General features: G+C 44.9%; 1 protein-coding gene across 2 annotated transcripts; it reads right to left on the bottom strand.

The window, feature by feature from the left end:
• Positions 1-16,315: 16,315 nt before the first annotated feature.
• LOC147438269 (uncharacterized) lies at positions 16,316-102,608 on the bottom strand. Of its 2 annotated transcripts, none has more exons than XM_086487570.1 (19): positions 102,251-102,605; positions 75,922-76,077; positions 75,675-75,830; positions 75,155-75,233; positions 74,995-75,060; positions 74,695-74,894; positions 53,364-53,415; positions 52,928-53,007; positions 52,750-52,825; positions 50,799-50,888; positions 50,632-50,709; positions 42,326-42,382; positions 42,102-42,170; positions 17,759-17,857; positions 17,501-17,647; positions 17,306-17,418; positions 17,039-17,177; positions 16,852-16,968; positions 16,316-16,701 (listed from the first exon to the last, which is right to left on the bottom strand). In XM_086487570.1, the coding sequence occupies exons 1-19, from the start codon at positions 102,316-102,318 to the stop codon at positions 16,549-16,551; spliced, it is 1,995 nt and encodes a 664-aa protein (XP_086343696.1). In that variant the 5' UTR covers positions 102,319-102,605; the 3' UTR covers positions 16,316-16,548. The 2 variants fall into 2 exon arrangements, with proteins under 2 accessions (XP_086343696.1, XP_086343697.1); XM_086487571.1 differs by having other exon boundaries at positions 16,560-16,701; positions 16,852-16,981; positions 102,251-102,608.
• Between the last annotated feature and the right edge of the window lie 3,769 nt (positions 102,609-106,377).

Below are 106,377 nucleotides of genomic sequence, written 5' to 3'. Positions count from 1 at the left end.
CACCATATCCCACATAGTGGGCTCAACAAAACCGATGATAGATCTTAGTTCCACTTACCCTAATATAATTAAAAAAATCAACCATTTATAGGCTACTTAAGGACCTCTCTTCTTAAGCACAAAAAAAGAAACCAAATGCTCTGATACCAATGTAATGGAATCGGCCTATTAACTTGAGAGTAGCGGAAATTAGAGAGAGAACTTTTGAGAAATTACTATGTGAGCATAGTGGATGATCATAATTGAAGATAGCAACATAAACATAACATTCGTTAACTTGGCATTGTTGGAATTAGGGTTGCAGAGAAATGCACACAGCTTGGAGAAGACGAAGGAAGCTCAAGGCACACAATAGAGAGTGTGTTACTTAGTGTGCAATGCAAAGATAGATAGCCCTAGAGTGATGGGCGTATATACAATGCTCGGGGGAAAAAACCTCCTAAAGAGGGAAAAAATGCCCCGGCGGTCCTAGTGTGTTCACACACATCGCTACCACATGTATATGGTAACAAATCCCCCCTGGAGTGATGTGGTGAACGAGAGCTGGCACATGAGTAAAGGGAAGTGCCATGCCTTGAGAACATGATCAGTCCACAAAGGGGAGTAAGCCCAAAGCTTTGCAGAAAGCTTCAAGCTTCTCATGAGACAATGCCTTTGTGAAAAGATCTGCAAGGTTGTCATGTGTTGGCACCTAAGCCAAGCTGATCTGTCCTGCTGAGGGCCTCTCCCTGACATAGTGGTAACGCACCTCAATGTGCTTTGTGCGAGCATGAAAAACTGGGTTCCTCGCAACTGCAAATGCGCTCTGATTGTCAGTGTAGATAGTGTTGGCAGTGTCCTATCCAACACACAAATCAGCCATAAGGTGTCTGACCATACACACTCAACCGTAGCTGTGAAGACTGCCCTGTACTCAGCCTCACAACTCGAAGTGGCCATAGTAGGTTGCTTCTTGCTCAACCATGATATACATGAACTGCCAAGCATGGCACAAAAACCACTTGTGGACACTCGCGTGTCAAAACAACCAGCCCAATCTGAGTCCGAAAAAGCATGTAAGTCTGGCGGCAATGATCCCCCCTTGGGATAAAACAAGCCAAGATGTAAAGTGCCACTAAGGTAGCGGAAAATCCTCTTGACAACCTGCCAATGTTTAGACCCTGGGCTATGCATAAATCGGTTGACCTGTGAGACTGCAAACTGAATATCCGGCCTCGTGTTGCATACATAAATGAGGCAACCAACAGCAGTTTGATAAAGAGTGACATCAACAGGATCGCCAGCATCATGTAGACTCAACTTCAAACCTGTTTCCATGGGAGTGGCAATATGTTTGCAATCCTCAAGTCCAAATTTACATAGCAATGTCTCTATGTAACTTTTCTGACACAAGGCAATACCACCATTACACTGCTTAAACTGTATACCCAAGTAGTGATGCAACAGCCCCAAATATTTCATCTTGAAAGTAGCATTCAAATCAGCCTCAAATTCAGCAATATGTCTCTCATTTGGTCTAGTGATCAGCAAATCATTGACATAAAGAACCACAATGAGAAGTACATCACCCTCACGCTTTACATACAATGTTCTTTCTCTTGGACTATTATGAAAGCCTCGTTTAACCAAATGAGTGTCAGCTTTGTCATACCAAGCACGAGGAGATTGCTTCAACCCATACAAAGCCTTCTTACATCTGCACACTTTGTCCTCTTGTCCTTTTATGACAAAACCGCGAGGCTACGTGACATAAACTTCCTCAAATATGTCACCATTCAAGAAAGCAGTAACAATGTCTGATTGATGTACATCCCAACCAAAATGAGCTGCCAATGCACGTAGAAAACGCACAGTAGTCATACGACAAGTGGGAGCAAAAGTCTCTTCATAATCTCTGCCTTTTTGCTGTGCATAACCTTTTGCAACAAGTCGAGCCTTATGGCGATCAATCTCACCATCCGGCTTGCGTTTCAACTTGTAAACCCACTTTGTACCAATGGCCTTTTTGCCAGGAGGCAAATTACATAAAGTCCATGTGTCATTTTCTATAAGTGCATCATATTTTGATTGCATGGCAGCCATCCAATTTTTTGAATTCTGTGCTGCATCAAAAGACAGAGGCTCCTCAACATCATGTAAGCTAGACACAGCCAAAGCATAACAATCTGATGCATAAGATGCATGGCGAGAGCCTGAACGAGTACGACTAGACAAAGGTGCATCCAATTTACTGTCACGCAAAGTATGCACCAACCATTTGGCATACCTCTAGCCTGCTCATTTTCAACCCTTTCCTCATCAAGTACATCATGTACATCTGCATCTGTAATAGACTGATCTAAAACATTTTCAAAAACCCCCATAGGCTGTACATTTGCCTCATTGGAACTTACATTTGTATTTCCACCATTGAAAAGAGGCAACAAAGTGTCATAAATGTCCTGTGAGCTTACATTACTGTCTCTAGTACATGACAGCAAGGGCTGAACAGAATCTTCCACAAACACTACATCTCGAGAAACCAGAATACGTTTTGTTTGCGGATGATACTACCTGTAACCTTTTCTTTCAACACTATAACCAACAAAAATACATTTGACAGCCTTATCATCCAATTTTCTGTGTTGCACTTGTGGCACCAAAGCATATGCCAAACAGCCAAAAACACGCATGTGCTCAATAGAAGGCTTTCTATCATGCCATGCTTCATATGGAGTAATAGATTGCAAAGCTTTCATAGACACGTGTTAAGTAAATAAGTGGCACACATGATGGCCTGAAGCCAAAAAGAATGCGGCAAAGCTTGACTTTTGACCATACATCGTGCCATTTTCGTCAGTGACCTGTTTTGCCTCTCAGCAACACCATTTTCATCCACAAATTTGACTACAAGTCCAAGTCTAGCAAGTGCGGATACAGACAAGAGATTCTTCTTGATCCCAGGTACATAAAGTGCATCAACAAGTGTGAAGGAACTTCCATTTGCAGCAGTAAGCACAATCTTTCCAACTCCCTGAACTCGATAAGAGGCATTGTTGGCACAACTCACAAAATTCCCATGAGGGACAGACTCGAGAGAGGTAAACAATTCACGATGTGAGGTAATGTGCTAGTAGCACCACTGTCGAAATACCACACATGTGAATCTGCAGCAGCTGACAAGCATGCATCATGGACAACAGGATTGTAAGTGCACTCTGCGCTAAAAGCCCATTCTGCATCAACATCAGCATTACAGTCTCATTTTACAGAAGACTCAACAATGGCTGCATTTGTAGTGGAACCACCCTCTTTCTTCTTAGCCTCTTTGGCCTTCAACTTAGGACACGACTTGATCAAGTGATTATTAGCTTTGCAATAATGGCAACACATCTTCTTCTTGCCCTTATCACCAGAATTTCCAGAAAAATTGCGGCCAGCAGAAGCATTAGGAACAGAATTTTTTCCACTCGCAGCAGAACCATAAGAAGTGGCTGCATTGCTGTTACCACCCTTTCTTTGAGAAGCAATAAAAGCCTGTTCAACTGCTTGCTGCCTAGTCCTGTTTTTTCTAGAAAGTGACTCTTGCAACAACAATGTGCATAATGCATCAAACTTTACAACTTCAGGATTTCCTTGGGTCATAAGTCTCCAAGTACTAGCAAAAGTCTGGTAAGAATCTTGTAAGGCATCAAGAACAGTCTGCACAAGGGAACTGTCTGAAATGACTTCACCTGCAGAAATAAGTTGCTCATTGATATCCTTGACACCAGCAAGAAAAGTGTCCATATCATCTTCCTTATGCATAATCTTTGACTCTAGCTCTTTACGTAGCAAAGCAATTTTAGCCTCATTGTGGCTTGCATAAAGACCTGCTAGAATATCCCAAGCCTGTTTTGCAGATGTTGCTGAACAGATGTGAGGAACAATGGTGCGCTTCACAGAAAATGCAATCAATGCATGAGCCTGTGCATCCTTAACATCCCAACGAGCTTGTTCTGCTATAGGCAAAACAACTCTAAAAGCTGCAATCCTTGCAGCAAGACCTGCAACATCCTCAACATCGCCTACATCCTCAGAACTAGGTCGTACATCAATGCCCTGCACAATATTCCAGACGCCCTTTGACACAAGAACGTGTTGTATCATATAAGCCCACATAGGGTAATTGTCCCCATCCAACCTGTCCTCAGTAGCAAACATCTTGAACACATTTGTGTTGTTGTTGTCAGCCATGGTAAATGTTGTACCTGATGTGAAAACTGCCCGAAAATAGGAGAAACGGAGCGGGAACAACACGTGCTATATAGCACAAACCGTAGAAGACTATAAGGCACCTGTTATGCAGAAAACGGCACGGACAAAAATTCTACACAAAATGACGAAATAGCTTGTGCAGTACTGCCTGTAGTGCAAATGGAGGCCGAAATGAGCCTGAATCGAAAATTTGAGCAGAATGAGCTCTACGAGCCCTGCCGAAATATTTGTCGACTTGCGAACGCTTGCCAAAGCCCACTGAAATCGAAGAAAGTGAGCAGGCGTGTACTGGAGCTGCTGGGGACTGAGCCCGGAAGGATGCAACCTGATCTGATACCAATTGTTGAAATTAGGGTTGCAGAGAAATGCACACAGCTTGGAGAAGACGAAGGAAGCTCAAGGCACACAATAGAGTGTGTGTTACTTAGTGTGCAATGTAAAGATAGACAGCCCTAGAGTGATGGGCGTATATACAATGCTCGGGGTTAAAAACCTCCTAAAGTGGGAAAAAATGCCTCGGCGGTCCTAGTGTGTTCACTACCACATGTATATGGTAACAGGCATGAACAACACTTTTGAAACACTTTCACACACATCACTACCACATGTATATGGTAACAGGCATGAACAACACTTTTGCAAGAGAGAGAATTTAGAGAACATGACAACAATTGAGGACAGGATTTATGTGGAGCCGGTCCCCCCTCCAATAGGCATTTGTATTATGATTTCTCCCATCAAGAGAGACTAGTTACAATACAATCTTTGTGTTCCTTGTGACCTAGGTGATGCAATGAAGATGGAAAGCTTCATGCATCATGAGCATAACATAAACTTTCAAGAAATCATTAACTATCCCAAGCCTCAGTTCCAAGACCTCAAACACCTTTGAAGGTGGAGAGAGCTAGTAGGGAATGAGGGTAGGGAAGAGGAAGAAGAAACATTTCATAGGAGAAAGAATTAGTTCCTCACTTATCATCACTCTTCTTGCTAGCATACATAATAGCATAGTAATGAAGATGTAGAAGATAGCAAGCTTAAGCATTGAAGCACGGCTCTTGGTTGGATTTGCATTCCATAGCCAAGAGTGTTGGTGTAGGCTCTCAACCTTTCTACTTGCTTGGAGAACGAGAGGGAGCTCTTGCACTTTGCACTTCACACAATGAGAGTGTGTGTGAGTGTCTGATTATGATGGTTATGTTCTAGTTATTTTTTTTGCTAACTAGTGGGTTCAATACTAATATGAGTGAAATAATGAAGGGATTTGGATTATGCACGATCATTATGTAGTGCTCTATCTTCTAGTTGTTCCAAAGGGATTGATTCTACAATAATAAGGCATTTGTTGGATTTGTAATCTTATCCCACTTTTAGTAAGCCTTCTTCAAAACTTTGATCTGTTGGGGAGTTTTTTAATGACCTATTAGGCTAATGTAGTGTGGTTCTCTCATTGGTAGAGAGCTACGTGCATATTTATAATTGCAAATATCTCATTTTCCTCTTGAGTGATAGGTCTTGAGTGCAAGCCTGGGTAGATCGTTGAGGTCTCTTTGGGCTATCTCTATGACATAGAAATGTTTTCTTCTTCTTGTTCTCTCTCTCTCTCTCTCACACACACATACACACACACACACACACACGTAATCTTGGACTCCATTCATGACATTGAGACCTTCCACACACTCTCAAAGGATAGGGCAACAAGCTTGGCAACAAAGGTAGGTGGAAGGCAGGGTGAGGGTAGAAGGTGGGTGAGGGAACGCAAGAGAGTGAGTGAAGGATGTGGGTGAGGGCATGAATGGGGCGAGGAAGGTGACACACAAATGTAGGAGTCAAGGCAGGGAATCTTGCGGGGTAATTAGGGTAAACTTTTTAGATCGAGGGAGTAGAGCGATTCAAGTATGCTATCATACTTGATTGATTGTGTATATGTAAGTTTGTGTTTGGCATGTTTTCATCTATTTTGGAAAGTTTGAAAGTGACGCTTGCTTGTGTGTAGAGTTTCCATTTCCTCCCCTCCAATTCAACAACAATGATATTAGAGCTATGGTTTGAGGTAATCGGCAACACAAATTTTGGATTGTTGAAGAGGAGGATTTAATTGAGAAAGTCTAATTTGCATGATCAAGTTTCAATTAGCAGTAATTGAATCTACAAAATCGACATATCATTTCTTCAACTCTGATTTCCAATAATTAGAATCGGTAACAAAAAAATTATTCATCATACTTGCTAGTTTTGGTATGATTTTTTGAAGAAAAAGAAGCGACGATTAAACAAGAAATGAAAAAATTGAAGAGAGGTGGAAGAAGAGAAGATTTGGCTAAATTTCAAAGAACGTAATAATCGTGGAGTCATGAATGGAGAGATGTAATGGAAAATATACCAAAAATAATCGAGAGGCATTTTCTAACTCATGTTAAAGCCAGACTCTGTGGAAACATGAAACTCTAATTGAAGAGATCACATGACCTGCCTAATGCAAGAAGTTAACTAAATCTCTAACTCTTATGTTTTAAAGACTAATATTTACAATATGGAATCAGTATCTTAAACTATAACAAGTGATAAAATCATTAGGCTCTCTCTCTCTCTCTCTCTCTCTCTCACTCTCTCACACACACACACACACACACACTTTTGGGGCAAATTTTTGGGACTAATTTACAAGTGGGAAACCTCAAGACGAGGAAAACCCACAAAAATGATCATATACAAAAGAAAGAACACATAAGTGTTCAACTGTGAAAGAGGGCTAAAAGAATTCATATGAAAGCTGATGTATCTCAAGGGTGATATCACCAACTTCCAAGACAAAACGAAAAGATTGCCCAAGGGAACGCTTGAAAAACAAAAAACGATATGCATTAGAGCGGCGAAACATGCAGCCAGTACATTGGTGCCATAGGGTCCAATAGGCGCAAAATCTGACCCACATGAAGAAGACCGCAAAATTGTTGCAAGGAAGGCGAGAGAATGCCAAAAGCCCAGAACCACCTGTGGAAGACCATAGAAGGAAAACAGAGCCGCATACAAGCTGATATGTGGCAAAGAAGAACTCTAGTAATGCAACAATCCCATAGCAAGTGACTAACAGTCTCTTCCGTTGTTGAACGACGCACACAATGAGAAGAGCGGATATGACATGCACTGAGAAATGTACCCACTAGGAGAACTCCAAGCAAGCATCCCCAGAGAAACAATTGCTCCTTCAAGGGCAAGTGGCTCCTCTTATGGCAGAGAGAGGCTTTCTCCACCAGGTATCAAACTTGTGTATGGAACATAAGGCATTACAATGGTCAACTAGCCAAGGACGTGGTAGAAGAAGAGCGTAAACCTGACGAGTAGAAATGGCCTGAAACGGCATGTGCCAAAAATTCCAATCAGACATGCGGCTACCATTAGCCAAATGCGGAATGGGTAAAAAGTCAACCTGCATGTGCTGAAGTCCTCTCCAGGTTGATTGTAATGCATGCCTATTCCAAAACGGCAAGCGGAAAGGGGAAACTGGAGAGTGTAGCCTACCTCATCAACCACATCACCAACTACGTGAAGGCCATGAAAAGAGAAAGTATGCCTTTCGAGGTGAATGGTCACCCAAAGCAAGGGAGAATGCATGAATCTAATGAAGACTCTCCAAATGAAGTTAATTCCCTTCGCACTGCTATGAACCATGCCATGATAAATGCATTATAATAGCTTTCTAGGAAGAGATCAAACTGGAAGTGTCCGAACATCCACTTCGCCCTTCCATCTTACTAAACACTACCTCCTGGAGAGATGATTGCCAATGACCAAAGGAGGAAGTAACAATGTGCTGACACAAGTAGGCAAGCATAAGAGTACCAAATACTACCTCCTAGAGAGATGATTGCCAATGACCAAAGGAGGAAAATAACAATATCCTAGCAAGAGCCTGCATGTGCAAGTCCAAGATATCAAGTCCACCAAAGCATTTAGCAAAGTTTACCAATCGACATCAAACACAAGCCTTTTTTGTGAGCATGGATTTTCCACAAATGAGACAAAATAGCTAACATAAGAGAATCCAGACAATGACAAGGGCAATGCAACAATGGAAAATATAATTGAACATAAGCCATCAGGACACTTTGAATGATTTGTAGTCTAACATGCAAAGGCCTTGTGGATAATTTTGAGTAAATGGAATTTGGCATTCAAGCGTAGTATAATTAATCCACTTTTTTGAATGTGAGTGACATTCCATCCAATTGGATAGCCCAAATGCTTGGCAATCACATTTGGAAGAACAATCTCTCTTGGTCACAACAGATTATGCCAATCACAAGGATTAAGCGATAGAAGCCTTGATTTGCAAAAATTGACTTTCAAACCAATCCCAAGTCCATATAGCTCCAAAGCATCCATAATCACTTGAACATCAATATGATGAGTGCATGGCATAAACAAAGATTCATGTGCATATGCCTGCCCACTAAAGTTCTGACATGAGGGTAACTGCAAGCCATGAAGACGAGCAGTGAAAGTCAAGTGATCGAGATGCATCAACAAGGGGTGAGTAGCAATAGCATACAACAATGCACTAAGGTACAACCTTGCCTAACTAAATAGCCAAGAGAGCAAGCTTTCGTTAGTTCACCTTCAAAAATCTTGGAAGACGTACTGCGTGCATATAAGAAATAAACGATATTGGCTACCTTAGGAGCGAATCCAAGACATCGCATCGTATCAGCAATGTAGTCCCATTGCACAGTGTCAAAAGCCTTTTCAATATCAACTTGCATAACAAGTATATGTTATTGCATGTATTTTGCATATTCCATCCCAATCAGAACATTAGCCAAGTTTTCAGTGATTTGGCGACGTGGAATAAAACCATACTGAGCCTGATGAAGTCCCGTAAGAAGGTGATCTTTAATCCGATTCACCAACAACTTACCCAATATCTTGTAAACAGCGGGCATCAAAGTTACTGGGGCCACCAGTTGGAAAATTTCTCATAAAGTGCTTGCTTAGGCAACAATTTAAGTAAACCCTCTTTCGAGGATATTAGAAAATCTTGTTTCTCCCATGCATATAAGAAATAAACGATATTGGCTACCTTAGGAGCGAATCCAAGACATCGCATCGTATCAGCAATGTAGTCCCATTGCACAGTGTCAAAAGCCTTTTCAATATCAACTTGCATAACAAGTATATGTTATTGCATGTATTTTGCATATTCCATCCCAATCAGAACATTAGCCAAGTTTTCAGTGATTTGGCGACGTGGAATAAAACCATACTGAGCCTGATGAAGTCCCGTAAGAAGGTGATCTTTAATCCGATTCACCAACAACTTACCCAATATCTTGTAAACAGAGGGCATCAAAGTTACTGGGGCCACCAGTTGGAAAATTTCTCATAAAGTGCTTGCTTAGGCAACAATTTAAGTAAACCCTCTTTCGAGGATATTAGAAAATCTTGTTTCTCCCATGCCACATTCAACATGAAGAGCGATGGATCTTTGAGAGTTTCCCAAATGGAGAGGAATAATCACACCGTAAGCCCCTCTCCGCCAGGGGATCGCCAACATCCCAATGCAAGCAATGCACAATGCAATTCAAAATCAGTGAATGGTTCCTCAAGGCATTGTGCATCTTGTGAAGAAAGAATCGGATGTACATGAGAGAGCAACAATGTTCGTGCTTGACAAACTTCTATAAAAGGCTGAGGAGGAGGAGCAAACACTTGCCTATAATGTGAGACCAGGGCATCAGCAAGTTCTTGCTTGGATGACGTCCAAGTGCCTGAAGGAAGTATTACACGCTTAATGTCTTGGGAAACCCTTGTGTGATGCAGATGCTTAAAAAATTGTTTTGAAGCGCAACCTTTGTCCATAAGAGCCCTTAAGTTTTTGCTTGTCATTATGTTGGCTACATACACGAGCTTCACACAACTTCAACATTTTAGAGTTAGACAAAGGCCGCAAGTCAACCAAAACTTGTAGCCGTTGACAGAACTGTTTGGTAGCATTAACGTCCCCCTGAATCCAATGTATGTATTTGTTTACCCTCATAACAAAGTGAAACCAAGCAACATCCAGATCAAGATGCATGTGGAAAAGCAAGGGGGAATAAGTCTAAAATTTATATCTCGAAATGCCTCATGAGTAAGATAAGCATTATTAATATGCAACAAATGCTTTAGAAAGGGGTCGATCACAAAGGGATTGCCCAAAGTACAAATTTAGCAAAATAGGATGATGATCTACCGATAGCTGCAAGGTGTAATCCATCCTCATATCACATACAAAATTATAATACGGTTGTAGCTTGAGTACATACCGACAATCCAGACGTACACATTAAGAGGAACAAGAAGCATGCTAAAATGTAAATCTTGAGACATTTGAATGCAGATAACAACATAAATAAAGCATCTGTGTAGCAGCAAGAAGATGATCCCATGCCAAGCTCTCCACAAGCAACATGTGAGAATTGTATGTTGTGCGATCATGCATATCTGGAGTATTATTGAAATCACCACAAAGGAATGCATTGGATATCCATGGATAAGAAGAGATGTATCGCCATAAAGCAGGCCTTTGCCTAGAGGCAGTGTATGCATAGATGCCTCCAATTTCATAAATTTGACTATTCAACAAGCATTGCAAAATCATCCAGTGACCGCATGGGTCATTGCTCACAAGAACTGGTTGAAGTTCATGGCGAACCATCATAAATAATCCAGAGTATCCATGCAAACTAGCATATACAATCCAATAACCGGCAAAATAAGAACACTAACCAACAAACTCATGATGATTGTGTTCTTGCAAAACAACCATATATGCCTTACATGTATTTACATAGTGCTAGGTTAACCACCACTTATCAAGGTTACATAACCCACACACATTGTACGAGATGCATTAAATACAATTATGCATGAGAGATCATATGTACAGGTGATAAAAGAACATAAGGAATTAGGTTGACGTGCCCATGGACACATCTTTATCCACCACCATTGAGCTAGATCTAATCCGTTGATTTAGTGCAAAAAAAGGCTCCACAACCTTTTCATGCAAGGTGGAAGCCTCCCCAATAAGTACATCCTTGTAAGAATGCATCACTTTTTCCCATGCATCAATCAATGTGCGATTTTCATTACATGGGTGTTTCTAAAATGATACATTTTTACTAGCATTGACAAGTGGAACATAATTACAAGAGGAGGGTGGAGTGTGAATTGTCCTTGCTTTTTTAAGCACCACCCAAAGCACTAGTATCACTAGACCCAACATTCTTACCTTTCACAGAATTGCCATTACCAGGAACAACAAACTAGTGAGGCTTGGATTTCCCTTTTTCCACATTTAGGAGCCACATTAGCAATGGAAACTCCATTTTTCATAGCGTCATCGATAGATTTTCCCGTAGGAAGGGAAACAACAGATAAAGGAACTACTAAAGGAGGGGGTTGCAAGATGGGTTCAAGACATTTAGATTGCATGTGTCCAAATTTACCACATCTGAAATAGGAATTAGAAAACTTACCCCATTTGAGTTTGAAGGGGCGCTTGCCTACCCATGGATCATCCAAATCAACCATAATGCATTCGGGGGTAGGTTTATCATTATCCCAAAGAATGCACAACCTATCGGTGTTCGCATCTAGTCTTGGGGGACAGATCACCTTCCCAAGTTGTGCAACCAACTACGGTAGAAAGTCTCCACGTGCAATGGAAATCAACAATTTCCACCCATACCATATATTTATGACAAATAAGACTTTGACAATCTTTTGTCAATGCCCACGGCAAAACATGGTCATCTGCGTGCTAAAAAAGAGTGGAGACATCTCTAGCAAAAGATTTTTGGCTTCAGTATCTGCCAAAAGGACTTCATAAAATCCGCGAGCACCAAAGTAAACACCACAAATAACTTGATGTTTGAGAATAAAATCAACCCACTCTTCGACATCCTGTTCAATAGGCATTTTTCTTGAGAAAAACAAGATGAATGCATTCATAGCATACTGCACAACCCGGTCCATGAGGTCTTGCACGGGAATACACACCTCAAGAACATATGCCTGACCATTCCAAGCATTCCAAGCCTCCCCAAAGTCCTCATACAAACAAGTTTTGATCTTAGAAGTGGCCTCCAAGTTCTCATGGCTTTTTGACGCTTAAACACACATAGAGATTCGCTCATATAGCAAGAAAACTCAACCAAAGAGTATATTATTAGAGAAATACGCACTGCAAGGAATTTTTTTTGTTGTTTTTCATTTTTTTTAAAAGACTTTTAGCTTTGTACATGAACCACAGTAATACATACATAAAACCAGGGGACATACATCTAACCAACAGTAGTGGACAGGGACCAGCCTGCAACATATGAAATCCTTCTTCAGAAGTCTTGTGCTAACTTCAATGCCAATAAACCCCAAAATGTTGTGCACAGAAACACCAGATAACGTTTACGAAGTGAGGCTGCTGACGAGAGAGAGTCGACAGAGGAGAGGAGACTAGGGTAGAAACGCAGTCGACCGACACACACACACACACACACACACACACACACACACACACACACACACACACACACACACACACACACACACACACACACACACACACACACTCTGCAAGCAGAGACGTGAAGAAATGAACAGCCGACCGTTGGCAGAATTTGCAGGTCACACTAGGCGTACAAGGGAAGTAGCCCACATAGAAACCCCAGTAGGACTGCTCGTAGGCGATGGAAAGCTCGCGTAGAGTTCTCGTTCCCCTCCTCCCAACACACACACACACACACACACACACACTTTTTTGTAAGTTTAGATTGAATTACCAATGGGAAACCTCAAAACGAGGAAAACCCATAGAAAATATTACAAACAGTAAATCAGAAACAGTCAAACTAGAGCTCGTAATGACTAGCAAGAGCTCATCCAAGTCATAGGCTACTTGAAGAGACTGTCGAAGAGAAATCTTGAAGAAGGAAGCATACTCCACTTGAATTTGCTGAAACATGAGGAAATTCCGGGCTCTCCATACTGTCCATAGCACCCAAAATCTAACCCGTCCGAAAAAGTATGCATACGCTGAAGTGATGGCAGAAGCACTCCAAAGATCCATAAAAATCTACCAAAATGTATGTCAGGGAAACGCATGCGAAGAGTTGTAGAGATGCAATCCACAAACTCTTGCGTACGAGAACAAGACCACAATAAATGTGGAATATTCTCAATGCCTACACCACAGCAAACACATAGTGAAGACCCCAATCTTCTGGAGCGCAAAAATTTGCCAGTTGGGAGAACCCCAACGATGCATCTTCACATAAATAATCACTCCTTCAGAGGTAACTTGGTATGCCACACTTTCATAACTTTACTCTGCCACCATGTAGCATTCTTCTTCATATTCCATACCATATTATAGTGTTCTTGGATCCAAGAAGATGACTGCACATGACAGTACACTAAGGGATCGAAGAACTAGCATAGAGCCAATCACGAACTCGATTCCACAAACAGCAGCGGAATGGGAGATATCGAGTCAATCAGATCCTTAATGGTGTCCCACATGCGCTTGTAGTGCTAAGAGTAGCATGTCTAAACGAGAGCACCCGTCCATCACGTCTATCACATCTGTTATCCTCTCAATACCTTTCTGGGAGAGAAAATAAGCCTATCTAAGCGTGCGTTGAACAAAAGTTTGATCAAAGACTCAATTCCAATGCAAACTCTCCAATCTAAGTGAATTTTCACAAGCATCATCTCTACCATGCCACAACAATTCCCATGTAATCAATTTTCAATCTACCACTAGAAGCAAAGGGGCATCTAGGTATTGTAGCTTTAAATTTACCAAAAACCACATCCCAATATGACGGCTACCAATGGCTGAAAGCTGGCGTAGAAACCGCATGGAGAGCACAGAAACGCAAACATCTGTGTCCAAGGTTGTTTTTGCTTAACTAGCACCAATAACAAAGTATCCTTCCTTGCTGTAACATGAGAACACAAATGTAGTATATTCAGACCACCACAATGCTTTGGAGTACTCAACTTATCCATCGCGAGCAATCGCAAACCCTTTTTTGGGATGAAGTAAACCAGGAGTGCTCTAGAATCCGAGACATAAAGGCCCGAAGACGATGAGGTGGCCAATGCAACAAAGGCAAGAAAAATTGCATGTAAGCCACCAAGATGGACTGAACAATTCTGAGTCTTACATGGAGCGGTCAGGTAGACAATTTCCAATAGTGCAATTTAAACCTCAGCTTATTCTCAACCCAATCCAACAACTTTGCATTGTTAATCGACCAAGATGCCTCACAATTTGATCAGGATTCACTATCTCACCTGCCATAATACAGAGTGCCAATCCATACATACATACACACACATAGGGATTTAATATATTTTGAACTGCCTAACAAGCTATATCTTAAGCATGAATGTAAAAAGTTTACAAGTTTCATTGTAACTACCAGAAAATGCTTTAAACTTTGAACGAGAGAGTTTTAAGTGCACCCTCTCATTTTTCAGTATACAAGGAAGAACATGGTGATCACAAAAGAATTCAGATTTGGCTGCTCGACAATGTTGCCATATGCAATATTGTCATCCGGCATTCTCTTGGCACATGAAGGCATCACACTAAGAGGTTCGACACTTGCGATACTATATTACTCCACACAACCTCAAGAGCTCTTGCATGGTGGGACACTATATTACTCCACACAGCCTCAAATCAATGCTAGCTTCAAATGACCAGCAGAACGCAAGCTGCAGAGAGAGAGAGAGAGAGAGAGAGAGAAAAGAAGAAGAAGAAGAAGATTGTTTTAATGTCGTAGGAAACTATTCCAAGAGACCTTAAAGATCTATCCCAGGGGAGAGAGAGAGTACTCTGAAGCAAAATGATGCAAGGTTTGGTGGAAGGAACGAGGCACGGTAAAAAATTGACGGCTGTTTTTCTAACAAGGGCCATTTTGCCAATCAAAACAAGTGCTTGGGACAAACTTCATATGATTGAATTCTCCACTCATTTAATCCAGGTACGTATACATATGCATATGGTCGATTATGTGTAGATACTTGTCTTTCTTATACATAACCATGTACACATATCATGTTGCACAAAGCATGTGAAAGTGGCCCCACTTCTGTCTTTTGTTTTGCATTTGCAATACAAAACAGTCGTAGCCTATTTCATTCACTTCATGGCATTTTCGTTTTATGTAAGCTTTACAATTGGAAGATATTAAGGTAGATGGCCATCAACAGCCTCTCCACAACCCAAATACTCTCAAATGCTAACCACATATCTAGGTTTACACAAAAAAAACCAATTCAGTGCAGCATCCCTGTAAATCAAAGGATGGCATGTTTCTCTGCCTATAAGGCCAAGGTCTTTATCTAAAGAGTAGATTACCACTTGCTTACATACTTTGCATGACTCTGTCTTACATTTAAAGAGCAGGTTGTGTCATATTTATAGCATGCTCAGAAGTTCCAACATATCTGGTCGTTAAATTAGGACAATGACAATTTCTTGTTGCTGATTTTAGGTGCTCATATATAATATATTTCCGACCGTCACAGATAATTGTTTTGGCAAGTTCATTCTTGTTGATCACCAAGAATTCTTTCCATGAAGTATTTTAAATTCTGTGCTTGGCAAAGCATCCAGAAAGATTTTCTGGATTAGGTCTATCACTTTTTATATGTAAAATGAGTGCTGCTCCCAACAATCCTCAGAAGTGCCATGCCAGGTTACAAAAGCGAGTCCCACTAATAAGAAGAATCGGTACAAAGAAAGGATTCGACAAAAAATTCCTTGAACCATTCAACCTACAGTCCAAAAACAAAAAAAATCATTATAAAATTCTCACACCAGTTTTGATGCATGCAACCTGGAGAATTCAAGGCAATTTGCTTGAACGTGATAACTGCCTTAAGATTTCCAGATGCATGACTCGTTCCCTGCTAGGGGCATGACATTGTATTGTTTGGGACATTGAATACTATATTGTCAAAGCTCAGGAAGAGCAAAAATAAAACAGATGAACCAGTAGATTGGCTAGTTTGTGCGATGTATAAAGACAGTAATTGATTATTGGAGAATTCAATAGTGGACCAATTGCAGTACTCCAACAGTTGCTTGGAGATGTACAAGCTGTTGTATACCATAAGGGGATAAACAATCAATGATCAATGTTCAGTTTCCTTTGGCCTCTTACTTTACATAAAGGTGGATGTTAAATGATTGCGATGCTATTAGTCAGCTTTTTTGTACAAGTCTCGTCTTCCCAATGGGATGGCATCACCTCAAGTTCTTGATGTTAGCTGCTCACTCTCCATCAGACCCTTGAATTCATTGACTAAGGAGGTATCTAGCTTTTCATCAGAAAGTTCGTCCTCATTCCACTGGCCGTTAAGTACCTCTTCTGCAGTATAAGCTGATTCAGTTGTCTCAGCTTTCTGCAATAAATATATCAAAATTTAGCTCAATCCACCCCATGTGCAATCCAGCCTGTTCTGAAAAAATGGAAACGCATTTATAGACACACACACTCACATAGACATTGCACACACACACACACACACACAACATGACAAAAAACTAAGCACCTCTTCTCCCATTAGCCCTTGAATAGCTGCACGAGCTGCATGTACGCGCCCGAGCAGACGCCATAAAAAATTGTAGTCTTGTTTGAAGCCCTCTGCTATGGAAAGCTCTTGCTTTGCCTAAAAAGAGAAGCTGTCCCATGGTCATCTCATAATTTATCCAGGTACACAAAACCACTTATCTACATACCTCCAGAAGAAACTCAAAACTTGCAGATTTCTGTGAGTCTTGTGTTCTTCCTGTGTGCCGACTTATCAATACGAGTGCCCGTTCGTAAGCGGCCATAGGGTACACAAAAAGCTCCGTTTCAACATAGCAAGTCTCTTCCCTGAATAAAAACATGGAAGTTAAAATTCATCTCCGCTAAAAAACACCCCGACTCTGAACAGTGTTGAAAAACAGATTTTCTTGAAAAGTTAGGTTTCAAATAGCAAAATATCTTGGCAGGTATTTCACCTTATTTGGTTTAAGCAATCATATGCAGCATCAAGACGTCCAAGTTCCCGCAATGCTGTGCCTCTGATCAAGTTACCCACTGCAATATCATCTTCAGGATCTTCTGGTTCATCCTTCAGATAGGAACAGTTTGCACTATCAATTGGATCAAGGATTGCCAGGACCAACTTTAAATGTAACTGGACTGCAGTATACCTCTTCTTCAGTACCCAACAGCCATGATTGAGACTCTGGTTGTGTGTTTTCTTCAGACTTCACTTCGTCTGAACCATACACTATGACAGAAGAGCTTGCAGCTTCATCCATGATTCGCACCACTTGTTCAAGCAAACGGGAAGGCATCTGCCCAAGAACAAAGAAAGGACAACCGGTAGCTTTAATCCCAACCAGCACTCTCATATGGTGACCCTCGCACAATGTGCCCCATAGAAAGAACATAACCACCACCAGTACCTGTGGGAAAGAATTCCATAAATACAAAAACTCTAGCCCACTAATGCGGCCGTGAAATGTTTGCACGCCTTCCTCTGTATCTAAGGCATGATCCTTAACCTGTCACAAAAAGAAACTCTCTCTCTCTCTCTCTCTCTCTCTCTCTCTCTCTCTCTCTTTCTTTTTTTTGGAAAAAGTCAGGGCTGTATATTACAGAGTACAATATAATCCCCAGCGGATGCCAAAATAGCCTATCACGTGGGGTGTACAAGCTGAATGTAAGGAGGAGAGCCACTATAGTGACAACTCGACTAAAACAATCTCATGGTGGTCGGTGTGACGAGTGGAGGAGAAACCATCGAGGAGGGGCATAATGCCACGTAATCTGTCCACTTGTAAGTGTGAAAAAGAGTGGGGATCGTGCCCAACGCCGAAGGAAGGCAAAACGGAGAGCCTCGGCTGCTCGAGATGCACCTGAGGAAGAATCCCACTGCCAGATCAGGGTGTGAATGATATCCAGCCAAATGGCAGTGAGGGTATCCTGAAGGAGCTGTGGAGCCGCACTGAGAATGTGGAGACAACGAGCTCTCCAAACATTCCATAGTGTAATACTAGTGATGACTGAAAAAACCTCATCACGTGTCTGAGAATCCCCCTGCCAAGCAATCTGTGGTAGCATAGCCAAAGTCCCTCGCTGATAACCAGCCGAGGTAAGCATAAAGGCTGGATCTGTGTCTGAGCCCTTGTAAAAAAGATGGGGGACCGGGCATCGGCATTAACCATGAGACAGATCCCCAAGTAAGAAATCCATGCTGAACACCTGCTCTGCTAAGTAGAAAGCAAACTGCAAGCCACACTACATGGGAAGCTGAGCATGACCAAAGACAGTGTGCAGGTGACTCAGGGAGTCGCAAAGGATAGCGAGTACATAACGGATCATGACCCATAGTAGCTAGCCAAGTCCCAACTGGAAGTCCCGCATGCACAATCATCCACATGAAAAAAGAAATACGACGAGCCGCATGTAAATCCCAGATGGCGGACCAAAACTGCTGCAGATAGGCATGAGAGAGACCTGAATGTAACCAGAAACGCATACGAGTGGGCTGCTCTGGCTGCTCTCTCATCAATGCTAACCGTCCAATCCTGACAGTGTACTCAAAGAAGGATACAGGTGCACATGTAGGGTCAGAGTGAGGCCAATGCCACTCTCCTGGGTCCCAATATAGCTGAGATAGGGCACGACCCTCCCACACCCAAAGCCTCCAAAGTGCAACATCAACGGAAGCGAAACTAGGGTCAACACAACGACGCTTCCCGCGGGAGCCAACTACTTTGATGGCCTCCCATCGAGCTCCGGGAAGGATAGGGTGTGGAAAGGTGGCATCATATGTCAATCTAGCATGAATCCCCTCAGACTGGTCAGTATCAATTGTGAACAGCATGGTGTCTAAACGAACTAATAAGAGAGTGCTCTGAGCAAAGAGGCCTTCCCAGCCACAATGGGGAGGCATCTGAACCGTGCCTCTCATGACTGCATCCCACTGTGAAGGAAGGGCGGTATCAATCTCAAGCAATCTATCTGCCACCCTGCGACCAATGTCATAATGCTCTGCCACAAAATCAGCATCTAGCATCCGTGTCTCATGAAACAACCGCATAGAGGCAGCAGGGCCAACGTCCTAGGCAGCCCAATCAATGTGAGTCCGCTCTCCAAGCTGACAGGGTGGATCAGCCGAAGAATCAAGAACTGCAGCATTCCAAATGAGAGGCTGGCGCTCAATCTCCTCATGACATGAGGGAGGTGAGCATATGATAGCCCGTCGCATGGAAACCCAAATCTGAAGCAGTGATCGGATGAAGGGGGAGAGGGAGGTGGTGGACAAGGGGGCATCAGTAAAGAGAAAACGATACCCTGTCTGCCAAGTATGACCATCTCTAGTACCGAGTCGTGGAGTCACTGCGCAAAGAGCGGCCTAAAGAAGCATCTTCCAAGGTTCTTGTCCGGGAAAAAAACCCCGAACAATAAGCTTGGTAAGAAGGGCGCGGCTCTGTAACTCTGGATCAATAATGCCAAGGCCTCCCTCTGACCTAGGACGAATGATCGTGGGCCAGCGGACTCGAGCACGGGTATCAATAGTCCCGTCTATGCCACTCCATAAAAAGTTCCGCACTAGGCGGCGGAGCGGAGCCATCACCCCAGAATGTAACATCCAACAAGAAGCCGTATACCATACTGTAGCCAGAATGACCTGGTTGGCGACCAATGCACGGCCAGCCAACGACAGATGGCGTGAAGACCAATGGCATAGCTTCTTGCGAATAGACTGTAGCACGGGTGCAAACTGTTGCTGTGAGGTAACATCTAATCCAACCTGAAAGCCCAGATATCTGCATGTCTGACCCGATCGCAGCCATGTGAAACCATCAGCTACCCCCCAAGTAGGTATGTCATCACTACCAACCAATAACCCATAGGATTTATGCCAGTTAATGCGTGCACCACTGGCAATGCAAAAAACCTCTAGGGCCTCCCGCATGGCATCAAGAGCAGCTAGCAAATAGCGTAACATGAGCATAGTATCATCAACAAACTCCTGATCGATAAGGTCTTGAGCTGTAGGTACTGGCATGGTGAAGCCACAAAATGCATGACTCTGAGCACGAAGAAAGTCGGACATAGTCTCTCCTACAAACAGATACAGATATGCTGCTAGAGGACATCCCTGGCGGACAGATCGAGAAAGCTCAAAACTGCAACTGACACGACCACCAATAGTAATAGCACTGCTGGCAGTCTTGAAGAGAGCGGAAATGCCTCAGATCCATCTCGAAGGGAAACCGATCCTGGCTAATGTTCCTTTGAGAAAGCCCCACTCAACACGATCGTAGGCTTTCTCGAAGTCAAGGATGAAAAAAGCGAGAGGCTCAGAAGATGATCTAGCCCACTCCACTGCCTCATAAAAAGTGAAGATATTACCTAGGATGCATCGATCCATGACAAAGCCTGTCTGAGAAGTATGAATAATATCGGGTAAGAACGGCCGCAAGCGATGGCTGATCATCAATGCTAATATCTTATAGACCGAAGGGAGTAGGGCAATAGGTCTCCACTGTCGGAGCTGAGTGGTGTCACCCCCCTTCGGAATAAGAGATATGAAACCTAAACAAAGATCCGGATGCATATATCCTAATGCAAAGATGTCCTGACAACCGCGAAGCAGTGGTATATGTAATACATCCCAATATGTCAAAAAGAAAGCTCTAGTGAGGCCATCCTCTCCTGGACAGGAGGATGGATCAAGACTCTTTGTAGCAGCATGGAGCTCTGCAAGTGTGAAGGGTGCAGACAAGATCTTTGCCATAGTGTCTGTACAACGGTGTCGCGTGTGATGCCAGATCTGCTACGTGCATGTAAAACCTCAATAGTGCATACATCAGCAGTGAACAATGTCTCAAAATAATCTGCAGTCATATCAAGTATAACATCAAGATGCATATGTAGTGTCCCCCGAGCATCGCACAGAGTCCGAAGGGTGGTGCCAAGAGGGCGCTCTTTATGTGCAGCAAAGAAGTCTTTATTCATTCGATCAGCTTTAGCTATCCAATGAGATACTGAAGCATGATGAGTGAACTCAAACCTAGCCTCTTGTACGCGACGAATCTCCTCTGTGAGCTCAGTCTGTCTACCAGAAAGATAAGCATCCTGAGGCCACTCCTCGAGTAAGCGCTGAGTGGAACCAAGAGGGATGTGAAGATTAGACTCGCGTACCCTCAACTGACGATGAATAATAGCGGTCTGAGCACAGTAGTAAATAGTAGACTGAGTAATGCAATGAGCAAGAAACTCTCCAGGGGGTCCACAATAAGAAGCATCCGTGGACCATAAGTCATGAATCTGCTGCTACAATACCGGAGTGGTGAGAACACTGTCAGGGATGCGGCAGCCTCTCCTCTGTGCAGAGGATCTAGTGAAGGAGATAAACAATGAGATGGGTAAATGATCTGAGAGGCTGGTCCCTCTCCATATAGTAGTGAATCCGCCTAGAGTTGCTGCCCAAGGGCCAATGTAAAAACGATCAAGACGCTCTAATAATCTCCCCTGCTGTCTCTGAAACCCCCAAGAGTAATGAAGTGTAGCAGGTTGGTGACCAAAAGAGGGTATATGTCAGGCGTCAACGCCCTGAATAGCTACAAGAAATCGATCCCAAGCTGGCTACTCATCGGGAGAGATGGATAATAGAACTGGAGGTGTGGTGGCTCGCCAATCAGAATCGCTCTCAATGTTGTTGAAGTCGCCTCCAACAACCCAAGAATCTACAACAGGTAGAACAGCAGCCAAAGAGGACCAAAATGTAGCCCTCTCCCGAGGAGTAGTGGGTGCATAGACTGACATAAAACCAATGATAGATTCCTGAATCCGAATAGAAACATAAACTGCATAAACTGCTCTGCCAGCGACAAGGGTGCCATGCTGCTGAACTGAGGCCAAGTAACGTGGTCCCACTAAGATGCATACACCACAACTCTGTCCATGAAGGCCCAGAGCAGGCTCCCAAAAAGTGCGGGCGCCCGAGGGCATGAGATTGCCAAAGGGAGTGGCAATCTTATGCTCCTGTACTAGCAATATATCCACAGTGCCCACTACATGAGAGTGTAAATCTCTGCGAAGTAAAAGCTTACGGGAACCTTTTACCCGAGAAGTCTGTAAACCATTAGCATCCAAGAAACTACATGTAAATCCATAGACTGCATGAAAGAGTGTGAATAACATCTGACTAACTGCGCATCTTCTTGGAGGCAGCTGGGCCATCCAAGGGGTGGGCTTCAGGCGGTAGGAAAGCTACCTGCCAGCCCTCTCTAAGATATGATGTCTCATTGCACCAACTGCGGACCTCAGCTTGTTTACATTGCATTACCGATGCTGTAGCTTTTGACACCCCAAATGCGCATAGACATAGGAAGCACCACATCTGAGGATACATTAATGACCATAGGCAGTGAATAGCAAGCATAAACATCACTCCACTCCATAGCACCAATACATGAAGCGTAGTGAGGAGACAAAACATCAGGAGCGGTAGGAGACAACCATAAATGAAGCTGAGCCATAGTCTGTGAGTGCACAAAATGTAGAACCTGATCCTCGGACCATTCCTAAGCAAGGTGGAATGGAAGGAAAAAAGAATGGGTAGGCTGAGAGCGACTGCCTACTAAAGAGGGAACACAACCTGTCTTGTGATGCAGAAGATAGAGCTGCACCCACAATGGTCCTTCCGAGTCACCGCACATCTCAGCCCGATGAGTGCCCCAGGAAAGAGGGCAACAACTGAGAAAACTACGTGAGACGTATGTATGAGCTGTTGAGGGAGGAGGAGGACCAGGAGGCGGAGGGGGGAGAGTAAGGGCGAGAGGAAGAGGAGGAGGAGGGAGAGGAAGTAGCTGTGTATGATCCATCTGCATAGGAACAGGGACCTCGGGAAGAGGGGAAGGAGCGGGCGGAGGAACTGCAAGTGAAGGAGGAGCTGCTAGTAGAGGCAAGTGGTCCTGCCGCGAAGAAGAAGAATGGTGAGGAGATGCAGGGGGCAAGGGGGTGGTGGAAACCTGAGAGGGAGCTGGAGAGGTGACACTGGGAGCTGGCTGCTCGCTGGCTGCTCTCTCTCTCTCTCTCTCTCTCTCTCTCTCTCTCTCTCTCTCTCTCACACACACACACACACACACACACACACACGCACTCATCAAGGCAGGTAGGATTCAGGAGAGGTTTCTCCACTCTTGACCAGATTCTGACACTCAAAGCTATGACTGAGGAGGGTAGACACCATGGCAGGACAATCTACTGTAGCTTTGTGGATTTCCGCAAAGCTTTTGACACAATGCTGAGAGCCAGCCTTATGCGCAGGCTACAGGACATTGGTGTGCCCACAGAGATGATTTGGGGGATCTTGGCTCTATACAAGACAGTGGTAGGGTGGGTACGTACTATTGAGGGTATGTCTGACATGGTCCACTCCACTATTGGGGTGAGGCAGGGATGCCCCCTATCTCCGACTCTTTTTTGGGATGTATGTGGATGAGTTTTCAGACTATGTAGACCCAGAGACAGAGGTGCTCGGCTAGCAGGGACATGGATTCCAATGTTGTTATTCACTGATATTGTGTCGATTTCCAACTCTCTGGAGGGGATGCAGCGTCATTTAAATGCTTTGCACACATTTCCTCATGATAGTGGATTGTCTGTCAACCTTGGGAAAACCAAGGTTATGGTGTTCAACACCACTTCACAGCGGGTCAGAAGGTCAACACCCACGTTTACGTATGGCCAAGAGCCAGTGGAGTACACAAATGCATACACCTATCTTGGGGTGGTCTTCAGTGGACCAGTGTTTTCATTGAGGAGAGTAGCAGAGACCAGACTAATGAGAGCCTATGCAGCCTTAGGAGGATTGGAGAGGATGTGTTCGCAGATTCAGTTTCAGGAACCGCGAACAAAGCTCTGGCTTTTTGACACTCTAGTGGCTTCAGCTATGCTTTACAGAGTTCAGATATGGGGACCCTCAATAGACCACCATGGCACATCTGGCAACACGGATGGATGGAGATGTATGGAGAGGCCTCTCGTCTCTATGATTTCTCGGATGATTCGGGCTAAGGCCTCAATGCCACATGAAATTATCTGAGCCGAGCTAGCCGTCCCACCCCTCGAGGTCGAGGCATTGACTAGATCAGTATCCTTTATACACAGCGTATGACACCTCCCCAGAGAAAGATACCCTCGGCTAGCCTTGGAGTTGAACGTGGCAAGAGCATTTGTTAGACCAAACGGCATCACTAGAAACTCATAGAGACCAAATGTCGTTCTAAACGTAGTCTTGTGCACATCCTCTAGCCTTATACAAATCTGATGGTACCCACTCTTAAGGTCTATCTTGCTGAAAATTGCAACACCCTCTAAACGATAAAAAATATCATCAATCCTTGGAATAGGAAACCTATTCTTGATGGTATTCTTATTCAATGCACGGTAATCAATACACATGCGCCATGAGCCATCCTTTTCTGTACTAGGAACACTGGGAAGCAAAAGGGTGAAGAACTAGGCTGGATCAGCCACTTCTCTAATAACTCCTCAACCTGGCCCATAATCTCTTTCTGTTGCGCCGCGCAAACCAATAGGGAGGTCTATTTGGTGGGCTACACCCTGATACCAAATCTATCAGATGGTCCTCACGTCTCTCTGGCGGCAATTGCGAGAGTAATGAATTAGAAAAACAATCACTAAACTCTCGCAAAAATGCTGACCTTTCTTTATCTAGCACAGATAAATTTGACTAACAATTATCTGAGACATCATGTGCAAAAATCAAGTACACAAAAAAATGATTCTTTATTACAGAAGTGATAGCCGAAGCAAATACAATAGGGACAGACTCCCCTTTGAGCTTTACATCCAAAACATGAGTTTTGTCCCTATGCTAAAGAGTGATCGACTTGCCGAAGGCATCCAGTACGCCATGTACTCTAAACATCCACGGAATTCCAAGTAGCACATCGCACCCTTCCAATGGCATGATATAAAATTCTTCTGTGTCCACATACGACTGAATATGCAAACGCAACTTTCTAATGATGGGAGTAACACACTCTAAGTGACCAAGACATTCCAACCCTGCCTCTGCCGTGTACCCCCTTTCTTCAGCTCTGATGCCCAGCTTCATAGCTAGCTCTGGTGAGATAAAGTTTGCTTTGGTACCTGGATCAAAGAAGATGAGTGCTGTCTGATCTCTAACTTTACCCAATGCTCTGCATAACTCGCTGGCATTTGTACTGGGCCTGTCACCCACCATAGCTGGCACCAAACCTGTTGTGGGTTTAGGCTTCTTGCCTTTATGGTCCAGCTGGTCTTTTCCTTTGTGGACAATTGGTAGCAAAATGACCAGGTTGCTCGCATATAAAGCATTTATTTTCAGCCATTAAGACCTCCTTTTCCTCGAGCCTTACACACAAAAGGCTTCCTTTTCTGTTTCCTTGCTGCGCTCCAGAAGTCCCGGCTGAGTCCTTATCCTTGTTGACCTTTTCTGACCCCTGTGACGCTTCAGGAGCCGTTTTTACAAAGGGCTTCTTCGCTGAATTTTTCTTATGCTGCCCTCCTTTTTCGTTGCTCGGAAACCCACTGTCCTCTCCTTTCAACAAGGCGAGACCATTGTTACCAACTTCCATGAGCTAGGTGAGGGTAGCCACTCTATTCTTGGTACACTAGTCTTGAAGCCTTTAGGCAGCCGACAACAGTACTTGTATATCTGCTCTATCAATGGCACAAATCTGTAGGAAGTTACTGAGAGTAAGGCTTTACAAAACCTCCGATTGTACTCCAGCAAGCTCTTACAAGTAGCCGAGGTAAGCTAGTGCCAATCTGTCATGATGTCGGCTTCAAATTCATTTGACAGCCAAGCACATGCAATCATTTGCTTGAGGTAGACCCATGTGGCGGGTGTCTATCCTTGCACTAACAATGTCGTCCACCATGTAAGCGCATTGTCTTTCAAGAAAGTGGCACCTTTCCTGACCTTAGAGGCCTCTGTAAAATTCCCTCTTGCATAAGTTGTATCGAGTTGCTGGAGGAAAGTAAGAGCCTTCGTCTTATCCTCAAAGCCACTGAAAGTGCTAAACTTTACAGCTGCACCACCTTCTTCTTCTTTGTAAGCTTTCGGCTTTTCCAATGCCCCAAATTGTCATCAGGAATTATCTGCAACATGGGCATTGTAGTAGGAATCATCGACGCGTCTTGGCCATTGACATTTTGCGTCATAGGTGCCATATCTCGCGGCTGTCCAGAAAAACCAGCCATGCCAAAATGACCCTGTGGCACCAAACTGGCCCTGGCTGCTCTAAAAGCCTCGCTGCATGCCGATGCTACCATACATGGGGTTTGGCATCATGCCTTGCATACCCCCAAACATTGTTCCTTCCAAGCGCATAACCAACCATACTCTGGAACACAGATCCATGCCCGAAATACCCAAGATGTACCGTGGGTGGTGGAAAAACTTGATGCATTGCCTGGTAACCAATTCCCTGTCCATTTAAGACAGCATGCGGGCTCTGAAAGGTGGCGGGCTGAACACGCATAGCCTGTGAAATAGGCGTCCTAACCACCTGTTCATGGACGGAAAGAACTTGTTTTGGAGCCTCTGACTCCGCAACATGCGAATGCTCCCGAGACGCATGAAGTACCTGGGCTTGAGCCTCAACAGGCACTGTAGGGGTGTAGGTTGCCTTATTTGTTGTGGCACTGGCGGCGCTTGCAAGAACTCCATAAACCTTGGGTTCTACACCAGTTGTGAAAACACATTCACCGCGGCAACTAGCTGAGTCCTGAACGCATCATCCTCAAGTTGCCTAGTCATAAAGCCCTGTACTGGAGGAGCATTCACATCGGAAAAAGATACAGACATGGGTGGCCGTGAACTCTCGCCAACCTCGAACACCATAGGAATTTCCTGCCTGTCCTCCGGAGAGGAACCCTCTTCCATAATGCCTTTCCCTTTGTCGGCCATAGTGTAATCCCACATTCCTGTACTCTGTGTCTTTACCCAAAACAACGAGGCTCACTTGTTGAGGAAAAAGTGATTTATGTCCCGACAAAGGAACCTTGAAACCGGCACGTAGGACCGTGGACTTTGGCTTTCACCCGAAATTCTTTACTTTACTTTAGATTTTGATACACAGAGAGAACTTTGCAAAAGTAACCTACGACAGGAATTAACACTTAAAGTGTGAATTAACACTTAAAGTGTAACAGACTTGGAGACTCCAAGTTGAGAATCTACCGTGACACCACAATAAATCACTTGAAAACAGTTCATAGTTCACACTTCACAATTGATTCGACACTAGCCTGGCAGAATTCCGTGCCTAGAGATATTGGCCCCAAAGACTGGCGCCCCTTTCGGTATTTCTTTTTGTATTAATCTGCAACTCAAAGTACAGGCGAGTAGTCGGGACTCACTCTCAGACTCTGCGTGTAGATGCTCTGAGAAGTGAGAGCCCAAACCACCAATATAAAGGTTTACAAGGGATGCTAAAAAAAAGAGCCCCAAAAGCTTTTAAAACATAAAAGCAAAAGAGCTTCTCTCTCTTTCTCTCTCTCAATTTGCGTAGCCAGCAAAAAGCAAAAGCTGCCGCAAATCATGCTTTTTTTTTTTGCTACCGCAATTCCCGCCGCGATTTCTGGGCGTCCGTACAACCAGCCACGTGTCAGCCTTGCCGACAGCCAGCCATGTTAGCATTTCTGTAAAAGGGGTGGGGGGGATGCTAGCCAGAGGGTGTGTGTGTATACTGGGCAGCCACGTCACCAAGTTGTGACATACGCCCCCTCTTGAAAGCATTGTAATCGCCCTCGATTATGCTTGCAAAACAAACAGAAGCCATAAACTGTCTTAGCAGACATTGACTGTTAGTACCGACGCACTAGGAACACACATCTAGCACATATACCAATCGACAGTCACATCACATGACATCACAAGACATCACTTGACATCACAGGACATCACATGACAAATCACATTCAACATTCATTCGAATCTTAGACCATGATTTATTGGCAATGCAATTAGCAATCGCATCTAGATCCTGTCAAATTCTCATAGATGCTCGATTGACTAATCACTATTGCAACCATGTCTATCGAGATCATTTAGACCAAAATGCAGAAGTCATTTCGATTATCAGTTCCTGCACTTAAACAAGCCGAGAAAAATCAGTTTCATATTATCCGAAATTCCATTTTACAGAGTCATACAGCAGAATACTGTCAGCTCTCAGTATCCCTGAAGCTCAAAGAGACATCAATGACTCTAGTATTCAAAAATCGAGGCATCTGTTGACAAAGGAGCGGAGTAACTCCCCTCTTGTGCATACCCGCTGCACCAGATATCCGGCCAAGCTTAATTCAGGGTTCCATTTGGAATAGACTATGCTAAACCAAAAGCTTCAAGGTAAAGATTCACAATCTGAGGAGTATCTGCTAGGTCCTCCTCCTCCATCCACTTCGCATCCAATGCATGATAGTTCTTGAATTTAACCAAGAACCGCCTTATCACTTTACCCTTAATCTTTCTGTCTTTATGTGCCAATATCTGTTGGGGAACAAGTTTTCTTCCACTTCAGGTTGCTCATCAGGCTCCCCATCTTCGGGCACATCGCCTTTAAAAGGCTTCAAGAGACTCACATGAAAAGCATTGTGAATCCTCCAAGTATCGGGCAACTTCAATCGCAGGAGACATCATTTATCTTTTCGGAGATCTCGAAAGGTTCGTAGTATCTCATACTACACTTTGGAAAAAGCCTCTCCTTTCCCGTCTTCTTTCTCGAGCATGACTTCTCAAAACGTAAGAGCACCCAATCATTCTCCTTCAATTTCAAATCGCGACAATGGCGATTCACTGCCTTTTTCTGTCTTTCCTGAGATTTCTGCAAAGCCTCGCAAACCTTGGCAAAAGCCGTGTCCAAGTCGCGCGTGTACTCATCGGCTTCAAAAATCTTATCTTTCGTGCTTCGGAAGGGTGGAACATCGGAGCACCTTCAATAATCTCAAATGGCGCCTTCCCTGTCAAAGAGTGTATCGTGTTGTTGTAGGCAAATTCCACCAAAGGTAGATACTTTTCCCATTGAGTCTTATGATCCGAGATATAAGACTTCCATAAATCTAAAACCACTGAACTCGCAATCTCAGATTGCCCGTCAGTCTGCGGGTGGAAAGATGACGAGAACTGCAACCATGTGTCAATGTTCTCCCAAATTGCCTTCCAAAACAAACTCGTGAATCTGGGGTCCCTGTAGGAGACAATCATCTCGGGCATGCCATGTAATCTGAAATCTGGGCCACAAATAGTCTCGCTAAGTGATCCGGCTTGACTGTTTTCTTCACTGGAATGAAAAAGGCTAGCTTGCTAAATCTGTCAATAACAGTCCAGATACCATCGTGTGACCACTCTATGTTCTCGAGAGATCAAAAATGAAATCCATTGCAATACTTTCCCAGAGGCGGGTGGATATGGGCAAAGGCTATAACGATCCCTATGGTTTATGCCTGTCAAACTTGACTTTCTGGCATACCAAGCAACTGTGCACAAACTCGTCCACATCCTTTTTGAGTCTCGGCCAAAAGAAGTATCTCTCTACCCCTTTCAAGGTGGTAGGAATGCCGCGCTGACCTGTAAAAGGGGGACACTGGCATTCGGTCATAACCTTTTTCCTCAATGGCTGTGTAACGCACAACATGGTTTTCCTCATCAAGTAGCCATCCCGAATGGCAAATCTCGCTATTGTCACCCCATCCCGTATCCGTGTGAAAATGTCTGCAAAATCTGTATTTGTGGCAAACTGATCTACCATATCCTTGAAGCTCTTATAATGTATCGCGCAAATAGCCAGAACCAACAGCTTCTGAGACAAAGAATCGCCACCAAATTCTTTTGTCCCTACACATGGACAATCTCGAAACTATGACAAGATGTTCGCCCACCGCGTCTACTTTTCCGATAGCTGCTTCTGTGACAAGAAGTAGCGTAAACTCTGATGGTCTGTAAAGACGGTAAAATCCGCTCTGAGTAGGTGATGCCACCACTGAGTAAGAGCATGGATAACCGTCGAAAGCTCTTTCTCATAAATCTGTGCTGTCAATTCTGGCCTTGAGAACAATCGGCACCCAGACTACGACCACAAGCATCGCAATATACTTCAAATGACTTCTGCAAGTCTGGCAAAGTGAAAACTAGTCCCGTAGTCAATTTCTCTTTCAAAGTCTGAAAGGCAGTCACCTTTGTGGGTCTCCACGGACTCCTTTCTGTGTCAAGATATGCAAAGGGGAAGCAACCTTTGCAAACTTTCTAATGAACCGCCTGTAGTACGAACACAATCCCAAGAAGCTTCTAACTTCATGGACATTCTTCAAATTGGGCCAATCACGGATAGTCTCTATCTTGGCTGGATCCATTTGCACTCCTACGGCTGACACAATGTGTCCCAAAAAGCGTATCTCTGGTAGGAAAAAAATCGCTTTCTTTGCATTAATCACCAACTTGTGATCTCGTAATGCCTGAAAGACTTGACACAGATGTTCTCTATGTTCTGCCTCATCCTTGGCGAAAACAATGATGTCGTCAAAGAAAGTGCCAACAAATAGTCTATACTCTCGAAAAATCCTGTCCATCATCCGGTTAAATGTCACAGGAGCATTGGTTAGGCCAAAAGGCATCACCAAAAACTCAAATAACCCAAAAGTCGTCCGAAAGGCTGTCTTGTAGACATCGTCAAGCGCGATTTGGATCTAATGATATCCACTTTTCAAGTCAATCCTGCTAAAGCACAAGGATCCCTCAAGTTGGTCAAGTATATCATCGATTCTAGGAATCGGAAATCTGTTCTTGATGGTGATTTTGTTGAGAGCTCTATAATCGATGCACATTCTCCAATATCCGTCTTTCTTCAAAACCAACAACACTGGAGAGCAATACGGTGAAGTACTAGGCTAGACAAGACCCTTTTCCAAAAGGTCTTTCACTTGGTTCATAATTTTTTTGTTCTGGGCTCGGCTCACACGGTAAGGTGGCCGATTCGGTGGTGTCCTTTCAGGTATCAGATCAATGGTATGATCTTCAGGACGAGCGGGTGGTAACACGCCTAGCACGCCCTCTGAGAAGCAATCGGCATGAGCGTGGAGAAAATCTTGGCGTTCTTTATCAAGTTCAGACATATTTGTCCTATCCTCATCATTCAACTCTTTCAAAAAGATCGAGTAAACAAACAGCCTGGATTTCATTAATTTTCAAATGGCTGAAGCCGATACAATAGGGACGGACTCACCCTTAAGTTTTACATCGAGTACAATGGTTCTGCCCTTCTCTGTGGTCAAACTCGCTTTCCTCGCCCGATAGTCGACCACGGCGTTGTTCTTGTGGTACCAGGGAATTCCCAAGAGAACATCACAACCTTCCAAAGGCATTATGTAGAAGTCCTCATGCCCCAAATACCCCTGACAAAGCAACCGAAGTTTGCCAATGACAGGCGTAATCGCTACGTCCCTGCCGGGTGCCGCTAGAACTGCCTCTGCAAGTGGTCCCATTTGATCGGGAGTGATCTTGAGCCACGCCGCCAATTCCGATGAGATGAAGTTGGCCTTGGCTCCTCCATCAAAGAAGATCAGGGATTCTTGGTCTTTCACTTTGCCCCAAGCTCGGCAAAGTTATATACTCTTGTCCATCGTGCTAGGATTAGTACCCACGCAATTTGGAACCAGTCCTGTTTTCATCTTGCCTTTTCTTCCATGTTCCTCTGCTGCTCTCGAGCTCTCAAGCCTCTCATCGTCCTTGTCGTTCTGTTCTTTCTGTGCCTTTTTAGGGCACTTCGCAGAGATAAGCCCAGTTTCCCCGCACCCAAAGCACTTCCCCTCCTTGATATAGAGAGCTCTCTCTTGAGAAGTGAGTTTGGATCGTGCATTCTTTTCTTTCTTTTCCGAATTGCTCTTCCTCTTGCTACTTTCATTTGTCGAAGTCTATTCGGTCCTTTGTTTCATGATTTCATCTATGGGGTAGGTCAGACTGCCCAAGTGATTGGCAAACCCCATTTTGCATGACTCATCAACTCCTGAATGGAAGCTGACTTTTGTTCCAATCAGTGATCTCGGATCTCTGTAGGAAGACCCAAGGTAAACAGCTCAATTTGTTCCTTGAACGAGATCTTCTTAAATGAAGAGGCAGGTAGAAAAGAGCTCCAGAATCTCTCGCAATAAGCGTCCACTGTATCCTTCTTGGTCATCCGAAGATGGTTCCAAGCAGTTCCTATGTCGCGTTCATACTCTCGAGTCAGCCAAGAAGAAATAAAAAGCCTTTTGAATTTCAGCCATTTAACTGGCGCTGTCTTGTTTAATAGAAGCGTGGACCACCAAGTTCGAGCATCTCCGGACGCAGAGGAGGTCGATTGATCTCTGCCTGAAGCCATAAGTGTCGCATAGAAAGAATCCGATTTCCTGTAGGAGAGAAATCGGCCACGCTCTGATACCATTGTAACAGACTTGGAGACTCCAAGTCGAGAATCTACCACAACACCACAATAAATCACTTCAAAACAGTTCACAGTTCACAATTAATTCGACACTGGCCCGGCGGAGTTCCGTGCCTAGAGATATTGGCCCCAAAGACTGCCGCCCCTTTCGGTATTTCTTTTTGTATTAATTTGCAACTCAAAGTACAAGCGAGTAGCCGGAACTCACTCTCAGACTTTGCGTCCAGATGCTCTGAGAAGTGAAAGCCCAAACCACCAATATAAAGGTTTACAAGGGATGCTAAAAAAAGAGCCCCAAAAGCTTTAAAATCAAAAGCTTTTAAAACATAAAAGCAAAAGAGCTTCTCTCTCAATTTGTGTAGCCAGCAAAAAGCAAAAGCTGCCGCAAATCGTGCTTTTTTTCTTGTTGCCGCAATTCCCGCCGCGATTTCCGGGCATCCGTACAGCCTGCTACGTGTCAGCCCTTGATAGCCAACCACGTCAACATTTCTGTAAAAAGGGGGGGGGGGGGGAGGGGGGTTCTAGCCAAAGGGTGTGTGTGTGTATACTGGGCAGCCACGTCACCAAGTTGTGACATAAAGCACACCCAAGGCTTGGAAGCTAGAATGCTCCAAGCAGACGCCGACAACCTGTTGGCCCCAAAATTGGCACCCAAATTTATAAGATAATAAGTAGAGCCTATAAACCCTATAAGGAACCCATGATAAAAACATCATATAGATATAAATAATTAAGAAAATAATATATCAAGAATATTCCAATTTCAACTCCAATATAAGAAAAAAGCTAATAAATTAGTTTTTAGAAGTTAATCAACAAATTCTTTGGCAAAAATAAGATATAAGGAGTTATGAGAATGATATTAAATACCAAAAATCTTCAATAACCAATTAAATTACTCTAGGGTCTAAGCAATTAGGGTAAGTCATGGAAGTACGTTATACAAAGGTAAAAATCAGGTTTTTGATAATTTACCTAATAAGTAGTCGTCCTTTTTTTCCTTTCAGTATTTCTTTATTCTTTAAGAGGGTAAATTACAAAGAAGAGTCCTGGAATTCTTTACTTGTATCCAACTAGATACCACCTGTTCTGGTAAAATTTCAGCAACATAACAGCCCCAAAACTTGCCCGAAACCAATTCCCCTGTTGAAACTCACTTCCACTGAGATAAACCCTCTGTTTTCTGCCCAAAGACAGTAAATTCAGCACGCTGTATTTACTGATTTTTGCCTTGTTTTCAGCCCTAAACAGTCCCTGAACTGTCCCCTAACAATGGGGCATTGTTCCCAATGTTTCTCGCATCCATATGGCTGAAAAACAGTCCAAATTCAGCGCATAACCAGCGCTGAAAACGCACCACGGTGAGGTTATTACCCTCACCGGTGCCTGCTTTTGGAGCAGCAGTTAGCTACTCCTGTTCCTGCTTAGAAAGGCTCTTGCCTCAGCAAAAACGCATATGACCACACAACTGTACATAGGTCAATGAAAAACCCTGTTGTGGGGCATCACATTATTGCATGTAGGGGAGAGAGAGAACAGTGTAAGGTGTGCAGGACATGACTTCTTGCACTACATTGTACATGAGAGGGAAAGCTTGCAGTCAATAGCTCTTAACCTATGACAACTTGCAAATGAGGAGTCTCTCAGCTACAAATCGAGCGCTAGTTCTTCTGCATGAGGAAAGTTCACCAAAAGGTGCCACTCCGCACATTTTCATACAATTTTCCGCTTAAAAATCTCTTGATTGATTGCCCAATTGACTTTGCAGTAGAGGTCTAAAATGTTCCCCTTGTCATTCCAGGGGTAATGACGCGAACAGATTTCATGGTCCAAAATAGCAGTTCCCTAAATTTTAGGGGATGCTTCCGTTGGACTCTCACTAGTCATCTGACCATCTATCCCCACTGGGACCGCATCCAAAAATGCAATGTAGCCCAGCTGTCGGGTACTTTCCTTTGGTAACCCCACCTTCGCATTGTGCCTTTATTGAGTTCACTTCCTAGTATCCACCAACTTGCTAAGTGCCACAGGGGAACCTACGTGATCTTGAACTAAGCCTAGACATCCTTTTACTATATGAGTTCCAGTGCCGACCAACTTCCCGTCTGCGGGTGAAACTACCGTTCACATTAGCCATACAATGCCCGACCATTTGCAACTTCAAACAGAGGGTCTCAAAAAATTAAACAAAAATCATTGGAAAGAAACCAACAACTAAGGTTAGCAATTGCCACGTCCCATGACATAGTTAGCAGTTGCCACGTCCTCGTGACACATGAACAAAGATCACCAGACTCATACGTCAGGATCAGATTCAGCTAGATACAAGGAGCACATGGATACAACCGGCGCAGGAGTTGGGCACGAAGATGCCTTTCTATAGAGAGTATCTTCTCCAACTCACGGAGGACGGTTTTGTGACTAGGCCTGCATACATGGATACACACTTATCTCATGGGATGATGTGCTATTGGGCAGATACGCACATCCTCACGTCAGTTCAGATTGAGACTGGCCGATTTCGAGGGGTACCAGCAAAGTCTAGGATATGTCATTTATGTCGCCTAGAGCCAGAGACAAAGCTTCACTATACATCTCACTGCCTGGTATACTACGAGGTACAAGGCCACTTTCACTGTCTATTCAGAGAGGGTTTTGAACTACTCTCTAGAGTCATGAGATACGAAAATTAGAGATGTCTTGGGTTGTTTCTACTAGAGTTGCCCAAACATACACAGAGCTTGATGAGGACATCATGGGAGAGCGAGTCTTAGAGACAAACCACAGACTGCTTTACACCAACCAGGGAACAGCCAGAGGAACGGTCATCACAACAGATCTCAAATCCCACCCACACCAAAGGTATGGGGATTGATCGAGCGATTGAGCTCGCTTCTCATTCAAGATCATGGAATCAAAAAATAGACTAGCTCGACATAAGAGACGACCAGTCAAAGTATTGACCATGGGGGACATTGATGAGATTCGATAGTGACCGATGAGGGATCTCATCTGATGATTTGTATCTCATTTGATCCATCTTTGTTTCACCTTTGTATCAGCTAACCCATTATATCAGCCCTCGCCCCATCACCCCTCCCCACCTATTTCATCTCAGTTTCAGTTTTTCAGTTCTTTGTACTTTGAGTACTATCACATTCACCAATTGTAACTTTTGGTCTCATAGGTCATTTTGGCCTCTTGAAGACGTTAATATAACATTTCATATCCCTCTCTCTCTCTCTCTCTCTCTCTCTCTCTCTCTCTCTCTCTCTCTCTCTCTCTCTGGATAGTTTCCTACGACGTTAAAACTCTCTTCTTCTCAGGTGTGTGGGTGGGTGTGTGTGTGTGTGTGCTAATAAAAAGAGGAAAATGGTATAACCTTTCTATCACCCAAGTGTGGTAGATTGGTTATGCCATTTCCCTCTTGAATAACATGTCTTGAGTTCAACTCCTAGTAGGCTAGATCTTTAAGGTCTCTTGGGATAGTTTCCTACGACGTTAAAACTCTCTTCTTCTTCTTCTTCTTCTTCTTCTTCTTCTTCTTCTTCTTCTTCTCTCTCTATCTATCTATATGTCTATCTATATGTCTATCTATTTGTCTGTCTGCCTGTCTATCTACCTGCCTGCCTATCTATCTACCTGTCTATCTGCCTGCCTGCTTGCCTATCTATCTATCTGCTTGCCTGCTTGCCTACCTACCTACCTATCTATATCTATATATATATATATATATATATATATATATGCCGAGAGCCAGACTTATACGCAGACAACAGGACATGTGTGTGCCTATAGAGCTGATATGGGGTATTTTGGCTTTATAAAGGACAGTGATGGGACGGGTACGCACTATTGAGGGAATGTTTGAAATGGTCCACTCCACTATTGGAGTGAAGCAAGGATGCCCCCTATCTCCGACTCTTTTTGGGATGTATGTGGATGAGTTCTCAGATGAAGAGGCCTTTGGTCTCTATGATCGCTCAGATGATTCAAGCTAAGGCCTCAGTGCCGCATGAGATTATCCGAGCCGAGCTAGCCCCCCCCCCCCCCCCCCCCCCCCCTCGTGGTCGAGGCATTGACTAGATCAGTATCCCATACACAGTTTATAGGACCTCCCCAAAGACAGATACGTTCGGCTTGCCCTGGAATCATCTCGACAACTAGCGCTACAGGGTGATACAGCATGTTGGTATGGACAGATCACAACGTGGTTTCAGTCACATGGTTTCAGCACGGATAGATTGCCTCTATTACAATACTCCTTGCATGCACCCTCCCTATCTCTTACACGGACAAAGATCACCAAACTCATATATCAGGAACTGATTCAGCTAGATACCAGGAGCACATGGATACAACCGACACAAGAGTTGGGCACGAAGATGGCCTTCTACAGAGAGCATCTTCTCCAACTCACGGAGGACGGTTTTGTGACTAGGCCTACATACATGGATACGCACTTATCTCATGGGATACGATGCGCTATTGGGCAAATACCCACATCCTCACATCAGCTCCAAATTGAGATTGGCCGATTTCGAGGAGTACCAGGAGGGGCCAAGATATGTCACTTATGTCGCCTAGAGCCAGAGACAAAGCTGCACTACACATGTCATTGCCCGGCATACTATGAGATACGAGGCCGCTTCCACTGTCTGTTCAGAGAGGGTTTTGGACCATTTTCTAGAGTCATGAGATACGAGGATCAGAGATGTCTAGGATTGTTTCTACTAGAGCTGCGCAGACTTACGGAGAGCTTGTTGAGGACATCAGGGGAGAGAGAGTCTCAGAGAGAGATCACAGATTTCTTTACACCAGCCAAGGGAGAGCCAGAGGAGCAGTCATCAAAGCAGATCTCAGAGCCACCCACACTAGAGGTAGTTGATTGATTGAGCCATTGAGCTAGGCAGATCCAAACGCCCACGACCTCGGGGGGGTCTCCCACCATTGACGAAGGCTGCAGTAGAAGATCAAGATCACTCTAGCTCGACATGCAAGACGCCCAGCCAGAGTACTAACCATGGAGGGTATTGATGAGATTCGATAGCGACCGATGAGAGATTTCATTTGAACCCACCACCCCCCTCCCTCTATCTCGTTTCAGTTTCGGATCAGCTTCAGATTCATTTCCTTAGTGTTTTTAGTGTTTTAGTTTTAGTTCTTTGTACTTTCCGTACTCAGACATGGTATCAGATTCACCGATTGTAACTTTCTAGTCTCATAGGTCTTTTGGCCTTTCGAAGACGTTAATATAACATTTCTCATTTCCCCTCTCTCTCTCTCTCTCTCTCTCTCTCTCTCTCTCTCTCTCTCTCTCTCTCTCTCTCTCTCTCTCTCTCTGTGTGTGTGTGTGTGTGTGTGTGTGCGCGCGCGTGCGCGCAAGAGGGATCATACCTACAAGAGCAAGCAAGTGGAGTGGGGTCCATGGGAAATTGACAGAGGTGTTGGAGAAAATGAAGTAATCTTGCAAGCCAGAGAAAACAAAGTTATCTCGAAGCTTTATCAAGGGAGGGTTTCTGCATACCGAGGTGGAATGGGCATGAAGACAACTATCTTGGAGACATCAAGAAGCTACAAATCAAGAAAGAGAGGAATTCGAAAATCAAGGCCGCCAAGGAGAAGGCTCAACCAAGGGAGGATGGAGAACTCAACCTTGACCTGAGGAGCAACTCAAGAAAGAGAGAGTGGACATTGTGAAGGAAGAGATAAAGGTGAAATTGGAGGCCTAATAAATTCAAGAAAGAGGTGAAAGAGGAAGCACACAAGGAGGATACAAAGTGGACCAAATCCACTTTCGAGGAAGAAAAGATGCGACAAGCACGCCGCCTTATCGTGCGTGTTACAAGTATGAGAGAAGAAAGTGCACCAGACAATGCCAAGAAGTTATGCAGTACATTGTAGTATAAAGAATGGGAGCCACTCCCTTTCTCAAAGGCATGGATGCAAGCAAGGGAAGGCCCTTGATCCTACACTTTAGGGACATGGAGAGTAGAAAGGACTTCGTGAAAAGGAGAGGGGCTCTTAGAGATTTACCTTGATGATGACTTGACAAGAGCACAAGTGGAGAGAATGAAAGAATTCATGCCCGGAATCAAGCAAGCGAGACAAGAGGGGAAGAAAGCATTCTTCCAAGATGGTCCCATAATGATTGATGGGAGGGTGATCACATAGGGACACACTGCCTATGAGACATAACTATAGATGGCAGTGTGGAATTGCAAAGGCGCTATGTGTTCAGATTGAGGCCATTTTCAGGAGGTTCTTGGAGACAGACGTCGTCTTCCTGACGAAGACACATCAGAGCCATAAGAGAGGGCTCCGTGAGTGGAGGGATATCATTTGGATTCTGAATTCAGAGAGTACGCACCACGTCGGGGACACTAGAAGGTAAGGAGAAGTGGCAGTTCTGCCCATGCAGGAGTTACATCCACACATCATAGTGGTGGCTAGGGATGGGAGGGCATGCTTTATGTTGGTCAGGATTGCCATTGAGAGAGAGTATTTTTACATAGCAGATATGCTACTTTGCACCACAGCGTTCCAGATTCAGAGACATTGATGGGGAGGTGGTAATAGTTTACCAGAGGAGCATGGCTCACGGAAATATGGAGAGTCTCCCACGAGATGCTGTTAGCATGGATTCTACAGTATTCACGAATGGTAAAAATAATGTTAGTCAAGGATTTCAAAGGGTGTACCCAGAGCTTACGGTTTGAGAAGTATGAGATGGAGAAGCCTCAGATACCACTGGAAGCCGACTCCACTTTGTACAGAGTGTTTGAGGATGAGGTGGCCTCTCATATTGTACTTGAGCTGGGGGCACTGATCCACAATGGCATATCGAGGTAGCCAGGGTCGGGGGGATAAACGTGCTTCAGGCGCAATGGGCAGAGCATAGTGGATTACATCATGGGTACTAAGAAGACAGCCGCGTTCATACGTGACTTCATATACCCCCCTGTCCCATCAGGCCAGACCATGCTTATTTATCTTTTACCTACCACAGCACAGCAGGTCATTTTTGTATACACCTCCATCGTCTACTATCACTCATACTACCATACATTTCACATGTGTGACAGCGTGTACATGGGCACAATATATGATGAGCTTATGCTTCTTGACCCATCATCACCTATAGATACACTTACTACATAGCTCACTTCCATATTGCACAATGCGGCTATATCTAGCTTTCTACACTCCTCACAAAAGTTCAGAAAAGCCAAAGTAGGATCAATGTTCCAAAATAGTCAGTACGATGACGAGTGTCATGAAACTAGAACCTGGTTCAATCGCCAAAAGCTAACTTGGAAAATCTCAGCCATTCGACACAAAGACCTATTCAATCAATGAATAAGCGAAAGAGGGGAGCTTTCAAAGTTAAGCACCGCTCTGAAATGTGCCAAAAATTTAGAGGCAAACAGTCTGCTAAGGCTTGAAAAGAAGTACCGCGAGAAAGCCTCCCCTATTCATATCACAGACCCTAGTATATGGCATACTTATGCCACCTCTTTATATGGCACACCCAATCAGACACTACTTCCCATGGTTGAGCAAGCGATACAAAAGCTCGAAAGGTGGACGGCAACCAACCACACGAGTATCCGAGGTGAACCTTTCATACATGCATATCTACAACTTGCTCCTTTCCTTGCACACCTATTCATAAGGACCTTTGTAGGGGTTTCTCCCTACTTAAACCACGAACACCATTACTCTGATCCACAAATTGAAGGGCAGTCATGGATCCAACTGATTACAAGACAGTGAGCACCATCGAACATGATGTGGGGCATTGGCTACTCCAGCTCCTGTGTATGCAATTCCAGTAGGGGCCCCAAGCTTGTCACAAGAGCAGATTGAGAGGCCTCATCTTGTCATTGTATCGAGGATGATTTGCAGCAAACCGAGGCTTGATACCATTGACATAGTACGAGCTGAGTTTGACACTCATCCCATGGTGACAATGGGGTTCATTCATAGAGTTAGAGGGATAAGAAGAGACAGAGACAGGATCACTGTGGCCTTGAGAGGCTTCTCAGGCACTTGCTGCCCAAGGGAGGTCCGGACACACACGGTATGCTACATTAGAAGGGTGGTTTGCCAGACATGGCCGGGATGTGGAGAGACTACCACCATTTCACTATGATTTACAAGCATCGCATCTACAGCTGTATGATTTGGAGAGGAATCGGGTTATTAGATGTGATCCCATGCAGGATAATGTGATGCCGACATGGGTAGACCCACCGACTCCATTGCCCACGAAGTTGAAGTTCTGCATAGATCATTTCCTACATATTACAAAGGAGGGGATCACTCAGATACCAGGGTACATGGAGATATACATGTGACATGCTATGAAGAGCACCATTGGCCAGCTTAGAGTATCTACACATAGACTCGAGGTGGAGACGCCCACAGCTAGTATACCCAGAGAGGACAAGACTTGCAGACTGGAGTCAGAGACAGAAGAGCGTTCTATATGTACCCGGTATATTATGAGATCAGATAGGTGAATACATCAACCGACCAAATCTCCTGCAGTGTCTTGCACAAAGATGGATCGGATATTATGGAGTTAAGAATACGGGCTCCACGCCTCATAGCTGAAATTGAATATGCATGGAAACCAATATGGTCACAGAGATCCAGCATAAAATGGATCCAATCTCTCCAACAATCACCCATGCTGACAGGAAAACCCCAAGTGAGATGTAAAGACTGTGTTGTGTGCGCGAATGACGGCACATGCCAAGCATCAACCGCTAAAATCGCAAACTGGAATCTATCCTGAGCATCTCTCTCTACTGCACAAATGGAAGGCAAAGACGGAGGTGTATCTGCGCACCAAAACCTCCACTGTTGTGTCTGCTCAGGTGCCTGCAGTTCTTTATGGAGTCACTTACAGAGAACATGCTCCAAGACAGATCAATTCACAATGGCCATAAACCTTAACATATCATGCCTGCCATGATATATACTCCCCTTATATGAGACACTCGGCTTCTTCAAACCAGTGTATAATCTTTCACCATGCCAAGTTCCTGAAGAACTTAATAACAGACGGAGAACCACTATTTCCTGAGCAATAACTCCTTACTTCTCCAACTTCATTCAAGACTAAACAACCAATTTGCTTAAGAATCGCCGCAAAGGTGGCCCCAAGTGATCTACCATGCACCGCGACCCACTAGTTTCTTGCCCTTTTCCCTATCTTCCATTATCAAGAAGTGGAAAAAGAATGTAAGAGGGAGGACTACTATGTTTATTCCTATTCCATATTGCTCACCTTTCTGGACACATATTGCTCTTCTGCAAGCACTTTCCCAGACATTTTTCCCCTCATTAAGCCATGGACCTGCACTCACATATAGCAGTACCATTTTCAGCATTTGATTTGATATATAGATGCAATAAAATAGAACTTAGGCTTGACATTTTAGAGTCAAATTTCTTAATAAAAGTACCCTTCCCTGCTGAAGCATCTCAGAACATTGGCGCCCATTTACAGACCTTACCAAACTTCTCCGCAGCCTCCTTTGCTGACCCTTGCATAGAGAGGCAAACACCCTGCATGAGAGTGTCACTAAAAGATGTTAAAATAACTTTACAGGATCAGAAAGGACGAGGTCTAAGCATACGAACTAAGAGAAGGGTGAAAACAAACTGCACAAAACAGCCAATCAAATAAAAGAGATAAGATTCAAAACTGAGTAAAGTATTGAAGCAAAGAACGACAGAAGCGTGCAAGAAATCGGTTACTTTTTTGACCCAAAAAACTCAACAGTGAAGTCATTCATACTAAGGACATGAGAAAGTGCAAAGACTTGATTCCTAAACTTTACATCTTATTCCAACAAAGACATAAGACCATGCAATCTCTTGATTCCTAAAAGATATAACATGAAATAAGATTTTATCAATAAAATGATCTGAATAAAGAGCTACAGCACCAATTTAAACACAATCTACAACATTCCACGGAAAGCAACGTTCACTTGAAGAGAGAGCTGAAGATCGTCACCTTTATCTTGCATAGTATGAACAATAGCTATTGCACTGCAGGTTTGATGGAGGGCTTTTTAAGTTTTTGGGCAACCTAAATCTCCTTCTATTAGTCGTTCAAACCACAAAGGGCTACAAACATGCCCCTACAAAAGCCTTCAAAAGGTAAGGTATCATTGGAATTTCAGACATCTAGCCATTGCTAGGACAATAACCTCATAGGGCTTTATCCTGCAATGGGGGCATGGGAAAAGCCACAGCCTTCCATGTACATCCACCAACGAAATGAGCCACCCTTTGTCAAGAAGAAGGGATCAACCCACCAAGTACAAAGGAGAAAGTATCGTCACCACTGCATAAAGTCTGACCTACCTAGTCCAGTGGAGTGTCCACTAACTCAAACTAGAGGTCATCAACAGTCCCAGCATGCGGCACCCAATATACCCTCAAACCATAACAAAGCATCCAGTCCTCAATATAAACCCCTTCGTGGAGTAGTAAAATGGCTCCCTGCTCAGTGCTCTCTCTCTCTCTCTCTCTCTCTCTCTCTCTCTCTCTCTCTCTCTCTCTCTCTCTCTCTCTCTCTCTCTCTCTCTCTCTCTCTCTCTCTCTCTCTCTCTCTCTCTCTCTCTCTCTCTCTCTCTCTCTCTCTCTCTCTCTCTCTCTCTCTCTCTCTCTCTCTCTCTCTCTCTCTGTGTGTGTTCATTCCACCATTGGAGTAAAGCAGGGATGCCCACTGTCCCCTACTTTATTTGGTATGTACATAGATGAGGTATCAGATTACATTGGCGACAGAGGTGCTCAACTTGCAGGGTCATGGATCCCTTTGTTGTTGTATGCAGATGATATTGTATTGATAGCACAATCACCAGATGGAATGCAAAGGCAGCTAGATGCATTACATAAATTCGCGGAGGACAGTGGATTGTCGGTAAACTTGGGTAAAACCAAAGTTATGGTGTTTAACACCACACCGCAGTGGGTTGGGAGATCGGCAGCTACATTTGTATATGGCCAGGATACAGTAGAGTACACAGATGCATACACATACCTTGGTGTCGTATTTGCAGGACCGAAGTTTACTCTTAAGAAAGCAGCGGATGCTAGATTATCCAGAGCCTCTGCGGCCTTGGGAGGGTTGGAGAGGATGTGTTCACAAGTGCAGTTTCAGGAACAACGAACAAAACTTTGGCTCTTTGATACTGTGGTGGCTTCGGCTATGCTTTATGGGGTCCAGATTTGGGGACCATCTGTGGATCAGGATAATTGGGAGTCAATGGAGAGTATCTATGATTTCCCGAATGATTAGATCCAAGGCCTCCGTACCACACGCAATTACCTGAGCGGAACTAGCTGCCCCTCCATTAGAAATTGAAGCTCTTACCAGATCAGTGTCCTTTATACATGGTTTGTGGGATACAAATAATTGCCGATATACTAGACTGGCCCTCGAATCCTCTTGACAATTAGCAATGAAAGGGGATACATCATGCTGGTATGCGCAACTGTCTTCGTGGTTTCAGAGACACGGGTTCAATATGGAAAGATTACCCCCATTCCAATACTCTCTTGAGGCTCCATCACTGGCAATTACACGAACGGAGATTAATAAAATCATCTGACAGGATCTTATACAGTTGGATACTAAGAGGACATGGGTAGACCCTACACAAGAACTGGGCACGAAGATGGCCGACTACAAAGAACACTTCCTACAGCTATCTGAAGATGGATTTGTGATTCGCCCGAGCTACATGGATACCCACTTGTCTCATGGTTTGAGATGTGCTATTGGTCAGATTCGTACATCCTCACACCAGTTGGAAATTGAATTTGGCAGATTTAGGGGAATCCCACCTAAGAGCAGAATTTGCAAGTTATGCGGAATGGAGCCGGAGACAGAATTACACTACATATGCCACTGCACAATATACTATGAGATACGTGGGCGTTTCCATTGCCTATTTAAAGAAGGCTTTGGACCTCTAGATAGAATCATGCAATACCAAGATCAAAGATGCTTAGGCTTGTACCTACTGGAACTACATCGGCACACGGATAATCTAATGAGAAGACAAAGAGAAATACAGCCTCAGAGGCAGATCACAGACTTCTTCGGAGCGAGAGAAGCAGGAGTGGAAGGAGAAGCAAGAGGCCAGCAGCCAGCACAAAGGAGTACCCACATTCATACCAAAGGCACCCTAATTGACAGAGCCATTGATCTTAGGAAATCGAGACGACCATGACCAAGATGCAGAAGCACACTTCACCGGAGGAGACTACAACAAAGGATTAGAAGCATTCTAGCCAGACACCCAGAATGCTCCTAAGAAGTTTATTTATTTAATACTTTGTATTTAGTTTTTCACACTTATTTTCACACTCACACTTAGTACTTTAGTACTAAGGTACCCAGACATTGTAACAGATGCACCACTTTTGTATCACTTTGGTCTCATAGGTCATTCTGGCCTTTTGAAGACTTAATATAGCGTTAATTATAATATAACATCTCTCTCTCTCTCTCTCTCTCTCTCTCTCTCTCTCTCTCTCTCTCTCTCTCTCTCTCTCTCTCTCTCTCTCTCTCTCTACATGCTGCTGCCCCGTCTACTACGAGATACGAGGTCGCTTCCATTGCTTGTCCAGAGAGGGTTTTGGACCACTCTCAAGAGTAATGGGATATGAAGATCAAAGATGCCGGGGTTTGTTCTTGCTCGAGCTGCGCAGACACAGAGAGAGCCTAATGAATGGCGAGGTTAACCAATCTCAAAGACGGATTACAAACTTCTTCAGAGCAGACACGGGACATCCGCAAGAGCCACTCCCACAGCAGAGCTCCCCCCCGTCTCACACCAGAGGCACACTGATTGACCGAGCGATTGAACTGGGGAAATCTAGGCGCCCACGACTGCGCAGGACTACACAGCATCGACGGAGGCTACGTCAAAAGATTCAGAGCACGCTAGCCAGGCATGCACGACGCCCGGTCAGACTACTAACCATGGAGGAAATTGATGAGATTCGCCAACGACCAATGCTAGATCTTTTGTGATTCGGCTATCCCAACTAGCCGCCCTTTTTTGCATAGTTTTCAGCTTAGCTCACATCGACCAATCTAGAATCCCATAATATATATCTTTGTTTTGTACTGTTGTTAGGTTATTTTGTTACTCTGACTTTGTATCAGATCCACCACCTTGTAACTTTCTGGTCTCATAGGTCACCATGGCCTTTTGAAGACGTTAATATAACTTTTCATTTCATTTCATTTCTCTCTCTCTGTGTGTACAGACACACTGTAACAGGCTACAGAGCAGCAGTCATAGCAGCGCACAGGTGCAGACACAACAGTACGCGCAGGCGGGCAGCTTACAGCAGTGCAGTGTGGGGGTTTGGGCGCTGTCTATTTGGGCACACAACAATAGACTTGCTGGTTCGTGGAGCCCTGCTATTGCCCGGCTGGTTTGCACAGACCCTCCCCCACCATTGCGCAGCCTTGCTGCTACTTACCAAGTGCACGCAGAGCAAGCAGCATGTGCTGAGCGAAGCAGGCAGCACACACTGTACAGTGCGAGAGGTGTTCGGGGCTTTGCAACAGACCTGGGACAGTTTGCGCAGCAAGTCGCGACAAGGTGGGTCTATTTGCGGCAGACCTGGGACAGTTTGCACAGCAGTTTGCTCTTTCTTTTGAAGTCTCCCCATTTCCTCTTGTCTTCTTCCCTACCCTCCATGCCTTTGTATGAGTAGGTAGCCTCACTACCCATCATGCGGAGAAGTTCTTCGAAGGAAGACTAGAGCTTTGCACAACCGGTCTAAAAGACCAAGATGATTTGGAAGCGGAAGTCATGTTGATGATTGTAGGAGTGGGGATAGATGTGGTTTCTTTCCCTTTCCCTTTCTTAGCGACTTCTATCCATTTCTCGGCCTCATCCGCCTTCTTCTGTGTCTTCGTGATTGCATCCACCCACTAAGACGTCTTTGCCCCATTCTGTTCTCTTCCTCTTTGATCATCCGTACCTGGAGGATAGTCCCCCTTCTATTTTAGATGATGATATATGGGAGTATCCAGAGATGGCGACATTATTATCTTGGGGGATTTCAATGCTAGGACTACCCATCACCAGACAGTATTCTATGATACCTCAAAGGAGTTGATGCAGGAGCTTGATATTACAGAAATGGACATGTCTAGATTATCACAGGATGAGGAGCACATTGAGTATGGCAGATACTTGATTGATATGGGGACTGCACATGGATTGGCCATTTTGAATGGCCTACAGAGATTCCCTCCAGCTGGTGGTTTTACATGCTTTCCACATCGGCATGGCGCTAATACAGTGGATTATGTTATGGCTCAGGCAGGACTCATTCCTTCCTTTCAAGATTTCTTGGTGGTAACTAGCCGGTTGGGGTAGCAATTGATCATGCTATCTTGTCTTTCACTCAATCGTTCCAGTTCAACACAACTCCATTGGGAGAGGCCTCAATACATACTCGGTATACCTTCACGAGGGAGACGGATCACGTGTACATTGATGAGATATACAGGCAGCTATGCACTCACGAGCCAGGACAACCACTAGATGAGCTCACCCAGATTCTGACAGAGGCGCTACATGATGCAACATCAGGGGCATATCCCCATAGCGAGCCTACACGTAGACGATCTGGAAGCATGCTTCAGAACAATTGGTATGATGAGGAGTGTAGAGAGACGAGGATCAGATTACAAAGAGAGGGTACTACTACACATAGACAGTCACGGATTATCTTCCGCCGCCTAGTGCGACGAAAGAAGAGGGCTTACCTATCTCAATTAGAGTGTGATCTGTATCAATTGTTTATGAGTCAGGACTCTAGTGACGCATGGAGGCTTTTCAATGAGCACTCTCCACCGCCAGCCACCATCACTTCCACAGGGACATGGGGGGAATATGCATAATGCTACATCTCTCTATACAACATTGGGGCAGCCACCTTTGCCTGACCCTCCAGAGGCATGCCCAGAAACATGTACTTTCTTTATTGTTGAGAGGGTAAGGAAAGCCATTGACAAGATGAAGATGGGAAGAGCACAGGATCATGATGGTCTGGTAGCAGAGCACTTTACCCATGCCAGAGATATGCTTGCAGAGCCTCTTGCTATGATGTTTAATAGAGCCATGTATGAGGGTTTCCCTAAGACTTGGAGTATGTCCACTATTGTGCCTATCTTCAAGTCGGGAGATCCTATGCTTCCCAGGAATTACCGAACCATCATGGTTGGTCACACTCTGGCTAGGCTATATGCATCAATTCTTGAGCATGAGCTGAGTGGATCCGCATAGAGAGAGGGCATACGGGCAGCAGGACAGGTAGGGTTCAGGAGAGGTTTCTGCACTCTTGACCAGATTTTGACACTCAGAGCCATTATTGAGGAGGGTAGACACCATGGCAAGAGGATATATTGTAGCTTTGTGGATTTTCGCAAAGCCTTTGATATAGTGCCAAGAGCCAAGCTCATACGCAGATTGCAAGACATGGGAGTGCCCACAAAGCTGATCTAGGGGATCTTAGCTTTATATAGGACAGTGGTAGGACAGGTACGCACTACTCAGGGCATGTCCAACATGGTTCACTCCACCATTAGGGTGAGGCAGGGTTGTCCCCTATCTCCGACTCTCTTTGGAATATATGTAGATGAGTTTCAGATTATGTACATACAGAGGGTGATAGAGGTGCTCAGCTTGCAAGGACATGGATTCCGTTGCTATTATATGCTGACGATATTGTGCTGATCTCTAATTCTTCAGAGGGGATGCAGCGTCATTTGGATAAATTGCATGTATTTGCACGGGAGAGTGGATTGTCTATGAACCTTGGTAAGACCAAGGTAATGGTGTTTAACACCACGGCGCAATGGGTAAGGAGGTCCGCCCCCACTTTTACATATGGTCAAGAGACTGTGGAGTATGCAGATACATACACTTATCTTGGGGCGGTTTTCAGTGGTCTAGTATTTTCCCTAAGGCGTGCAGCAGATACGCGATTGACTAGAGCCTATGCAACATTGGGAAGACTTGAGAGGATAATGTTCGCACGTTCAATTCCAGGAACCTCGGACAAAGCTTTGGCTCTTTGACACGTTGGTCACTTCGGCCATGCTGTACGTAGTGGAGATATGGGGCCCCTCAGTTCATCATCATAGCACAGCTGGCAGTACTGATGGATGGAGATGTATGGGGAAGCCCTTGGTGTCTATGATTTCTCGGATGATTAGGGCCAAGGCCTTAGTACCACATGACATTGTTAGGGCGGAGCTCGTTGCTCCTCCATTGGTAGTGGAGGCACTCACTCGATCAGTTTCATTTATGCATAGCACTTGGGCTCTCCCTAGAGACAGATATGCTCGATTAGCACTAGTCTTCGCGACAGCTGGCATTGAAGGGAGATGATTCATGTTGGTATGCAGAGATGGCATCTTGGTGTTAGCTACATGGCTTTAGTATGGACCGGCTACCCCCATTTCAGTACTCTTTGGATGCACCCTTCATCTCCCTCACTAGGGAAGAGATTACCAAGCTCATGAGACACGACTTGATTCAGTTGGATACGAAGAGGACATGGATACAACCTACACATGAGCTAGGTACGAAGATGACTTTCTATAGAGAGCATCTTCTCCAACTCACGGAGGATGGTTTTGTGATCAGACCAGGATACATGGATACTCATCTATCCCACGGGATACGATGTGCTGTTGGTCAGATACGCACATCCTCACATGATGGTGGCCTTAACCTCCTGAAGTTGTCTCTCTTTGATTTTCTCAATAACCTCTCGCACTGATTGTAATGGGTTGTGTAGTCGAAGGATTCAATACGTGACTTTTGCTTCCATATGGAACAGTAACCAGTTAAAGCTATGGTTTTGCGTCATTGAGTTCTTGTCGGAGCTCGTTCCTTTCTTGCTATAACTTTTGGACTAAACAAGACAAATACTTCTGTTGCCACGTTGCTGACAAGGTTTTTGCTGTAGCCCTCTTCTTTAGTCTTTCCCTCCTCCCTTGTCTCCAGCACTAACTGTATCTCCCCAATCTTATCCCCTGCATCACAGCTGGTTTTTCCCCTTGAGTTTCATAATCATGCTATAGCACAGGGGTTTTTCCCGCTGCCAATCTAGTTATCTGTGATGCCTACGGGCTCTTTGTAATGTTGCAAGTAATACTTAGGGTTCGAGCCCCACTTTTTCTATGTGTGTGTGTGTGTGTGTGTGTGTGTGTGTGTGTGTGTGTGTGTGTGTGAGAGAGAGAGAGAGAGAGGGGGGGGGGGGGGGGGGGGTTGGTTGGTGGAAAATATAAGCTCTCAACTCTTGGAGCGTCGGACTGCGAAAGGATCAAAGCACACCCACATAGGGATATCCACTGCTCAGTCCTACTCGTTATTGTGCACACCAGAAGCGGGGCAGTCAGTTTTGGAGGAGGACGGCTGTCTCCATCACTGTCCAACTATTTCAATCGCACCCTTTGCCAAACCAACACGATCAGACGATGACTCTTAAGGAGTTGCCTCTTGGTCTGTTTGTAAGTAAAATTTGCAGGTTTGTATTGAGTTAATTCCTAATTAAAGCATACTTCAAACCAACAAAGTGAGTTTCTATCGCACTATGGAGGTGACAAGAAAACTCAGCTATTATAAAGGCTATTACAAGACATGTTTATCCATAAGGCAAATATGGGAGGATAAGTGTATAAAAGATTTTGTGGATACTGGTAAACTGACAGCATGAAATCAGCTATTGATTTTATGCACAAAAGTGAAGGCCTTACTCACATGCATGTACGCAAAAAATGCCCGAGACCACACACTGTCTTTCTCCAGCTCCTCCCAGCACTTTCGTGCATCCTCCCACTGTAACATCACAGTAATACAAGACATGATACAAGCTGCAAACTGATTCCAGCTATAACAATAAAAAAAGAAAAGAGCTTCAGACTCACTTCAAGCTGTAGCATATAGCTTACACCTAATTCATACACCCAAGCATGACGTAACTTGAAAAATTTCGATTCCGCAGTCAAATGCAAGCCCTGTATACACCATACAGTTAGCCTTTTTGTTAAATTACTCCTCAAAATTAAACACATGGAGCAACGTACAGATTTTTTAACATTGCCAGGAAAATTTTTATTTCGAACACTTAACATGCAACGGACAATTCATCCCTTTGGAAAGGATGTACTAGTTGTAATTTGCAACACACTTCACACAAGTGGGGGGGAGGGGAGAGTTCCTCATGCTGACAATTGCTGACTCACAATTTGATTGCCTGTGACAGTAATATAACATATGTCAACAACCCTGCGAAATAGGTACTAGTTATTGTTACAGAAGACTGATAGACTCGACAACATGTAAAGGCTGTCAAAGCCTCGACCCTTGTAAAAAGGTTTTCTGCTACCTATGAGCGACGATCTAATGTATCTCCAATAAGACACTACAACCTAGCATATTATGCCCTGAATTTAGCAATTACCCAAAGCCTATGATCAACTAACCTAGCATAAGCCTCTCATTGCCCTCTTTAATAGCGTAGACGAGCATTCAATGCCACCAACATACGAAATGGCCCGAGAAGCCTCCGGACAATGTTAATACAATCCCAAGAGAACGACTATTAAAGTGTCAGTGATGCATTTGTTACTTTCACACAAAAATATTTTGAAAATTTTACCAAAATACCCCTGAATTTTGTGGAAATTTCCTGTATTCCGCTCCAATTTCAGAAAGTCTCTACCCCTTGTATTTGGCCAAAAATTCCCAAAGTAACCTTCAATTTTCCCAAAATTCATAAAATGCCCCTCATTTACCTCGCAAACAACTCCAAAGAAAAAAAAAATTGCGACTCTTCATGGGAAGATTGGTTCTCTCTCCATAGAAGATGATAGAGCTAGGATTTGTGGGCTCCTAAGATGAAATCTTTCATTTATTTTAGACACAGATGCAGACACTTAGAGATGGAGCTCCATTGTTAAAAAGATCTGCAAAAATTGGGGCAATCCATCCAAAAATGATACAAGGGTGTATTGAAAATTTTGAAATTTGAGGGGTATTTTAATAATTTCCCCAGTAACAGTCCTCAAGGTTGCAACCTTGATAAATTACAATTTAAATTTAAACATACAGTGGAACCTTTTAAGAAAACCAGTTTAAAATTAGATACACTGGTAACTTCAAGAACAGAAAAAACAAAACAAAACATAAATCTTGCTCACCACTCTTGGAGCATTGAAATACAAGTCATTCCTCCTATATCTCCTAGGCCATTCTAAAGCCTTGCTCATAAACTCAAGGAGGCAGGGACTCTTTCAATGAAAACAGGTCACCTACTGTGATGGATCATGGAGTTCCGAGGAGGCTATAATCCTAGGATAGCAGAAGGAATAGTGTTCCAAGTATTCAAAACGCCAATGACCTAAAACACCAAGATTTTGAAGATTTGTTGGCTGTAAATTATATCACTAAGAACAATACAGAATCTACAAAAGCAACCAAAGTTCCAAATGTACGATCTAAATATGTGCGAAGAACATAGTGTGCCACACAATGACGTCTCCATACAAAGAAAGAGGGTATCCATAATAATTTGAGAGGAACGACCGCATAGAAAGCTGCAGTGATAGCAGGTGAGGGGCCACTGGTCATGTCGGTAACGGTCCTCAGAGATAAATTGTAATGACCCTAAAACTGGTAAGGGGCCCTCTGTTCATGTCAGTGACAATCATCAGAGATAATAACCCCTAAACCTTCCGTGCCATCAGGTTCAAAATAAGCTCTATATGGACCTGACAATATTACAATAAACTCAACAACAAAGACTGCAATCAAAATACAAAGATCTCAAAATAGTGTGAGTATTACAGCACAAGTCTTTCTTCAACAAGAACCTGCCTCATCTAGCTTCAAAAAGCTTTGAATTGAACCCTCTAAATCTCCTTTGAGACGTTGCAGGCGCCCTTTGTAAAAGCTGCAGATTCAGAAAAAGCTTAATTTATTGAAATTACAACATAGCCAAAAACATTGTTTTCCATTAAGACAACGAGCTTCAGTCATTTAACTGTCTGCGCACCTTAAAAAGAAGCTTTTGGGATACTTTTCATCAAGTACACGAAGAACTTCTTCAGCTGCTTGCACATGTTGTTGTCGCTCCTGCATCAACATGATGAAATGTCTTCCTCTAGCCTACTACTACTACTGAAGTTGCTAAAGTTTGCCAGCATTTAAATCACAAAAAAAATAGTATTCCCCGATGTCGAGACAGAAGTTCGACAGTAACCCAGCCTGGCTAGTAATAAGAGTCTCTCAATAATACTTTTAAGAAAGAGGACACTAGTGCAAGAAATAATTGCAACAATTGTCAAACCTTAAGAGGAAGAATTAAATACAGCAGACTTGTCAATACTGGTTTCACACTCACATGTGACGATGCAAAGATTATGTGAGGCACGGGGCAATAAATTTCATAGCAACTGGTGTTGCCAAGCAACAAAGGTCAAAAACAATACCAGTGGAATGGAGAAGAACGACGGCAAGATAACATGGTATGACAACAGCAACCTGAAATTGGCACAAAAACGTGAATGAATCTCTCTCTCTCTCTCTCTCTCTCTCTCTCTCTCTCTCTCTCTCTCTCTCTCTCTCTCTCTCTCTCTCTCTCTCGCCTGGAACTGCAATGGATCTATGCGTCTTGATGTGGGGACCTTTGAGGATAGCTTTACTGGAAGAGACATCATCTTTTACTCTGAGACACACCAGGCCCCAGGGCAATCCATGCCTCACATCAGTGGATACAGGTGGGAGACAGCCTACAGACAGGAGACACGCTCAGAGCACAGAGGGCGGGGCTCAGGGGGAGTGGCAGTGTTATTTAGAGAGGATCTGCAGCCACTGATACATATAGCCCGCAGGGACGAGCAAGCTAGGTACATGTGGGTGAGACTGAAAGCAGAGACAGGCAGATACCTCTATCTAGCTATTTGCTACTTTCCCCCGAGTACATCAGTTTATGCATCACCCAGAGGACAGTCCCCTTTCTCTATTTTGGATGATGACATATGGGAGTTCTCTAGGACGGTGACATTATCATCCTAGGGGACTTCAATGCTAGGACTGCCCATCACCAGGCAGTGTTTTATGATACTTCAGAGGAGATGCTAAGAGAGCTAGATGTTGGAGAGACGGGCCTTTCCAGACTATCACACGATGTGGAATGTACTGAGTATGGGCGACACCTAAGAGAGCTAGATGTTGGAGAGACGGGCCTTTCCAGACTATCACACGATGTGGAATGTACTGAGTATGGGCGACACCTGATAGACATGGGTACTACACATGGATTGGCCATCTTGAACGGCCTACAGAGATTTCCTGTTTCGGGAGGTTTTACATGCTTCCCACACAGACATGGAGCCAGCACAGTAGACTATGTCATGGCACAGCCGAATCTCATCTCTAGTATCCAGGATCTCACAGTTGAGCCCAGACCGATCGGGGTGGCAGTGGATCATGCTCTGGTGTCGATGACCATCTCCTTTCAGTTCAGTGTAGCACACAGGCCACGAGTAACAGCCCCTACTCGCTACACATTCAAACGGGAGACGGATTCTGTATACATGGACGGAATATACACCGCACATGGGCACTTCCTGGAGACAGATATGCTCGCATAGCACTTGAATCCTCTCGACAGCTAGCCATACAAGGAGATACAACATGCTGGTATGGGGAGATGACATCATGGTTTCAGGCACATGGGTTCAGCATAGACAGGCTGCCACCTTTCCAATACTCATTGGATGCACCATCTCTCACTCTTACACAGTCAGAGATCACCAAGCTCATCCGCCAAGACCTGACCCAGCTAGACACCAGGACGACATGGATACAACCAGCACAGGAATTGGGCACGAAGATGGCTTTCTACAGAGACCACCTCCTCCAACTTACGGAAGATGGTTTTGTGGCGAGACCCAAATACATGGATACCCACTTGTCTCATGGGATACGATGTGCTATTGGCCAGTTACGCACATCTTCTCACCAATTGCGGATTGAGACTAGGAGATACAGCGGAGTACCAGCAGAGGACAGGACATGCCCCTTGTGTAACATGGAACCTGAGACAGAGCTACACTATACATGCCGCTACCCCGTCTACTACGAGATACGAGGCCGCTTCCATTGCTTGTTCAGAGAGGGTTTTGGACCACTCTCAAGAGTCATGGGATACGAAGATCAAAGATGCCTGGGTTTGTTCTTGCTCGAGCTGCGCAGACACAGAGATAGCCTGATGAATGGCGAGGCTAGCCAGTCTCAAAGACGGATCACAGACTTCTTCAGAGCAGACACGGGACAGCCGCAAGAGCCACTCCCACAGCAGAACTCCCCCCCATCTCACACCAGAGGCACATTGATTGACCGAGCAATTGAACTGGGGAAATCTAGGCGCCCGCGATTGCGAAGAACTACACAGCATCGACGAAGGCTACGACAGAAAATTCGGAGCACGCTGGCCAGGCATACAAGACGCCCGGTCAGACTACTAACCATGGAGGAAATTGATGAGATTCGCCAACGACCGATGCTAGATCTCTTGTGATTCAGCTATCCCAACAAGCCGCCCATTATTCTGCTTAGTTTTTTGCCTGGCTCACATCGACCAACTTAGGACCCCATAGTATATATCTTTGTTTTGTACTGTTGTTAGGTTATTTTGTTACTCTGACTTTGTATCAGATCCACCACTTTGTAACTTTCAGGTCTCATACGTCATTGTGGCCTTTTGAAGACGTTAATATAACATTTCATTTCATTTCTCTCTCCCCCTCCCCCCCCGCCCTGCACTTCGCTCCCGCTGCCCTGCCCCACTCGCGCTCTGTGCTGTTTTGCAGCCCCGCTCGCAACCCTCTACTCTGCACCCCGCTCCCACTACCCTCCCCTACTACCTCGCCCCCCCCCCCCCCCCCCCACCCAACCCGTTGCATAGTGAGAGAGTTGCGAGCGTAGAGAGAGAAAGAGGGAAAAGTGGCGGAGAGAGAGAAAGGGGGAAAAGTGGCGTAGAGAGAGATAGAGGGGAAAAAAGTGGTGTAGAGAGAGAAAGGGGGGCGGGGATTGCATAGAGAGAGAAAGAGGGAAAAAACCATAAAGAGAGAGAAAGAGAGAGATGAATAGCGTAGAGAGAGAAAGGGTATAGAGAGTCTCTGCCCGCGTAGAAAGAGAAACAGAAAAAAAATAGAGACAAATGAATAGCGTAGAGAGAGTCTCTGCCCACGTAGAGAGAGAGAGAGAGAGAGAGAGAGAGAGAGAGAGAGAGAGAGAGGTGCATAGTGTGGGTCCCGTCGGCGACAAGTAAGCATGAGGAAGCAGAGTGACAAAGCCAACCCCTTAGAGGATGCCATTCAAAAGTGCAAAGAAGAGATGACGGAAACCATTACCAAGATGAACCGCAACCTGCTAGGCACGATAAAAATGCTTGAAGAACGCGTGTTGATCCAAGAAAGTAAAATAAATGCACTGGAAGACCGTGTGGCGGCTCAAGATGAAGAAATTGTGTCACTCAAGAAGGATCTCGCTGACACACAATCGGGAAACACACTTGAAGAAGGAGAATTACAACCCTCAGTAATAGAAGAACTAAACACGATCAAAGAGCAAGTACGGGCCATCAAAGAGGGAGAAGAGCAACACAAAGAAATGACGACTTCATGGGTGGATGTTATCACAAAGACTCAACAGGAGGTAGATGAAGCTGAAAAATGGATCGAGGTTTGCCAAGAAAGGAAAAGGCAAAGAAATCACGTCCACGCCCACAGCCACTATTATTAATTGGACACTACATGTGAGAATTTGCGACCTTAAAGACAAAGATAATGTGGACGAAAAAGTAAAAGAACTCATGGCTCTGATGGGGGTTCATGAACTAATGCACACAAGAGCTTGGAGAGTAGGCAACAAGAAAAATGGAAGAAATAGGGAAACCTCGAAGGAAAGGGCGCGCATCCTTAGTTTTCCTTCCATGGAAGAGAAGGACTTTTTGAAGAAAAGGCCAACTCTTTAGAGGACGGGCCCTTTCTCGAAGATGATCAAACCCTCTCGCAGATCGCTCATATGCAGGAGGTAATGCCAGATATTAGAGCGGCAAGGGAAAAAGGCAAGATTGCCTACTACCAAGATGGAAGAGTGGTAATACTGGAGCCACGCGCCACATGACAGTGCGAGACCTGTGGGACCACACTAAAAGTTGCCGCCTGGAATTGTAATGGATCTATGCGCCTTGATATGGGTGCCTTTGAAGATAGTTTTAACGGGAGAGACATCATCTTCTACTCTGAGACACATCAGGCCCCTGGGCAGTCCATGCCCCACATTAGTGGATACAGATGGGAGACATACTGTAGACAAGAGACACGATCAGAGCACAGAGGGCGGGGCTCAAGAGGAGTGGCAGTGTTATTCAGGGAGGGTTTACAGCCATTGATACATATAGCTCGCAGGGATGAGCAAGCCAGGTACATGTGGGTGAGACTGAGAGCAGAGACTGGCAGATATCTCTACATTGCTATTTGCTACTTTCCCCCGAGTACGTCAGTATATGCACCACCCTGAGGACAGTCCCCCTTCTCTATTTTGGATGATGACAATTGGGAATTCTAGAGATGGTGACATTATCATTCTAGGGGACTTCAATGCTAGGACTGCCCATCATCAAACAATATTTTATGATACTTCAGAGGAGATGCTGAGAGAGCTGGATGTTGCAGAGATGGGCCTAACCAGAATCATAGTTACAAGGGACGAGGGGGACGGGCCCTAGGGCCGGGGGACGGTCGTAACCGGGCCGAGAACGGAAGGGAACGCCGAGGGACGGACGGAAATCGGGCCGGACGGGCGGGTCGCAGGGGGGACAGACCGGGGTCGGACGGAACGGCCGGGGTCGGATGGGGTCCATTCAAAAATTTGCCCGTTTTTGACCGTTTTTAACGGATCTGTGCAGCCCCAACTGCCATATTTTTGGAGCCTTGGCCCTTGGGAGGCTATAAAAGGCTCCCTTGGGCCTCTTAATACTCATAGTCTCAATGCTCATTCCATTTCCCTCAAGCTCAAGGCTCAAGCTACTCAAGTCTCAATCATCAATGCTTTCCTCTCTACTCAATGCTCATTGCTCAAGCTTGAAGCATGACCATTGACTACTCTACACTCTAGTCTCCACTCTCAAGTCTCTCCCTCTTCTACCCACTTTGAAGTTTGAACTTTGAAGCTCTCCTCTCCCTCTTCTACCCACTTTGAAGCTCTCCTTTACTCTCTCTCCACACAAGCTCTCCTCTAACTCTTCTAACTTCTAAGCTCTACTCTCTCGAGTCTCTCCACCATCATGTCATCTCAAGCCAACTCCACTTCTCAAGCCGCTTCTTCTCGAAGGAGGCCCGCCATGCAAACGTGGTCGTGGTGGGATGAAGTCGACTTTAGCTCGCGTGGCAAAGGTGGCGGTGCAAGACCATGGACGTGCAAGCTATGTCCATACAAGAGATCGGGTGGTTCAAACAAAGTGCGAGCCCATCTTCTTCATGAACCCGGTCACGAGGTGAAGTTTTGCCCTCATGTAGCTCCCGAGAAGAGGTTGGATCTTCTTGAGAAGCTCACGGTGTATGAGGTGGCGGAAGCGGCCAAGAGGGGCCGTTTTGTTGCCGTTGATCCCTCCACCGCGGCGACACCGCGAGAGCAAAGGGAAGCCAACCTTGACGACATCTCTCGAACCTTCAAGAGCCATGAATCTACACCATCCTCTTCCATTCCGCATCGCCAAACCACTCTCAACGAAAATTGGAATCCTAAATTGAAGGAAGAGGTGGATAGGTCGGTTGCCCGATTCTTCTTCCACGGCCACATTGCCTTCCATGCTTCGCGGTGAGTTTCCCTTGGCATATGCACATTGCAATCTTCCATTTTGTATTCATAATGGGTTATAACTTCTCCACTCTCGACTCTCCATACTAACACAACATGCTCTATTTTGTGTGGATAGGTCTCCATACTTTCAAACCATGGTTACGAAAATAGGGGAATATGGCTCCTCTTATGTGCCACCTTCATCGGAGAGGCTTCGCACCACCCTCCTTGACAAAGAGAAGCTTGCCGTGGAGCAAGCGGCCCAAGCAACAAAGGATTTGTGGGAGACCAATGGCATCTCTCTTCTTGTAGATGGATGGAGCGACACCCGCAAGCGGTCCATCCACAGGGTGGTGGCCTACTCTCGGGGGGAGATGTACTTTGTGGAGTCACATGATGCATCCGATAGTGGCAAGGCCGCCGAGATGCTTGCTGCGGAGTGGACAAGCACCATAGAGATCACCGGCCCGGAGAATGTCCTTTGTATGGTTGCAGATGGAGAGGCGTCAAATAGGGCAACTGGAGCTATCATTGAGGGCATGTATCCCAACATCCATGTCACATTTTGCATGGCGCATTGCCTCAATAACCTCCTCAAGGACATAGGGAACTTGTCATGGATTTCACCCACCATTGGTGACGCCTCTCGAATTGTCTCCTTTGTGCTCAACCATCAAAAAGTGCGCCATGAATTCTCAAAGAGGAGCCACATACTACTCTCCACTTCATGCGGCAGCTTATGTGCTTGACCCTGAGTTTCAAGGAAGGCATCAAGAGACCGACAAGGAGGTGAGCAAAGGATGGCGGCTTGCATTGGAGCGCCTTGGGCCTAGCAGTGACATTAGGCGCAAGATTAGAGACGAGCTACTCAACTACAAGCAAAAGAAGGGCTCCTATGGATGTGTAGATGCACAGCTTGATCGCAACAAGATTGGCTCGGTTTTGTGGTAGGAGGACTATGGAGGAGATGGCCCACATTTGCAGCGCTTGGCTGTTCGTGTCCTTAGCCAAGCATGTACCACTAGTTGCTTGGAGCAACTATGGAGTGTGTATAGCCACATTGCCTCTAAGAAGAGGAATCGCCTTGGGGTTCAGAGGGCCAATGATTTGGTGTTTGTGAGCGCTAACTTGCGCATGCTTGCCAAGAGCGTCACACACAAGGCAGATCCTTTCACTGAGTGTGAGATGGCACAAGAGAATCCATCTATGGCCGATACTCTTTTGGAGGAGCTAGAGGTGGATTTCGAGCCTCAATGCGAGCCTCCCGAGCCCTCATACGTCGCTGACGACCTCGACTACGACGACGATGTGGATATTCAGCAGGCGAGAACTTCTTGAGTTTGATGATCATTGATCACTCGACTCTCGAGTCTAGACTCTTGAGTCTACGACTCTACCTACTACATAGCCCTTTGTACTTTTTGTTATCCTTGAGGCCTCAGGCTTGTCCTAAGTCCTTTAGGCTTTTTGACTCTTGAGCCCTTGTGGCATGCACTTCTCATTTTGTATCCATCGATCATCGATGTTTTATTAGCACATTTCAGCCTATATGACTCGTGTTCTTTGGTCTATTTAGTGTAAATTTATGGTCAAAGTGATGCTCTATGTGTGTGGCATGTGTGTAGGTCAAAAGATGCCAAAAAAACTCTCTTTTTTTTTTTGCCGTTCCAACCCCCGTCCCAGTTTCCTGACTTTTGCCGTCCCGACCCCGTTCTCGACCCCGACCTGCCGTCCCATGTAACTATGACCAAAATATCACAGGATGGGGAACATACTGAGTATGGACTGCACTTGATAGACATGGGGACCGCACATGGATTGGCGACCTCTGGAGGAGCTTACTACCACACTGACACAAACATTACATGACGCAGTAGCAGAGGCATACCCACACACCCAATCCGAGCATAGACGCCGTTCTGGGAGCATGCCTCAGAACAGCTGATATGATGAGGAATGCTGCGAAACTAGAGCTAGACTTCAGAGGGAGGTGCTTTTGGGAGACATCACTCACAGACAATCACAGATTGACTTCCGACGCCTAGTGCAGCGGAAAAAGAGGGCATTTTTGGCTCAACTAGAGCAGGATCTCTACCAGCTATTCTTGAGTTAGGACTCGCGTGAGACATGGCGGCTCTTTCATGAGTTGTCACCCCCCCCCCCCCCCCCCCTCTGCCATTACCTCTACAGAGACTTGGGGTCAGTACGCATCATCTTTGTACACAGTTTTTGGACAGCCGCCCCTTCCCACCCCCACCCCCCGACCCATGCCCACACACATGTGCTTTTTCACCACATGCCAGAGATCTACTAGCAGAGCTTCTAGCAGTCATGTTTAATCGTGCCGTGTGCCAGGGCTTGCCTGATACTTGGAGCCTATCTACGATTGTACCTATTTTCAAATCTGGAGACCCTATGGAGCCTGGAAATTATCGCACTATCATGATTGGACACACAGTGGCACGGTTGTACGCATCATTCTTGAGCAGCAGCAGCTGAGTATATGAGCACAGAGAGAGGGAATGTGTGCAGCCCGGCAAGCAGGGTTCAGGAGAGGTTTTTCTACTCTTGACCGTATCTTGACACTCAGGGCCATGAGTCTCTACCCCTTTCAAGGTGGTAGCAATGCCACGGTGACCCGTAAAAGGTGGACAGTGGTATTCGGTTTTTCACTCAACGGCTGTGTAACGCACAATATGGTTTTCCTCATCAAGTAGACATCCCGAATGGAATATCCCGCTACTATCTCCCCATTCCGTATCCAAGTGAAAATATTTGCAAAATCTGTATTTGTGGCATACTGATCAACCATATCCTCGAAGCTCCTATGATTAATCGCGGAAATAGCCAGAACCAACGGCTTCCAGAACAAAGCATCCGCCACCAAATTCTTATGTCCCTGCACATGTACAATCTAAAATAGAAACTATGACTAGATGTTCGCCCACCGCATCTGCTTTTCCAATACCTACTTCTCTGACAAGAAGTAGCGTAAACTCTAATGGCCTGTGAAGACAGTAAAATCCGCTCCGACTAGGTAATGTCGCCACTCAGTAGAGCATGGATAACAGCCAAAAGCTCTTTCTCATAAATCTGTGCTGTCAATTCCGGCCTTGAGAACAGTCGACTCTCGTAGGAAATGACATGGCCTTCTTGCATTAAGACCGCACCCAGACTACAACCACAAGCATAACAATATACTTCAAATGACTTCTGCAAGTCCGGCAAAGTCAAAACTGGTCTTGTAGTCAATTTCTCTTTCAATGTCTGAAAGGCAGTCACCTCTGTGGATCCCACACAAGGGACTCGTTTCTGTGTCAATATATGCAAAGGCGAAGCAACCTCTGCAAACTTTCAATGAATCGCCTGTAGTACGAACACAACCCCAAGAAGCTTCTAACTTCATGGACATTCTTCAAATCGGGCCAATCACGGATAGTCTCTATCTTGGCTGGATCCATCTGCACACCTGCTACTGAGACAATGAGTCCCAAAAAGTGTATCTCAGGTAGGAAATTCACTTTTCTTCGCATTAATCACCAACTTGTCATCTCGTAATGCCTGAAAGACCTGAAGCACATGTTCTCTATGTTCTGTCTTATCCTTGGAGAAAACAATGTTGTCGTCAAAGAAAGTGCCAACAAATAGTCGAAAAATCATGTCCATCATCCGGTTAAATGTCGCAGGAGCATTGGTTAGGCCAAAAGGCATCACCAAGAACTCAAATAACCCAAAAATTGTCCGAAAAGCTGTCTTATTTACGTCTCCCGGCGCGATTCGGCTCTGATGATATCCGCTCTTCAACGCGATCCTGCTAAAACACGAGGATCCCCGTAGTCGGTCAAGTATATCATCGATCCTACGAATTGGACATCTGTTCTTGATGGTGATTTTGTTGAGAGCTCTATAATTGATCCACATTCTTCAAAATCCGTCTTTCTTCAAAACCAACAACACTGGAGAGCAGTATGGTGAAGTACTAGGCTGGACAAAACCCTTTTCCAGGAGGTATTTCACTTGGTTCATAATTTCTTCGTTCTGGGCTCGGCTCACTCGGTTGGCCGGTTCCGTGGTGTTCTTCCAGGTATCAGATCAATAGTATAATCCTCTGGACGAACTGGTAGTAACTCAACTGGCAGGCCCTCTCAAAAGCGATCGGCATGAGTGTGGAGAAAATCTTGGCGTTCTTTATCAAGTTCAGACATATTTGTCCTATTCTCATCATTCATATCTCTCAAAAAGATCGAGTAAACAAACAGACTGGATTTCATTAATTTTGAAATGGCCAAAGCCATACAATACGGATAGACTCGCCCTTAAGTTTTACATCAAGTAGAATAGTTCTGCCCTTTTCTGTAGTCAAAGTCGCTTTTCTCGCTCAATAGTCCACCACGGCGTTGTTCTTGTGGTACCAGAGAATTCCCAAGAGGACATCACAACCTTCCAAGGGCATTATGTAGAAGTCCTCATGCCCCAAATACCCCTGACAATGCAACCAAAGTTTGCCACTGATAGGTGTAATGGCTACGTCCCTGCCGGGTACGTCCCTGCCGGGTGCCGCTAGAACTACCTGTGAAAGTGGTCCCATCCAATCGGGCGTGATCTCGAGCCACGCCGCCAATTCAGGTGAAATGAAGTTGGCCTTGGCTCCTCCATCAAAGAAGATCTGGGCTTCTTGGTCTTTCACTTTGCCCCATGCTCAACAAAGTTGTGTACTCTCGTCCATCGTGCTAAGGTCAGTACCCATGCAATCTGGAACTAGTCCTATTTTCATCTTGCCTTTTCGTCCACATTCCTCGGCTGCTTTCAAACCCTCTTGCATGTCTTTATCCTTGTCGTACGTCCTTGCCGGGAGCCGCTAGAACTGCCTCTGCTAGTGGTCCCATCCGAACGGGTGTGATCTCGAGCCGTGCCGCCAATTCAGGTGAAATGAAGTTGGCCTTGGCTCCTCCATCAAAGAAGATCAGGGCTTCTTGGTCTTTCACTTTGCCCCATGCTCGGCAAAGTTCTGTACTCTCGTCCATCGTGCTTGGGTCAGTACACATGCAATCTGGAACCAATCCTGTTTTCATCTTGCCTTTTAGTCCACGTTCCTCAGCTGCTTTCGAACCCTCTGGCGTGTCTTTATCCTTGTCATTTTGTTCTTTCGGTGCCTTTTTAGGGCACTTCGGGGAGATATGCCCAGTTTCCCCGCATCCAAAGCACTTCCCCTCCTTGATGTAGAGAGCTCTCTCTCGAGGAGTGAGTTTGAGTCGTGCATCCTTTTCTTTCTTTTCTAGGTTGCTCTTCCTCTTTCTACTTTCATTGTTAGAAGTCCGTTCGGTCCTTTGCATCATGATTTCATATTTGGGGTATGTCAAACTGCCTCAGTGAATGGCAAAACCCCATTTCGCATAACTTATCAGTTCCTGAATGGAATCTGACTTTTGCTCTAAGCAGTGATCTCGGATCTCTGTAGGAAGACCCAAGGTAAACCGCTCAATCTGTTCTTTGAACGAGATCTTCTTAAATGAAGAGGCTGGTAGAAAAGAGCTCCACAATCTCTCGCAATATGCATCCAAAGTATCCTTCTTGGTCATCCGAAGATGGTTCCAGAGCTCTCTCTCGAGAAGTGAGTTTGAGTCGTGCATCCTTTTCTTTCTTTTCTAGGTTGCTCTTCCTCTTTCTACTTTCATTGTTCGAAGTCTGTTCGGTCCTTTGCATCATGATTTCATATTTGGGGTATGTCAAACTGCCTGAGTGAATGGCAAAACCCCATTTCGCATAACTTATCAGTTCCTGAATGGAATCTGACTTTTGCTCTAAGCAGTGATCTCGGATCTCTGTAGGAAGACCCAAGGTAAACCGCTCAATCTGTTCTTTGAACAAGATCTTCTTAAATGAAGAGGCTGGTCTCCACAATCTCTCGCAATATGCGTCCAAAGTATCCTTCTTGGTCATCCGAAGATGGTTCCAAGCAGTTCGTATGTCTCGTTCATACTCTCGAGTCAGCCAAGAAGAAATAAAAAGCCTTTTAAATTTCAGCCATTTAACTGACGTTGTCTTGTTCAATAGAAGTAAGAGGTAGCCCTCCGAATCTTGGAGTGCTCTGAGTAACGCCCTCCAGAGAAAGCTATGTCAAACTGCTTTATGAAAGCCAAAGCCTTCGAAGCATCTCTATATCCAAAAAACGTGTCAAATTTAATTGACTGTCCACGTTCCTTGAACTCTCGGACTTTCTTGCTTTTATCTTCCAGAAAGTCATACTGGTTGGCTTTATAAAAATTCTTCTTCTTTGCATAAAAGCTGTTGTCGTCACAGTCCGAATTATCTGAAGACGAGTCCTTTGTAGAACTGTCAACAACTGGGCGAGACTTCTTTGCCTTTTTCTTGCCCTTTCGGAAGCTTTGCTTTTTGCTTCGCTTTTTGCCTTTTCTATCTTCTTCACTCGAGTCAGAGGAGCTAGAAGAACTCTCAAAAGAAGAAGAAGAAGAGGAAGAAGAACTAGATACTCCTTCAAATCGAACACGCTTCTTCTGCTTTCTTGCCGATGCAAATGTAGACTGACCACCCAAATAACCCGGCAAGTCAGTTCCTTTCTTCTGCTTTTTGTCGTGCTTTTCTGCTTTGTTCTGCACGTCAAAAAGCTGAGAAATCCGTGCATCAACCACCTCTTCTAATTCTTGCTTTGTATACATCCTTGGAGTAGGATGTTCCTTGAGTGTTGGTTTGAGAGGTGGTTCTGCGTTTTGCCGCCACTGTGAATGCACCTCGTCAAAGGAGGTCTGGCTCATAAATTTTGCAAATTTCGGGTCCTTCGCAAAATTTAGCATCATCTTTGTTGCATCGTTGATCAATCGTCGACGCTCCATCTCTTCGAGCTCCGCTTGAGTAGGCCGAGGCAGGCCATACTCCTCGCGTGAATCCTCTCCGTGATCTCTGGATGCAGAGGAAGTCGCCTGATCTCTATCTGAATCCATAAGTGCCGCGTGAAAAGGATCGGATTTCCCGGTAGAAGAGAAATCGGCCGTGCTCTGATACCACTGTAACAAACTTGGACACTCCCAGTCAAGATTCTACCGCGACACGACAAGAATTCACTTCAAAACAATTCACAATTCACAATTGATTCGACACGGCCCGACAGAGTTTTGTGCCTAGAGATATTGGCCCCAAAGACTGGTGCCCCTTTCGGTATTTCTTTTTGTATTAATCTGCAACTCAAAGTACAAGGGAGTGGTTGGGACTCACTCTCAGACTCTGCGTCCAGATGCTCTGAGAAGTGAGAGCCCAACAACACTTATAAAGAGATTACAAGGGATGCCAAAAGCAAAGCCCCAAAAGCTGTTATTAAGAGCAAGCAATTCTTCTCACAAGGCTTAGTGAAATAAAGCAAAGCTTTTGAAAAAAAAGTAAAGCTCTCTCTCTCTCAAGCCTTGCGTAGACAAAAAAAACAACCCACGCATATGCTTTTCTGTACGCTGCTGCCACGTCAGCATTCAGCTTTTCTCGCCGCAAAACGTGGAGTTGACCGTATGGTAGTGCCATGTCATCATTGCAGCCGAAATTCTACAGCAGCCAACCGGCAGGTGTTTGTGTACCATGGGTGACACAAACTCTAGAATGAACCTGATAACGATAAGAATCATGAATTCTGAATCATGATGAATGATTGAATGGAACTGTCGTGAGCGCATTAAGAGTTCCCACAGGATGAGACTGCAGTATTTCGGTCTCGAGAAATCTATGGACATGATCGCAATATGGGATTAGTTAATCCGCCATTAGTGAGATCCCGGATGGATCTAGATGCGATTGCTAAATACATTGCCAGGAATCATGATCCTAGATCTGAATGGATTCTATGTGATATGATTTGAATGAGATGTGATGTGACTGTCGTCTTTGTATAAGTGTTGGATTTGTGTCGTCTAGTGTGTCAGTACCTAGAGTCAGTGTCTACTGAACTGGTTTATGACTTATGTCTGATTTTGCAGGCGTAATCGAGGGCAATTACAATTCTTTCAAGTATGTCAAAAATGATGACGTGGCATGACCACCCGCAAACAAAGGACGTTGACGTGGCAGAATCTCGGAATCTGCGCTGACATGCTAACGTGGCAGACAGTACGGACTTCCCCGATTTGCGCTGACAAGTGTTGACGTGGAAGCCTGTACGGATCTCCGCAAATTGCGCTAATTGCTTTTTTGCTAGCTTTTGGAACCAGTTGCTTTTGAGTTTAGAACCTTTTGGGGCATCCCTTGTAAGAATAAATAAACCCTTTGGGGCCTCACTCTTGAGAGCATCTAGACGTCAGAGTCTAAGAGCAGAGGTCCCCTCGGGAGTTGTACTTTACTCGAGCATTGATATAAAAGAAATATCGAAAGGGGCACCCGTCTTTGCGGCCAATCTCTCTAGGCACGAAACTACGCCGGGCCGTGTCGATTCTAATTCTAAAGTTGTGAAGTATTTTAAGTGATTCTCTTGTGTGTCGTGTCAGATTCCCAACTTGGGGTGCCCAAGTCTGTGACATGCCCATGTCTCAACAGCCTGGAAAGTATGGTGAATGACAAAATCCACAACGAATCCCTCTGTTCAAGTCTCAATGTCACTAGAGGGTAAAGAAGAAGGCAATATGAAACTCTGCATGCTACCCAACAAAGATCGCCGTCCTGCGCACTACACAGAATGTACAATCTCACCAACAAAGGACCCGAGGAGTCACCATTGTACTCAACATGCGAGAACTGCCAAGTTGGGGGAGTGGGAGTACTAGCTATGAAAGAGAGAGGAACATGAGGAGGTGACGGGGTGCAGAGAAATGGAGGCGATTGAGGGGATGAGAGGCTAGCAAGAGTGCATGGGCAGTATGGAAAGGGAGCCATGGAGAAGGGTAGTGGAAGAAGGCAGAAGAGGAAGAGGTGTTGGGGAGGATGGCAAAGGTGGAGATTCTATATCCATAGCATAGTGTGGAATAGCTGCTACAGTGGTGTGTTGAGGTACCTGTGGTGCACCTGGTGGATGCTGAAAGATGGAAGATCTATCCTCTATGGGTTGAAGTGCCTGAAACCTGTGAAACACCAAGAGACGCCGCCTGTGGGGGTGGTGGCAGAGGTGCAATAGGAGGCTACTATTGACAAAAAGCATGACAGCGAGGAGCTCTCCACCAACCCTCCGCAGTGTCCTAAGGTAGGGAGTGTTGGGGCTCAGGGAGGCACGTAGGCTCAGCAGGGCGTCCCAAACCATCTGTCCAAAAGCCCGGCATCGAAGGCATTGATTCGGACGACTTGTCACCACCGGGCGGTGCAAACAAAACCTGCCTCTAGTGGGATCTCTGAGATGAACTGCATCCGGAAAATGTGTATCACTAGGGGCGTACACCTACACTCGTGGTGAACCAATCTTCGTAGCTGGTGAGCCTAGTATGTTAGGGAATAATGTTTATATAAGGCATTCTAAGCTTTGAGTCCAAAGGCCCAAATGTGAATGGCCAATGGACCCTTAGGTCACTTACTCATAATAAAGAGAAAGCCCCAAACTCAACATACGGGCTCTTCTCCCAAAATCGTACGTTACTCTCTCTCTCTCTCTCTCTCTCTCTCTCTCTCTCTCTCTCTCTCTCTCTCTCTCTCTCTCTCCACGCTTGCTCTTGCTTCACGCTCCTCTCTTCTTCTCCATCGCCATCACAAGAGGCACCAAGTAGGCTTCTTCTTCACCTCCCCCACACGTGGTATCAGAGCCTAGGGTTTCCCAAAAGAGCCATCTCGCAAGCACAGATCAGAATTTCGATTTTGTTCGCTACGCGCAGGGATTTCTGCCAATTTGCCTCAAACTTGTCACGAAGGAGTCTCCTCATCGTGTAGAACAGATCCATGGTGACCATTTCCGCGAAATTAGGGTTTCGAAAACTGGCGAACAGCAGTCAATTTTCGCTAAAATTGACCAAATTCGACACAAATTCAGCAGGGCGAGTCATTCTTACAGGCATTTCCACTAGTACCGGTCTGAAAATTAAATCAAAACAGGTGTTTACAGGTCTGAATTTTTCCCTAAAACATTGAATTTCAGCAAGCAATAGATGGATTACACCTTGTGGAAACCTTTGGTAACGGTTTGGTAATGAATGTAAGCCGTTGTGGACTGATTTTGAGTGAAAATCGGTTGCTGTTTTTCTGGTACAGCAGGCTGTTTTTGGCCTATTTGCACACATTGGGCGTGTTTAAGTCGCCAAATCAGGGTTTTAGCATTTGCACTCACTTGGGATGGCTTCAAGCAGTGAAAGTGGCAATCTTTTGCACATTCGGAAGCTTGAAGGGACCCATAACTTTGCGATATCGAAGAAGCAATGTTATAATGTGATGCTGCAAAAGAAACAGGCAAAACCGATTGAAGTGCAGGACCAGAAACCTATTGACATGTCGGATGAGGAATGGGAGGAAGTGGACGAGTTAGCTCGTTCCACGATTATGCTTTGAGTGTCTTACAGCTTATTGTTCAATGTTGAGAACGAAAAGTCAGCTTGGGGCATGTGGAAGAGATTGGATGATCTGTATGCACAACAGAATGCGGCTAGTAAGGTTTACTGGCTTAAGAAGCTTATGGATCTCCGTATGAAGGAGGGCACGCAAATGTCGGTGCACCTCAATGAGTTCAACTCAATTTTCAGCCAACTCTCAAGTCTGGAATTTGAGATTGACGATGAGTTCAAAGCCACTTTTCTGCTATGCGCATTGCTCGAGAGTTGGGATATTTTCCGGACAGCTCTCAGTAGCTTGAGTGCAGCACTTACATATACGGATGTAGAGAGTTCTCTCCTCATGGAAGAGATGAACAAGAAGAACACCATTGGGGGTTCTTCTAATGCATTGCACTTGAGGGGCAGGTCCCAGCAGAGGGAGAAGTTTGACCATAAGGGCAAGGCACGCAGCAAATCTCGCAGGAAAGTTGTTGAGTGCCACCATTGCGGTAAGAAAGTGCATTATAAACGCGAATGTTTCGAGTGGAAGAAAGAGAAAAACAAAGGTGCTGAAAGAGATGCAAAGGACAAGGGAAATGCAAAGAAGAGCAATGTTTTGATTGAGGAAATAAACGTTGCAAGTAGCTGTGAGAGTGACAGCAGCAATGATGTACTCAATGCGTCTTCTTTTGATGCACATACCCTGGCTATGGGTTCTAGTGAGGACATGCATACTTGGATCCTTGATTCAGGTGCCTCTTTTCATGTGACACCTCACAGAGATTCGTTTTCTCAGTACACATGTGAGGTGCATGGCATTGTCTATTTGGGGGATAATTATGCATGTGATATAGCTGGAATTGGCAATGTGCGGTTCTCTTTTGCAGATGGTATGACCTTTGTTTTGCATAAAGTGCATCATGTTCCACAACTCAAGAAGAGTTTGATCAGTTCGGGGCAGCAAGTGGAAGATATGTAAAGGGTCACGGATTGTAGCCAAGGGCTGCAAAGTGGACACCTTATATCCTTTGTACGTATCCAATGTGTGTGACCATGTTGTCGCCGTAACCGAGCAACCGAGTATTTCTTTATGGCATGGCCAGTTGGGACACATGAGTAAAAGAGGAATAGAAACTCTATCTCGTTGTGGTTATTTGCCGTGTTTGAGATATGCTTATTTTTCTCATTGTGAGCACTGTATTTATGGTAAGCACACTCAAACTGCACAAGAGATCTCTTTCTTTAAAGTCTGACAGGTTAGACATAATCCATTCACATGTATGTGAAATGCCCCAGTTGTCCTTAGGGGGGAAGAAGTCTTTTGTCTCGTTTATCAATGATGCTACACACGTAAGGTGTCGGTGTATCCAGTACGTGCTAAAAGTGATGTTTTGGATACTTTTAAGAAGATTCTTGCGTTTGTTGAGAATCATATTGGCAAGAAGCTTAAGTCTTTGCGCTCAGATAATGGTGGAGAGTATGTATCAAAAGCATTTATTGACTTTTGTGCTGCTAAAGGCATTAAAAGGGAGCTCACTGCTCCTTTTAATCCCTCCCATAATGGAGTTACAGAGAGGTTAAATCGGACTATCCAGGAGAAAGTTCGGAGTATGCTGTCACATGTTGCATTACCTCATGGTTTTTGGGCAAAAGCTGTGCAAACAGCTATTCACTTGTAATCGCTCACCGAGTAAGACTTTGGGTGGAAAGGTGCCTCAGGAGGTGTGGCCCGGCAAGCCACCCTCATATGCACATTTGCGAGTGTTTGGTTGCGAGGCCTATGTTCACATCCGGAGTGAACTGCGCACCAAACTTGAACCCAAGTCTAGTAAATGTATTTTCCTAGGATATGGTGAGGATGGTGAAATGGGGTATAGATTATGGGATCCCACATTGCGGAAAATCATACGCAGCAATGATGTCATCTTCAATGAAAATTGCATGCATAAACAGCCCATAAGAGTCGAGGAAGTGCGACGGGTTGTTTTTCGTGAAGATGTGACTTATGGACAGCAAAGAAGGCCCAATGTTCAGCAACAAATGCATGCTGAAAATGGTGCTGAAAAGCAGCCAATAGGTGCTGAAAATCAGCCCCAAGAAGTTGCCATTGATGCATCACAGGTTGGGGAACAAGTTGATGGCTATAGGCAGCCCATTGATGTGATGCAATCGGCTGAACAGCCTGCTGTTTTTGATGACTTACAGGCTGAAAATCCACCTATTATGGATCATTGGGTGCGTAGGTCTACTCGGGTGACAAGGCCTCCCGATAGATATGAACCGTCTTTGGACTATGTCATGCTTATCGTGCTTACTGATTATGGTGAGCCATCTTGTTATAAAGAGGCTATGCAACGTGATGACAATAAGAATTGTTCAAAGCAATGGTTTCGGAAATGCAGTCTTTGGAGAAGAACCATACATGGGCTTTGGTTGATTTGCCTAAAGGGCATAAGGCTCTGCCATGTAAATGGGTTTACAAGACAAAGGTCACATCTGATGCTTCTTCTAAGTACAAGGCACATTTGGTTGCTAAAGGGTACAAGCAAAAGCATGGTATTCACTTTGATGAGATTTTCTCTCCTGTCGTGAAGCTTGCTACATTACGCCTTGTTTTGGATTTGGTTGCTTCTCAAGATATGGAATTAAAGAAAATGGATGTAAAAACAGTGTTTTTGCATGGTGATTTGCTTGAGATAGTCTATATGCTACAACCACAAGGTTTTGTGTCAAAGGGACAAGAGAAAAAAGTTTGTAGACTCTTGAAGAGCCTGTATGGTTTGAAACAGTCTCCACGTGCATGGTATCACAAGTTTGATACATTCATGAGGTCTCAGGGGTATATAAGATGTAATTCCGATCACTGTTTGTAACCAAAAAGGCCAGTGATGGAAGTCTTCTACTGCTGATTTTGTATGTTGATGACATGCTTATTGCGGGCAGAAATGTCACTAAGAGTTGAATGCATTACAGCAAAGCTTACGGAAACGCTTTGACATGAAGGATCTTGGTAATGTTAATCATATTTTGGGCATGCGTATCTCTTGAAATAGACCCAACAGGCGTCTGTATCTATCTCAGCAAGATTACATTGATAAGGTGTTGCATCGTTTTCATATGGAAGGGGGAAAGGCAATCGGTACTCCGTTGCCTCCATATGTAAAACTTACTGCACAGGATTGCCCAAAGACAGATGATATACGGACTGAAATGGCCAAGATTCCTTATAAATCAGCCGTTGGCAGTTTAATGTATGCTATGGTTGCCACACGTCCCGACATTGCATTTGCGGTGGGAGTGGTGAGCAGGTACATGAGTAACCCTGGCAAAAAGCATTGGGAAGCAGTGAAATGTATATTGAGATACTTGAAAGGCACTACAGACTTATGCATTTGTTTTGGGAAGAGTGAGACATCAATGCATGGCATTACAGATGCAAACTTTGCTGGACATCCAGATTGCAGAAAGTCTACGTCTGGATATGTGTTTACTTTCACAGGAGGTGTAGTTTCTTGGATTTCTAGCTTGCAAAAATGTGTTTCTTTGTCTACCACTGAGGCTGAATATGTGACTGCCACTGAGGCAAGCAAAGAAGCTTTATGGCTCATGCGCTTGGTAGAAGAGCTTGGCATCAAGTCACAGTTCCTGTGCTACATTGTGATAGTCAGAGTGCTATTATGCTTGCAAGGAATCCTGTTTTTCATGCCAAGACAAAGCACATAGAGGTGAAGTATCACTTTATCAGGAGTGTGCTTGAAGACAAAGCTATCACCCTTGTCAAAGTGCATACATATGACAATCCTACAAATCTTCTGACCAAGAGTCTCCCAGCAGAGAGGTTTGCATATTGCCGCTAGATGATGGGGGTTGGATGAGTAAGTGTATAGTCAGCTGATGTACCATAGTTAGCTGATTCTTTTATCTCCCAAGGCACATTGCCTTTAGGTGGGAGGTTGTTAGGGAATAATGTTTATAAAGGCATTTTAAGCCTTGAGTCCAAGGGCCCAAATGTGAATGGCCCTTGGACCCTTAGGTCACTTACTCATAATAAAGAGAGAGCCCCAAACTCAACATACGGGCTCTTCTCCCAAAATAGTACGCTCTCTCTCTCTCTCTCTCTCTCTCTCTCTCTCTCTCTCTCTCTCTCTCTCTCTCTCTCTCTCTCTCTCTCTCTCCACGCCTGCTCCTGCTTCACGCTCCTCTCTTCTTCTCCATCACCATCACAAGAGGCACCAAGTAGGCTTCTTCTTCACCTCCCCCACATAGTAAACCAAGGCCCCACCGAGCAACTAAGCCAAGAAGACAACCCAATAAGTGTACCCCAAGTGATAGGAAAGAGAGTAACCGAGAACCAAGGAATCTGCCGACGAATCTGCTAGCAATCAAGATCATCAACTCTAAAGTCGTGTGTCCAACGCTCTTAACACCAACAACCGGGTCCCTGCCAAAATAGAAGATCGACCAAGGAGAGACTCGGAGCAACGCTCTCTTGATAGCTGGACCAAGCAAATGACACAGCCCAACATGATGAGCTCCAAGATGCTGCCCTTAAAGCCTCCAAGTGCAAACTGAAGCCACTCACCAACCGTGGCGCATGAAAAGGGAGGAGGGGGCCAACCGGGGGAATAACCTTTCTATCTCCCAAGTATGGTAGATTGGTTATCCCACTTCCCTATAGAGTATCAGGTCTTGAGTTCAAGACTCGTGCACAAATCTTTGAGGTTCTAGGGATTGTTCCTACGACGTTAAAAAATCTCTCTCTCTCTCTCTCTCTCTCTCTCTCTCTCTCTCTCTCTCTCTCTCTCTCTCTCTCTCTCTCTCTCTCTCTCTCTCTCTCTACGACGTTGAAATTCTATTCTTCTCGAGGGGGGGGGGGGGATAAAAAAGAGGAAAATGGTATAACCTTTCTATCACCCAAGTGTGTAGATTGGTTATGCCATTTCCATCTTGAAAAATCAGTCTTGAGTTCAACTCTCCTCATCAGATAGATCTTTAAGGTCTCTTGGGATAGTTTCCTACGATGTTAAAATTCTCTTCTTCTTCTCTCTTCTCTCCCTAATAAAAGATGAAAATGGTATAACCTTTCTATCACCCAAGTGTGGTAGATTGGTAATGCCATTTCCCTCTTGAATAACAAGTCTTGAGTTCAACTCTCCTCGTTGGATAGAGCTTTAAATTCTCTTGGGATGGTTTCCTACGACATTAAAACTCTCTTCTCTTCTTCTTCTTCTTCTTCTTCTTCTTCTTCTTCTCTCTCTGTCTGCTGCAAAGGAGCTGGGTACTGTTTATACAAGTTACAAAATAGATAGATTTTGGCAATGACCAATTATTAAACATTATTCCCAGCCCAAAGAATGTATTAAGATAATGCCCAAAACTTTCCAATTTAATGATCATTTGTTAAACTTTGGAAAGCTGAAATTAGCAACAGGTTACCTCTTATCTATTAGGTGTATAAAACCTTTCAAATCAAATACTGTAATGAGATAGATAAGATTCTCTAATGATAACATACACGCCAGACACTGAAGCTCGAAGGCCACCACCTCTAAGAGCCTCTTCAATTGCGTCGAGGCCTGTTTTGCGATCACAAGGGAAACCCAAGACAGAAAGTAACCGGAGTAACTTTGGAGGCAACATTGAGATGGCTAAACTGAAACCACCAAAACCAAGCTTCACAGCCCCAACATCATGTTCACTACCAACAGAGTTTTCCTAAGCACAAATTTCCACCAAAAGCAAAAAACAAAAGAAAGCAAAGTTAGCCTTCCAAAACAAAGTTTGGACCACTCCACAGCCTGCGTAAAATTGATACATTGTTTTGAAGTATACTGTTGCAATGTTTGTAGCCACGAATTGCCCTGCGGATTAACAAGGCTGCCTGAAAGAAATACACAGATCAAGTGAGATTACATATTAAAGCGAAAGGACAAGGCTACTCAATGTTTACTTGAGCACAAGATTCTCAAACAGACCTTGAAAAATGCTGCCAATGATTCCTCAAAGAAACAAAGAAGTGCCGACAAATAGGTAGCCTCAGCTTCAATGATTCGGCTGACAACCAAACAGCACCACTTTATACAGCAGAAAACTCAAAGCATTCTCATGTGAGATGGCTTTTGTATCTTTTGCAAGTCCAAGTCAGTACATTGTTTTTTCACCCAAAAAGGATCTTTAACGAGAACAAAAATAACAGACTGACTTGTGCACAGCACCTAAGCAACTGTTAGGTCCAAAAACAGATTCTCCTTTTGTACAAAAAAATCCAACAGGCAAATGTCATAGTTTAAAAAGATGACTGAGAGACGACCTTCACCTCTTTCTGGGACCTTATTACATCCTCGAACTTCAAAAAAACACTAAATTCTTGCTTGAACAGGCCCCTAGTGCATCCTCTGCTCAAGCAAGTCCATGCATTTTCTAAAAGGCAGTAGTTTTTTCACAATCATGATGCAAGTACATGTACTCGTAAGGTAGTGCAAAATGTTCTTTTACCAGCTAAGCTCCTTTTCCGATATGCTAATAGATTTTGGTGATTGCGATACAAAATATCCCATCCCCCAGGAAGCAATGCTCTGTGCCCACCCTTGCTTGGGTATGTTATCTCCAGCTAAATCTGCAGCGTGTTGCAACCTTTCCATTGCTTGCTTTCTGCAATGATACATAAACTAAGACAATCCTCAGTCACTTCTTTGTCAATGGACAGTGGACACAGTTCATAGATAAGGGACAAAATATCTGCCTGTCCTCCTCTGTGCCTGTAATCCCTGCCTTGGCAAAAAGAATGACGGCATGGAAATGAGTAAATATTGGCACTGAAGAAGGGACTACATCTCTGGTTTGAGCCCTTTCTTCAATAAATCTCTCTGCTTCGTCAAACTTCCCCTGGAGAAAAAGCCTACAAGCAAACAAATAGTTGTAGAATCATGGCCTGTCAAGCAGTTCAAATTCTGTTTACAGGGAGGATTTTTTATTTTTAATGAAAGAAATAACAAACATGGGAAGACATCAAGGATCATTGTAGCACTGGTAAGCATCCTAGAGCCTAAGGAGCTTAGTTTTACAGATGGAGGCTGGCCCATAAAGATATGGTAGAGGTTAGTTATGTATCAATGCAAGAGATTGGACGTGGAAAGAATTCTTAAAGATGGTCTCCATTTACTCATTTCAAAGTATTTCTCTGGCAGCAATAATTACTGAACAATTTCCACAAAAAGCCAAAACCACAGAAGATCGTCATGTAGCATTTCAAAAACCATGCTAACCTAGTGTTAATGGAGATCTAGTAGTTACACATCCTTCTTTTTAGTCCAAGCTTAAATGGTGTGCATTCTTCTTTGTACACCACTGGACATATTTTTGATGATGTGGCACATTATAAATCTGCATCAGCCCTAAATTCTGTGCCCTCTACTTCCAGGACTCGGTCACTTGTACAGCTATATAAGTGACCCCCAGGCCCCTACTTGAATTATTGCTCTTGGGTCTTGTTAAATTTACACCACTCTGCTGCTTCACATAGGTCTAGGGCATACATGTACAGCAAGTATGTCTCCGGGCTGGCCACCCATGCATAGGTTGCACCTTTTGTCCAGCTGCCCAAGTTTGGGGCGGCCGCCCACCTTGGGCATTCATATATATGGGGCCAAGGAGGTACCCATCTCATATCATCTGACATTGTACAGTCTCATGCTCTGGTAGTCACGGGGCTGATTGCCACCTCTTCCCCTACACCAGTGTTTTGTGTCTCTGTCTCTCTCTCTCCTCTCTCATGCTTCCACACACACGCACTCTCACACGGTATCAACAGCACAGCTATTCATGGTCAAGGTGTGCGCACGATGAAGTACCTACAAACACACAAACACGAGACAACAAATCGTTTGGCGAATTCACAATTGAAACCTGTCGCTCCTTGCACGGAAAAGCGACCTCCATGCCCTTGTCTTCACATGAGCACTTGCAGATTCTTGGTGGCAGAGTCCTCTCCAAGTTCCAGCGCTGGCTTCTTCTCCTCCAAAACTGAACACTGGCTGCCCTTTTTATAGGCCCTGGGGGACATTGCCAGGCTTGGGGTGCAAGACAAGCAGAGAGAGAGAGAGAGAGAGAGAGAGAGAGAGAGAGAGAGAGAGTTGAGGGCTGGCGACAGATTTTTAGAGAGAGGAGAGAGAGTGATCGCTGGCTTCTTCTCTCAGCCGTACAGACCAGCGCTGCCTGTTTTTATATAAGCCATGCATTATTTTTACTTATGGGCTGCCCACTTAATAAGTGGGCGGCTGGTCACTTGAGTTAAAAAGTGTGAACCTCGTCAAAACTTAAAAATACTCAGTGAGCTGAAAATTAGTGCTATACGAACTTCTAGGCGTCCCCGATGCAGTACACACGCACAGATGCTATGCAGACAAGGATTCCTCGCGGGAAAACGTCTGCATTCCTCGCAAATGTTCTGCTTTTTTCGAGAAAAGCTTCTCAGAACCCATCTTTTATTCTTGTGCTTGCGTCCTTACGCGCATTCCTTTTTCCAATTCGGGTTTCCTACCAGACCAACCGAATATTCCCTTTTCGATGCTCTTGTCACCCATCATGTGACACATCAGGAATATCCGTTTCCCGGTCTTTCCTACCGAACTAACAGTACAACCCCTTCGCGATGCTTAATGTCACCCATCATATGACGCATCAGAGTTGTCTGTTCATAATGGCTTTTAATAATTCCAATAGATCTACAGTTCCTAACCTTACAATTCAAGCGCACACATTTAAATATCCTAATTTCAATAAAAAGAAAATACTCAAAAAAATAAGAAAATAGTCCATTTAGCAACATCCTTATGGCTTCTAAACAACTGTCCTCAACTATAGTGCTTGTACATATCCTTCTAGAATCTCGGGATAGGATGCTAATTCCTGCTCGGTCATCCACTGAGCGTCTAGAGTAGAATAATTTTTGAACTTTACCAAATACTTCCACGTAATCTTCCCAGACTTGAGTGGCTGCTCCTGATGATGAATGATCTGCTCCGATAGGAGTATTTCTTCCGTTTCCTCAACCTCAGGAGGTTCCTCAGCAATAGAATGACTTGGAGGCGGTCCCACATATAGCCGAAGTAAACTAACATGGAAAGCATTGTGGATCTTCCAATTAGATGGTAAATCTAATCGGAATGTCACATCGTTCACTTGGTCAATTATCTTAAACGGCACATAATAACGATTGGAAAGTTTTACCACTTTCCCTTTATCAATCGCTTCTTTCTTTAGTCTTGCCTTCTCAAACTTGAGTAAGACTAATTGACCGACTATTAAGTCCAGATTCCTTATGTGCTTGTCTGCAACTTTCTTATGTTTTTTTGAGCGAGTAAAATTGCTCTCTTAACTTGCCCGTAGGCCGTGTCCAAATCTCGTACAAACTCATATGCTGCAAAAATCTTATCCTTAGTGACATGGATCGATGGAAGCAAAGGCTTACCATAAAGAATTTCAAAAGGTGCTTTCCCCTAGACGAATCTACGGTATTATTATATGCGTACTCAACAAGGGGCAAATACTTCTCCCAATCAGATTGTCTTTCTGACACATAAGATTTCGGCATATCCAATACTGTGGAATTAGCAATCTCACTCTGCCCATCCGTTTGAGGATAATATGCAGAAGAAAAATTCAACTTCGTACCAAAGTTATCAAACAAGGCATGCCAAAAGTTTCCTGTCATGCGAGGATCTCGATCACTCACAATAGACTTGGGCATTCCATGATGCTTAAAGATATGTGCTAGAAAAAAACTAGCCATATAAAAAATTCAACTTCGTGCCGAGGTTATTAAACAAGGCACGCCAAAAGTTTCCTATCATGCGAGGATCTCCATCACTCACAATAGACTTGGGCATCCCATGATGCTTAAAGACATGTGCTAGAAAAAACCTAGCCATCTGATTCGCTTTGATTGTTTTCTTGACCGGAATAAAGTGAGCTTGCTTGCTAAATCTGTTCACAATTGTCCAGATCGCATCATTTCCAGTTTGAGTCCTTGGGAGATCATAATGAAATCCATGGCAATACTCTCCCATGGTTGATCAGGCACAGGCAGAGGCTGGAAAACCCGGGCGTCTTATGCCGATCATACTTTACTTTAAGACATATTGATCAATGTCTGCTTTAAGACTTGGCCAAAAGAAATATCTTTCCAATGCTAAAGTCGTAGGGAGAATTCCTCGATGACCCGCATAAGGTGAATCATGTGCTGCTTCCATGGTTTTCTTTCTCAATGGTTCTGCCACGCAAATTGCTTGGTGGTGATAGAGGTAACCATCCCGAATACAATAGGAATATTCATTTTCTCCGTTCTGTAGCTTACTCCAAATGGAGAAGTTGGGGTCATTTGGATATTAATCCAGAAGTGATTCCAATTCTTGGTGATAGACATTAGTAACTCCATTCACCCTAGGCCGTCTAGACAATGCGTCTGCAGCCACATTCTTACTCCTAGCCGTATGAAGGATCTGGAAGTGAAACATGGACAAAAAGTTGGCCCATCTCATCTGCTTCTCAGATAATTTCTGTTGCGTAAGAAAATACCGCAAACTCTGGTGATCGGTTTTGATCGCAAAATCCGCTCCTAGAAGGTAATGCTTCCAAGTAGACAAGACGTGAATCGCACCCATAAGTTCCTTCTTGTAGATCGAGGCATGCAAATCTACATCCTTAAGCCGTGTACTTTCATACATAGTTACCTGGAACAGGAACGGCGAATGGGAACAGGAGGGTGCGGAACGAGACAAGAACGGGAGGGAGGAGGGGGCTCAGAACGAGAACGGGGCCGGAACAGTAGACCAAAGAAACTATATACATTATATGTATTATAGGCTCATATGTTAGTGAAAAACTATAAGCTAAGCGTTTGAATTGGACCACCCTAATTAGAGCCATATTTAGACATGTTTTACGATGACGGAGCTTGAGACAAGGATGGGGTTCGACTCTTGAGAGAGAGAGAGAGAGAGAGAGAGAGAGAGAGAGAGAGAGGAATGGAGCTTGAGACACGAGAGGGAAGGATGGAGCTTGAGAAAGAGAGGTAGAAGCCACATTTGTTCTTTAAGGGTGTTGTGATTTCCGCCAAAAAAGAACGGGTAGAAGCTAAAGCTCCATGTCCAAGCTTAAAGCTTTAGCAAGGAGAGTAGCTCAATAGAGATGTTGAGAGCTTGAGGAGGAGGTGAGACGAGCCTCGAAACAACCCCCAAACAACCCCAAACATGCCCTCAAATGGCTAGTTAAAAAAACATTGACTTTTTTGGTTGACCGTTCCGGGTGCCGTTCCCCCCCATTCCGGGTCACCGTTTGGGTTACACCCCATTCCGGAACGACGTTTTGTTCCCAACTCCGTTTCGGGAGCCGGACCCGTCCGGAAAGCCGTTTCGGAACGTTTAGGGTCCGTTTCGCCCGTTCCTTGTTACTATGCTTTCATACGCCACTACATGGGCTTCTTGGTTAAGTACTGCACCGATGCAATCACCTGAAGCATCGCAGTGAACCTCGAATGGTTTCCTTAAGTCTGACACTATCAAAATAGGTCCATGGCTTAATAGGTACTTTAACCTATCAAAGGCACCTTGTTGTCTCGATCCCCACTTGAAAGGGATCTTCTTCCTTGTTAGGTCATGGAGTGGTCCTGCTACTTGAGCATAGCCTCAGATAAACCTCCGATAGAAGGAACACAATCCCAAAAAGCTACATACATCATGTACCGTAGTGGGAGTTGGCCAATCTTGGACGACCAGGATCTTTGCGGGATCCATTCTCACTTGGTTGTGTGAGACTAGTCACTATATGGCCGAGATAGTGTACCTCAGCGATGAAGAACTCACTCTTCTTTGCATTCACATGCAACTCATGCTTTCGCAATTCCTGAAACACTATGTCCAAGTGGCTTCTGATGTTCCTCCTCAGTCTTTGAAAAGACGAGTATGTCATCAAAGAACACTCTTGTAAAAGATCGGTGTGGGCTGAAAATTTGATCCATCATTCGATTGAATGTAGTAGAAGCATTGGTCAAGCCGAAAGGCATTACGAAAAATTCATAAAGTCCAAAGGTTGTGCAAAAGGTAGTCTTATGGACATCCTCGAGGGCTATGCGTATCTAATGATACCCGCCCTTTAAGTCAATGCGACTAAAGATACTTGCACCCTACAACTTATCGAGAATATCATCAATCCGAGGAATCGGGAAGCAATTCTTGATAGTGATCTTGTTTAGAGAACTGTAATCTATGCACATTCGAAACGTGTCGTCTTTCTTCTGCACCAGTAGAACTGGAGAGAAGTAAGGCAAAGTACTTCGTCGTACTAGACCTTTTTCAAGAAGCTCGTTGACTTGCTTCAGAATTTCCTCTTGCTGAGCAAGACTTACGCAATAAGGGGGTTGGTTTGGGGGAGAGCTACCCGGTACGAGATCAATGTGATGATCTTTCGGACGTTCCGGAGGTAGTTTGTCTGCTAGAGTATCCGTGAAACAATCTTTATACTTTTCAAGAAATTGAAAACGTTTAATTTCCAAACTAGAGAGCGAACCCTCATTAGTTTTATCTCTTTGAAAATCAAGTAAGCAGAAACGCACTTATTATTTTCCTTCTTAATGGAGATACGGCTTACAATAGGGAATAGGCAATCCCCAGCATCAACAAAAAATTTAATGTTCTTGCCCTCATGCTTAAAAGCGAGGGTCTTTCGACATAATCTGGGACCGGTTGCATATGATAGTGCCATGGCATACCCAAGATGATATCAATGGGTGCCATCAAAAAGCATCCGCAGTCCTTGTATTCGCCAATCCGAAGATTGAGTTGTCCTTGCACAAGAGTTGAGTTGTCCTTGCACAGGAGTTGCATTGGTGGTCAACCCCTCGAATGCCGATCCGGAAGTGACTTGAGTTCCAAGCTGAGCCGGTGTGAGGCCCAAGCGTTCTGCAGTTTCCAATGAGATGAAGTTGTCCGTCGATCCAGGGTCGTAGAAGATCAACACCCGCTGGTTATTCACAAATCGCCAGGCCTTTGATGAGCTGACGCTTCCCTTTCTCGGTTTTTGTATTCCCTTGCACATCAAGAATGGAATTCAAGCTCGGTGGAGCAAGTTCCTTCTTCGATTGTTCCTTCTTTGAAGATGCTTATCCTTGCCCCTGATGCCAAACAGGGCAGTCGGTCTTCATGTGTCCTTTTTCACCACAGTAGAAGCATCTTCCTTGTTCTTTGAAGGTTTGTTCGTGGTTCGGCGTGAGATACTTGAGCCGTTTTCCGGTACCCTATGGCATCTTAGGTTGATGCGGGTCCTCTGAGGGAGCTTTTGGCCTTGGTTTCCATGGTCATCATAAACCACTCTTTGCCTTGCACGGTACGTGCTATGTTCCATCTGTCAGGGGGTACCAGTGGAATGTAGATCCTTGGCAATGATTGCAAACTCCATCATTCGTTGAAGGGTGTCGTGTGGGTACACCTTCATGCTCTTCCGAAGCGGTGGTTGCAGGCCGGCTTCAAACTTTCGCATCTTCTCCTCGTCGGAAATCTTCATGAAAGACGTAACTTTCACAAGAATCCCAAAATTTGTCGATATAAGCCGTGACTTTCTCTTGTTCCTTCTGGGCGAGCCAATCCCATTCCTTTCAAATGTCCTCCTCGAAATAAGGCGGAAGAAATTGTTCATAAAATTCAGCTTTGACTTGAGCCCACGTTCTGGCTTGTGTACCTTCCATAATTTTGGCTAACTACCAGTTGCTTGCTATCTCCTTGAGATGCATCCCAACATGATGCAACTTGGATTTTTCGGTGAAGTTCAACTTCAAACTGCCTAATGAAAGACAGTGCCTTGGAGATCTCTCTCCGTCCTCTGTAGTTGTCAAACTTCACATCCTTGTCACTGGATTTGAAAATCTACATCTTGCGATGACGTATGCGGTTATCCCTCTTGAACTGGGGCTTTTCTTTAGTATTATGTAGGGAAGTAGTAGGAGTTTTCTTCTTGGGAGAAGATTTAGATGTTGTATGAGAAGTAGATGTAGTAGTATAGTCAGGAGAGTATAATGGAGAAGAGATAGAGATATCCTTGCTTTCGTTAAGCAGAGAAAGTTCTTTTTCCTTGCCCTTGCTCTTGGAAGGCCGTTTGTCCTGATCCGGAGATCCCTTGTGTGTTTCGACATCTCTTTCCCCACCATCCTCCTGCAGGTTGCTTCCATTGGCAGGATTTTCCTCACGCCCATCAGTATCCCCGTTCCTTGCGGCTTCTTGATTCCGTCCAAAATCTTTTGGACAGCCGGCAACAAAATAAGTTGTTGCAGTTCCGCTAGTTGAACTCGCACTTGCTGAAGTTCGTCTTCAACGGTTCTTCCGTGGCTCGTCATGGTTCTTCTCGTTCCTTCCCGGAATCGTCCTCTTTTGCAAAGAGAGAGGAATCCGATCTCTGATACCACTGTCACAAAAGGGAGCGCACACGAATAATCAACAAGCTGAAAATAAATAATCTTTCAACTAAAAAAAGTTGAAGGAGAAGATCGACACAGTATTTGGGACGAGAAGATGGGCTGGTCTCCCCCCTCCCCCCTTAAAGGGAATATTTATTGGGGAGAATCTTTTTACAGGCACAAGAACCGGAGAAAACCCATCCGTTCTAATTCTCATATTTGATGGACCTTCCTTCCCGTGAGGGAAATCAGAGAGACGAGCTCTAAATCCTTTTTCTGTTTGTACTCGGAGTCGAGGCTCCACAAACAATTTCCGAATTCCATTCCCAGAATTCCCAAGCGTAGGCCGAGGCCTTCCCGCTTCTCCTTCGCGATGAAGTACCTGCAAACACACAAACACGAGACAACAATTCGTATGGCAAATTCACAATTGATAACTGTCGCTACTTGCACGGAAAAGCGACCTCCTTACGCTCTTCACACGAGCACTTGCAGATTCCTGGCGGCAGAGTCTTCTCCAAGTTCGAGCGCTGGCTTCTTCTCCTCCAGAACTGAACGCTAGCTGCCCTTTTTATAGGCCCTGGGGGCAAATAGCCAGGCTTGGGGCACAAGAAAAGCAGAGAGAGAGAGAGGGCTGAGGGCAGGCGGCAGATTTTTAGAGAGACAAGAGAGAGTGATCGCTAGCTTCTTCTTTCAGCCGTACAGACCAGCGCTGCCTTTTTTTATATAAGCTATGCTTTATTTTACTTATGGGCGGTTGGTCGCTTGTTTTAAAAAGTGTGAACTTGGTCAAAACTTAAAAATACTCAGTGAGCTGAAAATTAGTGCTATACGAACACATTCCAGGCATCCCCGGATGCAGTACACATACACAGATGCTATGCAAACGTAGATTCCTCGTGGAAAAACATCTGCCTTCCTCGCGAATGTTCCGCTTTTTTTGTAAAAAGCTTCTCAGAACCCATATTTATTTTTGTGCTTGTGTCCTTACACGTATTCCTTTTTCCACATCTGGTTTCCTGCCAAACCAATGAATAATTCCCTTTCCGGTGCTCCTCACCCATCACGAGACGATCACGAATATCCGTTTCCGGTCTCTCCTGCCGAACTAACAGTACAACCCCTTCGAGATGCTTAATGTCACCCATCATATGACGCATCAAAGTTGTCCGTTCGTGATGGCTTTTAATAATTCCTGTTGATCTACAGTTCCTAACCTTACGGTTAAAGCGCACACATTTAAATATCCTAATTTCAATAAAAAGAAATTACTCAAAAAAATAAGAAAATAGTCCATTTAGCAACATTGGCACATCACAATGCAGCACAAATGCTCACATATGCATGTTACAAGACATAGAAACATAGAGCTGCCGATGAATACTCCCCCCGCAAATAACCATCCACGTTCGGGCCATGAGTTGTTCAACGACTCCCTCATCCTCCCGCAAATAACCTAAAAAGGTCGGGCCATGAGATATAGAGGGCTTTTACAAACGCCCCCCAGACCGTAGCCTGCGTCGTTTGGAGGTGCTGAGAGTAACCACTGCTCAGACTTCTTCATACTCCTCCCACATAACCATCCAAGTCCGGGCCGGGAGTAACAACCACCAAAAAAAAAAAAATCAAGCATTCAATACTCCCCCCGCAAATAACCACAAGGGTCCAGACCTTAAGTATGTGCAAGCATTCTCAAACATCTTTCTCACTACTCCACCTTGGAGTAAATCACCAATCATTGAGACCGGTATTAAAACCAGAGTCAAACAATTCAAATCGGCACCAAGACAGGTTCAAAATAGATACCATATATTTCAAACAAATTCCAAACAGGATCACCAAACAAGTTCTCAAACAAAATTCAAACTTAAAAAGCAATCTCGACATCGGTCGAGCTCGAAAAGACGACTGGCTTTCCATCATGAAACCTACACCAAGATTAGGGTTAGATTTCTTTCATAAGTTTGTAGATAACCACAGCATGGTCCATCAGGTCTTGGACAGACAGTGTTCCTCTGGCGGCGATGGTAGACCCAAGACATAGCAATCTCACTAGACCTCCAATGTTATCAACAAGAGACACCTTCTAAGAGATGTCTAAAGACTGCAAGTTGTAATCTGCTAGGGTTTCCGTGGCAAGAATTCGAGGATACCCCACTCTACCAGAAGTTACACTCCGAAGGAAGTTCTCAAAAGACATAATTTCGGGCAAAAGTTTTCTTGAAAGCTTGCCAAGTCCTTGTGGTGCTTTCCCCATGCTGATAACAAGCTGCTCATACAAGTGACCAAGGGTGGTCCAGCATAGAACTGACATGACAACTGGATAGACCGAGGTGCACACAATTGCGACTGCTACTGACACTGCCAACTGCTACCTGCACACGAGACCACTAACACGGTCTCCATATGGGCTGCCCTAGCCTCCTGTGAAAGAGAGGCCCTAGCGGTATCTCCTCCTAGCAAGAGAACAGATCTAGAGAAAGAGAGAAACATGTCTCCAGTAGAGAGCATGGAACCTCCTCTTCGGTGCTTGCACCTCTGTTGTGGTGCTCTGCATCCTGGTGATCACATCATCTCTGTATAGATGCTCTGAGAGGAAAAACGCTTCGGGAATGCCCCTGCTGCCCATCATCTGCATAACGGTACCGCCCTGCTCACCATGGAGAAAAACGCTAGGGATGGGAGCAGCCAGCAAAAACGCTAGGGATGCTACCCTTCCCCCCCCCCCCCGGCCCACCATACTCCTCCTAGGGTCGCCCAAGGAGGGCGCCCTGCAAGGCTGCACCACAGGAACTCTACACACATACCAACTCCTGGTGCCCTACCCACACCTATATATCTACACATATCCAAGTCTGCCAGCTGTCCACCAATCCCCACGACCTGACAAATGGGAAAAATAGGGAAAAGAGAGCACCGGAGGCCGCACAGGCAACCCAGAAAATACTAGCAGGGCTGGAAAAAATACCCCCAGCCTGCAGGAGCCTATTGGGTCATGGAACTAGCCAAAGCCCAAGGCTAAACATGGCTATAGACACAACTCGACATGAGAAACCTACTGTCGCGAGACGGGCACCACGTGCCAATAGAAAAGAACAGAGTGAACAAACTTTTAGCACTTCAATAACAACTCAACTGAAAGAGAGAGAGCACACACAACACGGAGTGGCGGAATTCCACCCCAGAGAGTACTGGCCCCAAACGTTGGCACCCCTTTCGGTATTTCTTTATATTGCTTCAACTGAGTACAATGCCGGTACTCCAATCCCTGCACCTTCGTACTGAAGCATGCCAAAGAATGAGCCCTTGGCTCATATTTAAAGGCCCTTGGCCATAAAAAGCAGTTACATAAAAATCTTTCAAACTCAAAAGCAATTGGCCCAAGAGAAGAGGAATTCCGTACACGATGCCACGTCATTAGCTTCTACGCTTTTTTGTATATGTGTGTGGGCTGCTTTACTTTGGGACCCCCACCGGATGGGGACCTTAAGTTAGTTGGATCTTCTGCTGCTGCTTCTGTTGCTTCTCTTAGGGTTTAGGCCCCCCCCAGCTAGGATCTGTAGGTTGGCTCCGTTCTTCAGTGGCTTGACACGTCAGCAGTTTGTTACATCCCCTCTTCTTGAAAGAAAGTAATCGTCCTCGATTCCAGCATATCTACAAAACAACCAAGTTAGCTCAAAAAAAATTTTGAGGGACATTCCAAGGGACAATCAGTTTTCTCATTCCAAATCAAAGCTCTTGATGACCTGGGTCGTTGTCTTCCCAAAAGAATCTCATCCAATAAGGCCTCTCATTCCAGATTGGAACTCTTGATATCCTGGGTCGTTGACTTCCCAGAAGTATCTCATCCAATAAGGAGTCTCAATCTAGATCGGAACTCTTGATATCATGGGTCGTTGACTTCCCAGAAGTATGTAATCCAAAAAGGAATATTCAATGGATGACACATCACAATGCAACACAAATGCTCACATATGCATGTTACAAGACACAACGAACAGCGCCGTTGAGCACTCCCCGAGACAGACGGTCTGTGGTATGAAGCTACTCAATGACTATCTCGTCACTCCCCCCACAAATAACCTAAAAAGGTCCGAGCCATGAGTTCCGAGGACACGTACAACCAAACGCTCCCCAGACCGCAACTTGCGTCACTTGGAGATTCAAGCATACAACGAAACGCTCCCCAGACATCCCGTCTGCGTCGTTCCGAGGTTCAAACAATACCAAAATAGCATTTCTCACTACTCCACCCGAGAGTAAAATCACCAATCATTAAAACCAATATTAAAACCAAAGTCAAAACAGTTCAAATCGGCACCAAGACAGGTTTAAAACAAATAGCATCCATTTCAAACAAATTCCAAACAGGATCACCAAACAAGTTCTCAAACAGAACTCAAACTTAAAAAGCAATCTCGACATCAGTTGAGCTCAAAAAGACGACTGGCTTTCCATCCTGAAACCTGCACCAAGATTACGGTTAGATTTCTTCTATAAGTTTGTAGTTGACCGCAACATGGTCCGTCAGCTTGTGGACAGACAGTGTTCTTGTGGCGGTGATGGTAGTCCCAAGACAAGCAATCACACCAGACCTCCAAGGTTATCAGCTCGAGAAGAGACACCTACTGAGAGATGTCGAGAAATTTCAAGTTATAATCTGTTGGGGTTTCCATGGCAAGCATTTCAAGATACCCCACTCTGCCAAATGCATTCCGAAGGAAGATGTCAAAAACCATATAACTTCGGGCAAAAATTTTCTTGAAAGCTTGCCAAGTCCTTGGAGTGTGCGTCTTGGTAGCTATAAAACATCCACCATTGCATGGCACTGCCTCTGAGAAAAACGGCAACTTGAGAAAAAAAGTTTCGATCCTTCTCTGTCGGTGATCTTTATGGCTTATGCCCTGTAAGACAGAGCGATCCTTCTCTACCGGTGATCTTTATGGCTTATGCCCTGTAAGACGGGAGCGTGCCTGTAAGGGTGGGAGTGGCTAATAGGTCTGGGGTCGAGACAGGAAGATTCTTCAAATGAAATTCCCCGTAAACTTGGAAGCACCATCTTGCTCTGTCTACTCTTTGGTAGGACCGATATGCTTTCAAAAAAGCACACGCCTAAAGCATTGATACCATCATCACGGGACGGGCACCACATGTCAATAGAAAAGAGCACACTGAACAAACTTTTAGCACTTCAATAACAACTGAACTGAAAGAGAGACAGCACACGCGACACAGAGTGGCAGAATTCCGCCCTAGAGAGTACTAGCCCCAAACATTGGCACCCCTTTCAGCATTTCTTTATATTGCTTCAACTGAGTACAATGCCGATACTCCAATCCTTGCACCTTCAGACTTAAGCATGCAAGAGAATGAGCCCTTGGCTCATATTTAAAGGCCCTTGGCCATAAAAAGCAGTTACATGAAAATCTTTCAAACTCAAAAGCAATTGGCCCAAAAGCAGGTGTTTAAAAGCTACCAACTCAAAAGCAAGAATCCATCGAGCTATGCCACGTCAGCAGCCAACATAAAACGTGGAAATCTTTACTATCTACCACGTGAGCGAGCCAACACAAAACACGGAAATCCGTACAATCTGCCACGTCAGCAAGCCAGTGCAAAGAGCAAAATTCCTTACAAGATGTCACATCATTAGCTTCTACGCTTTTTTTGTATGTGTGTGTGTGGGCTTTTTTACTTTAGGCCCCCCATCACATGGGAACCTTAAGTTGGTTGGAACTTCTTCTACTGCTTATGTTGCTTCTCTTAGGGTTTAGGCCCCCCAGCCGAGATCTGTAGGTTGGCTCCATTCTTCAGTGGCTTGACACGTCAGCAGTTTTGTGACACCTACCTCACATTGGCTAGGCACAACCACAAAACAGTCCTCACTCCCTAACACATGTCCCTAGGAGAAACTGGGATCGATAGGACGAATCCATAGAGATGCCTAAACTCTAACAGGATGTAGATCCATGGAGAGACCACTTGTATCCATGATCTCCAAGCTGATCTGGGTGAAAGCCTCAGTGCCATGTGAGATTATCACAACCGACATGAGTGCGCCACAGATTGTAGTGGAGGCTCTTGCTAGATCAATGTCTTTCATTCATAGCACATGGGAGCTACCGCGCGACAGATATGCACGACTAGTGCTTGAGTCATTACGACAACTGCCAATGAGGGTGATACTTCATGTTGCTTCGCACAGATATTATCTTGGTTTGAGCTACATGGATTTAGTATGGACAGGCTGCCGGTCACAACCGCTGACATGTCAAGCCACTGAAGAACAGAGCCAACCTGAAGATCCGAGCCGAGTAGCCTAAACCCTAGAAGTAGCAAAAGCAGCAAAAGAAGTTTCACCAACTTGCAAAGTTTTGCCGAGTGGCCTATTTTTTTAAAGACGAGTTCCCACCAACTTGCAGGACCCCGTCCGATGGGATCCAGGTGACGTAAAGAGATTAAACAAAGCATAGCAGCTGATGACGTGGCGCAGCTGTACGGACTTCCGCAATTTGCGCCGACATGCTGACGTGGAAGCTGTACGGACTTCCGCAATTTGCGATGACATGCTGACGTGGCAGTGGTACGGATTTTCATAGAACGCGCTGGCAGCTTTTAGCACTAGTGCTTTTGGACCAAATGCTTTTGAGTATATAGCTTTTCATGTAAACTACTTTTGAGAGGCCAAGGGCCTTTAAATATGAGCCAAGGGCTCATTCTTTGGCATGCTTCTGCATGAAGGTGTAGAGGGTGGAGTACCGGCAATGTATTGAGTTCAAGCACTATAAAGAAATACTGAAAGGGACACCAGGGTTTGGGGCCCGTGCTCTCTTGGGGTAGAACTCTGCCACTCCCTGTCTCATGTGTCGTGCACTCTCTATCTCTTTCAGTTCAGTTGCTATTTGAGGCTTAGAGTTGTTCAGTCTATTCTTTTCCGTTGGCAAGTGGTGCAAGTGCAAACGCCTTTGCCACCGCCGTTGCCTACCTCCCCCACCACCGCCGCCACCAGGCTACAATGGTTGAAGCCCATATGGATACCCTTATTATCCGTACCAGGGAGACGCGCCTAACCAACCGAAAGATTACGGCACGACAGTGAAAGTTTTCATCTTTTCCGGGATGAAAGATCAAAAGAAAGCATTGCAATTCCTACAGCAATTCGACAACATCTATGCTTTGGGAACTATACAAAAGAATCCAAGATAACTCGAGCAGCGGAATTTCTTAAAGATAATGCAATGCAATGGTGGAGTTCAATCGCGACGCAACCCCATGCTCCAAGGACCTAGCAAGCTTTCAAGACAATATTTGCGCGTAGTTACATGACTTCTATTTTTGAAGTTCTTGGCAGAATGGGGCAACTTGAAAATGCTTGCCAGAGAAACCATGGACGACTATAACCAAAGGTTTCTTGACATCTACCTCCCGATGTCCTTTAAGTTCATTTCCTTGAAGGACCAATGCGAGCGATACACCATTCGACTACCATCACCATTGCATGAATATTGCCTGTCCAAGCAAGTCTCAACTACGCAAGAGCTTATGGACCATGCCGCGGTCGGCTACAAATTGATGAAAGGCAAGTTAGAGTTTACTACAAAAGTAACTCCTGCCAATAACCAGAACTCCCGACAACCACGAACAAATTCTCCTGATTCTCGTGAAAGTCAACCGCAAAGGCCTCGTTTGACGCCTCAGCAACAAGACACCTTATTACAAGAAGGCCAATGTTTTGGATGCTTTCAAACAGGACATTACTATTTTGGTTGTCCCCAACGCATTAACAGACTAGCGGAGCCAACGCCCACGTCGACAGTCGACAAAACCCCAGGACCATCTTTAGCCAAACGAGCTAAAGCACCCATTGGACTTGTACCTGACATCTATGGCATACGCCTTGAAAGTACAAATGAATTGTGTCGAGCATATGGCAAAGTCAACGGCTTCAAAGCCCTAATTTTCTTTGACCCAAGAGCTACCAAAAACTTCATCCATCCAAAACTCTTTGTCACGTGACACATCCCAACCCTATGTGTCCGTGGACAAGCTACACCATAGCAGGGTTCAGTCAAGTCTAGATTAGTAGTGATTTGGCACTTTTGTGAGTCTATTCGTAGACCGTGCATGCCCAGTCACTTAGCTGAGATGCATATCCTCCAGTTGCACACAGCATGATCATCGGAATTCCCATCAGAATCCATTAGCATCAGTTAGGGGAATTTTCCAGTGCATTTAGCCTATTTTCCTATTTTTGGTTATTTTCACTTATTATTTTTAAGTGACTTTCCAACAAAAGTAGGTAGGGCAATTTTGCTAAGTCAATATATAAGCAAACCCAAGTTCACACTTTCTGGCAGAAGAGGCAGCAGTAGCTTCCCGCTCAACAGGCAACTTCTCGGCAGTACTCCCCAAAGACCTCTAGCGTTTTCTGTTCCCAGCAGTAAAACCCCATCTCTTGCGTTTTCCTCACTTGCAGTCCTCGCCATCACCCTCAACACCCTAGCATTAGCAGATTGTGGATCCATCGTCGGAATTCATCAGCAGTAGTGTTTTGCTAATTCAGCCCATTAGCGTTTTTACCTCCAACAGCCCAGCATTTTTGGCAATAGGCAAAACCAGCCAGCGTTTTTGTCTTCAGCCCTCAACTACATCAGATCTACAGTGTTTTCAGCCCTATGACACAGTAGCAGAACTCCCTCAGTCGGTTGCAGATGTTCCCCCATTTTCAGCCATAAAAATGCAGCCAAAACAGTCATTTTCAGCCACCGAAAGAGTCCCGAAAATCAGCAGATAGAAGACCTCAGATTTCAGCCACGAAGTCGTCGTCATCACCGTCATCGTCATCGGCATAGTCCCATTGCATCAGTCCATTGCATACGCATTGTACACCTTTGTGCAATCAAAGTAGACCACTCTCGCCGACAAGAGTGGGGCCTTCAGAGGAGGGTTTTACAACCTCTCGGTGTCGTATCTCTTCTCTCTCCTTCTCTCAGTTTCATTCACTTGCACGCACAATATCCACCCACTTTGTTCGTGATCATAGCATTCTCCATAAGACGGAAAGCTCTCTCTTTCCCTAAGAACTAAAAGGAACCTTGAGCAATAAAGATCACTAATCTTGAGAAAATACAACATTCATTCCGCTGCACCTTACACTCTTGAAGCAGATGGACTTTGATTATGATCCACAAGGTGGAGAAATCGAAGCCGAGTTAGCTACTCGTCAAACTCAAAAGATGGTACCTCTCATTTGTGCTTTTCCAGTGACCATCCAAGGATATTACGAAAAAGTCGATTTTCACATTATGAAGTTGGGCAACTGTGACGTTCTCTTGGGCATGCCTTGGCATGACAAGAATGACGCGACAGTCCAGATCCGGAACCGTACAATTACGGTGATGCACAAGGACAAGCCCAGTCGTCCTTAGAGTTCGACTCTCTGAACAAAAACCTGAATGAAATATCTAGTTGTTTTAATACTTTTGAACTTTGTTTGTGGAAGTACTGTTTGAAATGGATGGTATCTGTTTTAAAGCTATCTTGGTGCCGATTTGAATTGTTTGACCCTGGTTTTGATACTGATTTCAATAATTGGTGTTTTTACTTCCAGGTGTAGTGAGAAATGATGTTTGAGAATGCTTGCTCATACTCATGGCCCACAACCTTGTGGTTATTTACGGGGGTGAGTATGGAATGTTTGAAAAGTGTTGTTTTTACTCATGGCCCGAATCCTTGTGGTTATTTGCGGGGGGACTATTAAGAAGTCTGATCACTCGTTACTCTCAACACCTCCAAACGACACAGGCTGCGGTCTGGGAGGCATTTGGTTGTAAAAGGCATCTATATCTCATGGCCCGGACGTTTTTAGGTTATTTGCGGGAGGAGTGATAAGGGAGTCGTGAACAGCTCATGGCTCGGACCTGGAGGTTATTTGCGGGGGGTGTGTTCATAGGCGGCTTTATGTTTCTATGTCTTGTAACATGTATATGTCAGTATTTGTGTTGCATTGTAATGTGCCAACCACTGAATACTCCTTATTGGATGAAATTTTTATGGGAAACCAATGATCCAGGATATCAAGAGTTCCAATCTGGAATGAGACGCCTTATTGGATGAGTTTTTTCTAAGAAGCCAACGACCCAGGATATCAAGAGCTCCAATCTGGATTGAGAAAATTGATTGTCCCTCGGAATGACCGATTTTTGAGCTAGCTTGAGTTGTTTTGCAGATATACGGTAATCGCGAACGATTACTTTCTTTCAAGAAGGGGGGATGTCACAAATTGTTGACGTGTCAAGCCACTGAAGAACGGAGCCAACCTGCAGATCCCGGTCGAGAAGCCTAAATCCTAGAAGTAGCAGAAGCAGCAGAAGAAGTTTCACCAACTTGCAAAGTTTTGCCGAGTGGCCTAGTTTTTTAAAGACGAGTTCCCACCAACTTGCGGCCGATGGGGCCCAGGTGACGTGAAGAGATTAAAATAAAGCATAGCAACCAAGACGTGGCGCAGCTGTACGGACTTCCGCAATGCGTGCCGACATGCTTACGTGGAAGCTGTACGGACTTTCGCAGTTTGCGCTGACATGCTGACATGGCAGTTGTACGGATTTCCGTAGAACGTGCTGGCAGCTTTTGGCGCTAGTGCTTTTGGACCAGATGCTTTTGAGTTTATAGCTTTTCATGTAAACTACTTTTGAGAGGCCAAGGGCCTTAAAATATGAGCCAAGGGCTCATTCTTTGGCATGCTTCTGCGTAAAGGTGCAGAGGGTGGAGTATGGGCAATGTATTGAGTTCAAGCACTATAAAGAAATACCGAAAGGGGCGCTAGGGTTTGGGGCCAGTGCTCTCTTGGGGTGGAACTCCGCCCCTCCCCGTCTCATGTGTCCTGCACTCTCTATCTCTTTCAGTTCAGTTGCTATTTGAGGTGCTTAAAGTTGTTCAATCTGTTCTTTTCCATTGGCACGTGGTGGAGTATGCACCATCCCTCACCCCTCAAACATTGGAAGATTAGCATCATCATCAAACACGACCTTATTCAACCGGATAATAGGACTTGGCTTCTCCATCACATGAGCTGGGGACGAAAAAGGCTTTTTATCGAGACCATCTTCTCCACACGCAGATGATGGGTTTATCTCATGCCCAAAGTATATGGACACCCAACTATCTCATGGCATTAGATGCGTTATTGGTCAGCTGCGCACCTCATCTCACCGATTGGAGATAGAGACTGGCCGCTCAAGAGGTATACCCCAAGAGGAGAGACTATGCCATGTTTGCCAGATGCCAATTCAGAGCATATTATGAGATTCGCGGGCATTTTCACTGCTTATTCCGAGAGGGCTTTGGCCTCTTTTCCCACATCATGGATTACTATGATTAGAGGTGCCTAGGTCTCTTCCGTAGACTCAGAACCCTTAGGAGCAGAGGACCTACACGTAGAGGATCCATACAAAGGTAGATCTATTAAGACTTACACCACTCTGCTGCTTCACAGGTCTAGGGCATACTTGTACGGCTAGTAGGTCTCCAAGCTGGCCACCCATAGTCTAGGTTGTACTTGGTCCGGCCGCCCGAGTTTGAGGCCGGCCGCCCACTTTGTCCAGGCACCCTCATATATTTCCATATATCATTTTTCTGTTGGGTCGTGGGAATTTTTTTAGGCCTTGGCACTTGCCCTACCTCCCCTTGGGCACCTATTTATAGGGCCAGAGGGGTACCCACTTCCACATCTCACAAAGATCATACTGATTGTACTGAGGGTCTTCTGCTCATGGTAATCATGGGGGGTTGATCGCCCCCTCTTCACCGTATCTTACGTTTGTGGTCTACTGTCTCTTTCTCCTCTCACGCTTCCTACACACGCACACTCTCACATGGTATCAGTCGTCAGAGTTTGAGGACGCACCATCTTCACATCAGTTCCCCCTCCCAAGAAGAAGCATCTTCAGCGATTTGCCTCCAGAAAGCCTAGCGCTACATCTCTGCATACTTCCATCGCGAAAAGCTGCCTAGCGTTTTTGCAAGGTCCAGCGTTTTTGCAGATTTCCCTTGCGTTTTTGCATCTGGCTGGCCCTGATCCGCATTGCTCTACTGGCGCTCCCTCCCAAGCCACAGATTGCACCCAAATCTGCCCCAGAAAAAGCCTTGCGTTTTCAGGGCTGCTGATGCGTTTTTTTGGGAGATGGACCTGCATTTTTTTTCAGCCAGGACAGAGGGGACAATGCTCAGCGTGACTCCTACAGATCTTGCCTTTCTTCCCGGATCTGCATCCGGTGCATTGCCGGCGAGTATTCTCTCCGTTTTCTTCAGATTTAGCCATTACCCCTTGCTGTTTTCTCTGTTTTCAGCCCATCTGGGGCAGTGACACTGATTCACCACCCTTCCCTACACCCTCCGCACCGCTCCGGACCCTGCCGGGAGCGTACGAGCACACTGAAAATCGCTGGACAGCAACGTTTTCATCACCTCCCAGTTGTGTTTTTGGGTGGACAGCAGCCTCTTGGCTTGTGTTTTTTCATAGAGGATGAAGTTACCTCTTGCCAAGACACCATCCGATGGTGGTCCGTGCGGTCTCTTAGTGACTGCTGCACTACACGATACCTTCGACATCGGCTTGATCATCTACAGGCGTATGATCCTTGGGAGATCCATTCATTCCAGCCATCATTCGGCGGTTGCACGCTCCATAGGGGTGGTGACTTGTGGTTTGCTTTGGATACACCTATTTGGATACACCTATGCACTCATCATCAGAGGTCACACGAGATATGGCCATGCTCATGGCATATGGGATTCCGACATTCCCGAAGAAGACAGAGATTTTTTTTTCCCCCAACTCTGCAAGCTTTTCCTGCAGGGCTTAGTGTTCGCCTGCTTACTTCTCTCTTGGCTTGTCATGGCTTCTTCCCGTATCTTCCCAGAGTCGTCCTCCTTTACAGAGAAAGAGAGGAGACCATGAGACCATGCTCTGATACCACTGTCACAAACGGGAGCACATAGCAATATAAAATATATTCAAATAAATAGGATTTATCACTTAACACTAAAGCCAGAGGATCTAGAGAGAAATAGATAGAGAGAGAGAGAGAGAGAGAGAGTGAGAAGATCGACACAGTACTGGGACCAGAAGATGGGTTGGTCCCCCCCCCCCCCCCCCCCCCTTAATCCTTTATTTGGGAGAATCTTTTTACAAGCACAAGAACCGGAGAAAACCCCTCCGTACTAATTCTCTGACTCGATGGTCGTTCCTTCTCGTAAGGGAAGTCCGAGAGACGAGCTCTCAATCCTTTTTTCGTCTGTACTCGGAGTCGAGACTCCACAGACAATTTCCGAATTCCTCCTTCGCGATGAAGTATGTCACACTATGATGCATCAGAGATGTCCGTTCCCGGGTGGTCAGATACTTCTTCCCAATGCTCCTTGTCACCCATCCGATGTGACGCATCAGAAGTACCCGTTCCTGGTGATCTTACAGATATTCCCATTCACAGTGCTCCCGTCATTACTCTGAACGACGCACTAGGAATACTCTATACTCGGATGTCTCCAGTGAGAAAAACCCTCACTTAAAATTCCAATAATTCATTTATAATTATTTTTCTTGGTGTCCCAAGCGAGAAAACCCTCTCACTTATAAATCCAATAATTCATTTATAATTATTTGTGTCAAATAAAGCCAATTTAGCAACAAGTGCCCAAGGGGAGGAAGGGCAAGGCTTGAAAAATCCCCGTGACCCAACAAAAAAATGATATATGGAAATATATGAGGGCACTCGGACAAAGTGGGCGGCCGAACCAGGTACAACCTAGACTATGGGTGGCCAGCGGCTAGGAGACATACTAGCCGTACAAGTATGCCCTAGACCTGTGAAGCAGCAGAGTGGTGTAAGTCGGGGGTAAGTCTGTTGTAAGGTTATTGAGGGTGAGTGTAAGCAACTCTGAAGGTAGCAATCCAAATGATCAAGAGTGTAGTAGAGCAACTGCACTACCATCCAAGCCAAGCTCCGAGTGACTCCGGATGTAGTCGCGGGATGCGTGATCTCCCGCATATTGCGGGTAAACTCTCCAAGAGAGTCCAGCGCACTGAAGTCCCACTCCAGTGTGTAGATCCAAGCAATGAACCTGTCCAAGAAGAGATCCAAGATCCTCTCCCTAAGTCCATGTAGATGCTCTTGTGTAAGCAAGGAGTCGACACAAGACTTGGGATTCTTCGAGAAGGTGACGAGAGCATGATGCTCAAGAACCTAGAGAATCCAAGGAGCGGAATGCTCAAGATCCTTCAAAAGATATCCATGAACATCAATCCAGAACCATAGCCAAGCAATTCCGTCATTTCAAGAAGGATAGGAAGAAGGTCTCTAGACCTAGGAACACTCCAGTCAAGTTTGATACTTTTGACGGAAGGGAAGATGTCCTGAAAGCTACCACTTTTATTCGACAGTTTGAAATTGCCTTTGCAAACAGCAATTTCTGAAAAGCGTCAAAGGCGAGGCATGTGACCAAACACCTCAAGGGGATTGAAAGTACTTGGTGGTATACCAAAGCTCTGCAAGGAACTTACAACAAGACTTGGATGCAATTCAAAGCTGAATTTCCCGACAAATTTTTTTTCCTCTACGCTTTGAGGAAGGCATCCAAGAAGATTGGGATCGGTTTGCCCAATAGGAACACGAGCGAGTCAAAGCAAGTAGTGAAAAACACTGCTGGTGGTAATAACTCGCAAGAGGAAAAGATTGGAAAGAAGTGCCGCGGTGCACAAGGAATCTTCTGATTGGAACCGTCCGCCTACGTTGAGTGACGGTCTGGAACAAGAACCTTCTTTAATGTGATCGCAAACTCTGTTTGTGAAAGAAAGACATCGAGCTTAATGCTCTATGACTTGGACATGCCCTATGTGGGAGGATACAAGAGGTTTCATATCCTCAGGACTAATAGCGCAAGGTTATGCGCAAGCACAGACAACTAGCTTGACTTCTAGGAGGATAACTCTTCTCGAGAATGAGAAACCGGAATTGACTTGACAAATTCTCGGATGAGGAAACTTCCGATCTATTGGAAAGACACGAACGACGAGTTCTTACATGGCTCGTAAGTTTGATGATTGGTGAAGGATATCCTCAAGGTACTAGAGGAAGGACATGAACCGGTAAGGTAAGTATTGAATTATTGAATTTTTGTTTAATTTAAATTTTTAAGTTCTCTTTTAAGAAAGGACCAGCTTAACTCACCATTGAGCAAGATTTGGAATCTTTCCGGTTTCTCTCGGCAATTCAGTTGGACCTCTACAGTTGAGAACAACTGTTTATAAGTGAGAGGGATTGTCACGTGACACATCCCAACCCTATGTGTCCGTGGACAAGCTACACCATAGCAAGGTTTCCATCAAGTCCAGTCAAGTTAGATTAGAAGTGATTTGGCACTTAAGTCCAGTCAAGCTAGATTAGAAGTGATCTGGCACTTTTGTGAGTCTATTCGTAGACCATGCATGCTCAGTCACTCAGTGTAGATGCATATCCTCTGGTTGCACCTTGCATAAGCATAAGCATTTCCATCAGATTCCATCACAGTCAGTTTGGGGATTTTTCATATGACTTTATCCCATTTTTCCCTATTTTTGACATTTTTCACTTATTTATTAAGTGACTTTTGTTGGATACTCAGTAGGGCAAATTGGGTAAGTTAATATATAAGCAAACCCAAGTTAGCACAAATTGGCAGATGAGCAAAGACACAGTAGGCTTCCCCAAGCAAGAGGTGTCAACCCTCTCTCAGCAAGACCCTCTCCAACCCTTGGCGAGGCCACTCCCTCCCATCAGCCATCGCCACAGTACTCCCCTTCCCTTGGCGTTTCCAGCCCAGCTATCGCCATCCCTCTCATGCCATTGGCGTTTTTCCAACCACTACCAAAGGCAGCGATCCCAACCTCTCACTAACGCTAGCAGGATAAATCATCAGCGTTTTGGATCTGCAACTGGAACCTTTCCAAGACCATCGATTTCAGTATTGTAGGACCTTCAGTGGCAGCGTTTTTCAGCCATAATCTTCCTGCTGTGGCAGAGTTTTCTCAGCCAAAGATCCTCTCCAAAAACGCAGCCTAAAAGTGCAGGTAATCCAGCGTTTTGCTAGCAGTCATTTGCAGCCACAAACACCGCAAGGAACAGCCCATTTTCAGCCCCGAAAACAGTCCAAGAAATTCAGCATATAGGAGATCCACAGTTTCAGCCAAAGTCGTCGTCGTCATCACCATCGTCGTCATCGGCATAGTCCCATTGCATCAGTCCATTGCATATGCATTATACACCTTTGTGCAATCAAGTAGACCACTCTCGCCGACGAGAGTGGGGCCTTCGGAGGAGGGTTTTACAACCTCTCAGTGTCGTATCTCTTCTCTCTCCTTCTCTCAGTCTCATTCACTTGCACGCACAATCCACCCACTTTGTTCGAGATCACAGCACTCTCCATAAGACGGAAAGCTCTCTCTTTCCCTGAGAACTAAAAGGAACCTTGAGCAGTAAAGATCACTAATCTTGAGAAAATACAACATTCATTCCGCTGCACCTTACAAGGATGTTGCTAAATTGGCTTTACTTGACACAAAAATAATTTTAAATGAATTATTGGATTTATAAGTGAGAGGGTTTTCTCGCTTGGAACACCAAGAAAAATAATTATAAATGAATTATTGGAATTTAAGTGAGAGGGTTTTTCTCATTGGAGACATCCGAGTTCAGAGTATTCCTAGTATGTCGTTCGGAGTAATGACGGGAGCACTGTGAACGAGAATATCTGTAAGGCCACCACGAACGGGTACTTCTAATGCGTCACATCAGATGGGTGACAAGGAGAATCGGGAAGAAGTATTTGACCATCCGGGAACAGACATCTCTGATGCGTCATAGGATGGGTGACATACTTCATCGCGAAGAAGGAATTCGGAAATTGTCTGCGGAGTCTCGACTCTGTGTCCAGATGGAAAAAGGATTGAGAGCTCGTCTCTCAGATTTCCCTTACAGGAAGGAACGACCGTCGAGTCAAAGAATTAGAACGGAGTGGTTTTCTCCGGTTCTTGTGCTTGTAAAAACATTCTCCCTAATAAAGGATTCTCTCTAAGGGGGGGGGGGGGGGGGGGGGGGGGGACCAGCCCATCTTCTGGTCCCAGTACTGTGTCGATCTTCTCACTCTCTATCTCTCTCTCTCTATCTATTTCTCTCTATATCCTCTGGCTTCAGTATTAAGTGAAAAATCCTATTTATCCGAATATATTTTATATTGCCATGCGCTCCCGTTTGTGACAGCACCTATTTATAGGGCCAGGGGAGTACCCACTTCCATATCTCACAGAGATCATACTGATTGTACTGAGGGTCTTCTGCTCATGGTAGTCATGGGGGGTTGATCGCCCCCTCTTCACCATATCTTGCGTTTGTGGTCTATTGTCTCTCTTTCTCTCCTCTCACGCCTTCCGTACACTCACAAGATCACTACGTTTTACAGAGGGACTACTCGAGATGGGCCACCACACGTTACCCAGTCACACCCACATTGGGGCATTCTTCTTGATCGAGCCATCCAGCTTGGTGGCTCACAATGCCCGAGGATGTGAGGATCTTCACACCATAGATGAGGTCTACATCAGAGGCTATGAAGCATCATTGAGCGACATCGAGCCCCCCCCCCCCCCCCCCCCCCCCCCCCCCCCCCCCCCAAAAGAGCTAACCATGGAGGAAATTGAGGCCATACTGCAGAGACCCATGAGAGCATTGTCTACTTTCACCACTGTGCACCTCATTAGCCCTCATGTGATTGTACCCCTCCACATATGTTTTGAGCTTATGTATTATGTGATGAGGATGATGGGGATGTAAATTAGGCTTACACACCCATTTTGGCCTTTTGAAAACGTTAATATAACATTTCATCACCGGGCCCGCAAAAAAGAGGGGGGGGGGGGGGGCGCTTTTGGGGTGCTAACAAGGAAGGAGGTTAGTAGCTGAAAATTAGCATAACTAGAAAATGAACAAAGTTTGCATCGATAAACCGCTTGAAAGGGTTAGATGTCAACTTTTAATCGGTCGAAGGCCAAGGGGATGGATTAAAGTCGGGACATTGATTTCATGATTTTGGTCTTCATAGATGGAATTTTAAAAAAATCAGCATCTGAGGTGTTGAGCACTTGATAGCCTCTCATCTATGAACGAGGATGTATTCTCTTTCAGCGAATTGTTTGGTAATAGTCACAAATCTCAAAACGCAGCTGAAAAACTTGATTTGAGGCAAGAGCAAGCAACAATAATTATTTGACACTTCCGATCACCAAGGGCCGTAATCTTCTATTAGGAACACTCCTGAGAAAATGAGATGCTTGAAACAGATCCAAACCCCACAATAATTGCCCATTCTACTGCAGTAAACCAGCACTAAGGAATGGAGCTTATCGGAACATTATAAACCGCTAGGTTTCTCATGGCTGAAGTTTCCAACAACTGCTGTTCAAAGCTAGGAGCTACTTGTGTTAAGCGAGACAACTACATGCTGTTTTAATTTAATGTATTTTTTACATAAACAAGATCCACAATTCCAATTGTTGCGACCGAAAACCTTGATTCGTGGAGTGTAGTTAGAAAGCTACCTGAGGGCGTTTTCAGCTTCATCACAGGCAAGAGCAATGGCAGATCTCTGCTGAGAAAGGTCAGCCATGGTGCACGCGGTGTAACACTGAAGATCACGTTTCTTCTATTGCGCAAAAATCAGGAGCCAAAGTTCACCTTCACCACCCATCAGCGAGCTCATCCTGCAGCTGCTCTTTCACGCGCGCGCGCGCCTGTGTGTGTGTGTGTGTGTGTGTGTGTGTGTGTGTGTGTGTGTGTGAGAGAGAGAGAGAGAGAGAGAGAGAGAGAGAGAGAGAGAGGCGAGAATCGATGGCTTTCACAGGACAGGAGGGCCCTCTGAACTCTCTTGCTTCAACAAGCTATCTACCAGCCTAAAAATAAGGATATTTCATAATGTCATTGCACAAAAAGAAAGGACACTTGTTTTTTATGGTGAAATCATCTATTCTACTCCACAAGGGAGAGCTACATTGCTATGCACCCCATACCTCTATTTTCTGTGAGTCACAATCGCTGGCAGCCAGCTGATCTCTCTCTCTCTCTCTCTCTCTCTCTCTCTCTCTATTTCTATCACCCAAGTGTGGTAGATTGGTTATGCCATTTCCCTCTTGAATAACAGGTCTTGAGTTCAACTCCTCGTCGACTAGATCTGTAAGGTCTCTTGAGATAGTATCCTGCGACGTTAAAACCTTCTTCTTCTCGGGTGTGTGTGTGTGCCAATAAAAAGAGGAAAATGGTATAACCTTTCTATCACCCAAGTGTGGTAGATTGGTATGCCATTTCCCTCTTGAATAACAGGTTTTGAGTTCAACTCCTCGTCGACTAGATCGTTAAGGTCTCTTGGGATAGTTTCCTACAACGTTAAAACTTTCTTCTTCTTCTCTCTCTCTCTCCCTCCCCCCCCCCCCCCCCCCCCCCCGCCGGCCGCGTGCGCAGATTCATTTTCTCAACGGCAGGTCACAGGACGTTAGACTCCATTACATGCATTGATTGCTTCAAATCAATCGCTAGAGCAAGGGAGAGAGAGAGAGGAGAAGAAGAAGAAGAAGAGAATTTTAACGTGGTAGGAAACTATCCCAAGAGACCTTAAAGATCTATCCGACAAGGAGAGTTTCATCTTTTCCACTAATGGAGCTAGTTCAACTTCCACAGCTTCTCTTGACGGGTCGTGGAGCAGCAACATCCAGCTCTCTATTGGGACGCGTCGACGGTGGCAGAAAATGCCATGTGGTAGCACAATGCTCTCTCCTCTGTGTGTGTGTGTGTGTGTGTGTGTGTGCGCGTGTGCGCGCGCGCGTGCACGTGTGTGCTTGTAGCCGATTGAAGGTTAACGACGTGGTGCCCCTAGCTTTGTTGAATAGTATCCACTAATTCCACTCCAGTTTGATTTGTGGTAGGGGGTGGAAGTCTCTCTCTCTCTCTCTCTCTCTCTCTCTCTCTCTCTCTCTCTCTCTCTCTCTCTCTCTCTCTCTCTGTGTGTGTATGTGTGTGTGTGTGTGTGTGTGTGTGTGTATAGGCGATCGAAGGTTTGATGATGTGGTGCCCCTAGCTTGGTTGGACAGTATCCACTAATTCCATTCCCACTTTGGTTTGCGGGAGGGGGTGGAGGTGCCTCCTATAGGCATGTCTCTTCTCCTCTTGATTCGGGCAGCTTCTCTCTCTCTCTCTCTCTCTCTCTCTCTCTCTCTCTCTCTCAGCGTCTTGAGTCTCTTTGATCTGTGTTTGCGCATCCCAAGTGCTAAAATTCCAATTTCTCAATGAGTTGTGGACAACCGGCTTTCAATGCTTGACCACCTCAAAGGATTCCTAACATTTTGATCGTTGATGTTAGTTCTCTCTCCAATATTCTTACACTAAGCGAGGGGGTTATTTTCCTCGTGCTTTGTATATATGTCCATCACTCGGCTAACTTATCTTTCTATTTGTGCACTAAGCAATATACTCTCTATTGCGTGCCTTGAGCTTCTTCATCTTCTTCAAGTTGTGTGTACATCCTTGCGACTTGAAATCCAACAATTGTATTAGAGCAAGTTGCGCCCTCTCGTGCATAGTCACCAATGTCGCCAGAGCAGGTTGTGTACATCCCTACAACCCTAAATCCAACAATTGTATCAGAGCAGGTTGTGTCCACTCGTGCATAGTCACCAATGTCATCGGCACCCTCCCCCCCGGCTCACTTTCTCCAATTTGGGTGAGGTTTAGCGAGCATCAGCAAGTCACGTAATACTTTAGGATAGCTGGCTCATTTTGGTCTCCATTTCCACCCCAGGCAGTATTGCACATGCAATTTCATGTTTGCTATTGATGGATGGGGATAACCACCCAATTTGGGCTTACATGATGATGCATGTTCTTGTGTCAAAGGGCATTTGGAATGTTGTGCAGTGCATTGATGTACGTTAGCTTTTTGTGGATACAGGCTTTGTTGAGGATGTTACAAGTTCTAGGAGGTTTGTTGCTGCTAAAGTTGTTTTGCCTACAGCTAAGAAATATCGTTGGGATGTTAGGAGATGCACAAGATCATGCATTATTGCATTATTTGTGAAGCGCACTATTACTCCTCACATTTGCTTAACAAAATAAGCAAAACAAGCTTGGGATATAGTGGTTTGTCTTTATGCAAGTGGCAATGAGGCAAAAATTGCATTGCTACGTAAAGAGCTCGAGTGCAAGAGGAATGGAAACTTTTCTTATTGGTATCAAGGTTATTAATGAGCGACTCGTTTTTGCATGTGAAGTTATTTGTGATAGTTCACTTTTGTAAGAGGGAGGGGGTGTGTTGGTGAGAGAGAAAGGGTGTGCGTGTGTGTGTGTGGTCTCTCTCTCTCTCTCTCTCTCTCTCTCTCTCACTCACACACACACACACACACACACACACCTGACAAACCCCCTTTGTCTCCCACACTGACACGTCACCTCTCTCTAATTACACACACACACACATAGGGACAAGCGTACACACATAATGCCCATAAATACTTGTTTTTAACTCTCTTGGTCCATATGATGCAACTCTTAAGAAACTCCCTATTAACATAAATTGGAAAAGCTTAAAAGGCTTATAGAGTTATCATCTCATGCATGTCTAAAAACGTGTGGAGGGGCCATCATTTATTGGTGCAATGAGCAATTTTTCCCACCACTTGGCAAATACGCCTTGCGCTTATATGGTTTCTCTTGCAGGCAATAGCACCCACAGAAAGATTTTTTTGATGGCTTGGTTGAGGTGTGGCTCCCCTCCACCACTACCCTTTGCATGCATGCCCGTGGGTTTAAAAGAGGTGCCCTTTACGGACTTGGTGCAAACAGAGACATACTACATACAAGTGCTCGTGTATGACAACAACACCCTTGGCTTCCCAGAGCAGTTATTGGACCCCTTTTCCTACATTCAATACAATCCAATAGCTATGGAGAGCAATACATAGGTGCCAACTTCCTACTATAAGGAATTTTTTTTGCATTGTATTTTTGGTTGACATCTATAACATATGGGCTTCTTTTGTGACACCTGTCTTCCACTAACTAACGAAATTTTCTTTTGTTGGTTGTGATGGCGACAGGTATAGAGGAATCCCTTACCCTAAATGCTTCTGCAAGAATAATCTCTCTATGGTTTGATAATGGCATGCCTATGTATTATGATCAAATTATAGCTTTTTCTTTTCATTAAGCAAGAAATGGTATTCTTTTATCCATTTGTTACCCTTTTGAAGAGCCGTGGTCTTTTGTAACCTACACACACATACATGTGCGTGCTACCTACACACACATACCTACCCCTCTCGATCCCACACTCTCCCCATCCCTATCACTTCCATGCAATTCCCACCCCCTACTTAGCCCCTACTCCCGCCCCCTTGCCCATTCCTACCCTAACTAACCTGCAATTCCCCGTCACTCGTACCCATCCCCCTCTCGCACCCTCCCTAATTAGCACTAGTTTTGTAATCGTGCACGTAAGTGTCCTGAGCCACTAAAGTGTGGTGTCTTCCTTCCAACTTTTTGGATTCAACTCATGAAGCTAAAAACTAAATTTTGAAGCGTTGCTTTTATCAAGGAGTTAGCTTAAGAGCAAAAAAAAAAAAAACAAGGATATTTTTCTACCTATACTTAGAGATTGATCGAAAGTTTGAAGTTCAAAATT

The sequence above is a fragment of the Adiantum capillus-veneris genome, chromosome 17, assembly GCF_014529385.1.
Source record: "Adiantum capillus-veneris isolate H3 chromosome 17, ASM1452938v2, whole genome shotgun sequence".
In the NCBI taxonomy this organism is placed as follows: domain Eukaryota; kingdom Viridiplantae; phylum Streptophyta; class Polypodiopsida; order Polypodiales; family Pteridaceae; genus Adiantum; species Adiantum capillus-veneris.
This window is presented reverse-complemented; position numbering and strand designations above follow the sequence as displayed.

Excerpts from the sequence above, each read along its gene's own strand:
- LOC147438269 (XM_086487570.1), bottom strand. The coding sequence starts at position 102,318 with ATGGCTGACCTTTCTCAGCAGAGATCTGCCATTGCTCTTGCCTGTGAT. Across the intron at positions 74,895-74,994 it reads ACAGTATACTTCAAAACAAT|GAAAACTCTGTTGGTAGTGA; the intron begins GTATCAATTTTA and ends ATTTGTGCTTAG. Across the intron at positions 17,419-17,500 it reads TGTTGGGTACTGAAGAAGAG|GATGAACCAGAAGATCCTGA; the intron begins GTATACTGCAGT and ends TCCTATCTGAAG.